The sequence below is a fragment of the Corylus avellana genome, chromosome 3, assembly GCF_965113065.1.
Source record: "Corylus avellana chromosome 3, dhCorAvel1.hap1.2, whole genome shotgun sequence".
Lineage (NCBI taxonomy): Eukaryota > Viridiplantae > Streptophyta > Magnoliopsida > Fagales > Betulaceae > Corylus > Corylus avellana.
Genome location: NC_142492.1, coordinates 30,485,916 through 30,599,673, shown reverse-complemented (window position 1 = coordinate 30,599,673; position 113,758 = coordinate 30,485,916). Strand labels below are relative to the sequence as shown.

At 34.4% G+C, this 113,758-nt stretch overlaps 8 protein-coding genes across 11 annotated transcripts; 7 read left to right on the top strand and 1 right to left on the bottom strand.

Annotated features, from left to right (window-relative positions):
* Window positions 1-24,628: 24,628 nt before the first annotated feature.
* Window positions 24,629-34,115, top strand: LOC132175357 (agamous-like MADS-box protein MADS2). 2 transcript variants are annotated; one of them, XM_059587284.2, is made up of 8 exons: window positions 24,629-24,855; window positions 31,852-31,933; window positions 32,496-32,557; window positions 32,663-32,762; window positions 32,909-32,950; window positions 33,034-33,075; window positions 33,677-33,813; window positions 33,988-34,115. In XM_059587284.2, exons 1-8 carry the CDS (start codon window positions 24,671-24,673, stop codon window positions 34,070-34,072), a joined length of 735 nt encoding a protein of 244 aa, XP_059443267.1. In that variant the 5' UTR covers window positions 24,629-24,670; the 3' UTR covers window positions 34,073-34,115. The 2 variants fall into 2 exon arrangements, with proteins under 2 accessions (XP_059443267.1, XP_059443266.1); XM_059587283.2 differs by having other exon boundaries at window positions 32,493-32,557.
* Window positions 34,116-38,046: 3,931 nt separating this feature from the next.
* Window positions 38,047-43,124, top strand: ELF5 (proline-rich family protein). Of its 2 annotated transcripts, XM_059587639.2 has the most exons (9): window positions 38,047-38,293; window positions 38,688-38,781; window positions 39,444-39,529; window positions 39,640-39,689; window positions 39,795-39,864; window positions 39,945-40,026; window positions 40,120-40,544; window positions 40,981-41,502; window positions 42,569-43,124. In XM_059587639.2, exons 1-9 carry the CDS (start codon window positions 38,213-38,215, stop codon window positions 42,785-42,787), a joined length of 1,629 nt encoding a protein of 542 aa, XP_059443622.1. In that variant the 5' UTR covers window positions 38,047-38,212; the 3' UTR covers window positions 42,788-43,124. The 2 variants fall into 2 exon arrangements, with proteins under 2 accessions (XP_059443622.1, XP_059443623.2); XM_059587640.2 differs by lacking the exons at window positions 38,047-38,293; window positions 38,688-38,781 and having other exon boundaries at window positions 39,779-39,864.
* An 834-nt stretch (window positions 43,125-43,958) lies between these two features.
* On the top strand, window positions 43,959-46,924 carry LOC132176481 (protein NUCLEAR FUSION DEFECTIVE 4). Its single transcript, XM_059588706.2, has 2 exons — window positions 43,959-44,430; window positions 44,694-46,924. Exons 1-2 carry the CDS (start codon window positions 43,978-43,980, stop codon window positions 45,870-45,872), a joined length of 1,632 nt encoding a protein of 543 aa, XP_059444689.2. The 5' UTR covers window positions 43,959-43,977; the 3' UTR covers window positions 45,873-46,924.
* Window positions 46,925-56,482: 9,558 nt separating this feature from the next.
* Window positions 56,483-61,189, top strand: AGL8 (AGAMOUS-like 8). Its single transcript, XM_059587365.2, has 8 exons — window positions 56,483-56,809; window positions 59,392-59,470; window positions 59,572-59,636; window positions 59,726-59,825; window positions 59,917-59,958; window positions 60,422-60,463; window positions 60,603-60,715; window positions 60,904-61,189. Exons 1-8 carry the CDS (start codon window positions 56,625-56,627, stop codon window positions 61,007-61,009), a joined length of 732 nt encoding a protein of 243 aa, XP_059443348.1. The 5' UTR covers window positions 56,483-56,624; the 3' UTR covers window positions 61,010-61,189.
* An 8,095-nt stretch (window positions 61,190-69,284) lies between these two features.
* LOC132174009 (uncharacterized) lies at window positions 69,285-70,865 on the top strand. The gene is made up of 3 exons (XM_059585726.1): window positions 69,285-69,606; window positions 69,737-69,816; window positions 70,482-70,865. Exons 1-3 carry the CDS (start codon window positions 69,285-69,287, stop codon window positions 70,767-70,769), a joined length of 690 nt encoding a protein of 229 aa, XP_059441709.1. The 3' UTR covers window positions 70,770-70,865.
* A 10,608-nt stretch (window positions 70,866-81,473) lies between these two features.
* GAUT11 (galacturonosyltransferase 11) lies at window positions 81,474-89,711 on the top strand. The gene is made up of 2 exons (XM_059587042.2): window positions 81,474-82,131; window positions 87,761-89,711. Exons 1-2 carry the CDS (start codon window positions 81,979-81,981, stop codon window positions 89,213-89,215), a joined length of 1,608 nt encoding a protein of 535 aa, XP_059443025.1. The 5' UTR covers window positions 81,474-81,978; the 3' UTR covers window positions 89,216-89,711.
* A 6,771-nt stretch (window positions 89,712-96,482) lies between these two features.
* Window positions 96,483-99,693, top strand: LOC132175417 (C-type mannose receptor (DUF620)). Its single transcript, XM_059587366.2, has 3 exons — window positions 96,483-96,962; window positions 97,148-97,492; window positions 99,103-99,693. Exons 1-3 carry the CDS (start codon window positions 96,639-96,641, stop codon window positions 99,607-99,609), a joined length of 1,176 nt encoding a protein of 391 aa, XP_059443349.2. The 5' UTR covers window positions 96,483-96,638; the 3' UTR covers window positions 99,610-99,693.
* An 8,169-nt stretch (window positions 99,694-107,862) lies between these two features.
* On the bottom strand, window positions 107,863-110,192 carry APL (Homeodomain-like superfamily protein). Of its 2 annotated transcripts, none has more exons than XM_059587128.2 (6): window positions 109,903-110,192; window positions 109,721-109,797; window positions 109,523-109,589; window positions 109,350-109,416; window positions 109,074-109,116; window positions 107,863-108,801 (listed from the first exon to the last, which is right to left on the bottom strand). In XM_059587128.2, exons 1-6 carry the CDS (start codon window positions 110,069-110,071, stop codon window positions 108,148-108,150), a joined length of 1,077 nt encoding a protein of 358 aa, XP_059443111.1. In that variant the 5' UTR covers window positions 110,072-110,192; the 3' UTR covers window positions 107,863-108,147. The 2 variants fall into 2 exon arrangements, with proteins under 2 accessions (XP_059443111.1, XP_059443112.1); XM_059587129.2 differs by having other exon boundaries at window positions 109,532-109,589; window positions 109,903-110,144.
* Window positions 110,193-113,758: the final 3,566 nt, after the last annotated feature.

Below are 113,758 nucleotides of genomic sequence, written 5' to 3'. Positions count from 1 at the left end.
GTCCACGTGTCAGTCCTAACGGTCAACTGATGGATTAACTTTGTCCTTTATCAAAACCTCAGGAGATCCTGTGATAAAAATGAAACCCCGTAAGATAAAAATAAAATTATCAAATTTCAAAAGAGTATTTAGTATTTAATCCAAAATAAAAAGTAGTTTAAATCTTTACGTGTACGAAAAATGATGAAAAAGTTACTGAAAATACTCTTAAGATTTGTTATCACAACAGTCTCTTTGTGGTTAAGTTGAGGTGGGAGGCTCCGATACGAGAATAATGTGCCTATGAAATAATGAAGACGTCAAAAGATGTCCTGTCGAAGCTATAGGTCATCCGATGCTGAAGTCAATATGATCATTATTAGAGTGAGAAAGAGAAATGGGGAAGTGGTTTCTGGTTCCAAGTGAACCAGCAATGCATTAGAGAAAGAGAGAGAGAGAGAGAAAGATTTTGGTCTCCTAGTGGGAGTTGAAGAAGATCTCCTCTTCTTCCCTTGTGTCAAAATAGTGCTCACACGTGTAAAAGTTATGTGCTGGCAATAGGTGTCAAAGTTGGGTATGTGGTGACATTTTGTTCATATTTGTAACCAAAAAAAAAAAGGAAACTTCACTAAGCACCCCCAAACTTTCACCCGTTTTGAAATACCCTCTCTGAACTTCAAAATCTCTCAATTTAGTCCCCTGAACATTCAATTGCTTTCAATTTGGACCCCTCCGTCAAATTTTAAACGTCACATGGCGTTTATACCCCTAACTTTTGTATAAAATTCCAACTTCTAAAACGTTTTTTTATTTTTTAAAAAACAAAAATCAGGGATATTTTGGTCTTTTTTTTTTAATTTTTAACGGCTAAAACTAACGGAATTGTCCAAATTGAGAGCAATTGAAAGTTCAGGGGACTAAATTGAGAGATTTTGAAGTTCAGGGGGGTATTTCAAAACGGGTAGAAGTTTGGGAGTCCTTAATGAAGTTTTCCCCAAAAAAAAAAAAAAAAAAAAAAAAAGTAAGGATTTTATCCCCCAACTTTTTTATTTATTTATTTATTTTGTATCCCCAACAACCTTGAATATGAAAATTTTGCATGAATTTTATTAAATATTTTTTTCATATATGTGGAAACTTTATCTTGATTTTCAAGTTTTATGAATTATTTTTTTGGATTAATTTCACAAATGTTTCTCAAACTTCTAACCCACTGTTAACATTTGACTTTAAATCCTAAAAAAATAAATAATAATAAATAAATAAATTTAATTTAAAATTAAGAGTAAATTTAGAATTTTATAAATGTTTTAGGGGCATAAAGGTCATTTTATCTATTGATATTTCTATTTATTCTAACATAACGCTCACCACTCACTTTCGAGTCTCTGACACCGAAGTATTGATCTAAAACCAACAAATACAAACTACAGTGACTCGCTTATATGATTTTGTTAGTAAATATTATGTCTATGAAGTAGTTTTTTAAAATAATGAGAATTATTTAGTGTGAAATGTTATATAATTTTTATTTTGGTGTTTCAAACTTATGTATTTGCTTCTTATTACAAGATGTAAAACATTTAATTTACGCTATAACCTGATTAAAGTCATTAAAAAAATGTAATATATTGGTGAGAAAATCTCCAATTATTTTAATTACTTAGAAAATTGTTTTCCTGCTGCTCCAGATTGTCCTTTCCTCTGTGATTCAGCAAAAACTAATAAGAAGGCTTGACAGTCCACGGGACATATTATGACAATATTAGCGACGTACTGTCCTGTCTTTGGCGATCATTTTGGGAGAAAACGACATATTTTTATTTATGAAATGAACATATCTTAAGTCGTTGTCCCAGTTGCACTTTCTGACTGTCCAACGATTAGGTTGAGGCGTTGGGAGGAGAGAAAGGCAATTAGAATTTTTGTCGTTCGCTATTCTTTTGTTTTTCTGAGCCTGTCGTTTACTATTCACTAAGAGACTAATATTGAATGAAGCTAAAAGAAAAAAAAAAAAAAAAAAAAAAAAAAAGAAAGAAAGAAAGAAAGGAAAGATGATAGAATGATTTCCCTGTCATTGTGCTTTTCTTTTTTTCTTACAAGGATTTCCATCAACACCCAAAGAGAGAGAGAGAATTTTAAATTTATACAACAATAAGAATTTATTTCATTTTAGATATTAATTAAAGAGAGTGAATCGTAAAACTCACTCACTCATTAATAAGAAAATTTAGTTTGTAAACTTTTTTAGTTATTGGATAAGAAGTTTTAATTAAATGAATGGGTATTTTTAAGATAAATCTTTAAGTCAATGGCCAAAACACATCATACCTTAAATGTTTTTTTTTTTTTTTTTTTCAATTTTAATGGCTTAAGTTTATCAAAAAGGTACAATAGATCATTTCACTAATTTTTTGTCTGAAATTGTGCTGTCTGTTATTGCCACGCCAGCATTTTGCCACATCACATTAAAATAATATTGTTTTAATAATTTAATTAAATTTTTTTTAAAAAAAAAAAAATTAGAAGAATGGTAAATGGAAATGCTGCTACCCCCAACTCCTCTAAGGTGGCAGCTAGGCACCCCAAAAACCCCATGGGAGTAGACACAAACACCCATGGGCGTGGCTTCCGACCACCCTCACGTGGTATAGGAGTGGTCATAAGCAAACCCAACCCATGTTGTGGCCACAAGCCACTCCCATGGGAGTTTGGGGGTGGCCAGCTGCCACTAGGGGCGGAACTACCTCTAGGCTTGGAGGTCCCCCCCCCCCCCCCCCTTAACCCAAGGGATGGTCCAATTTTTTTTTTTTTTTTTTTAATTTTTTTAATTTTTCCCCCTCAAACTAAATATTCTAGTTCCGCCACTGGCTGCCACCCCATATGACCTAGGAGTGGCAACGCCACTCTTGGCCACACCTCTACTTTTTTTCTTCATAATTTTGTTTTTTTTTTTTTTTAAGATGTGATTTTTTTAATTAAATTATTATTTTAATGTGAAGTGACAAAAAAAAAACCCTAGTCGGCAAGACCTAGGCTAGACTCATGTCATGGGTCCAGCTGGACCCACACCGTAGGTCACCCTCTCCGGCCACTTTTTTGCCAAACCCAGCCTCAAAATCTGTTTTTAATGCGTCAAAACTCGTTTCTAATACCTCAAAACTCTTTTTTTGATTCAAAACTAAAATATAGATAATGAAGGTTAATATTTTAGGGATTCTATCACCCTAAAAGGATCCGCTAGAGAGGGCTGCCGCTTGCCATGACCCAGCTGTGAATGTTGCTACTGCGGCTATAGTAGATGTGGTGGGTGAATGGTGGGAGAGAGAGAAGAAGAGAAAGTGGGAGAGAAAGAAAAAATTCAATGTTTTTGTTCCTATTCTATGAGGTGTAACTAGCTGATGTGTACACCTTCTATTAAATGCTGTAAAACATCACTTTTGCATATGGACCTAATAGAAGGTTTATCCATCTAAAAAATACCCTAAATGAATCATGTTTATGCTATGTGATATAAGAATTGTCATGATCTTAATCTTTTATCAATGAAATTTGAAAGATTCTATATATATATATATATAAATGGAAGATTGACATAAGAAGAAAAAAATAACATTTATCAGAGATTAAATAATAGGAGAATAACTTCTATAGGGTCTTGGTACAAATCAAGACATTTGTGCCCTCTAATAAGAAGGTGACACATCAGCGTGGAACACTATAACAAAAATATGGTGTTCCACTTAATATTTTTTCCAGAATACTTAAAACAAAACATCTTCTAGAATAACATTTTTATATTTTTCTCCAAAATCACCCCAGCCACCAACCTACCACCGGAGACGCCGCCGGAGACAACGCCAGAGACGACGCCGGGTATGCTAATTTTGCTCTCATTCTTCCTGCAAAGGAATATTAAAGGTTGATTATCACTAAGAATGAACTCACACCCAGATTTATTTATTTTCATTATTTATTCACACTGTATTTGGCCATTGGCAAAAAGGAAAGGGAAGGGAAGGGAGAAGGAGACAAAAAAGAAAAAAAAAAAAAAAATTAGAAACAAGATCTGATCATATGCATATTCACAAATCTCTCCAGCCACACATTTTTCTCGCCCTCATTTCCTTTTCTTTCTCTTTTTCTTGCCCAAAACTACAAGAGAAATGAATATATTAATATAGTTCTGTTTTTTTGGTTATAGGAATATCTCAGGCAAATAACACAGCTTTGCGCATAAAAATTCCCCTACTGATCGAAAAAATTAATCATAACTTCAATCTCTGACTTTCTCTGTCGTCTCCGGTGTTGTCGCCGGCGTTGTCTCCGACGGTGTCTCCAACAGCAGGTTGGTGGCTTGAGTGGTTGGAGAAAAATATAAAAATATTATTCTAGAAGGTATTTTGTTTTAGGTATTTTAAAAAAAAATTAGGTGGAACATCATATTTTTGTTATAGTGTTTTGTGCTGATGTGTCACTTTTTTTTTAGTAAAGGACACAAATATCTTGATTTATGCCAAGACCATATAAAAATCATTCTCAAATAATAGATGCAATTATTTCTGAAAGATTCTCCATTGGACTTGCAAAACCACCTACAATTAATGAATGAGACAAAAAACAAAAGAGATGCGTGTAATCACTCGAAGAAACAGACAAAAATGTTGTGACGTCACGTCTGAGATATTTGCTGATGCATAGGAATACTGGAATGGGATGCTTTGTGTTACTGCCCTAGTGCCCTCAATTAGGTGGACCATTCCCATCTAAAACAGATGGAATAATCAATGCCATTAATAATTCTTAATTACTCTCATTAATTTGGGATTATAAAGTCAGCCATTTTGTTGTTTTAGTTTTAGTTTTGGATTCTTTTGCCACGTTATAGAATTTCAATTGATAATGAATAGGGAAGAATCCATTGTTACGACGCCACATCTTCAATTAAATCACTTTGAAAATAAAGAAAGTTAAGCTCAAAATGTCTTGTCGGAATCCGATGGCAGGGAGGTCACTCTGATACTTCAGTCTGAATTTGTTGTAATGTTGACGTAAGAAATACTTAAAGTGAAAATTATCTCTCGGTACTCCTCTCCGTCTAATTCTCCCTAAAAATAGAATTTAGTTTTTATAACCAAATTTTGTTCATTGACTTAATAGATTCTGATAGCGCGAAAGGTTAAAGTTAATAAAATTATGACACGTGTCATATTTAAGGTAAGTGTCTCACTAACTAACTAAATTCTGTCTGCTGACTTAACAGATTTCGTTATTTTATTTTTTTTGACATGTACGGATATGTCAAAAAATTAAAAATTTTTTTAAAAAAAAATCTATTAAGTCAGTAGACAGAATTTAGTTGTAGGGACTAAATTGTTTTTTTTTTTTTTTTTTTTTTTTTTTTTTTTTTTTTTTAATACCTTAGGAACCTCTGAGTTTATTTTGATAACACAGTGAATTAATTGTAAATCAGATAGACCACATGAACTAATTTTACATTTTTCTTATTAATTTAAATAGGTAGTTGTTCATACCTCCACAGCCTTTGGAGTTTGGACTTGGTCTATTAATTGAGGTGAAGAAATTTGAAACTCAACCAGTTGGGAGATGCAGGAAATATTTTTCTCTCTCTTTCTCTTATGGTCCCATGGTGTAGCTGCCTGGTGGTCCTCCGGCAGAGACCCATAAATGCAGTCAAATTTGCTTCATGCCATGGCCTAGCTACTGACTACCACATTTACTTACCTTTCCTTGCTACCTAGGGCCGGCTCAATTAATGCTGCCACTCCCTACCCATAATATACGACTCAAAACGTCTCCAAGAAGTAACTCAATCAGCTAGGACCACGCTTAATGAAGCAGATATCACTAGTTCGAATCTCCCTCCCCTTCTTGTGCGGACATGTCCAAAAAAAAAAATGTATATATATATATAACTCAAAACATACCTTACATTCTTCTAATTACTATTTAGTCCAAATTCTCACTTGCTAATAATTACTATTGTGTCTATGCACAACTTATTTATAATGCTCCCGTCCGATTAGAGTTAGGGTTAGGGTGGTCAACTTATGCATTTAGAGGAACAAAGAACTATTAGGTCAACCAGAGCAGCTAACTAAATGTTAAACTAATTTGGGTGAACTTTATTTTTTTCAACTTATGCATTTAGAGGAACAAAGAGCTATTAGGTCAACCAGAGTAGCTAACTAAATGTTAAACTAATTTGGGTGAACTTTTTTTTTTTTTTTTTTAATGTGAAATTTCATTCATTTATTTATTAAAAAGTCAAAGATTAATTACAATTTTCAGCATGCATAACGTCATGAATTAAATTAGGATATTCTTCCATCCAAATTTTTTTCGTTAATGTATGGAGTGCAACTGGTGAACTAGATTTAAATGCAGACTTAAAATCATTTATTGAACGTGGAAATATCTGGTCTAAAATATTTAAAATACCATATTTGTCATTAAATTATTCATAAAATAGAAAGGTTCCTTTGCCTTTGCATTTGTTTTAAAAATTCATAAAACACGAGTGAACTTATATACTTCTCCCCGACCATTATGGCCTCCTAGTTTGTTCATGCTTATAACCTAAAAACAAAATATAAAAAAGGGGTTAGCAAAAAAGGCTCAATAAAAAAAAAATTGCATGGTTGACGTAGTACTCTCAACTAACTTTTCGATTAATCCTAGCTAAATTTAAAAAAGAAAGACAGATCTAATCGTTGATTTAGACTGACATGAGGTTGGTTAGAACTACTAAATCAACATTATGTAATAAAAATATAGTATGTAGTGTTAGAATATATGGAAAATATTATATTTTTCGTTTATTCCATAATTATATTGATATTAAATATTATCTATTTATGGGCTGATTGTAATCAAATCAAAGGAATTTGATTACTATACTTATATTTAGATATTACCTTATAAATATGGACTTTTATATTGTAGACAAAAAAAAGTCAATGAGTACAATGTAGCCCTTAGAGATATTCTTAGTGGTGGACGTAGGTGTATAACACCAAACCACCTGTAAATTCTTTGTGTTCATTTTTTATATTGCTTCTGCTATAATTCCCAAATCATCATTATTTTAACATACTATCAGAGCTATTTTAACATGGTATCAAAGTCACTTTCTTGTGGGCTCCAATTATTTCTCTTCTTTTTATTGTTCAATTTAATTATCATCATATTTCTTATTCCTGAGAAAAGGTGCTGCCAACGTTGTCCACTATGCCTTGCTTAATTGCCGAGGTTAGTAACTTTCAAAAAAAAAAAAAAAAGAAGCCACAAGCTCTCACGCACGTTTAGCAGTTCTTCAGCCCATACACAGGCCTACTCAGTTCAGCCCAAGCCGTCCAATCCAGACGGATCTCCCATGATGCCACTATCCGTGGTTGTTCATCGATGAGTCACCGGTGCATCCACCACCTTCTGCAGCCGTCATACAACAATCTAGCCCCATCTTTGCCGCAACACCGACTTCTGCGCCGTTTAGCTGGCCTTCTTCAGACACCTACATTAAATGGCTCCAGCTTCCGTCTCTGGGCAGATCCAGCCACAGCAACCGGCCACTCCGGGAGTAGCCCCTGCCTTTTTAGTCGTGCTGTTCCATTTCTCTCGACCACAGTCACCCACGTCAATAGTTAGTTTCTCCAGCTGTTCAGCTAGCTATCATCCCCGCCACTGCCGAGTAGCCAGCCACTCCGGAGATCCAGCTTACATGTTGTTATTAAAATAACAACATGTATGATGTAGTTTAATCAATGATTAAGATTAAATCTTAAAGTTGATTTATTTTTAAAAGCTTTTAATATGAGAGAGAAAATAAAGAGAGATTTTTTTGAGATATTCAATCTTAACCATTAATTAAACTACAACATACATACTGTTATTAAAATAACAACATGTAAGTCGGATCCGAGTTGTGAATTGGTGAGTATGCCTTAGGCTTAATTGTGGGAGAAGGGCTCTGTTTGGTAGCACTATTAATGGGAGTGCCTATTCTAGTTCACGGATAACCGCCCAAGTGGGCTCATTTTCTTTTTTACTTTTGGCCCTAGTTGGCCTTGGCTCATAGTCGGCCCTTTTTAATTTTGGCCCAAGTCGGCCTTGGCTCATAATCGGCCCTTTTTATTTTAGGCCCGTTGTCAGCCCCATTTGAATTTTGGCCTGTCGTCGGCCCATTTTGAAGTTTGGCTCATTGTCGCCTTGGCCCGTTGTCTGCCCTTTTTGGAGTTTAGCTCGTTGTCGGCCCTTTTGAATCTGCATTCACTAGCCACCTGCCGCTGTCGCTGGCCGCCTGCCAACCGCTATCTCCTCCGGCAGTCGTCATCATCTACGGCCCGTTCCCCGCCTCCACTACCGCCGTCATCATTGTTTCTGATTTCAAACTCAAGGTTCCAGAAGATTCCACATTGAGTTTGAAGGGGGATGTTAGAATATACGGAAAATATTATATTTTTCTGTATATTCCATAATTATATTGATATCAAATATTCTCTATTTATGGGTTGATTGTAATCAAATATTGGGATTGTAATCAAATCTAGGGGATTTGATTACTATACTTGTATTTAGATATTAGTATTGTAGACAAAAAAAAAAAAAAATCAATGAACACAATGTAGTCCTTAGGGTTATTCCTAGTGGTGGACGTAGGTGTCTAACACTGAATCACCCATAAATTTTTTGTGTTCATTCTCTATATTGCTTCCACTATAATTCTCAAATCATCATTATTTCAACATGGTATCGGAGCTATTTTAACATGTAGCATTAGTCTTTTCTTTAACTTATAATCCAAAAAACAATGTTCTTGTGCAAAGTTCATGTAAGAGGAAAAAGAAACTTTCTGTTTAAAATTAACGAAATGTTTAATGGATGAGTAATGAATATGAACACCGTTTTTTTGGATTCTAAGTTTACATACCATATTTTTATCCTACAACATGTGGGATAAAAATGTGATATATATAGCATGACTTTTTCAAATATGTCATTTTGTTAATGTATTGTCCAATTAATTAAGGGCATGCCACGTCAGAAAAATCCATTAATTTCATGTGGCTCTCCAAAGCTCCCTCCTCCTCCCCTTTCCATTCTACTCCCTTATTTCTTCCTCCCCCTCACCATTTCGCCTCTTTGGAGGCCTTTCTATCAGTCTCTTTTGGGGCCATTCATTGCTTCATCAGAAATGTTATCCACCTCTTTGGAGGCCCTATCCCACAGATCAAACTCTTATGTTAGTTTTTAGGTTGGCTAATTTGGTGTTCAAAAGTGTAATTTCTTCTCGGTTGAATCTTCAGAGCAGATATGTTTTGTAACTGAAGTTATACATAGATTAGTGGAAGTTGATGTCATGAATAGTATTTGAGTGTAAGAATTTTCTAATTGTATCTATAACTTTGTAATTTCATAGCATTTGGCTATGTTTTATCATAGTTTTATGTTATGTAATATAAGAATTGTTATACTCTTAATCTTTTATCAATGAAATTTGAAAGATTCTCATTAATATATATATATATATATATATATATATATATATATAATAATAATAATTGAATGTAAGATTGACAGAAGAAGAAAAAAATATCATTTCTAAGAGATTAAATAATAGATACAAATATATATAAAATTGAATGTAAGATTGACAGAAGAAGAAAAAAATAACATTTATAAGAGATTAAATAATAGATACAATTGTCTTTAAGGGGTAGCTCAATCAGTCAATCAGTTAGAAACCATGTCTCATGAAGTGGAGATCACTAGTTCAAATCTCTCTCTCCCACTTATATGGACATGTAAAAAAAAATAATAGATACACTTATTTATGAAAGATTCTCCATTGGACTTGCAAAACCACCTACAATTAATGAATGAAAAAAAAACAAAAAAACAAAAGAAATGCGTGCAATCACCCGAAGAAACAGACAAAAATGTTGTGACGTCACGTCCGAGAAATTGGCTGGTGCATAGGAATAGGATGCTTAGTGTTACTGCCCTCAATTAGGTGGACCATTCCCATCTAAAACAGATGGAATAATCAATGCTACCTATGCATTAATAATGCTTAATTAATTACTCTCATTAATTTGGGATTATAAAGTCAGCCATTTTTGTTTTTAGTTTTGGATTCGTTTGCCACGTTATAGAATTTGAATGGATAATGAATAGGGAAGAATCCGTTGAAGGGACGCCAAATCCTCAACTAAAATCACTTAGAAAATAAAGGAAATTAAGCTCAAAATGTCTCGTCGTCCAATGGGAGGTCACTCTGAAGCTTCGGTCTAAATTTATTGTAACATCGACGTAAGAAATAATTAAGTACGGTAATTATCTCTCGGTACGGCTCTCCGCCTAATTCTCTCCAAAAAATAAGATTAAAAGATTTTGAACTCTCATGAGAGCTTGTAGCGGAAGACTTTTATAACACATTATGTTAACCATTTTAATAATCCTTGTTGAAATGTCTAGGCTATTTCATCAATCCTCATAACAAATAATATCATAGCTTCTAAGAAAGCATCAAATTTAAAGATGAACATCCAAGTTACAGTATCGTACTAGCAAAAAATCTCCAAAATGAATTATTATATGCCAAGTCTCAAAAAGGTCCAAAAGTTTGAAATAAGCTAAAGAATCATTAAAGAGCTACCATAAAATTGATAATACTGCCAAAAAAAAAAAAAAAAAAAAAAAAAAAACCCAAGAAAGTATCATGAAGTGGGTTATCAAAATCATGCCACATCTCTCGACCTAGGAGTAGGCCTAACTCCTCAAAGATTAATCTAGCGAGCGGATCCAAGTCAATATCTTATTCACACTCCCAATATCCATCCTCATTGGATTCAACAACTATAGAGAAGACGAATGTTTTACAATTAAAAAAGATAAAGTATAAGTTCATGACTTAGTGAGTATAAATACATAATATTACAAGTTGTTTTGTGAACTCAGTGGAGTAAAAGGGGTTATTTAACTTTCAAATATTAATATGCAATATCATCATTAGTTATAAACTTATGGATGTAGTATAGATATAAGGCACATAATAATTAAGGAAAAATGTCACAGTGTGCTACTCCCCTTTAATCCATTGCTTGGTAGGGTTGATGTTGTCTCGAGCGACTTGTAGTATAATACTGGTGCACCGATATTGCCGCATACCGTCATCATTAGTGGCTTGACCGGGTTTAAACACCGGACTAACACCATCATTGGGACTCACAATCAAATATGGTTGTGCTAGTCAATTATAAAACCATTGAATCTAAGGCCAAACATAAAAGTAAACCTCTTGACTATAAAGATTAACCCGTGTAATGGTAGCCATAACCTTCATCCTTACATGAGGCACTATTTCATACAATGTAATTTACTTTGTTTTTTATTTTTATTTTTTATATGAATGTATTTACAAATCCTCATTTACATCTTATCATTTCTAACTCATGTTTTTCATAAAAGAATTAGGGTTCACATAGCTCTAATTTCTAAATATATTTCATGCGGATATGTGAGTTACAAATATGAATGTTTATTGTATAAAGTAGTAACGTTATGAAATAATATGAATAACTTGTATCCGTGTGAGTTTACTCACCAGGATCACAAGGCTCTTCCAAATAACCTTCTAGACATTTATTACCCTCAAAATCTGAGAAATAATCATTAATTAAAACTTAATCTAAGCTAATATGTCATAAATCTTAATCCAAGAACAAAACGGTCATTTTACTAGATGGTCGAACAATACAGCAAGTAATACAAGCAGAAGCATGCTAGAACAATAACTTAGAACGAGATTAAACGAGATGGTTACCTCTTCTTGAGTGAAAACCCCAAGATCCACTTTCTCCCTCCCCTTCCTCTCAATCTCTCTAACTTTAAGGTTTCGAGAGGCAGGGAATAATGAAATAAGACTAAAGGATCAAGAAGCATAGCCTAAAATAAACCCACACACGCCCAAAAGGGAAGAAATGTCTTAAAATCAAGTTGTTATAACCTTCCATAGATCTTTCGAGTACCAAGTCAAACGTTCATGACAAGGGTTGCATCAAACGCTCGATTGTCCCAATCCATCGTTTGATGTCTCACAATTTCCTTAAAAGTCCAAATATCCAATACTTAACCCAAACCCAATGGTCCCAGGTTAATTTTACACACACTTAACTTAATTATATAAATTTTATTTCGAGGTGTTACATTTGTATTGGAGAAGAAAAATAGCTCAAATAGAGTTGGAGAAGGAGAGTAACTTCTAGCTAATGTTGAACATACCCCTGAATAACCGAATTCTCTTATCTTTTATGGAATGTTTTCCTACGAGTGTTTATTGCTATAGGAGAGGTTCATGGGCTAACAAATTTGATTTCGTGGCTTCCACTCCATTCGACACACATTCTTGAACCCCAATAATACCTAGATGTGAGTACTGTTGGACACACATTCTTAAACTCCAATTGATTTTTAAGGTACTTTAGTTGTGTGGAACAAAATTTTGTAGGGTATTTGTAAAATAAATCCAGGCCAATTTTTTGAAGTAAAATACCTTGTTGTATCTATCTATCTCATCATTTTGCTTGTTGAAGTTCTATTTGGTTTCTACTTTGTAAGGGAGACAGATATTGGGACCTAGCTAGTTGTTGAATCTTTAAGGTTTAAAATTACAAAGAAGTTGAGGTTTAAAATCAATATTCTTCCTTTGTTGTTGTAGGAATATTTTGACAAAACAACTGCTTTACTTTTGTAAAAGTAATTAAAAGAAAGATTAGGAGGTGTGGCCACACGATATATTACCCTAAGATCATTCAAGGTAGATTTAGTATGTATGTTGCTTAAAGTAAGCTAAATTAACGCTAATTATAATATTGACCTGCGCTCTTTTCACAAGGATGGATAAAATCTATTTTATTGTGAGAATGTTAAGTCTACGCATCTTACGATCGATGCACATGCATGATGCTATATTATTTAATTTTTTTAAAGGATGTATTAATATTAATATCATGTACACCGTTAGATACACTAACTTTACATTTCCAACCTTTAAATGAAATGATGATCCTATTCCTCACTTTGTACACTTTGCAACCCTGCAACATAATTGCAGGTTCTAAGCATCATGCAAATTAAGCAAGGTTCATTTTCCTTACACCACAGGTGGTTTCAATGATACTGCATGAGTGAAAGATACTGGCTGCCCTCTCCCTATCTTACCAGAAAAATGGGGCTAGTGTTCTTAAGGGATCCCTCTGTTGGTTGATAAAGTTTCTTGATCCCACAGACAAATGATTAGTGTACCCAATCCAACAAGCTAGGAGTAATTAGCAGGCTATATATGGTCCATTAGTCCTCAAGAAGTAGCAAAACTTGATTCTATTTTGAGGCACGTAAACAAATCTAAGAGGAACAAGCTTGAGTTTTAGGCTTTCTTTTTTCATTCCCAGAAGAGAATTTTTTTCTTCAAGAAGCATGCTGAATGGTTTTAAGTGCTTTAGCATTTATATCACAATTCTTGTCTTCCTATATAGATGTAAGCCTCATTTTTGTTTTATCTTGTTTTTGTTAAAACTAAGTGTATATAACTCCAATTTTTCAAGGGTAAGTTATACCCAAGAATTTGTATCATTTAGTATCAAAGACAGGTTCCACATCACAGATTCAAGTGACGGAAAGGACGGGCTATAAGATAGAGTGGACGCCGTGAACCTCATATTCGGAAGGGTGATGGTATGTTATGATTCTAAATACGTACCTCACATGGCTTAAGTAAAATCTTGAACACTCTCAAATTGCAAACCGGTTTTCAATAATGAGTTATACCCAAAATTTGTATTATTTCCATTCGAAGTTTTTTACTACAAGTAATATATAACAAAACTAGGATGAATCAACTTCATCAGCCTTTGGCCAAGTAAGATAAGGGAAAACACAATTTGTCTTGACTGTTTATGATCTGTCTTAATTAGAAAATGCTAACACTTTGAGGGCCACTCCCTGAAAATTATTGAGAGGGATTTTGAGGCTATCAACATCATATATAGGCCCCATTGGAGAATGTGGTTTTCGCATCACCATAAAGGGAAGCTCATGTATTTGAATGCCTTCACATGTCTACAAGAAGGACATTATATAGCAATCTAGCTTCAACTAGCTTACCCTTTAAATCACAACCTCTCTATGAGACAAAGTTACAATAGTTCAAGAGACAAAGAACTTAAAAGTTAAGGATTACAAAAACTCAAGAGATAGAGTTATAAATGATAAATTAAATTTATTATTGATAATGTAAAAATAGAAAAAAGCTTGTAATATTCATACTTTTTCTTTATAAATAGATCAGTATTGTACACAATAAAAAAATTAAGAATATATAATTAAAAAAATGTTTTGATGTGTAGACGTAAACCACAAACCGAACCACATTATAAGTTTTAATATATATAGGACCCAGTTTTAATGGTTGTAGAAGAAGCGTCTACTCCAATATAATTGTTATTGGAATTATGAATAGGGACCCCACGCTAGGGAAGGAAAGAAATGCCAAAATGGTCTTTATCAACTAGTCTGCTACGTACAACCATGAAAACGACAAGATATTTGTGACATGAGACTTGCTGTTTCTCCTTTTATTATTATTATTATTATTTTTTTTTTTTATCAAATCTATTATTGAATTCATTAGACTTACATATAGATCTTATAAATTTAATAATAATTTTTTTTTAAAAAAAAAATTATGAATAAAGATAAATAAGAGGTAGAATAATATATGTGTTAGTTCTTGTGTTGGCTTAATTCAGTTCCAAAATGCAGATGCTACTGTTCATGGCTCAAACACTGATATAGAATGCTCAGAATCCAATCTCCACCGTTCATAATTTAGATTCATGTGTTATGAACGTCCCTGCAAAATTTCAGCTCAATCGGACCACAAACGCCCATCGATCGGAGCTGTTGATGAAGACTGGACAGGCCGGGTCCGGACCCCAATTCCCCGGGTCCGGACCTCATTTCCAGAAACTAAAATCTTGCTCCGCAAAACCGTGTCCGGACCGCCCATTAACGGGTCCGGACCCCCCGTAAGTCTTAGGCCCAAAAACGTGTTTTTAAGTGGGTTAGGTCTAGGGTTTTGTCGGGGGTATATATACATCATTATAGAAGAGAGAGGTATGAATTTTCACCCCCAGAGAGTTCGTCGGAGGCTGTGCTAAGAGAGATCATATGTGGTGAGCGTTAAATTGAATCTCTTAGAGTTTTAGTTATTCCTTTGATAAATCTACGGTTGAGAAGTCTATCGGAAGGGTCCGGTAAAGGAGAATCACGTTGAAGAAGATTGTGAGTAAGGAGACGAGTTGTAGGCTTGTCGATCTTACAGAGCCAAGGTCTTGCAAAGGGTTGTAAGTGTTCCTAGTGTCTGTAATCTCTGGATAATCTTTTGATAGTGATTTCCTGGGTTTGGCTGTTCCGGAGAGGTTTTACTTTTAGATCGGTTTCTAAAAGGTTTCCTCTTCGTTACCAAAATATCTGTGTCTGCCTTTTTATTGCTTTATATATTTTGGGTGATTGAATTGTTTATTGCTTCATAATATTAATTCCGCATAAATTGTGATAAACAAGTTTTTGGAGTCGGCATAGCGTTTTTCAATATGCATTTCCCTTACGATATATAGCATTTTCATTTCCCTATCATCAATGGTCTTTTATCACACTAAACTCTGACCCTCAAGAATCACGACCACATCTCTTCTAATTCTTATTTATTTATTTATTTTTATGGATGACTTAGCGGCACGTTTAATAATATGACATTGATATTAGATGCTAATTAATATAAACATTGGAGTGTCAATTGAAACATATGTGACATATGACAAACCATTCATTTTAACAAAAACGTGATAGAATCACGCCAATTTAAAATCTAGACAAAACTTATGGAATTCATAAGACTTACATATAGATCTTATAAATTTAATGATAAAAAATTATGAATATAGATAAATAAGAGATAGAAAAATAGCATTTCCCTACGACATTTAGCATTTTCACCCTCCTTATCTTCAATGGTTGTTATCACACTAAACTCTGACCCTCAGGAATCATGACACATGCTCCTCTTCTAATTCTTATTTATTTATTTATTTTTATGGATGACTTGGCGCTTAATGATATGACATTGATATTAGATGCTAATATGAACGTTGGCGTGTCAATTAAAACATATGTGACATATATATGACAAACCATTCATTTTAAAATAAACGTGATAGAATGACCTATTTAAAATCTGGGCAAAACTTTAGAACGATATTCTTGAAATTAGAAATTCAAAGACTAAATTCAAATTAGATAAAAACAGAAGGACTAAATATATTTTCTTCTGTATTTATTTAAAACACATATTTTAGTGTTGTGCTTATCTACATTTGGACAAGTACTTTCGCACAATATTGCTTTATTTTATTATTTTCGTGCTTTATTTTAAAGGCCCTTCTCTACCAATCTTTAAGGAGAATATAATAAATGCCACAACCCTTATCATATGGTGTGTATTTCTTCACATTTTGATTGAATTTTCATATCCATCAGTGAGTGACTTATTCTATTCTTCTCATATATACTCTGAACCATATAATGCAAAAGATTGTGGAACATAAAGTACAGATCACATGAACATGAAACAACTCGAGCATTACAAGTTAAATGAACTTAATAAAGCACCGAATGAATTTATATAAGAAATCAATAAATTAAAGAAGACATTTTTGATCATATACTACTGCAAAACCCGGCATTTTTAATATGGTCTGCTAATTTTAGTACAAATGTCACTCCATTACAATAAGTAACCACTACAAGAATTTGCTTTATTAGCGTTTAAGACAAAGTCGCTGCTAATAATGACTCATTAGCGATGAGTGCTCACCGCTAATGAGTCATTATTAGCGGCGACAATTTTTTCGGTGTTAATAGTAGACGCTAATACAGATAAATAATAATAATAATAAGAATAGCGTCGATTGTTTCGTCAACGCAAATATGTCGCCTCTAATTACTGGGTGATCATAATTTTTTTCCCATGCTCGGGGTGTAGTTGGAATCTATTAGCGATAACGATACATATTGCCGTCACTGGTGTTATTTATTATCTAAATAAATTAAAATAGAAACACATTAGATGCTAATGACAAATTATGAGCAGCGTCATTCTCCACTGATAAGGGATCAATAGCGTCGACATACACGATTGATGCCATTGGCCACTAATAAATAATAATAAAAAATACATTAGCGTCGACCATAATGTGTCGCCGATGATAAGGGATCAATCAACACTATTAACCATTAGTAAAAAATAAAAATAAAAATAAAAATGCATTAGTGTCTACCTTAATATGTTGCCACTAATAAATGATTAATAGCGTCGACATGTGGGTAGACGCTATTGATCATTAATAAGAAAAATAAAAATACAAATACATTAGTGTCGACACTAATAAGGGGTCACCATGAATAAATAAATAAATAAAATAGGCTATTAAAATTAAAAAATTTTAAATGTATATTAGAAAAATTAATTATTTTATATTGTTGTTAAAATTTTCAATTTTTCTTTAATATATATATACACACACACATGATAAGATCAATCAATCGATCCTAGTGCATTAGTTTGATCGATTGTAACATGATCAAATGATCTATTGAACTCTAAGGATTTTGTATTATCCGTCTTTATGTATTTGTCCGATCAATCATGATAAGATTAATCAATCGATCCTAGTGCATCAATCTAATTGATTGTGTTATGATCAAATAATCGATCAAACTTGACATAATTAAAGGTTCGATCGAACATCCGATCAATCCTAGTGCATTAGATTGATCGATCAAACTCTATCAATTTTGTATTGTTTGTCCTTGTGCATTAGTCTATTGTTTGTCCTGGTGCATTAGTCCAAACAATCATGATAAGATCAATTGATCGATCATAGTGCATTAGTCTAATCAATCATGATACTATCAAATAATCGATCAAATTTGATACAATTGAAGGTTCGATCGAGCATCCGATTGATCCTAGTGCATTTGTTATGACAATGTTATAAAAAAATGATGAATCAAGGGGTCTGTTCAGTGTGTGGCTCTACCTTGCTCTTACACTAACACATCAGCCCGAAGCTTACCTGCTTCTCTTGATCAGGACAGATCGTTGAGGTTGATATGTTATAGCCTAGATGGAGTTCTAGTTCTATTTACAACTATGAACAGTAACTTTATAAATTACAAGGACCATTGACAATGATCTTCTATATATATGTGATAAATCATTTATTCACACCATGGTCAAATACAATGCAACTTAGGGATATCACATGTATATAATTAGAAATACACAATTACACATATGTACTATGTAAGAAATATAGATGTATATGCCCATTGATCAATAATAAAATCAGAGAATAAACAATATTATTCTAATATATAAAAACACACTACAAGAAATCGATTTTTTTCTGACGTACTTTTTCTGACGTGTCAGGCAGTCTGACACATCAGAAAGCGTCCCTGACGTGGTGTTCCTGACGTGTCTCGCGCGTGAATATTATAAGTGTCAGAAATGGAAAATTTCTGACGTGTCGATTTATAACACGTCAGAAATTTTTGACGTGTTATAAATCGACACGTCAGAAATTTTTTTCTGACGTTTTAAATTTGACACGTCAGAAATTTCTGACGGGTCAAATTTGACACGTTAGAAAAATTTCTGACGTGTCAATTTGTGACACGTCAGAAATTTCCTGACGTGTCAAAATTGACACGTCAGGAAATTTGAAAAATTAATTAAAAAAATATTTTTTTAAAAAATATTTTTCTGGATTTTTTTTTTTCAATTAAAAAATTTATTATTTTAAATTATTATTTTATTTGAAATCTCTGCACAACTCCCTCACGTGCAGAGATTTCAAATTGGCAGCTCCACCCTACGCCAATTTCTCTTTTCTTTTCTCTGCAGATCTGCAGAGAAAAGAAAAGATCATTTTCTCTTCAATTTGTTTCTGCAGATCTGCTAATTGGATCATGTCTCCATGCTCTCCATTTTCTCAGTACTGTCTCTCTCTTCTTTTCTCTATTTACAAAAACCCAAACCGAAAGTCTTTAAAAAATCAAAAATCCAAATAAAAAACCCAAACCTCAAAACCCAACAAATTTCCAAAAACCCAAAAAATCTTCTTATCTTCTCTTCTTCTTCTTCTTCTCTTCTCCTTTTATTTTTCTTTCTTCTGCTTCTGTTCTTCTTTCCTTTTTCTTCTTCTTCTTTTGCTTTTCTTCAATCTGCTGCTTCTCTTCTTTTTATCTTCACATTTTCTTTTTCTTCTTCCTCTAGAGAGGAGCTTCGTACCAGATCAGGGAGATTGAGAGAGGAGAGAAAGTGTGTGGGGAATTTCAAAATAAGAAGAGAAAAAAAGTTGGGGAAATAAGAAGGGCCAGGCGGGAGACAAAAAAAAAGAGAAAACCAAAAAAAAAGTAATGGAGGCGTGGGCGAAGGGACGGCCAGCAGGTGCTGGCCTTCCCAAGGCCATGGAATTCCTGACGTGTCAAGCTTGGCACGTCAGGATTTATATATATATATATATATATATATTATAATATATTATAAGTTATATTTATAAATATAATATATTATATATTTAATATCCTACCTGACGTGCCAAGCTTGGCACGTCAGGATTTATATATATATATATATATCTATTATAATATATAATATATTATAAGTTATATTTATAAATATAATATATTATATATTTAATATCCTTCCTGACGTGCCATCTTGGCACGTCAGGATTTATATATATATATATATATATATATATATATATATATTATAATATATAATATATTATAAGTTATATTTATAAATATAATATATTATATATCTAATATCTTTCCTGACGTGCCAAGCTTTGCACGTCAGGATTTATATATATATATATATATTATAAGTTATATTTATAAATATAATATCCTATAGGAAAATAAAACTGCTGACGTGTCAAAGTGACACGTCAGCAGTTTCTGACGTGTCGGTTTGACACGTCAGAAAATTCTGACGTGTCAAACCGACACGTCAGAATTTTCTGGCGTGTGAAAACGACACGTCAGAAACTTCTGACATGTCGTTTTGACACGTCAGCAATTTCTGACGTGCCGAATGTTGGCACGTCAGAAATTAATAATTTTTATTTCTAATTAAAAAAATTGCGTCAAAATTAAATTTGGCTAAATTTTTACTGACGCGTCAAGAATTAACACGTCAGTAAATCCTGACGTGTTAACTTTGACACGTCAGAAAATAATTTTGCTGACGTGTCTAATTAGCACGTCAGTAATTACTGACGTGGCAAAAAAAAGACACTGTTTGGCACGTCAGAAACTCCCCTTTTTTTTGTAGTGACACAATCTAACCAATTAGCTAGAGTTTTGGACACCCGTTCTAACAATATTGTTGCGTGCGGTTAATAACCCTCTCCCCATATCCTTTATATATAATATATATTTTTATAACATCCCCAAAATTGGACTTATTAAATCGATCTATCTTGGTATTACTGGCAATTCATTCAATGCAGTTAATTGGTACAGAAGAAACAAGAAAAGAGAAAGCAAAGAAAGAAATAGGGGAAGAAAGGAGATGATGATGACTCACTGCATCCATAAGTTCATGCTTGTCCATTTCTACACACCACGTGAGTCTTCCATAATATTTAACTAATCTACTTATATATATATATATATATATATATATATATATATCTTATTTCATATAAAATTAGGGTAAAAAAAATCTATTACTATTTTACCCTAATACTTCTATTACCATTTTAATCTTGGACAAAGTTTTCTTCCAAACTAGGTTGGAATTTCCTTCAACCTACTCTATAAAAATGACATGTGTCAATTTTTTTAATAACATGTGAGATGCACATGATTTTTTAATAAAATTTATTTCAATTTTGTCCTTACTCTTAAAAAAACATGTGCATCTCACATGTTCATAGACACATATCACTTTTATAAACTAGGTTGAAGGAAATTCCTCCAACCCATTTTAGAGGAAAACTTTGTTCTTTAATCTTTATTAATCCAATTAACATCCTTTATCACTTAAATCACCCCAGAATAATATTAGAATCTAATATAATCTTCTTATTAATAAAATGAGCGCTTATAAATTAAGCTTGACGAACCAATATTTATTTCTATAAATTTTCATATAATTTCATAAATTTCTCAAAAGTTAGTATTGTATCTATATATCATAAATATTATGGATAAATGTAAAATTGGTCATTGTAGTTAGTCTAAATTACAAATCACTACCTGTGGTATAAAAAATAATTTATAGGTTCTCAAGGTAGGCCAAAATAATAATTTAGTCATTGAAATCAATTTACTTGCTCTAAAGACAAATGTCAGTTTAATAAAAAGAGTAATCCCATTTTCTCCAACTTAATTTGAAGGAAAACTTTGTCACAATTTATTAACATGAATGTTGTTTTTATTTATTTTTCAATTGTTAGAAGATGTGATTGTCAAATTCTCGCAAAATACTCCCAAATTGTGGCAAGGAAGATGAGAATGAGAAAGGATTATGCATGGAGTAAAATTTTGGAGATAGAAGATATTATGTTAATTTACTGTAGCAGTATGACTTGGAGTGAGAGCTAATGTATAATCTTAGCTGTTGTCCTAAAATGATGTGAAAAATCCTAGTGTCATTTTTTTAAAGGCAGAAATTAATAATAACATATGTCGCATTTTTATTGGGTATACCGTAACAAAGTAACAGATTCTATTCAGTTACTTAATAGAAATTGATTTTAGGGAGTAAACTGTTATTTTGACATACCCTGAAGACCTATAAATTATTTTTTTATTCCACAGCGAGTTATTTATAATTTAGGCCAACTACAGGGATCTATAAATTATTTTTTATTCGGAGGTCATTAGTTCGAATTCCCTCCCACTTTCCTTGTGTGGACATGTCAAAAAAAAAAAAAAAAAAAACTACAGGGACCTATAAATTATTTTTTATATCACAGTGAGTGATTTGTAATTTAGGCCGACTACAAGGACTAATTTTGCATTTATCCCTAAATATTAACCTAATATTTATTTGAGGAACCATTTTGGATTGCTAACAAAAAAAAAAAAAAATCCATTATTCGAGCACGCATCCTTTAAGATTTTTACAAAATGTTTGACATACCTCATGAAAAAAGCATGGCTTGGACATAAGGTCTGTTTGGTAAACTCTCAAATTAAAACTATTTTCACTTAAATGCTAAAACATCTTCTCTAATATCAGTTAACTAAACAGATTTTCAGATATGGCCCTTACCTTACCACTAACACAATTTAAAAAAAAAAAAAAATTCAAAAACAAAATACTTCTAAAAAAAACTAAACACAAAACACTTCTTTAAAAATAATTATTAGCAAAGTTTGGCGGTCTCGCATGAGTGGCCACCAAGAGCATCTGACGGCGGTGCCCCACTATGGCCGTCAGAAACTTCTGGTGGCCTTGTGGTAGTTGCCATGCACTAATGGTGGCTGCCTGCAGAAATGTTCGGCAGCCCAATAGTGGTCGCCATGAACTTCTAGTAGCTTTGTAGTGGCCGTCATGAATTTCCGATGGGTGTGAGATGGCTGTCATGAACTTCAGACGTCTTTGCAATAGCTGCTAGAAATGTCCAACTAAATATATGCCCACATGGAATAGTATTATATGAAATAATCTCTTGTAAATATTGTGATGGACCAGTGTTAGCGTATTAAGAAGTACTATTACACATTCCAAATTTTCTTTCAAAAAATTAGTTCTCAAATGATGTGTCACCATCTCATGAGATTTATTATTTTGGGAAGTGTGTTACAAACTCATAGGATTGTGACCCATTATTTGAGAATCAACTTTTAAAACATTTAGGATGTTTAGCATTTCTCTAGCATATTATATCAATGACTAAAATTCACTCTCAACTCTCAGCACTCAAAGTGAAATAATCAATATACTCAAAAACGTTAAAGCTCATGAAAAAAATCTGAATTGAAGAGAAGTTATATGTATATATAGTACGTTTAGCATGATGGATGGTTAAAAAGGATTAAGAGTAGTTCACATCAGTTGAAAGTCTAATTAACCAATTAACCAGATTTGCCCTTCTTCATGCAATCTAAAATTCATTTCTTTGTTTTATGTACAAAGTGCCATATTCATTTCCAGTGATCACAGCTTGCATATTGAGGTGAGATAATAGATATATATGGTGCTGCAAGGCTAGCTAGGTTGGACATACGCAGTACTGATCCTCTTATATTTTTGTATTGAAAAAGAAATGGAAAATGACTAGAAAAAAAAGAAAGAAAAAGAAAGGAATGCAATTTATATGATGGATATATAGAAGTTTAATTCAGTCTCTAAAAGTATCATGTATTTCTTAGTATATCAAAAACATATATTCTTTACCACAAAGACAACACTTTTAGAGATTAAGTTAGACAAATTCCAATATTGCTTAACCCAGTTAATAAGAAATGTATATACATTTATGATATATCGTGTTACACGAGACACATCCAAATGTGTGTTTGTGTGTGTATATATATATATATATATATATATATATATATTGTTCCAATCACTTGCGGAAAGATGGATCAATTGTTAGTGCATATATATAAATGGCTTACTTACCTAATGCATGAAACACATCATATCCCTAGTCCACACTTTCACAAAAGAGTTGATAGGCCAATCTTAGGTCATGTGGGTTTTGTAACTATTTATGTTGCCATATATTCTCAAAAATTCTTCTGCATGCTTTAAGAATAATAATAATAATAAATAAATAAATAAAGAAAAAATAAAAGAGCAAAACAAACCGTTGAATTCGTAAATCGACAAGGTTTAATTTAAGACATTTTTGGAACTTAAAAGTAAACATGCACAATAAAGCTAAAGGTTTGACCCATAAAAGAAATATAAAAAGAAGCTGCTAAGAAAATAAAGAAAGAACAAAGGTTTTCCCTGGTTACCTCGGAAGGAAAATACACAACAAATTTACTTTTATATATATATATATATATATGTATATATCTCAGCTGCCGATAGAGGAATCGACACGTGTAGTAGCAAAAGTTTGGTACTTTTAAGGTTGGTGCTGACGTCCAGCAGACATTACAAAGTAACCTAGACATTACCTAGTAAAATGACAGCCAAATTAAGATTCATCTGGTTTTAACATGTTTGCTGCTCTTATTTATGTCAGGTGGTGAGTGAAAGTGTGTTGATGGAGGATGCAGTAATAAATAACACGGGCAATGAAAGTGAAAACAGATCAAAACCCAGATGTAGATACTCTAAAACATACATAAAAAAAGTACAAAGATAAACATAAACACTTTTCTCAGGTTTTTTTTTGTCTATTTTTTTTTTTTTTTTCTTTCTTCTGTTCCTTTTTATCCCATTTGGTACCCTAAAAGCACAGGCTCTTTGAGAAAGTTTGTTCATCCTTTAACTGAGATAAGAAAAAGAGAGAGAGAGAGAGAGAGAGAGAGAGAGAGAGAGAGAGAGAGAGAGAGAGAGAGAGAGATGGGGAGGGGGAGGGTTGAGCTTAAGAGGATAGAGAACAAAATCAATAGGCAGGTGACATTTGCTAAGAGAAGAAATGGGCTGCTCAAGAAGGCATATGAGCTTTCTGTTCTCTGTGATGCTGAGGTTGCTCTCATCATTTTCTCAACCCGTGGCAAGCTCTATGAGTTCTGTAGCAGCTCTAGGTATCTCTTTCTCCTCTCTCTTAACTTTTTTTAGCTAACTTTTTTCCCTCTAAAACTCTCTCTATTTGTGTGTGTTTGTTATATATATATAGATACATGTGTGTATATTTGTTAAGGTGTGTTTTTGACTTGTTTTCTGCAAGATCTGTGCTTTTTCTAAACCTAGATAGTGTTTCAGCGGCTTTTGGAAGGAAAAAGATGCCCTATCTCTCCCATTTTTCTTTAATTTTGATTTTTTGGTTTAGGTTTTGATCTGTTTTCTGTGCCAGCTTCTCTTGATTTATCATCCAAGTAAAAGTGGAGCTACTTGTGGGTTGCTCTCTTGAAGATCTAAGTGTTTTTTTTTCCCTCTTCTTATATTTTAGTAAAAATATAATTCATATATAATTATTAAGAGTTTTTTGTGTTCTCACTTTAATAATTTATGGATGTATGAGATCCTCGTCAGTTCAGATGTGCTTACTACATCTTTGATTTCACTCTCTCCATCCATCTCTCTTTCAAAATCAAATCAGGTCATGAGTGAAAATCATCAAATGATTCTTAGATTGGTTAGAAAGTTCAATACTGGGTGATTTGGAAATTTAAATTATTGATTTGTTTAACGTATTGATTATCAAGAAAAAAGCAGCTGGAGCAACTTGACCAAATATTAATGATCACTTTTCTAGACTAAAAGAGACAATTAGCTGTACTGGTTTACTGTTATGATTCGGTGACAGAGATGTGATGTTTGATGTGTTAGTACGCTGCAGTTTGTGTTGCAATTACAGAACTTTGTACACAGAGAGAGAGAGAGAGAGAGAGAGAAAGAAGCTGCCTGAATGTTGCTTCTAAAGCTGCAAATTTAAACGTACCCTTATAACCAGTGTACAATCCATGTTTTTTCTTTTTCTTAGAAAAAAATATTCAAGTAATTATTATTCTTTTTCTATCAACTCCGACCTAATAAATCAACGTTAAAAAATGGGTATTAACTTGGCTGCATTTGTTTTGTTAACTTTTCATCACTTTGCTGCTGCCTGTGTTTATGCTTTTACTGTCATGCTATATATATATTATAATCATTCCAACACAAAACAGCTGTTAAGCTCCATTTTTGGTTTTAAAAGTTGCCTTTAATATTTTGTTGCTAACTGTAAACCCGTAGGAGTTTATTTAAATTTATTGGAGATAAAGACATGATTATGTAGGTTTTAGAAGGAGAAAGTGGTAAAAGATTTGTCTCAATGCTATAAAACTACCTATCGATCGAGTTTGCTGAAGAGTATGTTTTCTTACTTCTAGTGATGAGAAGTTGAGTATTAGAAATTATATTTTTCCTTGATAATAGTGAACCAAGAAATACCGTGGTTGATGCCTGTGGAAGTAGGCAATCTTGTCAACCACGTTAAATTGGTGTGTCTTAATTGATTCATCTTCTTTGTTGATATTTTTCTTGTCTGTGTGCTACAAATTCTAATACAAATAATAAGACAGGCATCTTTATTTCTTTTTGATAAGTAATCAAAGTGTATCATTAAAAGTATAAAGTGCCCCTAAGTACACGGGAAGTATACAAGACATAGCTAGAAAGAGCAAAAAGAGTAAGAAAATCAATAAAACTAAGTCAAATTAGAAATAAAAACAGTTGTATAAAGTTACAGCGTTTTGAAGAATAAGAATTTACTTTCCTTCAAAGTCCTTTCATGGTCCTCAAAACTTTTCCATTATTTTCTCTTCATAAACACCATAAAAGCCTAAAAGGTATGAAGACACTATCTAGATCTTCCACACAACAACAATTCGCATATTGCCAACAGTCCACCAACAAGCATACAAATAAGTATAACCAATCACACTCTAAAATGACTAAAAAAGGAAACCCAAATGACATAAGCCATGGCATAGAGAAGAAAATGATGGTCCACAAACTCCACATTCCTCTTACACGTACAACACATCTGTTCACCACAATGATGTGTTGCTTTTTGAGGTTATTTATGGTAAGGATTTTATTTAGAGTCGCCGACCAAGCAATAAAGAAAACCACCCTTAATTAATGGTACCTTAATCTGCCAAACACTTTTCCAAGGGAGACGACAACCTTCACTACAAACTAAGGTACAATAGAAATATTTAACATTAAACAACCCTCTTTTGGAGGGGACCCATCATTGCTTATCTTTATTTCATCGTCTCACTCTAATTGAATACGTACAACACTTTGAAGAATGATCAGGTAAAGGCATCCACCTCTCAATCACGAGCCGCTTGAACAAAGCTCATGTTCCACTTATTGGAACCACCGTAAAGCTCAATGTGAACCGTAAAGCTCAATGTGAACCGCAGTAGAGGCATCCTTTGCCATAGGCAGTGCCAAATAAATCTAGAAAAGCTTCTTTAAGGATAACATCCTCACACCACTGATCATGCTAAAAACTAATTTTGGAGCCATCTCTCACCTCAAATCTGGTGACTCGAAACTTTTTCGGAACCCCTTACTAATGTTCTTCCAGAACCCTACCCCAAACGCTTCAGAAGGCTCAGTAGAACACCACCCACCCCCACGAATTGCCAAATTTAGAGTTCACCATTAGTTCCCACCAAGCCTCAGCATCTATATTTCAATACCATTAAATTTTAACTTCCATCAAATAGTGTGTTGTGTCCATTAAGTCTCCCAAGTTTCTTTTTTAAGTCGTTCGATCTCATAAGCGCAATATACACGTGTGTTTGGCAAAGAGTTTTGAGATAAAAAATGAGAAAGAAATTTACTGATGTGATATAATTAAAGTAAAAATGAGTTTTGAACTTTTTTGTTAGAAAAAAACTAAAGTTGTTTGTTAATGTGAAGAAATGATGTTGAATTTTTTAAAAGAAATGAGAAGAAATATTTGCCAAACAGGCCCTTCGTCTATGTTTGCCTTCGTGCCAAACTTTTCAGTTATTCATTATAGTTTTCTAGCATTTTGATGTTGTTAATCTGCTCCATACTTTTGAAGCAACAGCTCTATCCTTTTCCATACTTGTGATTGTGGTGAGATGGGAATAAACATGTCCAATTAAGGGCCCGGCTTTATTGCGAATGCACTCGATAGATCACTACATCTTCTTCCTCATTAAATTTTGTTCATTCAAGTATTTGATAACTGAACCGAAAATAAAACTGAGCCTAGCCGATCTAATATTCGATAAGGGATTGACTAGCTAGATGCCCTTGTTGAGTTCGAGTTCGAGCCCAAGCTTGACTTTGGCTAAGGGTTTGTGAGCTGAATTTGAATAGATCGATGTTCAAAGCTCGTTTTGAGTTTAAGCAAAGTTTGAACATGCATATTATTCAACTCGAGCTAACCTAGCTCCGGTCGGCTCGATTATAGCTCTAGACAGAAGTACTCTTCCATGCATTTACATGTTTTAAACATGCTTTCTTCTTACTTTTGTATAACTCTTGTCTTCTTCTTCTTTTTCTTCTTCCTTTTTTATTTTCTTGAGATTCCTATTATAATTAAGTACCATGCGTGAGATCTATAAACTTAACATAATCATTCAATGCTTAAAAAACCAGCTCTAGAATGTCAACATGCAGTTTACGTGTATATATACATATATCATATATATACAGCATTTGACCTTAAGCCCTAGGATATCAAACTGTCACCCCGATCGTACGTGTGTCTTTTGACCTTTTTCCCAGAACTTCAGTATACCAATAGCCATCATTCAAATCATAAAAAAGGTTTATCCAAATGCATTAAGTTCATTTTTGTTAATTATTCTATGTATGAAAAATTATAAGATTTAATAAGTTAGTTTAATATATAGTGCATTAATATTTAGTATACTAACATGTTATCATATATAGTTAGTATACTAAATAGTTTAATATGAAAATATATATACTAATTAACTTTATATGGTTAACTATATGTATAGTTACTTATTATATATTAACTAACTAGTTAATTAGTATGTTAATACTTATACACCATATTTTATATATATATATATATATATATATATATATATATATATATATATATATATATATATATATATGTGTGTGTGTGTGTGTGTGTGTGTGTGTGTGAACTAGCTAATGAGTTGAATTAAGCTTATATACGTTATGTTAACAAGCGTTAAGAGCCGAATTGATACGAATATGTCTTATTTAATAATCAAACATAAAATAGTTCACGAACTAATATATTAAATGAATCGTATTTGGATCGAATTTATCCAACCCGATTGGACAATGGGCTTGCTCATTTACGGCTCTTGTTCTACCTAATGTTGGAGTGATACAAGAAAAGAAATGATAGTTGGTGTGGCTGAAGTGGACTTTCAGAGATCGAATTTGATCGTTCTCATTGTACCACGACAATAGCCCATTGCATGGCATGCATGTGAACCATTCATTGTTTTCCCATTCTTACTCGGTAAGTAATCTATGAGTCTTATGGATTGAACTGCAGAAATATTGCCTACTTACTAATTTGTGTTCTTATTATATCGTACGTGGTGATGTTTCCATAGGATCATATATTCTTAAATTGAAATATATTCTCAAGATCATTTTTTTTTTCTTATGATAACTCTTTTTTTTTTTTTTATGGAATTGTTGTTGGTTTTTGCACTTTGGTATATAACTTAATGACGTATAATAAAATAACAATCTGTTAGAAGTGATAAATGTTGAAATAATAAAATCTAAACAATGTACTTAAACTAGTTAGAATGATTTTAGAACTCGTTATTTTAGAAAATAAAAGGTAATAATTAACATCTTTATTAGGCTTAAAGATATTGGTTGATAAGTACCATTATTAATTTTTCTTTTGGAATGAAGAATTATGGGCATCTCTCCAGTCTATTTTGAATTGGAGAATATCCAGTTAATGGTCAAGATCTCTCTAGAGAGATCATGAGGCCATAAATAGGACATTTGTCCTATTAATAAAAATAATAATAAAATATTATATATCTTTTAAAAATAATTAAAAAAACAAAATTATAAAAAATTAAGGGGTAGTTGGCCACCGGCCACCCCCTATGGCCAAACTAAAAAAAAAAAAAAAAAAAATTGTTTGGCTTTTGGGGGTGGCTTCATGGCCCTTGGGGGTGGTCCGGCCACCTTGGCAGTCTGGAGTGGCTGAAGCCACCCCCAGCCCCCAACTGGGGTGGTTTGCACCCCCAAGGGCCATCGGGTGGTCTGGCCGCCCCATACGGCTATTGGGGGTGGCTTGAGGCCAAGATGGGTTGGCTAATTAACCACCATTTATTTTTTTATTTTTTTATTTTTTATTTTTTTTAATATGAAATAATATTTTATTATTACTTTTTGTTAGTGAGACAAGTGTCTCATTTATAGTTCTAAGATTTTTTTTTTAGAAATCACCCATGAACTAGATATTCTCCGGTCCTATTCCAAGAATTATATGGTACTGTTGGTTTTAGAGCAACCCGAGAAGAAGCATAAATACTTCGTCCTTGGTTTTTGGGTGCACGATCAATAAAGTATTGATGTGCCTGAATTATATTGGACGGAAGGTTGTATAGATCACCATGCATCACATTTAAAACCATATTATTCCCTGACTTGCAAACCCCGGTGACACCTTTTAGCGCAATTTTTTTTTTTTTTTTTTTTAATATATATAAGAAAAGTTATGAGGGGTGACATTTACCTAAGCATGATCATGATAACATCTGCCCACTAAGCACCTTTTAATGCAATTTGAATAGTATTTGGATTGGGTATTCTTTGTTTTCCTTTTTTTGTTTGGTGTGTGGCCGGAGATGTGTGTGTGTGTGTGTATATATATATATATATATATATATATATATATATATAACTCTCTTGGCATGGAACAGTTAGGAAGAAAGAACCATATATTTTTGTGTCTTCTGAGTTGTTTCCCTCTATTTTATTATTTCTAATTTGCATAAGCCTACAATAATTGACTGCACTCATAATTGACTACAATAATTGGCAGTAAAGCCATGAGTTCTTCTTTGGATTTGGAGCTATTTTAGTTTCGTTTTTAGGTTGTCGGTTCAAGCAGTACTAGGTTAATTATTTTACTAGATTTTAGATATGTCTTTTAGTACAGGTGTTTTGTTTAAGTATTGTTTGTTTCAGTTTTCCAGGACGATGTGGTAAATGTTTGGTTGACAACCAAATTTGAAATGGAGAATGTTGTGTGACCAATTAGACCAAACAACACCTAGGAGGCGTGTCTGGATTAGAAAACCACCAATGTTCATAGGCTCAACCTTAGCCAAAGTCTAGTGTTTAGGGTTGTTGTATCTTTGTAATGCATGTTTTATCACTTTATCTTTCAATAGGGTTAGGAGCTCCTAGGTATAATAAGTTATCTTAGAAATTAAACAACAATGTTTTTTTTTTTTTTTTAATTGAAGAGGAAAGAGGTTACAAGGCCGGGGGATGTTTCCCAATCTTGATCCTAATGGAAGAAAGAATTGAGGATTCTATGCGAATGCTACCAAACACTAGGTGGATATATAGCGGCACATTTTGTTAAAGCATATGCACGATAATTGGTGCATCTAGGAACTTTCAAAGTATTCCTACTTTGAAAAGAAGAGAGCTGGAGTCTAATATTAGAAATAATAGGAGCAAACTGCCAAGTAGCGAAAAAATGAAGCTGATTCACAGCTAAAATAACCAAGAGAGCATCCCCTTCAAGCAGAAAATTTCCAAAGCCTGAAGAAACTGCTAGGCAGGAGGCACATCTAGAAAACAACAATGTTAAGGTTGACTGGATGTGGTTAAGGTTAAGGATAATATGATCTTGCATAGTAGCTGTTTGGAATTTAGAACATGCATGGTATATTTTTGCTCCAACGAGGAAGTTGTTTTTTTAGCCTTTTGCTTTTATAATGTAGTAATTAAATGATTTTATCATTTTTTTTTTTTTTTTTACATTTGTGTGATTTGTAATTTTAGCTGTAAAACGAATGTGCTCATTATGTTTTTCTCTTTTTCCTTCTTAGTATGATAAAAACACTTGAAAAGTACCAAAAGTGCAGTTATAGTGCGTTGGAAGCCACCCGACCAGCGAATGATGAGATTCAGGTAACTCGACATTTATTATGCCCCCATGAATGCATGAGACTATTATGAGTTGTATATGTTTCCCAAAACTTCTCCATATTACAGCTTATATATGACACTTAATGCCCCTTACTTGGGGTGAAATTAGAAATTTTTGTGTGAGCCGAAAGTTAAATGGTCTAACCATCCAGAAAGTTTTTTTAAAAAAATCATCTTTGTCAAAAACTTCCTAAGCCTGTTATAACGACCCAGGAAAAAGTACTAGTCATATCTGCGCTATCATTTAAAAATGACTAGTAAATTTGAAATTTTCCTAAAATTCTTTAATTAGGCAATGTGAGATTTAGCATTCATGACTATTTTTATAAACTACCAAGTCTATGTGAGTTACTTCTCATCTTTTTAATATGGGACCAAGGTATTACATCCGTCCTATCGCCATACTGCAGCTAGCCCATGTATAAGTATATTCTTTTGGTTAACCATACTTTTCATTGGAGCAGTTTTATTTCTTGAGAAGTCTATACCATAATTCATTGATGTTATGACAAAAACATTTGTCATTAATTATGTCCCAAAGCAGAGCAGCTACCAGGAATATTTGAGGCTAAAAGCAAAAGTTGAGGTCCTCCAGCGATCTCAGAGGTAATTGCAAAGTTCTTGGTGTTGATATTTTCTTATTATACAATCTGTTCAAGCAGCAAGAATGGTAGAATTATTTTGAGTTCTTGATCATCTTGAGTGCTGTAGACATCTCCTTGGGGAAGATTTGGGCCCATTAAACTCTACAGAGCTGGACCAACTGGAGCATCAATTAGAGTCATCCTTGAAGCAAATTAGGTCAACAAAGGTAAAAATTAAAAAAATATATATATTAACCTCATATATATATATATATATATATATATATATATATATATATATATATATATATATATATATTCTGGTCTTATGCTTAGAATTTTCTCACTTTATGGTTATAACATGTTTATCCAGACTCAATTTATGCTTGATCAGCTTGCTGATCTTCAAAATAAGGTACATTTCTCTCCACATGTTTGTTATTTATATGCTTCTATGTAATACCACGTTATATATACTGCACCCTTATTTTGGTTCAGGAACAAATGCTGGTGGAAGCTAACAGAGCATTAAGGAGGAAGGTTAGTTTGATTCCAAATATTTTGTACTCGGCATTCTTAAGTGTTCATCTCTTGGCGTTTTTGTCTATGTGACACATTTACATTCATCTCCTTTTTTTTTTTTTTTTTTTTTTTTTATAAAAAAAAAACAGAAGATAAAAAAACAGAGAGAATTCTAGGAAATTGACACTTGAAAATACTTGGTAGTATTTCTTTATAAAAATAGGGAGCTTAAGATATGAAGTCAGGCCTAAGTGATTTAACATGGTTGAAATTTATATCGACTGTGCATTTATGCTGCAAACATTCTTGAGAGCATCTCCAACAATACTGTAGTTTAGTTATTGAAAAAAGTATAATTATCTACTTTAACTCATGTTTTTCGATACACACTTCAGCAGATGAGTCTTTATTCTCTTATCTATTTTCTTTAAATATTATTTTTTATTCTTTTCTATTATTTTAAAAAAAAATGTGAGGTTTAGAGCATGAGTTTGGAGATGCTATCCTAAGTTATTTTCTCACTTATACTCTCCTGCCACTCTAGCCAATATATATATATATGGCCATGCATTCACATAAATTGATCATATATATATGCCCTGAATCTTTGCTATGACAGTACGAAGAAACTGATGCACAACTTCCCTTTCGACTAGAATGGGAAGCTGGAGGCCATAGCATTCAATATGGCCGCCTTCCTCCTCAATCAAAGGAGTTCTTTCAACCTTTGCCTGGCAATTCCACCCTGCAAATCGGGTACCATTTTTACATTCTTAATTAATGTTCACTTTTTCTATTCAGAAAAGAAAAAAAAAAAAATATATATATATATATATATATATATATATATATATATATATATATATATTGTATTTGAGGGGCACATTGCAAATTGATCTATAGTTTAAGGTGAATTTTCACTGTTTACAGATACAATCCAGTGGTTTCAGAGGAGATGAATGTTGGGGCTCCAGCCCAAAATGTCAATGGGTTCATTCCTGGGTGGATGCTGTGACTTGGATCTGTGCAACAATAATATTTCGCCCATGGAGATATATATATATATATATATATATATATATATATATATATATATATATATGTACCAGATTTTTATATTTTTAGCTTGTGATGTTTGATGCAAGTTGTAATTATCATTGAAGACAATAATTAAGTAATAATTTCTGAGTGCTAAGGACATAAAAGACAACTCTGTTAATATTTCATAAAACAAATATTGCATGAACGGTTTGTGTAATATTCTAATATGCTTGGTTTGTTTGTAAGAGAAGTTGTAAAATATTCTGATTATTGATTATCTTAGTCATTATTTGGTTGGCATCTAAGCATTTTCATGTCTATCAAAACTATGAATGTACAAGCAGTTGCGTTTATTCTCTTTTCACAACTACTTTAGACGGTTATCATTTTTAAATAACTACAACCGGCAGTTAAATGGCTATGGAATGCCGATCATTAATCGTTAACCGCTTCTCATTATAATGAGACATTTTGGACCTCTTTTAGCAATTTCTTATATACTATCAAGTTTGATTAGGTGCATCATTGTAAGATCATTTAACTTGTCATTGCATTATTGTAATAACTTCTTAGGGGGTCTTACAAGGAGATGAAAAATTTGAACTAGCTAGTGACCTCTGCTTCATAAGGTATGGTCTCCAGCCGACTGAGCTACCCATTAAAAATAAGTGGCCTTATGACTCTTATTATAATAACTTTTCAATATTATAGGAAGAACTGGAAAATTGCAAAATTCTAATTCACCTACAAGTTTGAGAAGCGCGCCATTCTCATACCTTCCCAAATCCCTCAATGTAATGCCCAGTTCTAATCAATAGCTAATAATACCATTGCAAACCAAAAATACCCCAACAACAAGGCAACAACCACACCTACTGCCAAACCACATCAACATCAAGCACATCAAATTTAACACTTCCTCCTACACTACCACAAATGTTTTATTGTATAATGAAATAATGAAGACCGAAGAAATAGAAAGGAAAGAAAATTAACTAATTCTCAAGCCCTAATACCTTATACTTTATACAGTATTACAATTTTAGCCTTTAGGTTTTAATTATTATTATTTTTAATATGTAATATATATTATAAACCAGTTACGAGCTACCCGGTTATTAACTACTTTTGTTAATCTCTATAACCGCTAAATGTAACTGGTCTAGGTGGCTATGCAGTTATTGAAGATTATGCAATTAGCAGTTGTTAGTGGTTATTAATGGTTAATTTATAATTGCCCTGCTTGTACACCCTTATATCAAACCACTAATAAATTTAATGTTTCTCTCAAAAGCCAAGATGCACTACTAGGGCATATAAAACTATTGTAATGGAACTAATTACTTGAGTGTTGCGTTGCCTCTAATTATAATAAAGATATAGAGATATATGTATATGTATGAATATATATATATAGAGCTATATAATATATATGTACGTATAAATTAGATGTGTTTGTATATGCATGTTCTAAGTAGAAGATCGGAACATAGTAGTGAGAAAATTCCATGACCTCTACTACAAAGAATCGTCTACCGTGCCATGTCATCATGGTATTTGTGTTTCATCTCATGTCATGCTTGTGATCATGTTATCAAAACTTTATGTTCATGTACTACTCATATACTATATTATGAAATCACATGTTCGTGTAATAAATCATGCAAACTGTCAAAGTACTCATTTCTCTAACATAGTTCATCATAATAAATCTCAAACATATAATAGCTCATAGAAATCATTCATAAACTTTCATTAAAAAATTTCATAAACATCATCAATTCATCAGAGTATCATAAATCATGTTTTATACCAAAATATTGTTGGCTCAAAGTCAAATAATTATATCTTGCTTTGAACACATTTTGAAAACATTTCTTTTACTTTGCAAGTAAAAATACTTACAATGTCTGCTTGGGCACACTTAGTGTACCTTGACTCAACTCACAATGTAGTCATGCATTTACATGTAATTAAATACACAGTTAGACTCTATTCTAGGCTTATAAACTTAAACCCTACAAAGATACTTGAACGCTACAAGTACCTCACTCCATAAGGTAACCAATAGCATTTTAGGGTTTCCATTTGACATGACTTTAGCTAATAATACTAACCCATAGATGATCTCTAGGGTTAGATACTCAAAACACTCAAACTCAACACTTAGACAAAACTAGGGTTTTGGGTCTTACTTTGATTTCTTGCAAATTCGGAGTTTTGGAACCGCTAGATCATAACCCATTGTTCTAGGAGGGTTTAGAAGTCCCCTAAACACAAAAACCCCATAACAAATTTAACACAAATCAAGAAAACTAGGTTTTACCTTAGACCAATTGGTTGAAATGACAATCTGAACCCAAGAAACTCATTTCTTGAGTCGAGTTTACCTTTGAAAAAGGCCCCAAACCAATACCCAAGGTTTGGATGCAAACCCTAGGAAAGAGAAGAGAGAATTTCATGTGAAGGGGAGAAAATTGAGAGAAAAATAGCTGAAAACACGTTTAGCTTATTTATAGTCTCGTCGTGTCTAGACACGTTAGTGAGTTGTCCGAACACGCCCAATGCAAAAACACAACCGTGTCCACAACATGTCCGGACACACAGGGAACACTCTGCACCCTGTTTGGACACCAAGGGGACATGAAGCTACTGCTTCTCGCTTCTGCAAACCTGTTCGGACACCAAGGGAACACAAACCTATTGTCAAAGCTATTCGGACACACCAATGGCTTGTCCGAATACCACTCTGAAACTTTGCTTTCTTCTCAACTTCTAGGTGTCCCTTCACTTCAAATAAAAAGTCAATATTCCACCAGCATTGCCTCTTTTTATATTACCCTAAAGTATGTATATACATGTCGGAGAGAGAGATAGACTACCGGAGGGAGCTGAGGTAGACTGCCGGAGGGGGAGAGAGACTGTCGGAGAGGGAGAGACAATGCCGGAGAGGGAGAGATAGTGTGCGCAGGGAGAAGAAGAGAAGAACACAAAAGAAGAAGAAGAAAGGAGAGGAAGAAGACCCCTGAGCGCGCTGGTTCCCCATGCAAACACAATGGTGACGTGTAGGGAACCAGCACATGTCACCAATTGGTGACGTGCCACAGTGGCATGTCGCCAAGTGGTGACATTTTCCATTAACATGTCACCGATTGGTGATGTATGAACAGTATCACGTCACCATTTTTTATTATTATTATTTTTTTTCTTTTCCGCATTTTTTTTAATATTAACAGGTCCCTAAATAGTGATGTGTTAAAGTTCACATGTCACCAATTAGTGACTTGTGAACTTTAAAACGTCACTAAAAAAAAATTAGTGACGTGCCACAGATTAACACGTTATCAATTGGTGACGTTCGAATGATGAAATTTAGAATTTTTAAATTTTGGAGGTATTCTCAAAATACATAAAAGTTCAAAAGCCTTTGTAAAGTTATCCCAAAATAAAAAGACGAGAGAAAGGAGACGAGAGAGAGCGAAAAGAAACTTGAGTTTTTAGAGATGAAAAAGAGCCGAGAGAAAGAAGATGGAGATGAGAGAGAGTAGAGAAAATAGTTTTTAAGATTTTTTCTTTAAAAAAAAAGGTAAAAGTAAAAAAATTATTATTTTAATAATATTGAAAAAGTGAAAGAAATCAATTGGAGAAGCAATATATATATATATATATATATATATTCAATGAATTAAAAAAAAAAAAACTTGCTGAAAATGCTCTAATTACTTCCTGTGTTCTGATTATCAATCGGAAACATTTTCAGCCAGACCTTCTGGCCCAAGCTTAGACATTCGGGCTCGAGCCTAGCCTATCACGAATAAGGCTAGCTCATGAAGTAGACCCGGCCCAAGTCAAACCGAAATAGACAGGACACGATGCGTTATTCTATGAAATACTGAGGGACTCTTACGTAATTTCATACGGCAACATCCGCAATTAGATCATGGGCCACCGAGCCACGGTGCACCTTGGTGTGAAAGAGTTTCGTTTTCGCTCTGTGACCTCAGTTTTTGGCTGCCGTTTGAATCGAAGGAAGAGAAAGTGCGGCGAGAAGAAGAAGAAGAAGAAGAGAAAGGTTTTGAGCAGAGAGAGAGAGAGAGAGAGAGAGAGTTGAAAGATGAAGACGACGAAGGGGGGCAAGGTGATGAACCCCACGGACGCGTTCCGTAAGGAGCTCCGCAAGAGGGAGCTGAAACGGGTATTCACCATCGCAGAAACTACACCGTTTTGGTGTCTAATTTCCTCTTTCCGTTGAATTTTTTTTGTTACTGTTTAGTGAGGATTTATCAATCAATCAATTTTCGCGATTTGCCCCAATTGTGTTGCCCTAATGTAGGTTTGCGGCTGGGTTGATTGCGGAGAAAACTCGGAAATTGATAGAAATGAGAAATGTATTTTTAAAATTTCTTGAACTCTCATCGTGAATCATCGTTTGTTGTGATTTTTTAACACATGTATATCAGTTTTTTGTGGTTTTGCTTTTGGGGGGTGGGTGTTGTTTGTAATGTCTTTACCTGGCCTTAATAAATGGCTTGGATCATTATTCAAAATTCTTTCTTTCTTTTTTTGACTCTGTTATTTGTGATTAACAGAACAAGAAAGAAAGGAAAAAGGTGAGAGAGGTAGGCCTCTTGAAGAAGGACCCTGAAACTCTTAGGGAGCAAATTGAGAAGTTGGAAATGATGAGTAAGTACTGTTTTTTTTTTGGAACATTTCGCATTTGTTAACTGTGAAATTGGTTGCTATTCATTTCCAACCAAGAGTTGCTTTCATTTTTCATAACATGATTAAGAGAACAGGCAGAAGGTATTGCTTGAGTAGGTAGTAAATAAAAGATTATGTCTGTTGTATGTCTATCTACTACACTTGGTCTATAATTAGTTTGAAAGCTAGTCATACTGTTACTCTTATCATTATTCAATTAAGGAATTAAACATATGAAAGTAGCATCATGTAATAACATGCTCACTCTATCCCTAAATGATCATCCACCTTGACAGAACACAAATTTTAAGGAACCAACATTAAGTGCTCTTCCACCTGCCTAAGTGATCAAGAACACATTATTAAGTGGTGAATGTGATGATAGCCGTTATGATGGGGAAGTGCTTATGCATATTTGATAGTAGAAAAAGAAATGTGGGACAATAATTTTTTGATAAGAGAGGTTATGTCTTTTCTAGTATCCTTCCTGATTTAGCCTTTTATTCGTTCTCTCTCTCCCCCCCCAATTTCCTGCAGTTTTATTACGTACACTTTTTTTTTTCCGCTTTAAAATTTAATATGCAAGTTGGTTAGGTAGGCTTGAACTGTTTGAATTTACTTGTGTGTTTCATTAATTGGTGCAGAGGCTGATGGTGCTTTGGACAAAGCAAGAAAACATAAGAAGAGACAACTAGAAGACACATATAACCTTGTTTTGAAAAAGAGGAAGGTAATAGCCACATATGACATCTTCTTACTCCTTCCTTGCACCGCTGTTCTCTCTTGTATCATTTGAAATGTCTGTCTATAAATGATGATTGTGAACTTCCTCTTTGACAGGAATATGAAGAGAAAATGCGGGAGAAGGGTGAGGCCCCAGTTATGTTCAGGTGAAAAAGCGTCTCTTTTCCTAATTTACTTCTGTGCATGTGGTCGGATTTTATATTTAATATCTGCTATTTTTATTTACAAACAATAGCTTATTTTCTGCTCAGTCATTTGGGACCTCCTCGAAGACGGACAACAGCAGAAGAAGAGGAGAAAGTGAAGCACCCAAAGCCTGAAGTAAGATCTCGCTTGTCAAGATCAGTCCAATCCTTTTCTGCTTACACATGAACCAGCACTTACCGAATTTTTGGCTGCAGGACTCTGTTTACTATCATCCTTTGCTTAATCCTACGGGCGCCCCACCTCCAGGAAAGCCTCCCATGTATAAATCATCAATAGGTCTGTCCCTTTTCTCTGTATTGCTTTTTTGCTAATCAAACATTCCTAGATATTTTTGGTTTATTTGCTTCTGCTTTTGAATTTGAACTGCAGGGCCCCGAATTCCCTTGTCTTCTGCAAGTACTTCTGCCTCATCATCAATGACAGAGTCAGAAGATGCTGCATTAGCCGCACTTCCTCAACCTCCACCTCCACCACCACCCCCTTTGCCAGATGCTGGTAATGTGAACTCTGAGGATGGCTCTGTTAAACCTGCATCACTGCCTCTACCTCCTCCACCTCCAATGCCTCCAAGGCCTGCTGGAGCAAACTCGGCTATGCCATTGCCTGCACCACCTTTACCACCACCGCCACCTCCTGGTCCCCCACCGAAAGAGCAGGTTGCAAGTCGTCCTCCACCTCCACCCCCTCCACTCCAATTGTCTGCTCAGCCGCCTCCACCTGGTACTGTTGGAGGTGAAAAGGAGATAAATCAGTCTGCATTGTTAGATGGCCCACCCCCCAAGGAGCAAACTCAGGTAAGCTCTTCTTTATTTGTCCTGGGATGTGATCTATCTTAAAATGCATAAGTTTGACAGATAAAGAGATGGACCACACCTACATAAAAGAAGCATCTTCTTGTGGGATTTGGAATCCTAGTGGACGGTATAAGTATATTCATGGTTGCCAACCCATAAAAAATTATATGCTTGGTTGGCCCAGTCATAGAACCTTTTTTTTTTGATAAGTAATAAAAAGTTTTATTGAAAAGTGTAAATGTGCCCCGGAGTACACTGGGAGTATACAACAGGATCACTTAACTAAAAGGGGAAAATCGAGCAAGAAAATCATTATAACTAATCGACACCGGAAAGACATGCGCAATGGTCCAAAGATACCAGTCATAGAACCTGAAGGCTTTATACTGCTTATTCCAAGTTGTAGTTTTTAATAGCGATAATATCTGCTTTGTAGGTGCCTAGCGTGCTTCCTCCTCCCCCACCTGGGCTGCCACAGAAGTCAATAAACCAGTCAGAAGGTGCTGCACCTGATACTGATACCAACAATTTTTCAGCAACCAAGGATCTCTCCAAAATGATTCCACCTCCACCCCCTCCAATACAACCACCTCCAATACCTGGACCCACCCTGCTCCCAACTTTACATCCTGATGTATTACCCCCAGGAATATCACGTCATCCTACACCACTACCTCCTCCAGATATGCATACTTCATTGGCTGCTCCTGGACTTCCTGGCCTAGCAGGTCCCCATGGAGTGATGCATCCGCTAATGCCAAGGCCACCATATGGTCCTCCCCCTGGTCCTCCCCCCATGATGAGACCACCGCTTCCACCTGGACCTCCACCTACCTTCCAAGAAGATGAGTATGGTGCTAATCGGCCTCTTGCTCAGAAACCATCTTATGTAAAATCTGCTGCATCTACTGTTGTTAAGAGGCCACTAGCTCAGCACACTCCAGAACTGACAGCTATGGTTAGTTGATTCTCCTTCTCTAGCTATATGTGCCATGGTTAGTTTTGCTAGTTGCATGCGTTTGAACTATTAAGATTAACAGATTTTTCTGGTCGTTATGTGTTTGCATCCTCTGGCCATTTATGAGGCTCAATTAGAGGCGACTTGGCAATCTATATCAAGTCAGCAAAAGTAAAAATATTAAAAATGCTAAATATAAATAATGCAAATATGGAGGGTGAATTATTTGTGGCTATTGCATCTCTGTATACGTACATGACATATTTGTGTATGCATGCATTTTATGTTCCAGCTTCAGAAACAGGGTACTAAATATGTCAACTTCCAGAAGAGGAATCTATTTTACAAAAAAGAAAAATCGATTATATCATCTGGGAGAATGACTATGTATGACTCTGAATTTTATGGTTTTTAACATTCATGGGTTAATCAGTTATCTTTGTCCAAATTTGTAAGTTTGTATGAAACATAGGTGGCAAACTTGCATAAACTTTTAGCCTAATGGATAAAGAATTTCTTACATCTATAAAGCCGTATGGTATCAGTGAATTGGAAAGTTTGGCACAGTAATTTTCAATATGGGGACAATTGTCATATTGTGAATTGTTTATAATAAGCAAAAGCAAGGTGAGCGAGTTTGAATAATTTTGTTCCATCAGCCTATTTAGCACTTTTGGTGATTAGCTATTCTGATTTTCTTGTTTTATTCTCTTCTCCCTCCTAGGCATTTTCTTGTATACTCCCTATGTACTAGGGCTGCGCCCCTATGCACTTTTTGGTATATGAAACATTACTTATCAAAAAAATAATAATTTTGTTCCAAAGCCTTATCATTTTTGGATTACCCGAATTTGTGCTTTTTTATTAGACGTGCAATCAAATAGCCAAATTCATAATGGTCTAAAATGGCATATATACATATGAAAAGGAGCTAATAAATAAAAAGGATACCATATTAAGATACTACTACCCTAGCTTGTCTGGCTCTACATTACACTATGTTTAATTTCGAATTTTGTTGTGTTCTACCCTCCATGACTTAAGCTTTTTCTGGTTCTGAGTTCAGGTTCCTGCATCTGTTAGAGTGAGGAGAGAGACTGCTGCCCCAAAAGCTAAACCGAAGTCATCAGTTTCAACTACGGCAGCAGCCACCCAGCTGGCCGCTCCCACCATTATGAAGCCAGAGCCAGCTAACTCGTCATCAGCACCGAAGGCACAGAGCATTGATGACTCATATGTTGCCTTTCTAGAGGACATGAAAGCGCTTGGTGCACTTGATGGTTGAGATTATTGTAAGAGGAGAGAGGAGGTGCAAGGAACAGAGGAGGCACACACAACCAAAGGAAACCCAGTGTACATGTTCCTTTGTTGGATCTTGGGTTTGAGCAGAAATACCAATTGTGGCCGGTAGCCTCTATTTGCTGCACTTCTGTTTCATTGGAGAGCCTCTCTTGTCCCATCCATCATTAATCTTTCAATTGCTTAATTTTCAAACCATCTCAGTTGTTGAGATAGGTGTGACTTGGAGCTATTGCCCTTGAGAGAATGATAAATATGTTAGCAAATTGGAAACTGTACTACATTTTAATTAATAGGAAACCATTTTCTTCATTTACGTTTAATGATATACTAGGGTCTAAACACCTTTTTTCTTGCCCTCATCAATTTTGTTGGTAGATTCTGATTAAATGGAAGATCAGCAGTGGTAAGGTGCACCAAATTGTCTGCTAGAAGTCTTTGTCTCTCATGTCATTCCAAAATGGGAAATGTTAGGTGTTTTTTTAGTGCTCTCTTGATGTCCTCTTAACTATGATTTAATTTTTAAAATTATCGTTGAATTTGAAATTATCATTATTGACTTTTAATCTATTGATGATTTTAAAAGCCACATCACAATTAGGAAGACACCAGAAGAACGCTAGAAGAACATCTAGCATTTTTCTTTCAAAATTGATGTTGCTTTAATATTACTATTGAATTTATGAAAAATCATTATCAAATTTTAATCTAATAATTTTAAAAGCTATATCAGTTTTGAAGGAATGGTTTGGATGTCGTTGGTCGTTAGGGGCAGCACTCATCTTATATATACCATGTTATAAACAATGGAACTTTCACCTATCCTAGGGACATCTCTTTTTTTTTTTTTTCCTGAGTTTAGGCTATTACTTGCTTTACATAAAATTGACTCCTTACTTGGCCAAGTCAGGAGAAAGCACTTCCTTTAGAATATTTTGAAAAAATGATTCAATTATAATTACTCATGCTTAATGAACTTGTGAACCAATTAATTTAATGTAATTTACATGGGCCTTATTAATGGGCTGCATGCTATATGCCCATGCTTTGACTAAGGGTTGACACCTGTGGACTACAAGCATTTGACCAATCGAACAAATCCTTGAAATTACTTTAAAAATAAAATAAAAAGAAATTAAAAATAAAAATCCTTGAAATTGAATCAACCGACAAGAAATGGATCAGCTCGACACCAAATGGGTCTCCACCGTAGCCAGCATATGGATTCAGTGCACCAGCGGCTCCCTCTACACCTTCTCCATCTACTCCTCGGCGCTCAAATCAAGCCAGGGCTACGACCAATCCACGCTCGACACCGTGTCCGTCTTCAAGGACATCGGGGCCAATGTCGGCGTCCTCGCCGGTCTCCTCTACTCCGCCACCGCAGGGGATCGGCGCCGCCGTTCTGGGCCTTGGGTGGTCCTCCTGGCGGGCGCTGCCCAGAGCTTCCTGGGCTTCTTCCTCATGTGGGCCTCCGTCGTCGGACTGATACCCCGGCCGCCAGTTCCGGCCATGTGCTTCTTCATGTTGGTTGCGGCCCACGCCTCGCCCTTCTTTAACACTTGCAATGTGGTCACTGGTGTACGCAACTTTCCTAATTACAGTGGCACTATAGTTGGAATTATGAAGGTACGTTTATTTTATTTTTAGTGTGAAAGCTTTTGAATGGTGTGAGGTTTATGCTTTTTTCGTGATGATCAGAGTTTGTGTCGTTGATAATTTAGTAGATGTCTATAGAATATGTCTGAGAAGCAAAATTTGTGTTCATTGATATAAGAATTGGGGGTTTTTTGGTAGTGGGATTGGTCCTTGCTACTGTTTGAGCTTGGTATTTATTCATTTGATTGTCATGATTAAGTATGGATCCTGAAATTTATCTTTTCTGTTGCTAGGGATTTCTTGGTTTGAGTGGAGCCATTTTAGTTCAGGTATATGAGACAATATTCAACAACGAGCCTGCATCCTATCTTCTGATGCTGGCTCTTTTGCCTACTGTCAATACTTTGCTGCTCATGTGGTTTGTGAGAATTCACAACACGAATGTAGGGCATGAAAAGAAGCACCTGGATTGTTTCTCGTTGATTGCTCTGGTTGTCGTTGCTTATCTTATGGTCGTTATAATATTAGAGAATGTTCTTACTTTTCAATTGTGGGTACGTGTTGTCACATTTGTCCTGCTCATGCTGTTGCTTGCCTCACCTTTTTGCATAGCAATTAGAGCCCATGAAAGGGATTCTGATAGGGAGGGGGAGCAACTAATGGATGATCCCAACCGACTGGATGCTGAGAAGATACATGTGAGACATGATTCTGCTGGGTATCACCATTTGCCCAGCAGCATTACTGGTCAAGAGATGGATAGTAAGGATAATAGGACTTTGCAAGCAGAAGAAAATGTGAATCTGTTGCAAGCCATGCACACCATAGACTTCTGGCTTTTGTTTCTTGCCATGGCATGTGGTATGGGCTCAGGACTTGCCACAGTGAATAACATCTCCCAGATAGGAGGATCTCTTGGTTATACCAGGTTCGAGATAAGTACTTTGGTCTCTTTGTGGAGCATCTGGAATTTTCTTGGCCGTTTTGGAGCTGGCTATGTATCAGATTATTTCCTACATGCGAGAGGATGGGCAAGGCCATTGTTCATGGTCATCACTCAAGCAACCATGAGCATTGGTCATGTGGTGATTGCTTCTGGTTTGCCTGGTGCTCTGTATGCTGGTTCAGTATTGGTTGGTGTTTGTTATGGTTCACAATGGTCCTTAATGCCTACAATCACTTCCGAGATATTTGGTGTGGTACATATGGGTACCATATTCAATACAATTACCATAGCAAGTCCTGTTGGATCTTATATATTTTCTGTGAGTGTTATTGGGTATATTTATGACAAGGAAGCATCAGCAGAAGGCCACACATGCACTGGAACTCACTGCTTCGTGCTATCTTTTGTTATCATGGCATCTGCTACCCTTTTGGGGTCTCTTGCTGCCATGGGGTTGTACTTTCGGACCAGAAGTTTCTATATTCAGGTTATACACAGAAGACTGCTAAATTCTCTGAGGGAGTGAAGTGTTGAGACTGCCAATTACTCTGACGGTCTCATGAAGGTTTTTCTGTTCAGTGAGGTAAATGCCGAAATGCTCTCTCTCGAGCTGCTTCTTACGACATATGTTTATCACTGTCTTCTCTATTTGTCTGTGTGAAAGCTTACCTACACTATCTAGGGAGAAGAGGAAGTCAACTCTGTCATTTTCATCTGTCCTTCAAATCAATGGGTAATTCCTCTTGTTGAAATGTATATTCATAGTGAAATATCCTATCTGAATGCTAGGATCAGCTCTGGGCAAAAAAGCATTTCATAGGAGGGCTTCATAGGTAGAAGTGAAAATAGATCAAAGAATACTCCTCTTTCTTTGCAGGTCAACAGAAACTTTGAGGGAACTCATTAATTAGGTCAATGGGATTTTGGGATTTAGTGATATACCACAAGGGAAGCAAGGGGTTTTCCAGATGGTAAATCCCTTATTCTTAAAATTGAGGCCATCTCTAGGTTTATATGATAGTCTTTCAATAAAAAATCAACCTAACATGAATCCCCAAAACAACAAAGGAGAGATGATTTATAAAACGATACCTTGTAAATCTAGAATTACAACCGAGTTTGCCTCCTCCAACTGAGCGTGTCTCTGGGCTCGTAGATGAAATTTCAGAACTCACATTGGTTGAAGTTGCCGAGTTGGAAAACCAACTTATGAGAAAAACAGGATAGAAACCACCAAGCATGTGAAACATGATGAATGCACTGATTGTTTGGGTCATGATGAAGGCATCAAAAGAAGCCAAGGGGGTGAAGAAACCAGGCGAGTCTGTTCTTTTATAAATCTAGTATTGTTTATTTGTTTCGCTTAGTACTCATTTTTTCATGCTTCCCAAATTGCTTAAATATATAATGTATAGTTTCTAAGATTGAATGTTTAAAGCTACATTTTTTATGTTTCTGATTTGTGCATACCCCATTATTTACCTGTTATCATGCTCGCGTTTTGCTTCTTCAAAAAGTGAAGGAAAGACTGAAGGGCTACTGAGAACCAAAGGTTGAAGGGTTATATGCAAACTAGTGTATGATTTCTGGGGAAATTAATGCATCGTGGATTAAGTCTATGCAATTCCTTAGAATTGCAAGCTTACAATTCCTTCCATTCAGGCCGTTCATTCAAAATAAACGGCCTGGATTAAGCCATGTAAGCACCAAGAATAAACAATAAAAAACAAGGAGTGGGCCGAACAGGACCCAAAAACCTAAAAAATTTCTCACAAAATCAATTTCAACATTCTTACTTTTTACTACTATTCAAATAAAAAAATAACTACAAAACAATTTTTTTTACTTTTTTATACAAAACATTTTTACTTATTCTCTCACATCAATCAAATCTCTTACAGTTACGGTCAACTTCCTTTTTCAAGCCCTTTGCTAGACACACCTCAAATTTATGTAGACGAGATTGCCCACAATTTCATAGAGGTTTGAGAGGACGAAGAATACTTCTAGACTTATTAAAATTATAAAGGGATTTTAAGTTTTAATATATTATTAAAATTACATAACCATGCATTGATGCATAAATATGGTTGTATTGACATAATGAAGTTAAATCTATTCGTGCTAGTAGGGGTAGGGTACGTGCTATTACTTTTATTATAAGTGTATTACAAATTGACGTGATAGTTTACGTATCATTTGCCACACCAATTATTAGACAATTAAATTTGATTGCGGCTAATATGAGATTGTCACATCAGTTCGTAAATACACGTGACACTTATTACATTAACCACTAAACAATTAAATTTAAAATTTCTAAAGTGATTATAATAAAAGTGATTGTACTCCATGCAGTTCCCAAATATATTCGTAGATTTTATGCCTCACTAGGTTGAAGATTGTTTTGTAATTATTTGTTGTAAGAAACGAAAGAAAAAAGATCCAACATTGAATTTGTGTGGGACCCACATGAGTCCACAACGCTTGTACAGTCTTTGAGGTTCGACACCCTCAATATAGCCCTATTCCTTAATGATTCATTTTATTGCGAGTGCTTATTTTTATTATTGATATTTTTGCACATAAAAAGACCATATCAATTTTTGGCGCCATTGCTGGTGGATGTGAGTACTTCTTATCATGAGCAAACTATCACCACACGGAGGAGTGGAGAAGTGGTCGAAAATCACGTGGAAGAGAGGAAGGAGGAGCAATTAAGGCCTCACAGGATCTTCATTGAGCAAAAGGCAAGAAAGTGAACACTGAGGCTCCTTCATCAACCACTCCTATTCTCGAGAAGCCATATGAGCCCTGAGCCCCTATTCTAGGTAATCTGAAATCTTCATTTTTTGGGACAGATGACACTCTCCTGGTCATTATTGCTTATGACTTACCAAGAGGCTAGGAGAGTAGTCTGGAAGAGCAAAAAGAGACCACTGAGGTAGAAAAATTCCCCGAGTATTCTCCTCATTTTATTCCAATTCATGATTTCCTTCTAGATAAGGAACTATTTGAGAATACTTAGAGTGATCTACCTCGATTTGCGAACATTATGAATTATATTTCTATAGGTAAAATTTATTCTCTTTGTTCCAAAAGAAGAAAAGATTGATGCTTCAAATTTAAACTTAAGGGTCAGAGAACACTGAGCACATCAAGGATGTGGATTTCGTTGACTTGGGGGATCCCATATATTTTGACAAGATGAGTCAGCTTCATAGGTTCAAGCGTAAGCCCTGTGCACTCGAACCTCACTCCATCAAGATACATGATCTCTATCCAGGTTTGTTTTCTCCATTAATGTTGTTAATAAGTGCCAAATGTTGCACATTCAAGCCACTTAACTCACATATGTTAATTCCTTAACACTGTTATTTATTTGATTTTGTATATTTTTGTGTTTTCAGGTTCTTAAGGAAAGATGCAATTAATTCTATTGATTTTGGGCTTATAGCACATTTTGAGAAGACCTAAAAGATGTGATTAAGCCTAACCAATCATAATAGAGAGCATATATGATGTGGTTAAATTTAATCAAATAAAGGAAATGATTAAATTAGAATTTCTCTAATTGGAGTTAAAATTGAATTGGATTCAGATTTGGATTCTGCACATGTCTTAGTATTTTGACCATAACTTTTTGCTCAAGTATCGGATTGGAAAGCTAATTCAAAATAGTACAAATCGTTAGGAAATAAGATTTTCCTAATTTGGACATTTGTTATGGCAAAATCATCCCGCTATATAAAAAGACAAATCTGGACAAATTTTATTCCGATTTGTACTAGGGTTGCTCCCTAAATTAACTAGGAGATTGAATTACGATTTTTTTGGGATTCCTAAGGCTTCTAGGGTTTGTTTTACACTCTATAAATAGGCATCTAAACCTTGATGAGATGTGTGCTTAGTTTTAGACAGAAATTATCTTCTTGGAGGCTTGACAAGTTGAAGAGGAGAAGATCATGGTAGGAGGTCATCCCAACACTAAATGAGCAACTAAATTCATAATAGGGCATTGATGTAGCCATTTCCAAGTAACAACGATTTAATTGTATTTTAATTTAGGTTTTTTGATATGCATGATGGTTGTATAATTGTAAGAATTGATCTTAATGTTTATATTCAATTATTATAAAATTCTTATCTTGTCTTATAAAGTTTTTTATATTAATTGAACTCAATTCTTCATATTTTCTGTGATTATATGTAGGGCTGGGTATCGGTCGGTTAGGACCGGTTAATGGGCTTATCGGTCGGTTAACCGATAAGCTATCGGTTAACCAAATCCTAACCGATTACCGACCGATAAGAAGTGTTAACCGAAAATTATCGGTCATATTGGTAATCGGTTAACCGGTCGGTTAAATCGGTTTGGGCTTTTGTGGGCTTTTTATTGGGCTTTTACTGGTTGTTAATTGGACCAAAAATTAATTATTTTGGAGGTCCAAATACGTTTTGTTGGGCTAAAGTCTAAAATAGCTTATTAAAAATTAGTTATTTTAGAGTATATTTTTTGTTAAAATACCTTATTGAAGCTCTTTTTTTTTTTTTATTGATCCACTACAATAATAAATATAAAATTCTAAAAAATTAAAAATTAAAATAGCTTATCGGTCATATCAGTCATATCGGTTTTTCGATAAAATATTTTTAACCGACCGATAACTATCGGTTACGATTATATTGGTTCGGTTAAAGTCGGTAATCGGTTAATCTGCCTATCCCTAATTATATGAATGATTGTTATACAACGGTTTTAACTAACACATGATCAATAGGATTAGATAAGCCATGCCTAGAGAAAACGGATTGTACTACACCCTACTTTAGTATAATTTAGGTAGACAGTTCGTACTAACCGAAAATAGGTTATGCTTATTCATTGATTGTATCACTACAAAAAACACATTTTTTGCTGACCCATGGTTACTGACGTGTCAGACGACCTGACACGTCAGTAAATCTTGCTGACGGGGCTTTCCTGACGTGTTTCGGTCGTGAAGAATGTGGGTGTCAGGAAATCGGAATTCCTGACGTGTCGAAATTGACACGTCAGGAATTACTGACGTGCTGAATTTTCACACGTGAGTAAATCTTCTGACGTGTGAAAATTGACACATCAGGAAATTCCTCACGTGTCAAAAACTGACACGTCAAGAAATTACTGACGTGTCAATTTTTGACACGTCAATAATTTCCTGACGTGTCAGTTTTTGACACGTCAAGAATTTCCTGACGTGTCAAAATTGACACGTCAGTAATTTCCTGACGTGTCAAAAACTGACACGTCAGGAAATTACTGACGTGTCAAAACTGACACGTCAGGAATTCCTGACGTGTCAAAAACCGATAAACCTTACAAGGGCAATAGATGAATCCATCAAGGGTTCTACAGTTACTAACTGCAAACTCCACAAACATTCTACACCCGTCTCTGTATTCCCTCGTACCCCTAGACTTTGTCATCCAACTCTTGTCCATTTTTATCTACGTACATGAGTTAGGAATAAATACATAAGACTTACAAATTGTATACATACTTTCAAGCACATGCATGTATATAAACATAAACCGATACCTAAATATTTGAACCACATTAGAAATATAAACCTATACATTCTCGTATAGGGTTAAATTGTTTATGTCCAAAAATATATACATATTCATGCGTATCTACATTCAACCGTACTGAAGGGTGTATTTATAACCCTTATCTATTATAATTAATCTACAAAAACCAAATAAAAAAAAAATACTTGATCCAAAATTTAAGCATTTTCTTTGGTGGGGACCCTAAACAAATTAATTATAGCTAGCTTATAACTTATAAGGTTGTTCTAGTACATCTACCGAGCTAGGTTCATTACGAGGACCCTAAATACAATAAATATAGCTTAAATGTCGTTAGCCTTTGGCATGAATTAGTAGGTGATGACATGCATGGGTCATACAACTCTTTTGTTTGGTGTATTTATTTATTTTGTATATGATATATATAAAGGTTAAAGGAATTTTGAGTGTATTGCAAATATGGCAAATGTTTTGGTAATATATATTTTTGGTTCGGACGTTTCTTGGGTTATTGACACATTAGATTAATTTCTTTCATATTAATCACAATTTTAACAAAATTCCAACTAGTTTTTAGGTAATATAAATTTTAATGCGTTATATTTCAACAAGAACAAGCTATATAAGTTCCTCAAATTAACCAAAATTTTATCCGTTTTGTATGGTTTTTTTTTTTTGTTTGAAAAAATAATATATGTAGGATAGAATAAAGTAAGAATCAAATTGAATATATTTTGCAAGTGTTTTAGGTTATGTGTTTAATTATGATTAGATTTGTTAAAAAAACTCAAAACAAAAGTGCGAAAAAATAGTCTAAAAAACAAAGTCATGACTTTTTACTTATTCAATATAGCACGTCTATTTAAGTTTGACAAGGTTTGCACTTTTGCCAACTCTTTTTCCCGTTAAATCCATGTAATTCGGATTGAATCCTCGCGTTGTGTGACTTTATAACTTACAAATTAATCCATAACGTTTATGGTTAAAAGAATATTAAAAAACTCATTAACGTTGAATATTAATTAAACAAAGTCTTAAACTAAATCTCTATAAATATTATATATCACCACGCACTACACGTACTAATTAATTAGAAGGTCAAACGATATTGAAATGAATGATAGATTAAAATTCATATAATGTTTTATAAATTCTTTACTAATAAGCCAACCTTTAGCAATTATATTTTCAAACAAAAACCTAGCTAGCATGAGAAACATCATTTTGCATGCATGTGCATATCCAACGTACAATAAGTAATTAATTATTAGATATTCCTAAAAAGAAAAAAAATTTCAGCTCAATTAGATGCTCACAAATACTCAATCCAGTGCATTATTGAAATATATGACAGAATAAAACATCAAATTTATAAAACAACACAATATTATGCAATAAAACAATATTCTGCAATATTAAAACAATATTATATATAAAATAAATCAATATTTATAGTTATAAAATAAAACAATATATATATATATACATATATATATATATATATATATATATATATATATATATACCTGCAGGAGAGATGGTGGAGATTGGCGGAGCAGATTGGCCGGAGAATCGCCGGAGACGGCAACGGCGAAGTGGACGTGGCCGCCGGAGAGAGCTAGCTAGGAGAGAGAGTGCTACGTTGCTGCTGCAGAGAGATAAATTAAGCTTATCACAGAGAAAATGAAGGAGGAGCTAGAAGAAAATGAGGAAGAGTGAGGGAGGAGATAGAAGAAAATGAAGAAGAACCATACCTGCAGGGATGGCGCGCGGGAGAAGAGAAGTGTGCTGCGTGCGTGCGATAATGGAATAGCAGGGGAAAGAGAGAAAATATCAGGGAAAACAAAAAAAACAAAAGAAAAAAAAATGATGATTAAAACAACTGTGTATGCGTGCGATGGGACGGCCAGCAGGCGCTGGCCTTCCCAACGCACGTTCCTGACGTGCCACATAGGCACGTCAGGAATTACTGACGCGCCACATGTGGCACGTCAGTAATTCCTGACGTGCCTAAGTGGCCCGTCAGGAATTATTTAATATATGTATATATATAAATATGTTTATATATATGTTATAGTATTAATTATATATATTAATACTAATATAACTAATATTTGTCTGTTTTGTATGTATATATATACATGTACGTTTATATGTTTATAATTAATATAGCATTAATTATATTAATACTAATATAATTTATGTTTTCCTCTTTTGTATTTCATTTGAGTTCTCATGTATTTGGTTTTATTTTATGTACGTGAATAGTGCAGTTACTCTTACAAACAACAATTTCATTTTAACGTGCATGGCTCAAACCTAAATAATATATAGCGTGCATGATTTATATATATATATATATATATATATATATATGTGTGTGTGTGTGTGTGTGTGTTTGTCAAAACTTTAATATCATCTATCACCAATATTGTTACTTTAATTATTTTAATTAATGAAATACCAAATTTGGTATCTCATAATTAAATGAATGAGATCGAGAAAAATGCATGTTATATATATATATCCTTTAGTCTAATTTGAACCATGCATGCACGTTAAATAGCCATGTTATATATATATCCTTTTGCATGGTTTTGCTATATATATATATACGGTATCTCGAGTAAAACATGGCTAACAGTTGGGAATTTTCTTATTTTTTTTTTAATTTTGAATGTTCAAATGGCATGGGTTACGGTACGTGTTATAAAAGAGAAGTATATATATATATTAAAGTACTGGCCGGTGTTTCTTTTCTAAAAATTAATTTTATTGAATGTTAATTGGAATTCAATCATATTGTACAATATTAAATTAATCTGATAATGTTGGGATCAATCATATATATATATATATATATATATATATATATATATATATATAATATATATATATATATTATATTTACTGACGTGTCTCTTTGACACGTCAGCAATTGTTGACGTGTCAAATTGACACGTCAAGATTTATTGACGTGTCAATTTGACACGTCATTAAATCTTGACGTGTCAATTTGACACGTCAATAAATCTTGACGTGTCAATTTGACACGTCAACAATTGCTGACGTGTCAATTTGACACGTCAATATTTATTGACGTGTCAGTATTTGACACGTCAGTAAATAATCAGCCAATTATTTATTAATTTTAAAATGATGTCACAATTAAATTTGGTTCAAATTTACTGACGTGCCAAAGTAACACGTCAGTAAATACTAACGTGTTGTTTTCAACACGTCAGTAAATATTGACGTGTACATTTTAACACGTCAGTAAATAATTTGCTGACGTGCTACTTTTAACACGTCAGCATTTACTGACGTGCCAAAAAAATGTTACTGTTTGACACGTGAAGAAACGACCTTTTTTTTGTAGTGTATGTAACCTATTAAGAAATTTTATACCTATCGAAGATGAATTGTACCGCATCTTAGTGGTTAGATGGACAATCCGTATCAACCGAAGATGAATATCCGAAACTCATATATAGTTTCCACAAGCTTTCGGGTTTCACGAGGCGGAGTCGGGAATTACCAAGAATTATTTTAAGAATTGTCATTCTCAATTCTAACTTCTCACTTCCGATGTTTCGGTACATAATTAAAGAGGTAAGGATGTGATTGATAAATACCAATTTGTTTGTGATGACTGGTGAGGAGTGGTTAGACAAGGTGACAACTCACGCAAAAGAACTGAAAACAGGAGTGAGCATGATAGGATATCTAGCTAATTAATCCCCAAGTAAAGGCAAGACTAATCTAGACTCCCCCCTCAAGTATTAGTGCTATTTTCAACTATATATTATTGCTCAAATAGGGTCCAAATACCCACCGACAATGATGCACGTTTTAGGAAGAAAGACTAACCAACAAATCTTACCATTTTTGGGTAACCTGTCTTTTTTGCACCAACCATTCACTTCAAATTTTTTTGTAGTGAATAAAATTTTATATATAGCTAGCAACTCGAGGTGATATTTTCTGTAGCGAGTAAAATTTGATAGTTAAGGATTTTCAAATTAGAGTACTATTACTGATCTTGATGTACAAGACGTTTGATGAGACGTTAAATTTACATATAAGACATCCCCTAATTCATTGGCTCCGTTTGCAAATGGCAAAAAAAAAAAAAAAAAAAAAAAAAAAAGACCTTATACTATTCATCTTAAAATTAACTTTTGATATTCTTACTTTTTACATCACATCAATTACTTTTTATTATTATTCAAATAAAAAAATTATTATAAAACAAAAAAATTTCACTTTATCATACAAAATATTCTTATTTTTTTTTTTTTTTTTCCACATCAATCAGATCTGTTACAGTTGCATGTGACTTCCTTTTTTAAGGCGAATGACAAACAGAGCCAATGTAATGTAACCCCTTTTGTTTTGTTTTTGTTTTTCCCACATGGTATCCCATGCAGTTCCTAGCTAGTTCTTACGTTAGAGGCCATGATCTTTTCTTAATTAGGGTTTCATGTATTTCACATTTGGTACACTCACATATTATAATGTAACATATATATATACATATATACGTCGACCACAACCCGTAACTGGCAACTAGGTCCCACTCCCACAACATGAAGGAACAGCTAGATTCCATGCAGTTCCAAGTTCCTACGTTAGCTGCAGGCATGATCTTTTCCCCCCCGGACAAATGATCTCATGTATGTGACAATTGATCCATCAGTCAAAGGAAAATATTGGTCCCTAATATTTCACAAAACCAAATAAATAAATAAAAATAAATTAAAAAAAAAAGTGTTTAGAGTTGTGTTTGAAAAATAGAATTTTTAAGTCAAAAAAATGTTTTTTTGACAAAATCTTTATTTTTAAGCTTTTGTCAAAAGTACATTTTAACCATTTTTAAACTTTTTGGACTTTTTAAAGCACTTTTAATTTTTTTACCAAACGAGTACTTTTTTTTTTTCAAACAAATTTTTTGAATGTTAGAACCTGTTTGGGATTGCGTTTGAAAAATAGAGCTAATTTTAAGTCAAAAAACGCTTTTGGGCAAAAGTTTCATTTTTAAGTTTTTACCAAAAGTGCATTTTAACTATTTTTAAGTTTTTTAACCATTAAAAACGCTTTAAATTTTTTTTACCAAACAAATATTTTTTTTTTCAAACAAATTTTTTAAATATTAAAAACACTTTTAAACCATTCAAACACACGTACAAAAAAGTTAAAGCTCCCGAGCACTTCAACAGTGTAATGTAAAAGAAGGCCAAGCAAAGCAAAGCAAAACAAAAAAAGTCACCCGTCCGTACACCCTCCCCACAACGCAAAAACACACTATTAACATCGTACGAACATGGTCAGGGGACCCAATGGGCAATACATGTGGCTTCCAACGCCAGACACAGAGAGAGAAAAGCGATGGAGACATGGAGACAAATCTAGTAAAATGAGTGCAGCACAGTGCCTCCACCCAATCACAACTCGACAACGTTTTTGACGAAACCGCTCTGGTTTCCCAATCCCGCCTTTCCCCCCCCTCCCCCATCAAACCTACCCTCCCTCCCCACTTGTTCAACTGGTTTTCAACTTTTCTATAAATACACACGCACCCATCTTCTTCCTCACTTGCACTGTATGTGGCTGACAAATTAAGCTTGCTTTCACACAATACATCAGCTGAAAAAGATCACACCCAGATAGAGAGAGAGAGAGAGAGAGAGAGCTCAAAGGAATTATGGGGAGAGGAAGGGTTCAGCTGAAAAGGATCGAGAACAAGATCAACAGGCAAGTCACCTTCTCCAAGAGAAGGTCTGGATTGCTGAAGAAAGCCCATGAGATCTCTGTGCTTTGCGATGCTGAGGTGGCCTTGATTGTCTTCTCCACCAAAGGGAAGCTCTTCGAGTATTCTACAGATTCTTGGTAGGCCCATATATTACATATGTATTTCTTTTATGTCTTTTTGGGTGCTTGATGAAATGCTCAAGAGTAGAGAGAATTAAGCTTGTTTTTGTTCCTCTTGCATTTTTTTTTTTTTTTGGTGGGTGCTTTTTCATCTTTTGCTAGGGCTCCTTCAGGTGCTTCTGGGTCTTCATGTGATTGACTTACTGTAAAGTATACTAACAGGAGCCTCAAATATATGTGCTTTGTCCCCACTGGAACTGGAAAGAAATAAATGCCAGTGGGTGAGAATTGTAAAAGGATATCTTTTTTCATTATTATTTGAAGTTGCACGATGTAGAAATAAGAATAGGTTCAGTCAATGTAATATTTCAAAGTTTTTCTACCATGAAACTATTGTGCATATATATTTTCTCAAATTTTATAAGCTATAGTATGATTATTTATGGATTGATGAGGTTATTTAGTAGGGTTTAAATATATATATATATATATATATATATATATATATAGAAGAAATCAAAGAGATAACAGACGTACCTAGTGGTATCTTATGTGTAACATAAAAGGTTGTCGTTTTCCAGAATAAGAAAAGATGATGTTCAGCAGCCCAATAGAAACAAAAGAGCATTTGAGCAGTGGAAGCAGTGAGAGAAATAGGAGAGGGGGGAGAGAAGAAATGAGGAGCAAAACTATGATTATATATTCTATTTCAGTCTTTTCCTCCCTCTTCAAGATGCATGTCAGTGATAATAAAAAGAACAAATAAACCCTAGTTCTTTCAAATTAGATTGCATATTTTAATAATATCTTTAAAAAGTTGATTATATATTAAAAAATTAAAAATTGTAATTTAATCTATTCTCTGAAAAAATAAAAAAATAAAAACCCTAGTTCCTGAATATTTAATTATGTAGTCTTTGTTTAAAAGGTTGATTTGATTAAATTTTCTGATTTTATGGCGACTCAATCATATATAGTTAGTCTTATCCCTTAATGATATATCCCAAAGCTTGTTTGGTTACGAATTAGATTATTGAGTAAATGACAGCTTCCACTTGGGACTCTTGCAATGGCTGATTAAGCATATTCCAAAGCTTTTAAGGGTCATATCATGGAGCTACTACCATCTATAATCACAGTAAAGCATATATATATTAATATAAAAGAGACGCGGTTTATGTTATTCCTTTATATATGTAAAACTTATATATAGGCCTCATAAATTTAATGATACATTTATACATTTATTATTAGAAAATGAATAAAAAAATGTGTAAAAGAATAACTTTTAAATAAATAAAAAATATATTGGTTATACACAAAAGGAATGAGAGGATCGTACCCATTTTGACAGACTTATTATCCTTTTTAGTTGTCAAATGGCACTTCCAAGCATGGAGACCGAATTTCAATTGCATCAAGGCAGGACTGAGGTTTTCTACTGTGGTTTGTTTACTTTGGTACTGGGATTAAAGTTGACACACACACACACATAGTCATATCGTACGTATTAGAGTTGGAACAGATTTGAGGGGATATTGTTTAACAGTAAAATTTCCTTCCTTAACGCATCTCCCTAGGATGACAGGTGGTAAAACCTGATTTACCTACTCAGAAGGAGAATCCATTGTCCCCAGAATATACTTGATTAGTAGGTATAGTAACATGATCTTATTATGTGCCCAAGTCAAATGACTCCTGTGGGTGTAACCTAAAAGGCCTTCCAAGTTCTCTCACTAATTTGGGGCAGCCATCTCTCAAATACTCAAATCCGTGAACTGAGATTCCTTTTTATACTCTCTCAAGTACTTACTCTTTAATGTGAGAGTTGTTACGTTAGCTTTTTATTACAGTGTTTTTTAATCCGCATAATTCTCTTTCTGCAACTCATGTTAAGAAATAAACAATTAAAAGTGTAAAAAAGAAAATTCGTGTAGTATTTCTCAATCAGGATTAATGTTGTAAAGGCGAAGCTGTAGTTTACTTGGGGGTTTGTCTGGCTGTCGAGGAGCTCAATCTTCAGGATGCATTATGTCGTACTTATCACAAAGATTATTTATTCAAGTGTTTCAACTTATCAGGAGTGGAATTACACTATTGCATGTTCTTTCACTTTTATAATATATATATTATTCAAGTTATCAAGAGTGGAATTACACTATTGCATGCTGTGAGGTTTTTCTTTAGGGAATGATATTTCTACACTTGTCTCTCACGCATGCAGGAAGATGGTGTGAAATCATAAAAATTGGACGTTTAAATAGCACCATTTTCTCTTCTCTTTTTCCTCTTTCTAATGTAAGATTTAACAGAAATAATGCAATAGCATGCATGTGGGATATGTTGCATCTGAGTCCAATAGTATGCTAGGGTTTTCAATTCTTTCGATGCTCATAAATGCCTAATTAATTCGTACATTACAGTCCAAAGTCATTAATGAGGCTTTCCTTTTGTTTTCTATTTCTGTTGTTGATGTTTTCATCATGCATAGATTTCTTCTAAAACTCCTCGAAGCTATTCTTAAGAATAATATAGTAAAATTCTATGTTTTATAACTTCAAACTCCTTTCTAATAGATTATCATTCTTTCTTTGTAACAGTATGGAAAGGATCCTTGAACGGTATGAGAGATATTCATATGCTGAGAGGCAGCTTCTTGCAAATGATCTTGAACAAAATGTATATGCCACCAATCGATTGAATAAATTTCAAATTCCAGAATCTTATTATAGGGAATTTTTGTTTATTGACACACCATTAATTAATCTTTTCATATATAGGGAAGCTGGACTCTGGAACATGCAAAGCTCAAGGCTAGGATTGAGGTTTTACAAAGAAATCAAAAGTACAAACTTGAATGCAGCCATTTATATACTTAGTATAATGAAAGAAACAAAACCCAAATATTACTTTCTTAATTATTGATCTTTACAGGCATTTCGTGGGAGAAGATCTGGATTCCTTGAGTCTTAAAGAGCTTCAAAATTTGGAGCAACAGCTTGATTCTGCACTCAAACACATCAGGTCAAGAAAGGTAAAATCATTTTACTAATAAATGTTATTGGTGTTGTAGTTTATCCATTAATTATTATTTTTAATTAAATACATAAATCTTTCACTTCCAGAACCAACTTATGTACGAATCGATTTCAGAGCTGCAGAGAAAGGTAAGCTCAAGCTACCCCATGTTTTGTCTTCAGTAATAAAGTGGAAATCCATCTACCTATATATAAATAGTAAACAATTGTCAACTTTGCTTGGTCCTCTTGTTGATCATGTCCTTTAATATATATAGGATAAAATTTTAATAATCACACAGTCCAAAACCTTAAGTTGATACAAACGAGTGAATTTAATCATTTAATTAATAATTTAATAAAAACAAACTAGTCGAGAGCCATAAAATTTTATAGACCTCACTCGACAATGTATTCTAGGGTAGCTTTTTGGCTTTTTAGTTAAAAAATAAAAGCATTAACACAGCTACAAAAATAAAAGGCTTACAAAACACTCAAAACTATATTCTCAAAATACTTTTTCAATCAAAATGCAAAAGACTCCATCTAAAAGGTTTGATCAAACAAGCTTTATATTGCTTAATGGGGGTTGCCTAACAGCGTTACATGACAGGACAAAGCATTGCAGGATCAAAACAACTTGCTTGCAAAGAAGGTAAACATTTTCTTTTTACCAAAAAAAAAAAAAAAAAAAAAAAGAATCTCATTCCATTCTAAGTAAATAATTAGCTCCTGCAAAACTTGAATAGTTTAAAAAGGTATATATTCCATGATACATTTTGAGCCAACACTAGGTGAAAGAAAAGGAAAAGGAACTAGCCCAACAGGCGCAGTGGGAGCAGCAGTGTCATTCCCTCGATTCAGCCTCTGCCCAGCCTCCACAGCCGTTGCAGCCATTGAACATTGGGTACGTAACTCTCTCTCTCTCTCGTTTGCATGCTTCTGCTCTCATCTGAATTAATGTATATGTATATGTATATGTATATGTACATGCTTTGTTCTACATTCCTGCATGCTTGAAAGACTAAAATGGCATATATAAGAAAAAAATATTCAAAAGAGAACTCAAGTTGGTGAAAATATGTGCATTTGCAGAGGGTCTTATCAAGCAAGAGACAATGAAAGAGTGGACGAAGGAACTCCACCTCATCGAGCCAATGCACTCCTGCCGCCTTGGATGCTTCGCCATCTTAATCAATAAGATATCAATATATATAATATATAATATATAATATTTTTTTGTCTATAGAAACTTGATAGGGATGTGGATCCCAATATCCAATATAGTACTGACGTGTGGTGGAACAGCCCCAAATGTTTGTATCTATTATTATAAGCTATTTCCTTACTCTAATAATTAAATTACAAACTAATTTGGTATAAGAACCGATCCTTAATTATGTCATTATGTATGAATATTTTTGTTGTACAATTACCTCAAATATCTTATCAGAATGATCAGTTGTTTATTTGGAAGGAAATTAAGTGATTTCCTTATCACACGTACAAAGAATGTGATATTCCTTATCTATTAAGGAATATGGAATATGGAATATGAGGAATGAGTGTTTTTTGTCCAACAAAGAATAGGAACTTAAACCTATGACTAAACCAATATTATTGCTTTTAAGGATTCTGTCTTTTGTACGAGTTCATACTAGAGCTGGTTTATTGCCTAGGCGAATTTAGGCGGTGAATTAAGGCTTTTAATTAATGAAATTTGGCTCCAAATTCAATACTCGTCCACTATAACTAACTAGATATTATCAGTTCATTTGAAATGGAGAGGATCCTAATTTAATTAGGATAGTATATTGAGACATTTGAAGGTAAAATAGTTGTTTTGAATTAAATTAATGTATTATTTACTCTTCTAATTCTCATATGTTACTTATTTATTATTTAACTCTCATGATTCTCATAAGTTACATATTGATTATGTAACTCTCATAATTCTCATAGGTTACATATTGGTTATATATGTAACTCTTCTAATTCTCATAGATTACATATTGATTATATACTTATTGTATTATTGGCCTCATTCAACTATAAATAGGCCATTTTATTGTACAATTTCAATCAAGTGAAAGAAAGATGTAGCCAAAAAAAGGCTTTGACGTGTGGATGTAGGCCATAGGCTGAACCACTTTAATCTATATCTTTCATCTTTACTTTTTCTCTTTATATTTTTTATATACTTTAACATGGTATCAGAGCCTCAGGCAATGATTTTTCTAAACTCAATTTTTCCTTAGCCATTTTTATTCATTTGCTCATTTTTGCAATGGTTGAAACATCATCTAAAGCGATTTCTTTCATTTGAGAGCAATAATTCGCATGGGTCACTCAATGATCCTCATTATGTTCATCACTCAAATAGTCCAACAATGGTGCTTGTTGCAACTCTTATGTCCGGAGATAATTATCGCACTTGGATTCGTGCTATCGCTATCGCTTTATGTGCCAAAAACAAACTGGGTTTTGTGGATAGCGTCTTGATGAAGCCAATTTCACCTAATGACCTTCCTCAATGATAAAGATACAATGATCTTGTCTTTTTATGGATTCTCAATTCTGTTACAAGTGACATTTGTAATAGTATTTTATATACCGGTCAGACAGTCGCTGATGTTCAAGTCCCGGCCATAATCGCCGTTGTTGGCCAAAGAAGCTGATGTTCATGTTCTAGCCATAGTAGCCAATGCTGGTCAGAGTTGCCGAAGTTCAAGTTTCAGTCATATCAGCCGATGTTCTAATATAGGCCATAGTAGCCATTTTTTAGTCCCTTTGATGTTAAAGACCAAACCTCAACGTACGTGATCTACCGTTGGGTTTGTGGGAGCGTATTAAGACATTTGAAGGTAAAATAGTTGTTTTGAATTAAATTAATGTCTTATTTACTCTCATAATTCTCATATGTTACATATTTATTATATAACTCTCATGATTCTCATAAGTTACATATTGATTATGTAACTCTCATAATTCTCATATATTACATATTGGTTATGTAACTCTTATAATTCTCATAAGTTACATATTGATTATGTATTTATTGTATTCTTGGTCTCATTAAACTATAAATAGGACATTTTATTGTACAATTTCAATCAAGTGAAAGAAAGATGCAGCCAAGAAAATGATTTGATGTGTGGACGTAGGCTATAGGCCGAACCACCTTAATCTGTTTCTTTCTTCCTTGCTTTTTCTATATATATTTTTTATATACTTTAACATAGTAGAATTGAGTTTTTATATATGTATAATACAAATTTAAAGCAGCAATTATGATAAAGAGATTAGTCAATGCTCTTCAATTAAGGCCCAAATCATGGTAAAAATAATTATAAATAATTGAATTCCAAGATATTGAGACTTTAGAATGAAAGAAATTGAAAAATGGAATTTATTTTTGAAAGAGTTCAATCTCATTCATTGATAAACGAGCATAAAGCTCAATCAACCCAGTACAAAGCTCTGAAGCAACCATAGCCGAAGTTACGAGATTATAGACGTCAAAGATGACGTATTACATTCCAGACTTATACAAAATCCGCTAACCTTTCAATTAGATAAAAGAAAAAAAAAATGAGGCTTTTTTAATATTAAAATATTAATTGAAAATTTTCATTTTAATTTTTTAGTTTATATTTTAAATTTAAAAACCGTTCATCTCACTTTTTGCTCTTTAATATTTTCAAATAAAATGTAGAATTCATCTCTACTACGAGACATTTAGCTTTAACTTTTAACGGATGACATATTTTGTCTTAAGCTACATATAATTATTTGTATATATAATTTAATTTGAAAAAAAAAAAAAAAAAGAAGAGAAATTTATTTATTTTAAACCTTATTTCAAATGAACAAACTTAGTCGACATGTTAGTTTTAAGTTCAGGCAAAACCACGTGTTTAATTACTGCTTTAAGGGTGTCATTACTGTAATTTTAATATTAAAAAAGCCTCATTTATTTATTTTTTTCTAATTGAAATGGGGCAAAAAAGCCTCACTTAAATTTATAGCTTTACACCTCAAAATCTATGCAGCTGGTCTTATGCAAGCCAAAGTGGTTATGGAAGTAGTTTAAAGAGGTACATTTTCAGAAATTGAGTGAGGCTTTGCACAACAAATCTAATCAAAGCTTCCTTTGGCACAACAAATAATTTCATAGCCATGGCTTCGCCTAGGCAAAGTGTCTTGGTTTCACGAGTCGGGTTCGTGTCATGCCATGTTAAGCTATATGGGTAATACGACCCATTTAATTAATTGTGTCAAATTCCTCAACTTTGACACGATATTTTAACTAAATGGGTGACATGATACTACTCGCATAACTCATTTAATAAACAGACTGTGTTGGACTAGCACGAACATAGCTTATACCAATCTATTTAATTATAGTTGACACAATACTTGATCTTACTTGTTTAGCACAATATTATATTTTATGAATATAACCGAACACATTCATAACTAGATTGATCACAAAATTACATTGATAATTAATATGCATAACCATAAATAAAAATTTTATTTTATTACACAGGTTATGAGAGTAAAGTGGGTTGACATAAATTAGACTTACTTATTGATCGTGTCTAATTAGGTCGACCCATTTTGACATGGCTCTATTACATTAAACCCTAAATGTAGGGCTCACAAATTAATTAACTACAATTAACTTGAATTGCCACCTTTATTACCATATAGTAGCTGAATAAATGCAACGAAATTGTTATATATATTGATCTGAACTAAATTGCTATTTGCCATGGTATTCCTCTTTCTTTTGGTTTTTTATTTTTATTTTTTATTATTACTATTTTTTCTTTTGCCTTTTTCTTTCTCCCAAGAGTATCTATAAACACAAGAACATCTATAATTACACCATTATCTTTCACATACAATAATATACATAAATAAACATAAAGTTGTCTCTGCAAAACTTCACAAAGCGGCTTCACATCTTCATGACTACCTCTAGTCTTTACTCTCGGAACTATCACATGTTAATTTATAAAACAATATTGTTTTACATGTGAAAAGTCACATAAGTATATAACTTAGTAAGTAAATCGCCAACGAAAGTTAGCTAATGCAGTGAGCCGGTTTATCTTGGTATTAGAGCCAATATGCTAACACTATTAAGGTATTAGAGCCAACATATACTAACCTGGCCTAGTCGGCGCTAAGGCACTGTAACATTATGTGAGTCTTGACAAGAACGTCAAGGATTTGAGCGAGGGAGATTGACACACTCAATGCTCAAACTACTCCATGTTAAAGTCAATGTTAGTCAATGTTGAGGTAAAAGTTGTAGAAGTTCTTGAATTCAGTAGAAAACAATTATTGATACTGCAGTGCTGGAAGGATAACAAATCTGTGGAAGTTTATATAGCTGCATAATTTTCCTGATATATATAATATTGTTTAACTTGAGAAAGTACTTTCTCAAAATATACTACTTATTTTGGCTTCCTGGCTTTGGTATATGGTAGTGTCACTTATTTGGTGATAGTGGTGATGCAGAATTATATGATCATGATTGTGCCATCGATCCTAGCTGTGTGATTTGCCATATGAAGGCTCTGGGTCTGGGATAAACACACACATATATATATATATATATATATAGAGAGAGAGAGAGAGAGAGAGGAATTATATGTTGTTAATTTACTACACATACAAATATGAAGAGTGCTACACACGCTCTAAAGTATTTATTCTTAAGTGTATATTTGATGTGACAGTAAAAAAACACACTTGGAGTATATATATATATATTTTTTCTGAAAGTATAGGATCTAATCCTTACAGCCCTAAGGCGTTAATGTTCTATTGGGGGTGATTAGGGTTTGAGAGTTTATCAGTTTCAGATTTCAAAGAGATGTGAGGAAGAGAGTGCATGAAAATCTTAAGAAATTAGAAAAGTCAAATATTAATTACGACTTTTAGTGCATTAAAATGTGGGACTTCTTTCTTTCTTTTTCTTTTTTTTTTCTTCGGTGGAATCTATTTATTATTTTTTTTAAGATTATGCTTGTCTACCGACTATCGGACCAGATTCATCCTAGATCCTTTATGGATGTGTAGGTCCCACATGCTAGCCAGGTAGGATTTGTAAAGGACAACAATTATAAATAGGTAATATTGATCTTATTAGTGAGATCACACGTCTTCATTAGGACCCACATATCACATAATTAAGACTTTTATTTCAGTTTAATAAGTACAACGTACAATGTATTGTGCGTGATCAATTAAAATGAATAATTAACTAGATAAGGTACAGGTCATAATCATCCTATAAAGTGTGACCAAATTAGAATACGTAGATGTAGTTGAATTTAGTTGGGACTCCGGGTTAAATTTGTAATTTTAGAAGTTACTTTTATATTTTTCTTATGTCACTTTATGAATGAAATGACTTTAAAATTATTATTTGATTAAAATTCAATAATAACCAACCACAAGCTCAATAGTAATTTTAGAAGCCACATTATTTTTAGAGTGATACAAGAGGGACACAAGAGTGATTTCTAGCATTACTCGTTTAGCTAGAGCCACTGTCAAATATATCATTGATGAGATTTGAATGTAGCGCCATGTGGAAATCAATTAACTGGTAATTGACTCCATAGTTTGTCCCATCCTTATCCCTCTCGAGACAAGACTCAATGATCTTTCACAAACGAAAGAATACAACGAAAGACTTTAACTAAAGGAATAAGAAAGTAATAACAAAATGCTACAATCAAGATAACTAGAGTAAAGTATGCAACATATTAGGTATGACAGTTATCCATGAATGTAATATAGGTATAGTACAACCTATAATCATGAGAATCAGTGATAGTTCAACAGTATAGTTTATCCGAGATATTATCTATTCTCAGTAGGGTTGGCGCTATCCTGAGGGATCTATAATACAATACTGGTGCCCCGGATATTGTACACTACCATCCATAATACTAGCATCTCGACCGAGTTTGACCTCGGGTGGCTCACACTACTAGTGATGTACGTCGTATAGTGACCAACCATTAGGCATGGTTGCGCTGGTCACAACTAACCATTGGATCCAAGGCCCATATAACACACACATTTGACCATAAAGTTAACATGTATAGTAAGCCCATGACCGTTATCCCTCACGTATCGGTGTACCATGTCATACAATGCAATTAGTCTTCTCCATATTTTATATACGTGCTTTTATAAGTCTCATCTTCATTATCATGTTAAGTAGCACATTTTCACAAATGGTAGAGTTCATGATGCAGCAAAATGTATTTCATAAGAGTTGTAATATATGCATGTTTGGTACACAAAATAGTCGTGCAATGTGGGAAAAGAAATGGCAAGCATTATGTGAATTAGTACTCACCCGGATCGTACAAATCCTCTGTAAAGTCCTCCAAGGGATCCAAGTTCTTCAAATATGTGGAAAACCTATAATTAATTTTAAGTCCAACTAAAACGAACCTAGAGCAATAAAATAGGGGCTATAGAACATCGGGCCAAGAACGTGCTCCCTGAGATGTCTCTAGGCGAGCACTCGGCCCTAGGGTGAGCGTTCAGTCAGAAAGATTCAGGTAGAACCTCATTTGGCCAAATATCCTTCGAAGCCTCCTCAACTGGTCCTAAGGCTACAAAAAGGGTTTCTAACGCTTGTTAACCAAAACAACATCTCCATACGACAAGATTAAGTCTAATGGAAGAGAAACATTTATAACAAGATTAAGAGCTATGCTTTTAGACTCTAACAACTATGCTACTGTAAAGCACAAAGACAAGATTAAGACCTAGACTTTTAGACTCTAACAATTATGCTACTGTAAAGCACAAAGCTAGCATAACAACCTACTAAAATCATCAAAGAAAGACAATGGTTACCTCAACACAACAAGTTCTTCAATAAAACCTCATCTTTCTCCAAAAACACTCACAAACTCTCAAGAATCAAACAAGCAGGGTTTCTTTAGAGATCAGAGGGTAGAATGGTTTGCAAAAGGCGTGGGAGGGTGATATTTATAAGGTAAAAAAAGCTGAGGGCTCTGCAGGAGCAGTCCTAAAAAGGGGCGAGCCCTCGGTGCTATAGTACCGAGCGTTCATGTATTGTTTACCCAGTGGTTTTTAGGTTGCAAGTTGTACATTCGGGAAAAAGCCAGCATTCAACAAAAGGTCAATAAGTGCTCGGCTAGTCCCTACATGAGCATTCGCGTACTATTGACAGGCGAGTGTTCGTGTGGTCGGTCCCCCACACGAGCGTTCGGCCAAGAGGTCTGAAATTTCAAAAATGCCCACTCAGTTATCCCTAGTGACCAAAAGTTCAATTAACCTCCTAACCAAGCTGTATTAAGCCTAATTAATAATTTTGAGTCACTACAGGTCACTCCCTTTTGCAAGTTTGGGGTGGCCGAACCATCCTTATAGGCCATGGGAGCGGTTCGGCCACCTCTAGCTGGCCATTGGGGGTGGCTCAAGCTACCCCTAGCTAAAATGGGGGTGGCCGGCCACCCCCTATGGCCAAAATGGGAGGTGGTCAGCCACTCCATTAATTTTTTATTTATTTGTTTTTTTTTTTTTCATTCTAAATAATTTATTTTTTTTTTATTTTTTTTATTAGTGGGACACGTATACCATTTGTAGCCCTAGTATTTTTGAGAATAAATCATAATCATGAACTGGATACTCTCCGGTCCATTTGGACTAAAAAGGATCCGTATCCGTCCGTTTCAGAGAAAGGACTGATTTGACAAAGCATATAATTAATTAATTAATTAGCTTTATTTTTGAGTTTGGGCAACAATTAAGGATTTAATTTAAGGTTTGGGGCCTTATTACATAAAGTTGTTTGGGCTTGTCGGCCCAAGTTCCCAATATTTCTCTGATTAAGCCGAACAGGAAATGTTTCTTCTTTTATTTTGTTTTTCTAGTTTTCAATATGAGTCAATCATCAAAGGCTAGAAGAGATGATTCCTAAACATTGGCATGGACTGTATGGAAGTCAACAAGAAAGAGAATTAATTGATCAAAGTGCAAGGAAATCACCATGGAATCAAATATTTCTTTTTCATGGAAGGAGACAGCTGGACCTTAAACCCCCTAATCGAAACAAAATCTCTAGTTTGCAATGTGTCACGTCTGCCTTTCATCTACAATATAATATGTACAATATATATATAGTTAAATTAATGAGGTACATTTTTCTAAAATGGTGGGTGAGATAGTCTATAACAAACGTGCAGAACCATTAAAGAGTTCACATACATGGGCAGATATGTACAACACTTCATGGCTAGCACGTTTAAAGAAGAGCCCCACAAGGATAGAAAAACAGAGCAAACAGACAAGAACAATGAAACAGGAGAGTTCAAAAAGTCAACAAAACAATGGCCACGAGGATGTGTCATTGCGTGTATATAAACAGCTGCCTTGTTTCTCATCAAGAACCTTCTGAAAAAAACATGGGCAGGAAACGGGTGAGAGTGCCGAGGCTGTTGTGTTTTCGGACATGTTTTGGATCCAAACCAACCTCCAAGTACTGCAGCAAAGCTGTGCAGAAAACAGAGCTTTTGAGGAATGGCAGGGGCAGGGGAGACGACTCCAGCGCTGACTCTGAAAGGGTGGATATCAAAGGTGGGGGTTCGGAGAATGGAAACAAAATAATGGTGGTGGTTGATTCAAGCCTTGAAGCAAAGGGAGCTCTTGAATGGGCACTCACTCACGCTGTTCAGAGCCAGGATAATGTTGTTCTCCTTCATCTTTCCAAGATCTCCAAACAATCTGGTGAGATATATATATATATATATATATATGATGCATGCATTTATTTTCATTTCATTTCATTTATGCTTGAATGTGTATGTAGATAAATTGAAACAAATACATCTAAGGTAATTTTAGGCTACTGGTGCAGGGCATAACGGGAAGGTTGACCAAGGAGCTTATGAGTTTCTGCAATCCATGAAAAATATATGCCAAATGAGAAGGCCTGGGGTAAGTTATAAGCAATTTAGATATTTCTTCTGCCAATTGTGTTGTTGTTATTATACATCAGATCATAAAAAGATGAACATCTTTTCTGTTGAAGATATTTTAATACCATTAATTCACTATCCGACAACTCACCTACTAGTTCTGTATCACGTTTGTTTACTTTGTTGATGCTTTTAAAACATACAACATAAAGTTTTTATTTTTTTTTAAGAAATTTCAATTACCCTCCAAATTGTTGAGGGTTTTGCAATTTTAACCTCGAATTAATTAGCAATGTTGGTAGCTCATTATCTTTAAGGTTTTGCATAAATTAAACAACTAACAGGTAGAATGTTTTTTTATACCTATGTATAATTTAGAAAAATACAAATTTACCCTTAAGAAATTAAAGGGAAAAAATAACTAAAGGTCCTGACTTTGGGTCAACAAATGTTTAGTTTTTTCAAAAAATAAAACAAATCGGGATATTTTGTCCATTTTGGCTTCACCGTTAAGATTTAACAGAAAATTTTAACGAACGGGTAATTCCAGATTATGATTGCAAAAAACCCTTTTAACAGTTTGGCAGATAAGTTAATATATATATATATATATATATATATATATATATATATATATATAACAAGATGCTTGAGTTTGAACATTATGCTCTGTTTGGTAAATAGGTGAAAGTGGATGTAGCTTTGGTTGAAGGACAGGAAAAGGGTCCAATAATAGCAGAGGAAGCAAAGAGGCAAAGAGTGTCACTATTGGTTATAGGACAGAGAAAGCAATCTTCTTTGTTATGGTGCCTTCTCAAGAGATGCGCAGGAAACAAAAATGGCGGCGGAGTTGCTGATTACTGCATCCAAAATGCTTCATGTATGACGATTGCAGTGAGGAGGAAGAGCAGGAAGCTTGGAGGCTATTTGATTACAACTAAGCGTCATAAAAATTTCTGGCTTTTGGCTTAATATAAATTGCATCAGATTTGGCTGTAAACTATAATTAATTGTAAGAAGAAGAAAGAAATGGGATTTATGCAAACGGGGGGGAAAAATCTGGGATAATATGCATGGGTAATTAATAAATAGAATTTAAAGTATAAAATTACTGTCTATTTTCTGTTGAAAATAAGCTATATGGGAAACTAACTGAATTGAATTTGCTCTTGGAATAGTGGGAAAGACCCACTTTTGTAATTTGCCTTTTTTTTCTTCCTTTTTTTCCCATTTGAATAGAAAATATATATATATATATATATATTGCTCTTAGGAGGTGGAATTTTTCTATTTTTGATATTTGAGAGTTGGTCTAAATGTGTGTTTTTGTACCATATATTCAGGATAAAAGGAGAAGGGAATTAAGGAACAAGTAGAAAACATAAAAAAAAAATTGGGTATTTTAGCTATTTTGGCATCTCCCAATAGAATTTAACAGAAACTGCTAACGAAATGGGTAAAATTAAAAGTAGCTTAAACATGGAATACCGACATTTTAGATTTTGATTGATATATCGAGATTATGTTTGCAAAACGGATAGGTAGCAAAACCGCTCAAAATCAGATTTGGCAGTTAAGTTTCATATGCCCCTCTCACCTTACCTGTCTAACTTAGTAGCAATTTGGGTGTGTATACCAATCCAATTTTCATATAATTATCCTTTGTTTTGGGCAGGTGCTTAATTTAAGTATGAAATATCCCTAAGTTTTGTTTCAAATATTTGTTTGTCTTAAAGTGGTATGATGATCATATGCATTGAATTTAGGGAGCATAGAGAAGAAGATAGACGAGGGCATGACTTCTTTACTCCCCAAATGCCAAGGTTGGCTGTTTTGACGTCAATTGCGGAATGAAATAAATGATGACGTAATTGCGGAATATGATGATAGTATGTTGAGTGTCACAACAAAATCATTTCAAAGAGGAAAGCAAACAACAAAGGAAGTATTTTGAGGACAAAATGATGACTAATTAAGGACATGTGTAATGACACAGAGAAAAAGCGGTAGCCATAACTATACTATTGCTCTAAAAGAACTAGTTAAATTTGAGTTTTTTTTAAAAAAAATTTATTGAAGTCAATTTCATCTAATAACTAAGTAATGTAGGACTTAACATTAATCATCTTCTCAATATGGGACCGAGGTGTTACACCATGTGTCTTGACAGATCAAATATTTCACTTCTCGTCTCACACAAGCAGTTCGAATGGAAGCCTCAATGGTATTTTATATCGAGGTCTTGTATACAATCCGAACTTTTGATACCTGTGGTTTGTGGGGGATTATAGATATTCGGGATTTACTCTATAGAAGTAGGTCTGAAGGCTTTGCTTTAATGAAGTTTCAAGTAATACATATATTTCACTTTCTGATATGACAAAAAATAGTAAAAGTGGACTAAAATGCTTGTATTGCTATACAATACAAAACTTGTAACACAAATAAAACGATACAAATTAACATTACATGAATCTTTTGATCTTTTAGGCATCCTGGGAGGAACATCTCTCAATAGGATCAAAGTTAGCTACCTAGCCTCTTCATGCCTATAATCATCATACTAATGCATTAAGCACATAAACAAAATTGCAACTTTCAAATGACAATCCGGAAAAATCAAAAGAATCCTTCTCCTATGCAACTTTGAAAATCGTTGAACATCCTTTTTGTAACAAGAATGTAGCATATATTGGTTTAGGTCTCGCAATCTACTAAGTTTTAGGCCTTGCATGGATATAATGAGCAGAAATTTAGGCTCTGTTTGGCATTGAACGGTTACTGTTTAGTAGATTGGAACTATAGTTAAAATTGATTGATGTGAGAAAAAGTTAAATGTTTTGTATGAAAAAAAAAAAAAAATTGTTTTGTAATGTTTTTTTTATTTGAACAGTAGTAAAAGTGATTGATGTGATATAAAAAATAAGAATGTTGAGAGTTAAATTTTTTGGATGAATAGTAACAGGCTCTTGCCAAACGGTGCATTCACCTAATTAGGGGTGTAAACAAGTTGAGCTTGAGCGAGCTTCCCTTGTTTAGGCTTGGCTCGTTTAAATTTTACTCGAGCTCGAGCTCAAGGGCGAGCCAAAAAAAATCGATCTCGAACTTATAATAAGTCGAGCCGAGCTCTATATTTAATGTTTTTTTTTTAAAAAAAAAAAAAAAAAATTTAACTTCAAGTACTCTTAAACGGCTTAGGAAGCCAGCTTGTATATGAGCATTTGCTTAGCCTAGCTAGTCGAGTATGGAGCCTGAGTCAATACAGCAAGGCACTTGGTTTCAAAGAGAGAGGATATGCATCATTTTATAGATAAGCAAACTTGAAGATTTGTGTTTTCTTAGCAATGTGGGACGAGTTAACAGGTTGTATTCAAACTGCATTGGGACAACGCCACCTACAAAAAAATATTTTTTCAACGTCTCTCTCAATCTCATTCACCAGTCATAGCGCATATTCCACCTGAATTCTCATTTCCCACTCTCTCACTCTCGCTCACAAGACAAATAGTAATAGTGTTTAAGTCTGTTTGATTCTTCAATAATTTCTGTCTTTCGCAATCTCCCTCAATAGTTTATGCTTGATTCTTCTTCCTTTTGTTTGGGTCTGCTCTAATTGAATCGATGTCTTTTTAATGATTGCTCTCTTTCTTTGATCACAAAGGGTCTAGAATTTTTCATTTTTTAACACTTAAATATAAATGCAATTTTAAGATTTTAATAATTATGAGATTTATAATTAATTATGTGTTACTTATATATATATATATATATATATATATATATATATATATAGACACACACACACACACGAGCTTATACAAGCTTGCTCACGAGTCTATCCGAGTCGAGTCGAGCTTATTTTGTTTAATATTCGAGCCAAAATTTGTATTCACGAAGCATTTCATTTAATAATCGAGTCGAGCTCGCTCACAAGTGGCTTGCTCGCTTAACACCTCTACACCTAATGAAATACAAAATCAAACATCAATATCAAATACCAAAGAGATTAGCAGCACAAACACGTACACCAAGAGTGGAGGGGGGATTCATGTTCTACACTGAAATTTGAAACACAGTAATATTAGAAAATCTAGGTGAAGATTATATACAAAAATAACAAAATTACATACTAAAAAATCCTATGGCCAGTTATCAACATACATACTTTTCCAGAAATGATATTCAAAAATCCCAATACTCGTCCTTGTGAGGAGAGGGCAAAACCACTCAAATCAAAGGTTTAAGAAACTTAACAATGCCAGGATCTGCTCTGTTCTATTCTAAGAAGAAAAAGGGACATACAAAAAGAGTAATATTAATCAAAATACTCTGACATGGCAATATGCTAAGGAGCAACAATACATACTTTCCCATTTAAAAAAAAAAAAAAAAAAAAACCACCTTCTTTTAGTACTTAAAAACAAAAAAAGGGGTGCCGTGGGGAATTTTTCTCTTTCTAAGTAAAGCAAACTCATAAAAAGGCGCAAGGGGCGCAACCCAATTACGTAGAACTTATATAAGGGAAAAATATTCAATAAGATGAAGACGAGGAAAAAGAGCACAAAAATCTATAAAGTTAGAGATATTGATAAATGATAAGGGCGTTAATAGAGATCCAGTCAGAGAGCAATTTAATAAAACAAAGTTATATATCCGTACTCGTCTTCTCGCAAGCATCGAAATTGGGTTTGAATAACAAAGATCACAAAATAGTAGGATCCCCCCTAGTTGGAATGGGCGTAGGGCCCGAAACATCATAATACGCTAAATCCAAAGATGCCGAAGGAATATAATCACTATTTATTAGAAGGTAAAGCATTTTGCTTTCCAAGTTGACAATCAACATAGTCAAATTACTCATAATTAGCATACCTTAATTGATCACTAGTGACTAAAGCACGAACACGAGAAAGAGATGCATGTTCTAAGTGAGAATGCCATAAACTGAGAGTGGTGGACGTCGACGAAGATGGAGTAGGGGTAGACACAATGGGAAGAATATGGAGAGATGAAAGTTCAAGCAAGCGCCCAATCTTATGGGCTGTCCCAAGTAGCTAACTTGTCTACGGATCTTGCACACCACAACTTCAATTAGAGAAATGTAACTCGAAACCAAGGTGACTATAGTGCCCCTAAAACTGGCCTTAACCATTTTGGTAGGGATACTGGCAATTCCTCTAGTTCAGTTAAATGGTAATTAACTGAATGGATCACCCGTCATGCATACTCATAATAAACGTAATGGAAGGTAAAAATGATTGATATGAGATATCTAAAAATTACAAAGTATGCATATATTACTATTAATCATAGATTGGGAGCTACTAATTGAAATATAATTATTCTAATCAAATATGCTATATGCAAAACAGACTATTGCCTTCTCTCATTTAGAAGTCCTCTTAAAACAGACAACCTGACAAGCTGCAAATACTACGTAAGTCTAAGACTTAGTAAGTAAATATCACAGTCGAATATGAAATGGGCTATTGTTTATATGTAGGAATAAACATTTTTTTTTTTTTGTGAGCAATTGAAGTGTTGCCTTTGTTATTACACCATAAAAGTATAGTTTTGGTTTTTGAGATGTATAGGTGTAATTCCAGCAACAATCACCTATAAGTTTTAATGCAGAAAACTAATACTTTAATAGGTCATAATATCATGCATGGTCTACCAAAAATATTATCACTTCTCAGCAGGGTTGACTCTATCCCGGGGTACCTGTAATACAATACTAGCGCCCCGGATATTTTATACTACCGTCCATAACACTAGTAGCCCGATTAAGTCTGACTTTCAATGGCCAACACTACTAATAATTTATGTTTTGTAGTGACCTGCCAATCAAGTTTATAGAGTAAGCCCATAACCATTATACCACTCGTACCAGTATTTCATGTCATACGATGCATCTTGTTAATCAATTTTTAAGGCATTTACCAAGTTGCATGAAAAGAAATTATGCTAATAACATACGCGTGCTCAATGAGTTGACATATCGCACATTTTTATGGAAAGTAGTAAATATTTACTTACCTCGTATGCTCACTCAATCCCTCATACATTTCAAGCCCATGTTATAACGAAACATAGTTTATCATTATGTGCAGGACTAGAGAACCTATTATAGATACATAAGATTCTAATCGATAAGCAAACTAGCTAAAATGTCACAAAACCCTAATTTTAACCCATTATAGACATTATTCAAATGTTAAGGCTTATGGTCGAACGTTCAGGCTCGACGTCGAACGTTCGGTCATAATTCAAGGAACGTTCAATGAGGTGTCAAAATGCATGCAAACCTCTTATCCTCAAATCACCACGTAACAAATCTCATCTTAGGCTCCTAATGAATACATGCAAACATAATAAACCATAATATCATGCAAACCTAAGAAAACAAGAGGTGTTTTTTAAAACGTTTAAAAAACAATTTTCTTCTTTTTAAGAGAATAATAGCACAAATTCATCATTGTATCTTAAGACTTTGTAAAGAGCATGAAAATCACAAGAATAATATGAAAACCAGTTGAATAATAGCACAATTTTCTCCTTAATGGCCGTGTATTTCTCTATGGAGAGAAAAATGTGTTTTATTTTCATTAAATCATAAGTTGTGTATTTGCTTCACCATTGTACCTCTATTTATAATACTTGGATCTCATGAGAGAAAGGAATATAAGCCATGTGGGACTAGGATTAGAAATCCTCGTCCTAGGGGAAGCCGGCCAAGGAGTGATTATTTACACTCCTTGCGACTCCCCATAGTACACGGCCATGGGGGAGAATTTCTCTCCCCCATGCGCCTAGAGCTTTAGTCCTAACCCACTCCCACATGCTTAGCAATTTAGGCTTGGGTTTTATCATCAAGCCCAATGCTCTTTTAATTTAACTTTGGCCCTTATGATTAATTCTATTGAGCCCAAAATTTATTTACAAGCCTACAAGAATTAAAATCATGAGCCCAAGGCTCCTTTTAATTCTTTAGCTTGTAGGGATTAAATTATGAGCCCAATGCTCTATTTAATTTCCTAAGTCCAATTTTTCCAATTAACCAATAAGATTAATAAATCTTCTGGCCCATGTTTTATTTAAAATAAAATATTCCAAATAAATAAATATATCTGAGGCCCAATATAAATATCAACCAATTTACATTAGCTCAAAGAGGGACATAAAAATATTATTTGCTTAATAGGCCTGTGATTATGTCTACCTTGACAATGTCACACGACTCTGTATAATCACAATTAATTTCACTAAATAATTGTGACTACACTCTAATAAGTATTTTTGATTTAATCAACTAATCCTCATGACGTACTTATTTATTGCATGTTACTACTCCATAGAATCATTTCATAGTCGAACCAAAGTCTATGTAGTGTTACTTTGTTCACTACATTTTTTCCTTGAGTCACTGATTTAAATTCATGATTATCCTTATATACTTTGTGAGATTGCATCTCACCTTGTACATGTATAAGTTTTTAGTGTACTTACTGAAAACACTCAAGATTGAGCTTTAGGATAACCTTTCCCATTAGATTTAAAACAATGGAAATATTCTTTATCTCTTTGTTATCTGACAAAAGATTTGGATTCCTTATTGAGTTAGTGTTCCCACAATGCTACATGTAATTACTTAACGTATTGAGGTTATTTCGACTGATGATAGGTATCACTCTTTGATACATCAAAGTAACCTACACATCACATTTGAGTTCACAAATAAGCCGTTGTACACATACATCATTTGTTATTACAACATTTATAAACGAATGATGACTCACGTGGTCCTGTTCAGCGTATGACATATCCTTGCCAATACCCCAACATATCAACCTGAAGCCAACCGACTTCTCCTAACCAAGACAAATCATTGAGGTTCGATATGTTATAGTCTAGATGGAATGTTCTCAGTTCCATTTATGACTACGAACAACAAGTTTATAAATTGCAAGAACCTTTGAGTATGATCTTTTGTGATACTCACGCCATTTCTCAAATATAATGCATCTTAGGGATCTCACATACATATAATCGGATAATACACAATCACACATATATGCCATGTAAGAATATAAGTGTAGATGTCAATTGTTTTATAATAATAATTAAAACATTATTTAATCAATTGGAGTTTTGAACACTATTTCTAACAGGTTGCCCAATACTTTAGTCAATGTTACAGAAACTTAGCTCTGATACCATGTTAGAATAACTAGAGAATAGAAGTTTGAATTGAATACTGTATTTATGTGTGTTCTAAATTATGTATAGGAATGTACTATTTATAGTTGAAGAGGCTAGTTAAAATAGGAAATAAAATAATAATAAAAAAAGAATAGACAATATTACACAGTAAAATCAACCTAACATGGTAATATAAGAGATACGAGCTGTGAGATTTGAGATACGAGGTGGATGAACCGTTGTGGTGTATAAGTTGGTAGTTTCTGAGTTTAAGAGAATGTGTGAGAGATAGAGTAATGTTAGAAATCATATTGTGTCCTTCTTGTATTACTCTAAGAATGATATGACATCTAGAATTATAATTGGGCTTATGATTGATCATTATTAAATTTTAAAGAATTTTAAGGTAATTTTAAAAACTACCTCATTTTTTGAGTGACACAAAGGGGATACAAGAATGATTTTTAGAATTACTCGAGAAAAATAGGTTTTAGAAGAAAATGGAAAAAAAGAGGAAATGTTTGACTTTGGTTTTGAACGTAAAAATGGTTACCTTTGGAGTTAAAATGGTGTTTGGGAAGAGAAAAGACGTAGATTAGGTGTTTGTAGAGGATAAGTTGAAATTCATTGTAATCAATTCTTACGTTAACATAGAGATGGATGGTGACCCATAAATATAACTGGAAATAATATATAATATATAATATATAATATAATGTGTAAATACTTTTCATAAAATATATTTTACAAAACGACATGATATTTAGTGTAAAAAAGGGTGGAGAGATATATCCGACACTCCTGTGCATTCCAATATTTTAAAACCTGAACTTTTCTCTTATATATATATATATATATATATATATATATATATTGTGATCTTGTCTTGTATCAATCTAAAGATCTCCGTCCACTTCTTCATCAAAATAGTAGCAGAAATAAAATAAAACTATAATTATGCCCCAAAAATTAAAAACAAAAAATTAAAAGAAGGTGAGTGTGGTTGTCATAATTGCTCTACCCAGCCACGCCACTGTGGTTAGAAAGGACAATGACATGAAAAACAACTCAAGTGAACTAAACTATATAAGTTAGTTTAAAGAGTTTCAATTGTAATTTTAACTAAATCTTTTGGAAAATTAATAATAATAATAATAATAACTTTCTCAAGACAATAACACAGACTTTCTCGAAATATATAGAGTAAACAAAAAGGTCGACCATAAACATATCCATTGCCCTAATTATAAGTAAAGAATATGGATCACCCTTTTCCCTTTTCCCATCTTTGAATATTAAAAAAGAAAAAAAGAAAAAGAAAAAGAGTAAAGAATCTGGAAACATAGATTGTGCAACTGAAAATATTGCATGTGATATGTAGTCAGAGGATGGGAAAGCAGCAAATGGCATGTCCCACTACAAACATCAGTAATTAATGGCAACCAAATATAATAGTACTATGCTTCGGGAGTTAGGGTGGGATGTCTAATTTTAGTACGAAGTTCTAAAAGGCAACTAAAAAGTAACAAGTCATATTCAATGTCTCATGCCCAAATCCTGAGGACTATTGTTTGTTTTTTTTTTTTTTTTGGTTATGAGCTCTTAGAAGAATAGCAATATTGACATTTTTGTTTGGTAAATGGTGGAAGCACCTTAATCCCCAAAATCGTACTAGTGTCACCAGATTGCAAATCTATTGATCTTTACAAACTTGTTAATCTATAAGATTATCAGAACCTCACCAGTCTATAAGATTATAAGACAAGTTAATGAAATTTCAGGGTTTGAATCCGGCAAATTTGTTTGCATTTTTCGTAGGAAAAATTGCTAAATTGATCCCTCAAGGTTGTGACAAATAATTCTTTCAAGGTTTAAAAGTGTAAGTAACTCCCCATGGTATGTTTGTGTAACAAATACCTCCCTTCTTATAAATTCTGGCCATTTTTCTGACATAATCGTTATGAAATTAAAAATTTATCCTAAAAGATATATATATATATATATATATATATATATATATAAAGCAAAAAAAAAAAAAAAAAAGAAGGGTTTGGACTGACGTTGAAGTGGCCAACCACCTTCATGGCTAGGGGTGGTTCAACCACCTCCATAATTGATCAGAAGAGGTGGCTGAACCACCCCCACAGTTTAGCCACCCCTAGAGATCAAATTAGGGGATGGTTGCACTTGCAGAGGTTGAATATGAGAGTGGTTGAACCACACTTATGGGAGTTGTCGAACAACCTTATAGGCATGGGGTCATTTGGCTAACCCCAACGAATCTGAGGTTCGCCGAACAACCCCCAAGCACTTAGGGGTAGTTTAGCCACCCTCTCTTGCAGATTATTTGGGTGACTGAATCATCCCAAGTAGTCAAATCAGAAGATGGTCGAATTGCCCCTAATATTTGTATCTGAGGGTGATCGATTATTATAGGGGTAGTCAAACCATCCATAGGCTGAGGGTGATTTAGCCTCCCTAACGGTTGAATTTGGGGTTGCCCAAATCATCCTTAAGCCTTTGGTGATAAGTCGACCACCCCCTCTAGCCGAATATGGGGATAGCTGAGCCACCTTCACAAATACAAAGGTGGTTCAGCCACTCTTAGAGATTGAATTTAGGGGGTTGAACAATCACCTCTTGCAAATTGTTGGGGTGGTCAAACCAACCCAAAGGCCCTAAAGGTGGTTTGGTTAGCCCTCTAGCCGATTATGAGGGTGCTCAAAACACCCCTATAGCAATGGGGGTGGTCGACCACCCCAATGCCAGCCCCTTTTCTTCTTTTTATTATTAATATTAAGTTGTTTTTTATATTTTATAATTCTTAAGGAAAATCTGTAATTTGATAATGACCTTATAAAACAAATGGCCAAAATTTGCACGAATGAAGTTATTTGTTAGATAGGCATGCCACAAAGAGTTATTTGATACAACCTCCAACTTCAGGGATCAATTTAACAATTTTTCCTTGTTCATAATCTTGCAACTTGCAACACATCATTTTATGGGCATAGTGATTGGGATGCTATTTAATGAGGTTATTTTCTTATCATAATATATATTTTTAATAACAATTAGGACACGTTTAGTACACTGGAATGAACATTATCAACAATATAATACATCATTACACTACATATCTATCGATGCATTTTACACAGCAATCTCTAAGTCATTTTTCAACATTATTTTTTACAAATTCAATAAATTAACTATTAAAGTTGTTGACTTATGTGAACCTCTCACAAATTTAACGGTAGATTCATCTATTCATTACGGAAATGGTTAAAAGATGAAAATAAATAAATTCTATAATTTGTCATATCTATATGCCCAATATTTAAAAAAGAAAAACATTCCACAAGTAAATTTCAACTTCCAAATATGTTTTGGCAAGTGTAATATATTTTTACCAAACCAGGACGTCACTGATTATGACTCGTAAAACAAACCTCACATGGTTTCACACTTTCATGTGCTGGGCTTTACCTTTGTTTTTTCCTTCTCCCTCGCCAAGCACCGACTCTATGGTCGGAGCTTCTTATCACGTAGGAAAAAAAACCCTTTAGTTAACTTCTCTACTCTCTTCCACTGTTTTCCTGCACTCGCAGATCACCATCAGTCCTGCTCTTTTCATTTTCATCATTCACTTCGCCAAGAAAACCCAAAGATTCTGATTATTGTTACTCTATACAATTGTTGATTGATTCACAGAAGCGTGTATTTGGATATGCTATAGAGCGAGTTTATTTTTCATATATGAAACATTTGTGGCTGACCCAAGTGAGCCAAAACCAGTCTGATATGCTGAGAGGCCTTGTTCTGGTGGGTTGTTGATTGAATCTGGGATTTGGGTCAATGTGAATTCTTGATTCGGCAGTGAATTGACAGTGATCTAATGGCTTTTTGATTGAATCTGGGATATTGGTTGGTCGGCATTCTTGATTTGGTGGTGAATTGTGGAAGGAATCGGCAGAAGATGCGGCGGCGGCCGGCCGAGTACCGGCGCGTGGTTCGAAGGAGGCTTTCGTTTTGGATCTGGGCGCTTCTTGGGTTGTTCTCCATTGCTGGCCTCATTTTGTTTGTAGTTCACCATAATCAGCGAGAAGATCGGGTGGAACAGCCGGTTGTGGTAAGAGTACAGAGTACCCTGATGCTGTCTTATTGTATTTTGTTATTATACCATGTGCTTCTTGGATTTAGTGGCTTTAGTTTGTTGAATTTGTTGCTTTCTGTCGTACCCATTTGATTTGATATATATATATAGTTTGAATTGATATCTGATTACTGTTCTTAAGATGAATTGTGCAATAAAGTTCTCTTCTCCTATTTAGATTTCCTATGATTTAATCCTTTGAATATTCTGAACTGGATGTTCAAACCAATATTTAGCCATGTAACTTGAAGTGGATGGCAAGTGTTTTATATGTATCCTGTTTAGTCAAGGAAGTATACACACTGTTCTATTAACTATGATTCAAAGGGTGGTAGTTCTAGCCGAGGCAGAGTTGAGTGGAGGGCTATTCTTGGTTCCATAGGAAGCCTAAACTGCTATCGTGGAATATGAGAGGGTTGAATGAGGAGGACAAATGCCTTAGAGTCAGAAACTTGCTATGAAAGTGGAAGGCAGATGTTATTTGTTTGCAGGAAAATAAACTGGACTACATATCCAGCAGTGTTGTGTGTAGTTTGTGGGATTGTCAGTACTTGGATTGGTTTAGTTTATATTCGAGAGGGGCCTCCGATAGGTTCTTGCTTATGTGGGCTAAGAGGGTGTTGGAGAAAATCGAAGAGTGAGTGGGGTAGTCTACTGTTGCATGCTCTTTTAGAAATGTCGAAGATGAATTCTGTTGGGCTTTTGTGGGTGTCTATGGGCCTAATTCCGATTGTGATAGAAGGTATTTATGGGATGAATTGGTTGGTTTGCTGAGTTGGTGGAACTTGCCATTGTGCATTGGAGAAAGACTTCAAAATCACTCATTTTCCTAGTGAAAGATCGGGTGAAGCTTGTTTTTGTCCCACAATGGTGAAGTTCTTTGATTTTATTTTTGATCAGGGCCTCATGGATATTCCTCTTGCAAGCAAGACTTTTACGTGGTCGAACAACCGGGATGGCTCTTGGTTTGGAATTAATAGATTCTTTGTCTCTCTTGATTGGGAAGCCTAGTTTCCTGAATTGTATCAGACGAGGTTGCTTACGTTTTGCTCAAATCATTTTTCCATTTTCCTTGATTATGGAGGTGTTTACGGTTGCAGAAGATAATTTAAGTTTGAGAATAAGTGATTGAAGTTAGAAAGATTTGTGGATAGAGTGAAACAATGGTGGATTTCTTTTTTTTGATAAGTAATAACCAGTTTTATTAAAAGCGTAAGGCGCCCCAAAGTACACATGGAGAATACAAAAGAATCACCTAACTAGAAAAGGAAAAACGAGCAAGGAAATCAAACAATGGTGGATTTCTTACTACTAAAACTAGCATTCCACTGATGAGTCACTAGAGTCAGTGGATCTGCCGTTGAAGCACCCTTAACACAAGAAATACTGAACAAATCCGGGAGATCTTCCTTAAGGGCATGATCCCCACATCACTTGCCATGCCAAAATCTTCTATTGGGCTTCCTCCCATCTCAAATCTAGTAAAACTAGAAAACTCTCCCCAGCCCTTTCTAATATTCTTTTATAACACAAACCCATGAACCTAATTCAAATACCACCCACTCCACGATCTGCCATATTTAGAATCCATTACCACCATCCGCAAGGCCTCTCTTTCATGCATATAGCGTCATAGCCATTTACCCAAAAGAGTTTTGAATTTTGTGACGGCAAGAGGAGGGTAAGGGTAACATTGAAGTGTCCTCAAAACACAACGATTAAATTGAGAGGGACGAAATTACACTTCGATTCCTAGTTTAGGGACGGAAATCGTATTTTGACCAAAAAATTCTTTTGGATGGTAGGGATTTTAGTTGGGAAGGAGAAAGACCATGGATCTCATGCTAATTAAAGAGATTGTGTCAGCGGTTAGTCTAGGTGGTTTTATTATCGATAGGTACTCCAATATATTTATCAAAAATAAAAAATATGTGGAGGTCTAAATGACTTTTTTTTCTCTCTCTCTTTTTGTTGGTTTATACTTTATTTAATCCATCAAGATAGTAGAAGATAGTCTTCAGTTACTTTGATCAGGAAAAGTATCCCTTACCTTTGAGTTTCCTTTCTAACTACATTCCATAAATTGGGGCTTTTTTATGATCTGTATGAGAGCATAAGGCTAAACATGAATCCAGTTCACCTCCTTTGATGCTTAAACCTTATGCATATTTTTTCTAGAGGAATAGAATAGACATCCCCTTATAGTCTATGTATCTTTATCATGGTAAGGAATTTGACGTTTCAAAAATTGGTTAGCTCAACATTATCTCTACTGTAGTCGGATTACTTAGTATGGCTTTTGTATAAGTTCTTCACATGTCATTGGAAATTTTCCTCTATTGTACTTTCCATGAATATTCTAAATAATTTTCCTCACTTTCAAATTCTGACAAAATATATCCTTCACAATACATGCAACCTCTTTTTAAACCTATTATGGTAATTTCCCTTAAATTTGTGTCTTTTCTGGGGTGAGAAATCAAATGACTAAACTTCAAATTTTTTTTATTTTTTATTTTGATAAGTCTTCAAATATCATGAGAAATCAAATGATATCTCATGATTTTGACTAATACCTTCTTAACAATAGCAATTGAAGTAGTTATTCTTTTCCTGAAATCAGTTTCTGTCTTGTTGTAGAATATCCCTTTAACAAGGTCATATGATGATACATGGCCTAAACGTATTAATGCAAAATGGCTATACTCATTAAACCTTACACTCATTGAGCTCAGGTTTTTACTACCAATTATTTACCCGACTCGCTGGTGTTATATATTTTGCATTTCATTCTCAAAATATTAATTTCTTGTATGCTAGGGTGACATATCAAGGTACTGTTTTCCTTCTCTTTTTACTTTTTACAGCAAGCATTCTCTATCTTATTACTCTTTTCTCTTTTCCACTGTTACTCCACTCCACAAATCATACCACAAAACTTGATCTTAGACCCATCTCCCACCTTATATCTGACAAATCTAAAGAATTCACCCACTCCCTCCTAATGTTTTTCCACACCTCAATCCCAACCCAAAAACCTCATTGTAGCACCACCCTCCCTATATGCTATCATATTTAGCTTCCACCACCGATCTCCACAAGGCGTCCATCTCTTTGGCAAAATGCAATAACCATTTCTACAAGAGAGCTTAGTTAAACTGATTTAGGTTTCTAACTTCCAAACCACTAGGGAAAATCAGCATACACATTTTAAACCAACTAAGATGGAATTTGAACTCGTCACCAACGCCACCCCACAAAAAATCCTCCTGAAGTTTCTTAACTCGGTTATCAACATCAACGGGAATAGAGAAAAAGGGGCCGATAATAAGTAGGTGGTTCTAATTTATGCTCAGAATGTGTCCATTTTCACCAATAGTCGACACTGATGTTGTCATAGCATGTTTCGTTCATGGGTGATGTTAGTTTTGATGTTAAATTGCATTCCATTAATAGGACAATGAATGCATTTTTGGAGATTGGGTTTGGCATTCCATGCTGGTGTTCTGTGATTTTAGGATTAAGGGTTGATATTTTTCTCTTTCTGGTAAATATCAGATGCCGCATGAAACTTGTGCTCTGCCACCTGTGCAATAATATTGATGGGAAGTAGGCCTTAATGATTTCATATGTGAAAACTTTGATGGTAGGGTCTCTCAAGATACTTTAAAGAGAAAGGATTAAAAAATATATAAAGACGTGTTGAGTATGGAGTTTAATTTTAACAGCTGATTTTTTGGGGTCAATTGCGAAGGTGTTCGTTCTCGGGAGACAGTTGATGATCCTGATTTTTCTCAGAACCCTTACACTTAGTATCTAATTACATTTAAGACTCATACTATTAATGATAGACATAAAATTCTTGGTTGTAATTACTTGTATTCATGTTACGCAGATAACAAACCAAATGCCTATTTGATTGTGATTGTTCTTTTATAACTATTAGTTCCTACAACTAATATATGAAGAAAAAGCTGAGCCTCTCCCCATGCCCTTGGAACTGTGATCCTTATCGCAATCCCAATTTGCAGTCATTTACAATTCCCGAAACAGTTCGTTCCCAAAGACAAACAATCAATTGAAATTGTTACCAGTGGAAACTTGCAAAATTTAACCACAGATTGCCAGAATTTAGACATGGAACTTCCGGCAATATCATTTGTGAATATAAGTTTCTAATTTCACTTTAACATGTAAATAAGAAGCTATTGTCAACTCAAACAAACTGTTTGGATTGTGCTTCCTTTCATTTTCTGCTCTTTGGGCCAAATTTACTTTTATGTATTTTTCATGGTCTCTTGTGTACACCATCGGCCCTGGTTTCTCCCATAAATTTATTATTTACATAAAACCTCTTTAAATTACAAGTGAGACTAGTAGCTAAGAGATGTGTGTAGGCAGCTAATTTTCTGGTATGGACATCTCCACATCTCAGTGCAAATAAAACTAAATATTAATATTTTCTTATTTGAATTGGTTTGAATGTTTTTGGCTTGTTGAGAAGCATTGAAATATAAGTGGGGCTTTGAATAATGTGTTTGGGTGCTATATAGCATTGGAATTATAATTTATGATGAAAATTTATTTTTATTTAAACGGAGGCATTTGGAGTTTTAATGGCAAAGCCTTATTGTACTGATTGGAGAAGAAATTTTTTTTAGAGGAAACAAGAAAAAAATAAAAATAAAGAAATACGTTAGCCATTGGTCACTACCTTGGCCACCATGCCGCCATTCACTAGCACCATCATTTGTCACTTGCATTAGCACTGCTACAACTACCTGTCTAAATCTCCCAGCATTGTGAATGAACTGTCACCACCACTGCCACTACCACTACCACTGCCACTGCTACTGGCCACAAATGTGGGTCACTACAATACAACCCTTACTGCTGCTGCCAATAACCTTCACTTATATGATTTGTGCATATATATTACTATAATACATGTAAACATCTTTCAACTTTGAGATGGAAATAAGCATGAGCCTATTCCAACTTCTAAAACTAAGATACCTACTTTCAAAATTTCCTTTATGATATAGTGGCTTTCCATCTAAATCCAGCCAAACAAACTATGCAAAACTGAGTTTTTTGGCATCAAGTTGCGATAAAATTTAGTAATTTGTTAATTGAAACATTAAAAAAAATGCCTCAGTTTTTGTTGATATCAAGAAGAGAGATTTCTTGCAGAAAAGGAAAAGAGAGAGAGAGAGAGAGAGAGAGGCTGACACAATTTAGCTTGGACTGTCTATGATCGCCAACCATGCAGATTGGAACTTTAAATCTTGTTTCCCAGCTGCTTTTTCTCACCTTGATGGGCATGGAGGATCTTCCTAAGACTATTCATTTGGTTGCGTTCAGTGATACAATCAGTTGTAATGTTCTGTGGTATATAGTATCCTGTGTTATGATTTGCTAGTGGACAAGCCTGACTTTTTGGTTCTATTCTCTTTTAAGGGTATTATACTCCACAAAAGTAAATTCTTTTTGAGGCATTTTTCATATGATGACTCGATAGTTATTACTGCAAAATTGTTATGTGATATGGTCCATTGCCTTTTGGATTTGCTGTTTGACTTGGCATGTGACCTCCCTTTGCCAGGAGAGAAATGCAAGATATGAACGGCTTGCTTACAAGGATTTGAACATCACTGAACAACTATTGAGTGCTACCTCATTTTCCCGGCAATTAGCAGAGCAAATGACACTTGCCAAGGCTTATGTCATTATTTCCAAAGAGCACAATAACCTTCATCTTGCTTGGGAGCTGAGCACAAAAATCAGAAGTTGCCAACTTTTGCTTTCAAAAGCTGCCATGAGGGGGGACCCCATCACATTAGAGGAAGCAGAGCCAATAATTAAAAGCCTATCATCTCTCATTTTTAAGGCACAAGATGCCCATTATGATATTGCAACGACAATAATGACAATGAAATCTCATATTCAAGCCCTTGAAGAGCGTGCAAATGCAGCAACAGTTCAAAGCACGGTGTTTGGGCAACTGGCAGCTGAAGCACTACCCAAGAGCCTTCATTGCCTAAATGTTAAACTCACAGCTGATTGGCTTAAAAAGCTATCTCTGCAAGAACTTGCAGATGACAGGAGAAACTCTCCTCGACTTGTGGACAACAATCTCTACCACTTCTGCATCTTTTCAGATAATGTGCTGGCAACCTCTGTTGTTGTCAACTCTGCTGTCTCTAACGCTGATCATCCAAAGCAGCTGGTCTTCCACATTGTCACAAATGGAGTCAACTATGGGGCAATGCAGGCTTGGTTCCTTAGTAATGACTTCAAAGGGTCCACCATAGAAGTGCAGAACATTGAGGAATTTTCTTGGTTTAATGCATCTTATGCTCCCATTGTGAAACAGCTCCTTGATGCAAATTCATGGCGCTACTATTTTGGAGGAGATCAAGATTTAAAGGTTGAGCCAAAACTCCGGAACCCAAAGTACCTGTATTTGCTGAATCACCTTCGGTTTTACATTCCAGAGATCTATCCACACCTTGAGAAGGTAGTTTTTCTTGATGATGATGTCGTTGTCCAGAAGGATCTGACACCACTTTTTTCGTTAGATTTGCATGGAAATGTGAATGGAGCAGTGGAAACTTGTCTTGAAGCATTTCATCGTTATTACAAGTATCTCAACTTCTCAAACGAAATTATCAGCTCAAAGTTTGATCCACAGACATGCGGGTGGGCATTTGGTATGAACGTTTTTGATTTGATTGCATGGAGGAAAGCCAATGTGACCGCACGGTACCATTATTGGCAGGAGCAGAATGCTGATGGGACACTCTGGAGGCTGGGCACTCTTCCTGCTGGTCTCCTAACTTTTTATGGTCTCACAGAGCCGCTCGATCGGAGATGGCACGTGTTAGGGCTCGGATATGATTTGAATATTGACAACCGTTTGATTGAGAGTGCAGCAGTGGTGCACTTCAATGGCAACATGAAGCCATGGCTGAAGTTGGCCATTGGCAGGTATAAGCCTTTATGGGAACGGTACATAAACCAAAGCCACCCATATCTCCAAGATTGTGTCACAATTTGAAATATGCTACTTCTTGATTGCAGGTTATTTATGCGATCTTAAACCTTTTTAAACTCAACCAGTGATATCGCATTATTGTAGAGTCAGAAGTAGAAAGTTTTGACTTCAATAGGAGGTTTTCTTCTTCTTTTTCCCATCATAGTGTCCTGAAAGAAAAAGAATGATTTGTATACTTTAGAAAGTTTAAATGTACTAGGTGAACAGGTTTGGAGGATTCTTTTTTTTGGCTAATGGGGGGTTCACTTCTTTCCCCTTCTACACAGGCTGTAGAATTATTTGTTCCTATACTTATTCTTGTAATAATCTTTCCATATCTTTCAACTATAATGTAATTGAACACAAATATATATTTTTTTTTCTTAATTTCTTTTGTTTTTTGTTTTTTAATGTTATGGTCTGCCAGAAAATCTGGTCTCTTGAGTGAAATAAATTTTGGACTTGGAAAATGATGATGAGCTTCCCATTGTCTTAACTATTAACTTCCTATTCTAGTGATTACTGGTAAATTTAGCTCCCACTGGGAACTTCAGTTTCAGAATTTCTGCCACACTTTGCTAATTCTTCTGTGTTTAGCTTCTTTTGCCATATATGTTTCAGATGATGGCCTGCAGACCTCTCGCATCTCCCAGCAGCATGTACTCTAAAACTTCAATGTTGTGTATATTTGAGCCAATTTCAGGCAAATATATTTAAAACATATATTTTGCTTTTTTTAATTATTTCCCTCTCTTCTCTCTCTGTTTTTGCAGGCCATTTCTCTTTTTTAGCTCTCTTGGTGGTTTAAGAAAACAGTAAAAAAATATTGAGAAATAGTATTTAAAAGAAAATAGAGAAAGGAATAGAAGAATTTGTTGGAGTTTTTATGTAAAAAAAATAGTAGGGAAAGTAGTAAATAATGCTTTTTTATTAACTAAAATGCATAATACCGTTGGAGATGCTTCAACTTAAAGTAGTAAAAAATGCTTTTTTATTAACTAAAACATATTACTAATACTTCAACTTTATCTCTTTTCATCGAAGTATAGTTTGCATGGCCTGATGTTCCTGATTTTTAAGTACCTTCAACTACGTATTATCAATAAAATAGCTAGATGTATAAGCCTAACAAACGTTGGGATGGTAATATAGATGCGTTTTTATACACACTTCGCGATCACACAAATATTGAACTTGGGCTTCAAAAGCCGCCCGATCAATATAATGTAATGAGGATCAATTGTTGAAATGAAACTTTTTGCAAACTTACATGGCTGGATGGTCAATGTTACGAACTTAAGTTCGCAATGAGATAAATTAGGTTCTAAGGGAACCTAGACTTTAGATTCTAACAGAACCTAGACCTTTCAAACACAAGATTTGTGATTAATTCTTTTCATGTCTTTATTCATATATAACATAACCTCTTTAAATAGATGATTAATTACATATTATATAAGAGAGCTAGGGTTGAGTCATCAAGAGACTCTTATTAAAATAATACCATAACCTTAATACGGTTAGGGTTAGCCGACTTATGCTAACATATATATAGGGGTGTCAAAAATTACCGGGAAACCGGAACTGGAACTGGAAAACTGGGAAACCAGTTCCGGTTCCGTTTGGGAAAAACTAAAAACCGGGTACCCCGGTTCCGGTACCCAGTTATTAACGGGAACCGGGGTAACTCTTATATATATATATATATATAATATTAAAAAAATTTAGAAACTATTTATATACTTATATTTATGAACTATTTTTATTGTAAGAGGTATTTCTTTTGGTTGGTAGATTATTTAAATACTTGTTTTATTTTTTCTTTTTGGGTTTTGAATTGTTGTAGTAAGGGTATTTCTTGTGCGATTTATTTAAATACTTATTTTTATTGTTTTAATGTTTTCTTTATGTAACTAATTTAAAATGATTTTTAGGGCATTTTAAAAAATGGAATTTTTATTTCTAAGGCCCATATAGGCAAAAACATTGATTTTTTTTTTTTAGGATTTTTGGGCTTTTTTAGTTTTTAGTTTTTTTTTAAACAATCACAATAAAGCCCAGTTAATTTGGACAAAAATGCTAATAATTTTTTTGAAAAATGGGCCAATTATATGAAAGAATAGGCTTATTTTAGGTCAAATACCTAAAATAACCAAAAAAAAAAAAACAATTTTCTTAAAAAACCGGTTACTGGACCGGGTACAAACCGGAACTGGCCAGTAACCGGGACCCATGTTTACCAGGACCCGATTCCGATTCCGGTTGCCTAAAACTAAAAACCGGGATACCCCGGTTCCAGTCCCCAGTTTCGGCCAAAAACCAAAAAACCGGACCGGATTAACACCCCTACTAACATAATATAAATTTAATACATAAAACTAATATGGCTAGCCTAATATAGAAAGGCCCGTAATATATAGTCAACTATTTCTTAAGTTTGCATTTATACTCCCTCATCCATTTTGATAATTCGTAGGTGTGATTTTTTACAGCTTCTACTGTCAGGTTTGTTCCAAAGTATACCTTTCTCTACATACAAGTTATAATCAAAACAGTATTACTAATAACATTCAAACAAACTATAATGGCAATACAAATTGAATAGTTTAAATATATTTATAAAAAGAGGTCTTACCTGAATGAAGTCCCACATCTTTTCTTTTTTTTCTCATCAGGCACAAGCCTCTACTCGTTAGGGATTAGGGGGTACAAGTCAGCTGTTCTCACAAGGAGAGCACAAAAGAGAGGAGCTTCTCACTACCCATTCCTTTTGGCTGACATTCATCATTCATTTTTATGACCACCCGCAATCTATCACGTAATGCCCAAATATTGCCCATTCTAGCAATGTTCATTTTATCGCGAAATCCTATGTGATCGGTAATTCATAATGAATTTTCCCTTAAAAGATATTTTAACGCGTAAAATATAAGTAAAACAAATTGTAGAATGGACTTCAAACTGCATACCAATAACAAAATCAATAAAATCCAAAACACCATTCCTATACTTGGGATCGTTCGTGTGTAATGTGATCCAACTCTTGTTCATAACTTGACTACATTATAAATAAACAAGCATATTGGAACTAATTACACATAATATAAACTACGATGAAAATCAAGCGAGCCCATGAATATAATGAAAATCAAGCACATGATGTGAAAATCAAGCTCATGCATGCCCTTATTGCAGGAGTGTGATGCTTGTACTTGAGTCCAAATACTAAATTACCACCCTCTAAGATCTCAATATTACTAAAAGAACACATGCATGGCATATGTATTGGTACGGATGATTTCATATTCTGTTTAGTGTATTGGTTTTATTACATTCCTTGATCATTTACTCTGATATATGTTATAGAGGTACTGAAAATATATGCTTTTATACTCCAATAAAAAAAAAAAAATCAATCAAATTAGTTTAAAATGATGTACAAGATGTTTGTTTTCAAAATCAGACCAACAAATGCAAAGTACTTATAAGATATATCCTCTCAAATTTTATCTCTTATTTCAGAATCTACAGATAGCTAGCTTGCAAAGAAAACTGCCTAATATTATACTGGGGAAGTGCTTTGAGAATATTTTCGTCCCATGGCCGTGAATCACTAGGGGTAAGAGAGGTCATTTTGACCCCCTTGGCCGTATACATACTACATGGACTGTGATTAGAAATCACAATCTCACATGGCTTATATTCATACCTCTCCAAAGATCCCAGTATTATAAATAGAGATATAATAGAGAAACAAAATACAACAATTGAAAAAACACCACTCCACATAGAGTAATAGACGGCCACTAAGGGAGAAATTCTCTCTAGTTTTTTCTCTAATCCCTGAGAAAAAATTTTCTGACCCCCCACTCACAATCATGTTCAGTCATCTAAGAGAAGATCTAATAGGGGAATTGTGTCCTCAATTATTTGAAGATCTTGAAGTTCTTAAAGAATTTCAAGATTATCAAGATGTTTTTGAAGAACATTATGAAGATCATTAAGAAGTTTTTCAAGAACGCGAAGAATGCGAGGAAGATGAAGAACAAGATGTGATGAACATCGGTTCATACTACAAGTTTGCAAACATGCTTAAACATGGATTGCTCAGCCCTACACCTATTGAAGAATAGATGCATGGTCCTACGCTCCAATGCGAGAGGTTGAAGCTACATGTAAGTAACATTAACTTATATGTTTGTTTTAAATCTTGTCATGTTTCTCTTGAAGACTCAAGGTCTTAGGGATTGTTTTTATTCCACTACGTAAAGTAAAATTTTTGAATTTTACGGAATCGATCACAACAAAAGATTCTACCATTAGTCGCACTTGTAGGTTAAAACGCACCTAAACACCTAAAATTTGGTCTTTTAGACATTCTGCAAACTGAACGTTTGATCGTTCCTCACAACATTCAACTCGTTTCTCAACCCATTCAATCATTTCCTACTACCTAACACAATAATAAGCACAAATCAGTCATCAAGACAACAGCCTAACACCAAAGTTCAAACCTTGGATTCTATACAAATTTATGCCAGAGCAGATTTTTGACCCAGAACAATGGGGCCACAAACACCCACTCAACAACAAGGATCTACATGTTAACACCTTAAACGGTAATAGATAAATAACAAAGTAAACAAAGTACTCTATGTCTTCAAATAGTTCAACTTCCTAACCTAGAATCCTCAGCATACCATCAAAAATCATTCTAAGACACTCTAATTAACAGCAACCACACACAGGAAAACACGCTATAACTAAAAACCAAACAAGAGTTAAACAAGTATAAAACACAAAAGAACGTAGCTAGCTTTACGTACGGACGCCACATCAGACACCATGCAAGGTGGTGCTTTTTTACGGAGACTTGGGTTCAGCCGGCTTCAGTGTTCCTCTTTCTACATTATGATTCTCAAGACTTGTTGATGCGGTAGGTATTTCAGGCAGTTCACCTATACCATGGGATGCATGTGAGTAACAAAAATAAGATTACCTAGCTCCTATTGTACAGTGTAATTAAATAGGAGAAGCCTCTAATTCTTCATAAAAATCCAATTCTCTCTTAACCTTTTCTTTTCTAAATTCTACACTAGCCCTTTTTTGACGAAAAAACTATATGAAAAAAAAATAAAAATAAAAAAGCTATTGCGAATCAAAGACGGGTCCATTTGGTCGTCCCATGAAATTTGATGGGTCTATTTGAATTTGGGATAGTCTCTACTCAACAAATCCTATATTTTTAAGGAACAATATAAAAATCCTAACCATGCATCTTTACCCCCTCCAAAAAAAAAAAAAAAAACTGTTTTTGAATTTATAGGAGTATTTTTGTTTTATTGAAAAAAAAAATTATTAGTATTTCTGTGTTTCGCATGATAAAAGGGGTATTTTACAAATTTTTAATAGTTTAGAGGGACAATAATTCAATCGGTAGTTCCGGTGATATTACAAATTGTGCGTTAGTTTGAATTGGGGCATTTGTAAAAGAGAAAAATTCACTTACACCCTTGATCTTTCATAACATTTATAATCATACCTTTAAACTTTAAAAAGTGTTAATTTAATGTATCATTCTTTTAATTTTTTTTCAATTTCACCAATCCATTAAATTTTTTCATTAAATACTAAATTGACAATTTTTAAAGTTTAAGGGTATAATTGCAAAAGTGATGAAATATTAGAATCGACAAATGAAGTTTTTTTTTTAAAAAAAAAAAAAGAACCAAAAAATTTCCAAAATTTTGAAAGGGTGACTTTTTCTTCTTTTTTTTTTTTTTTTTTCTGTTTTAAGTACAAGAAGCAAAAAAGGTAAAAATTAACAACAATCATTAATGTTGTTATGCCTTCATTAATTCAAGATGAGCTTGTGAATTACAATATTAATGGTATATATATATATATATATATAGTTCCTAACTAATGAAAGTCACAGTTCAACTCCTTTAGGAAAGAATTGGAGCTTGGCTTGGAAGATCATGCACCCACCCATCACCATCCCTCCGTTTGCCGCTCCACCACCTGATGCCGACCTCCCACCACCATCTTCCCACTTGCCATATATATTCATTCATCTGCCGGCCGGCCCACCTTACGCACAGTTATCCACATGGATAACACGCAACGCAATCACCCTCTTAACAACTTTCCAAATCATCATTAATATTAAATCATTACAATTATAATATGTTTATGTAAGAGAAAATCTGGAGACAGATTTATGTGGGTGTGGGGTCCACTTTGGGAAGTGTGTTAAGCAGGAATGAAGATCGAAGTGAAGATACTAAAACTAGGCGTGATTCTTGTTTGTTCGGGATTTGATACAACCTTTTTTAATTACCTAAAACAAATCTAGATTTGGTAGATTTGTCCTACATGCGAATGATGGGTGCCCGGCCTCCATTAAAAACATGACGAATAAAACACATCCAACTATTTAATTGACCATAAGAACCCTCCAACTAAAAGACAAAAATGTTCATAACCACACCATCAAACAACTATTTAATTGACTGTTTTTTTTTTTTTTTACCTAAAGAACTAAAATCCTTTGAGAATTTACTCTCATGTTTTTAAATGTATATTCCTTAACGTGGTAGTGCTTTTTTACGTTAAAAAATGTGCGTTTAAGAGTGTAAAAGTGAAAATGTATAGCATTTCTCAAAAATATTATAAAAAATTACGTGAAAATCAAACAAAATATGAAAGAGAAAAATCGACGGGATATCGATATTTAGGAGACATTGCCTTATATATATATATATATATATATATATATATATATATAATGTTTTGAGACATTGTCTTCGTTTCTCTTGGCTGCGGCAAGAGAGGGTTTCTCCTTAATTATGAATAGGACGGTTTTGATTGTGTGTGAACTTATTCTTTGAAATTTTTTAAAAAAAGTTGAAGTGTCAATTTTCTATTAAAGTTTGTAAAAAAAGATTTTACACCATATCCTAATAATAAGGGCTCTCAAAATGTAAACACTTAAAAATATGAAAATAGAAGTGTATCACCCTTCATATTATTACATATATAATGGTTACATAAAGAAAATTGTAGGTGTGGGTTCATTATCCAAGAAAGATCGTCTCTAGGGTAATTTAGTGAACTAATAGAGGGGCATTAGGGTCTAGAGAGAGAGAGAGAGAGAGAGAGAGGAGAAGGCTTCTGGGTCCCCCCCTCCCACACCTTCTCAGTTGGAGTGGCTCTAAGAATATAGATATAAAAGTAAAACGACATGAGTCGTCCTGCACAAAGAAGAATAAAGGCAATAGACAGCCCAACGTACAGAGTATGTCCATTATAATACAATCTCATCTCCCCTCCCTTTTGTCTCTCCCAATGCTTCAACTCATCCATCTCCCACCACCACCACTACTTCTCATCACCATCTTTTAGACACTTCTCCTTCTTCATCTTCCTCAATCATTTTCCCCTCATGGGCTCCAAAATCCGAAGGAAGCAGCAGATGTGGTACGTGCCGCAGCCATTGACGCCGCTCATGGAATGGCCCGACCCGGAACTCCAAGAAGAAGGGAGCAAAAAGGAGAGCTCTTGGGAGGTCATACGTGAATGGTTTAGAGCAACAAAAAGTTCTCCCGGTGCCAACTTTTCCGGTTCCTTGGACGGAAATATTCCTGCCAGGAGGCAAGATTTGCGGCTCTTGCTTGGTGTCCTAGGTTGTCCCCTCGCTCCAATTCCCCTGGTCATCAATGAACCTACTGATCATCCCCTCCACATGATAGAGAAAGACATTCCTATGGTACGTAGGAATTGAGATCTCCTCAAATTTTCTTTAAATTTAAAATTTTTAAATTCATAAATATCAACGGTCCATTTCATCTAAACGTTCATCTCTTTTTGTTTTATTATACTATGATGTGTGTCAGTTTCTGTTTCTAATACCGTGTTAAAGTAGGCTGATATAATTGTGTTGTTATGGGACAGGACACTTCGATTGCGCATTATATTATACAGCAATATTTGGCGGCGACGGGATGTCTAAAACGGGAGTGTGCGAAGACCATGTATGCGACAGGGATGGTGAAGATGATATGTTGTGAAACGGAGGTTTCAACTGGGAAAAATGTGAAGACGTTGGGAACAAGGAGTGGGGAGAATGGTTGCTTTGTTCTTTGGCAAATGTTGCCCGGAAAGTGGTCTCTGGATCTGGTTGTGGGGAACAATCAGGTGATTGCTGGTAGTGATGGCAAGATTGTTTGGCGGCACACCTCTTGGCTTGGCACTCACGCCGCCAAAGGGCCCCAACGCCCGCTCCGCCGTATCATTCAGGTACTACCACCATCCAAAAATATTACTGTTTTTATCACACCCATTTTATATCGGTTAATTTAACATGTTTTATAATAATTACATAACATTTTTTGTATTTTGAAACTTCGACCTCAATTAATATAAAATAAATATGATAAACTAGTATAAAAAGTATCATTATTCAAGTAGGCTCATGACAATATAGTTCTCCTTAAGGCATTTTCCTACACAGCCATACTTACGAAAATAGGGTTTAGGTAAATCAAACAAATTCATGTCATTTAAGCTAAACCCAAAACCTTGCTCTCATGATAATGTTCGACAAAGGTAATAATTTTTTACATTACCTAAAAATTAAGACGAATTCAATATAAAACTAATAAATTATTTAGGCTCGTAGGACACTATCTAAAACAATAATACACCCCCACTAGATTTTTTTTTTTTTTTTTTTTTTTAACAATTAATTGAAGGTGATGGATGATGGATGGCAAAGGGGAGAAGGGTATTCAAAATCCTTTAGCGGACAAAGATGGATGAAATGGTATGTTTAGCTGACAATGATAGAGAAACTGTCCCATGCTTTACCCTACAGGGTTTCTTTTTTGTAAACACTCAGAGCCAGTAAGGGGATAGCACGTGATTATCTTTGTGACGTCATCTGCGATCATATGTAGCTGTTGGTCGTCTTGGGATTGTTGCTCACTGTTCCTAAAGTGTATTCTATATTATTTTGTCATTTTCCCTTTGCCTTTAACTTTTCCTTTTTGCACTTTAGTCAATAATGTCGCATTTATTGCATCATAACCCCTGCTTTTTCTTGTCGTTTTTTTCCCTCTTCTTTTTTTTTTTTCTCTTTTCTTTTCTACTTATTCTCATCCAGTTCTTTTTTTTTTTTTTTGGTGAAAAATAAAACTAAAAGACTTTTTTTCTTTGGTAATTTTTATTTTTTTAATTTTTCAGTAAGTAATAGAAGCATCAAAGTGCATCTTTTTCATATGTATTTTCAGAGCCAAACTTTTTTCTTTTTCTTTTTCCTTTTATCAAATAAATAAAGAAGATTTTGTAACTCAGATTGAGATTCTCTAAGTTTTCTCTAGAGTCTTTAGAATAGTGGAAAAAGTTAGTTAAAAATGGTTTATATTAATTGAAATATCAAGTTTTAAGTAACATACAAAAATATACGAGGTGAGATTACAGATTACCTAAAGATTGATTAGTACTGAAAGAGTAAAGGTAAGGTAGAAACTCATATTTTATCTCATAATTATTTAATAATATTAGTATCATAATTTTCACAAGCCTTTAATTTTTTATTTTTTAAAAAAATAAGAATTTATTCAAATATTAGTTGAAACTGACACATTAGTATTGTAAAATAATTATGTGATAAAAAAAACATAGTTTTTAGCCTTATTTCATTTTTAATTAGCTTAAAATGTTATTTATTAGATTATTATATGACTGTCATATAATTAGAATGATATAACGCTGAAAATCAGTCATTAATATATGCATATGTTGATCCAATAACTAATTTTCAACATTAATTAATCTTGTATTATTTATTTACTCAAATCAAATGGTTTGGTTATAATTAATAACTATGATGAATATTATATTTGCAGGGCCTAGATCCAAAAACCACAGCCAGCTTATTTGCGAATGCCCAATGCTTGGGGGAGAAACGAATCGGGCACGACGAGTGCTTTGTGCTAAAAGTATCCGCCGATCGGGCGGCGGTGATGGAAAGGAACGAGGGCCCCGCCGAGGTGATCCGTCACGTATTGTACGGCTACTTTTGCCAAAAGAGTGGCCTCCTTGTGTATCTAGAGGACTCCCATCTCACAAGGGTACTCACCCCTGAAAACGAGTCGGTGTATTGGGAGACCAGCATCGGAAGCAGCATCGGCGACTACAAAGACGTCGACGGCGTGCTCATCGCTCATCAGGGAAGGTCGGTCGCCACCGTTTTCCGGTTTGGGGAGTCGTCCCAGCAACATAGTCGGACAAGAATGGAGGAAGTCTGGAAGATTGATGATGTCGTCTATAATGTTCCCGGACTCTCTCTCGACTACTTCATCCCTCCGGCTGATATCGCCGATAACGTACACTCCGGCCCCTTGATTGACTAACCTTAGGAGTGTATTTTCCTTTTATGTTTTTTCTTTTTCTTTTTTTGCTAATTACAATATAATATTGGTGGGTTTATGGTGTAATTTTTTTTTTTTTTATTTATTTAATGTGTTTATTGTAGTTTTGCAGATATATGCTTTCAATTTGAGTAATGCTAGCTACTATACTTTTATTTCATTTTCATTTTACTGAGTTAATGTGACAGTTTTCATCAGTCCTTGTTAAAATAAATAAATAAAAATTCAGGACTGATGGGTACTAATACATCAATTCTGTAAAATGTAAGTGAGATGTAGGTATAGTAGTTAGCATTACTTTTTAAATTTCCCCGTCATTAAGACGAAATGATCAATTCAAGTAGTGGATGGAATAAGAATTTAGTTTTTTTTTTTTTTTTTTTTTTTTGGCATGTAAGGGTTTTGGTGTTTCTAATGCATTGTTATCAGAAAATGCCTCGACTCAAAGTCGCATCTATTTTAAGTATCCCTTTTTCTAAATTTCTTCTTGTGTAGACTAAATAGTCTTAAAAGGATGAATGTATTACAAGAAGTGATATGCATATACTCCACGCTCACACCTTCAAATGCATATTCTTTGACGTAACATACTAACATTGAAAAGTACAATTGAATTCAAAATTTAATAATAATTTTCACTATTACTTCAGAAAGTATGCACTTAAGAGTATAAAAATAAAAATGTATGTAACATTTCTCATGTATTTTACATTGATTTTAGTCTTTGTTTGTCACACATTGACATCTTGGGCATTGATCGAGCACGACAAAATATCATCCTTTTTTACCTCATCCTCCATCTTACTGTCTTCATCTATTGATGGTTTGGCTGAATTGAACATATATGCAAGTTGATCGTATGTTGGATAATAGCAACCTTTGATGTCATATCAAAATAGTTGGAATGTCGGCATCTGGTGGTGGTGCTCACTACCAGTAAATGATGCTACTCACTTACCATAAAACCCCTTAGCAGAGAAAGAGACCCAGAGAGAGAGAGAGTTTGTAATATGGAGCTGGCTCCATCACAATATAAATACATAAATATTTATATTTCATCAAGATCTAATGGGCTTCAAGAGCCCATCTTGAACCAGTCTTTGGATCCTTTATATATGAACAAAGCACAATATATATAACTTTGGCAATACATATGTTTTGTTAGTTCAAGGATAAACATTTAAGCAATAAAAGATTCTAAAAAAAAAATCATTTATATAAATCATGAATAATCAGTCTCTAAGAAATAAACTCTAAATTGATAAACAATACTTTACTGCACTGCATATTTCAAAACATCCATTAGATACTCAGAAAATAATTTTCTGGATCCATAGTCCGAAAATTACAATGATTTAAAAAGACAACTCTTGAATCTTTATTCCAACTTCAAATTTCAAGGTCCGTCTTTTCCTTTCTTGGTTCTCCGGTTTCCTAGAATCCCTGCGCGCAATTTGATTGCACATGATTAGCCCAAAATCCACACACTAGGAAGTCAGTGAGATTCTTTACTAATAATGTGTTTAATCAAAAACAAAACTTGTACCTAAACGTATGAATTGAATGTCAAATACTCAGTGCAATTTCTTACTCAATGCCCATTCTCCTTGCAATAGACACATATCCCTTTGGCCTTGCCTTCGGACTTAATTGTTCCCAGTTTTATTGACGCCAACAACAAATGTATTGCCATCCTTCTTGGTTTCCTTCCCCTCTTCACCTCTCAGTACTAAGCAAGAAGTGTTACCAACCACCATACCAAGCTAATTTTCCATCATGCTATCCGCTGCATCACTCTTTAATTAAGACGAAGATCAAACATCTTTGCCTTTAATCTTACGTTTGAATTCCTCAAATAAGAGTATGATGAATTTGAGGATTTCATCAATCCTAGATTGATTATTTGCCTCAGCACTTAGTAGACCAAGGTCTTTCAACCTTACAACCTCGTTGTCTATTGAAATTACTTCAGCCATCTCGGTATTTATGTCCTATTTGGGAACAAGATATTGTCTTCCGAATTGCTTCCAAATATTCTAACATATCTGAAGCACAAGGGAAGTTTTGTAACTACTTTTAAAGTTCAGGTGTCAATGATGTCAAAATAAAATCTTTTGCAACATCATTGGTATGCTCTCACTAACTTTAGTTCAATGCAGTATCATCTGTGGCATCTAATGTATGCTGCTCTAGGTGAATTTGCACAAGATCGTGCCCTTCCTTTGTCATAGAATTATTATACTCCAGTTTCCATTGTTCATATGTAAAATTAGAAATAATGATGAGATGACCAACTAGTATTGCACAAGAATCAAATGATGAAAGACTTAAAAATATTAAGGAACAATTATCAGGGGATATAACAATTTAGCAAATCAATATAATATGAAACCCAAAGAAAACATATAATATTAAAACGTAACAACAACATAATCCTTGTAATTAAAAATATCATCCGCAAGGAGCGAGGCCCGTGGCCAAGGCGAGTTGCCTTTAACTACCGTAATTTAGGCGAGACTACTTTCTCATTATTAACATATTGTAGATGTTAACTTCTTGTTGTTTTCCCTCGAGTCTCTAACTTTAAGATGACAAAGCTCCGCAAGGGGGTAATATCTTAAGTTAGTTAAGTGTATGGCATTAAGTAGATTTGACGCGATTTTCAAGTGACTTCACGGCAATATGGTCACCCTTGATACATAACTACATCTCATCTATCCTTTAAGGAAGTCTAATTTTGTAATCTACAGAGTAAAGACACACTCTGTAGGGAGCAAGGCCCATAGCCAAGGTGAGATGCACTCCATCATTACTATAGACCTATGATGGAGACTACGAGATTCAAATTATTGATTCTCTCTCCCACTTGATAGTATAAACTTATGGGTTTTGTTTAAACAATCATAATTACTTTACAATTCTAACACGCCTTTCTAATTGGATTACCTTCTCAATCTCATAAGCGATCCCAACAACGTTGGGTTCTTTTTCTCATTAGGTTCTAGGCATCTTATTCATTAAAATAATTAATCCAATTATTTTTCCAAAATAGGAGTCCTAATTAACATAACATCGTTGACCTAATTAAATTAGGAAACTTTCTTCCAATAGGAACTTTATCAAATATTAGGTTTTTGGAGTTTTAACTCGATCTCACTCCTTATTTACAAAAAACATTTACCTCAAAACTTCTCAATAAATGAAACATTTCATCCAAATTGGACATAGCTATCCTAACTGAATTAGGTCATCCTCATTCCACTCATTCCAACCACATTGGAATCATGTCCTAAGTTTATGGAGTTTGAATTCACAAACCAATCCTTATTCATAACTTTCCTAAATTGTGAATCTTAAACATCATATTTCATCCTTGTTGGAATTCATCATGTTTAAGTCTTGTGAAAAATTCACAACCAATCACTTTTAAGAAATTATCATGCCAAAATATTCTTAGGAAAAAGAGATCCCAAAAATATTAGGTTAAGGATTTTTGAATCCATACTTTTAGGGTTCATGGATAGGATTAGGGTTTCCTAATCTAAGGCTTGTTGCCCCTAGGGTGTATGTCACCCTAGGTATTACACCCCAAGGGTGGCGACTGGCCACCACAATAAGGTGGCTATTACCCTTGCTTAGTCACCAGCAAAACTCGTGCCCTAGCATTCATGGTGATTAAATCATTATAGTACCAAACATCAAAACCATGAATGCAAAATATGTTTCAATGATACAAAGCTCGTTCTAAAATCATTGACAACATGTAAACCATGCACTCAAAAATTAAGACCAATTAATTTCATACCTATGTGTTTTAATCCTCAAGAACTTGAACCAAAATCCAAGTACTTCTAAAACATATCCAAAGAACCTCGTAACCTTATTTTCTTTTGATCACTAACACATTATCTTTCCAATATGGGACTAGGATGTTACATCATATATGCTTGACAAAGCCGCCATCAAACTTGTTGTGGTCATCTCTTTTATACTGTTGTGCGCAACTGATTTTGACAATAATAACTTGATAACTGTCAGGGCTTTTCGATCAAGTAGGGCCCAATCGCTATCATACATGTCATTGGGCTATTCTTCCAAAAGAGGTTGATGGAGTTCCTTCCTATAAAGAATATCTTTAATATGTACCTTCCAATATGCAAAATCTATGACATTGAATTTCTCAATCCTGGCTGCTTTACCTTCTTCTTTTGCCATCGCTCCCACTTAAACCAATAATCCTAACTCTCATAATGGCTAGGACCAACCGTAGGACCCCGACTCCACATAGCCTAACACTTTTAGGCTAAAAATTGAAAATACTCCGAATTAATTTATGACTTCACCAAACACTAGTATTAGTTACTTATTTACTAAATTGAGTTTACTTATGCCCAAAAAAATATTTGTGAAGTCCAATTATAGAAATGAAGTGATGTACTAAAAACATTATTTTTAGTGTTGAATAGTGATTCCCGTTCAGGTATGGAATTCTTTCGAAAATAGAATTCTTCACAATTTTACCAGTAGGTAGAGAACTCTGATACAAACAAAATGGGCTTTCATTTGACTCAACTCAAGTTCGCATGACCTCATTTTCACGCAATCAAAGTTTAATGGTCAAAAAGTCAACATAAATTAACTTACTCTTAAACCTTGTTATAAAACTCTCTTAAATTCTAAGTTAATTATAAGAGTCAAATAAAAATGTTTCTTCAATTCTATCATTGAGTTCTATAAATATATTTTAAGATGCTTTTATATTTTCGGATGTTACACACTCACTAGCAATACCCTCAAAAACCTCTTTCTAGGTGCCAGGAGACAACGAAACAAGATTGGTGAAATTTCAAATTCGGAATGGCCCTATTTGTTGAAAATATTTTGGTCTCAGTCAATTGAGTTCTAGGCTCGATTGACCCAGTTTCGTGACATGGCTACTCCAACTTTTGACATTTGGCCTAATGACTAGGCACTCAATTTACACGTCGCAAGCTAATACAGCAGAGCTCTGACACATGACGTACATGACATGTCACTAAGCTGACATGTGGCTAACCCCCAAAGATGACATGTGGCATGATGTGACAATCTAAAATGGTATGTATGTGACAACGTGGTGATGGTGTCAATTTGAAATCGTAGGCGTCTGACATGTGGCACAATGACCTAATCAAGATGGTATAGCGCTGATGTGGCACCAGACGTGGCTTTATTGATGTGGCAATGCTGGCAAATATGTTGAAGTGGCAAGGTACAGGATTTGACACATGGTAGGGCTAAGGAGTTTACATGTGCCAGGGTTTTGGGCATGCAACAATAAATCAAGCATAACTTTTGCTACAACTTTCAGAATCATACACATGATTCTAATCCAAAAAGCTCTTTTCAGCACGCACGTCGTGATGTAATTTTTAGGTCCAAATTAAACTCCATCATTTTCACCTTTGAAATCACCATTTTAAGTTATTCTTGCCACTCTTTAGGAAATATTTCTTTTGTTTGGGGTGGCTAGTGTTCTCTTTTTCCTTAATCGAGTGTGAATATTTCTATTCTCGTAGATTTCTTTCCACCCTAAATCTTAAAGTTTTACTTACTATCATATACTATTAGAACATCCCTAGCTAGTCCTATATACACAACAATAATATTCATTATTTTATGTTAATATTATCTTCAAATTAATTGCTATGTTCCTTTAGCTTTTATTTTTCCTGGGTATTACATATATAAAAGGTACAAACAATAATAAATTTTTAAGACTTTTCGGCCATGAATCTTACTATAGTTACATTAATTCTGATTGGCTCCACACCTCATTCAGTATGGCACAATGCGTGGTTACCTTTAGCCAGATCACCACCAAATTGATTGGTTCCAATGACAATTAGAAAACATATATATAATCTTAATTAAATAACCAAATTTTTATGTTTAGATAATCGTTTGATGAAAGAATTTAAAGCATCCAAAATGAAGGGCAATAGCTAGCTAGCTAGTTTAATTACATCCGAATTGCCATATATATAACTTCTCAAGCTAAAGGTGCCTCTTTGTCTTTTTTCTTTTTCGCTTTTGCTAAAATCAAACTATATATGTTTAATCCATATTATTGCCTTTTATTTAAAATAATTGCAAGTCTCTAACGATCGACCCATATGGTAAAAAAATTTGGTCGCAAAAGACATTAAAGATTGACATCATAGAGGGTTATTGCGTCTTTCTTCCCACCCTCTTTTGTTGTTTTAATTTGACTATTCTTTTAGCAGGCTCCAACAATGAGAGAGAGAGAGAGAGAGAGAGAGAGAGAGAGAAGGGGGGGAGACAAAAGAAGCTTCTGTGCTGTACTTTGTTTATAAGATCTAGGAAATAGTTTACTAGGCCCAAAGTTGAGAAATGGGTGAGGGGAAAGAGAATCCGAAGTGCTTGAATTTAGCTGCAAATGATATACATTTGCATGGAAGAATGTGCCTTGAATCACTTGCCATATTTTGACACACTCATAACTCTATCATATACATGAATGATTTCCCAATAAACAAAAACTCCAATGCATGTAAAATCGTAATATAAGAGAAACAAAGCCATGCATCATCAGCTTTTAAAATGCAAGCTCTTTAACTTTGTGCACATAAAGGTAGAAGCTTCCTCGATATGTGCACGCATGGGAGTGCGTTGTATTCTTCCTCCCCTTTAGGCTTTATTAGCTTTTCCTCTCTCTCTCTCTCTCTGAGTGTTTTTGGGTGAGGGAGCTTTCTTGCCAACTTGCAGTGCCTACATTTTCTCTGCAATCAATAAAGCTAGTGGCACCACCATCTTTTTCCCTCAACAAAGAAAAACCTCCATGGATCGATCTACTCTTAGAGAGAGAGAGAGGGAGGGGGGGTGGTTCTTCTCATAACATAATAAAATGGAAAGGAATTCATCCAAATAAATAAATAAAAAAGGGCAGGGGTTCACCATAATTTGAATGTCAATTGGAAGCCAACTGATGGGTTTCTTTTCAATGAACTTATATAATTACATATCCAAAACATTATCTTTCTTCTAAAACTATTATATACATATCCCAGAAAATGATTTCGAATTTATCGTAAAGATTAACCTATTAGCAACCTACCATACGAGTGAACGGCCAAGATTAATTTCGGAGGGAGTCACGTAATGATGACAGCCACCCTAGTTGTCTTGTTTGTTTTACACCTGAGGAATATAGAGTACTAAAGAAGATAAAAGAACATGGAAGATAGATACTCTTTGTCGGCTTCTCTCGTAGGAGGCTAGGAGCATTATTTTGCATTCAAGAGAAAGGAGAGCTTCTCGATCACTGCCAGATGATTTGTTTATAACTTTTTTTTTTTTAAGGGTGGCTGTTATATATGTGTTCCCCAAAACCCTATCTTTTCCTTTGATGGGGGTCATCTAGCTTGGGGTATTTTTAAATTTCCAATGGTTTTGTCTGCAATCATGGGAGTAACTAACTTAGAGCAACTAACTTAAAAGCAAACCGTTGGAAAAGGTTACTCATGCATTAGTAAGAGCAGAAATTAAATTTATTTGTGATATATACCTCTTCTCATTCCCCATTTGGCTGATTATGTTGGCAGTGGTTATTTTCATTTTTTTTTTCCTTTTTCTTTTTTAAACTAGGGAGGATGTGACAGAAAAAATGGCCACTGTTACGTCAGTCGGGTACGATAGGGCAGCTATGGAAGTATGACAAATAACACAACCCTAATAAGAGTACTAACCAAAATAAGACAGCCTTAGAATTTTTTTTTTTTTCTTCAACAATGTTTAATTTAAAGTTTAGTTTGTAGCGCACCAGATCGTAAAAGTAAAATAAAAGTATAGTGTATAACATTTTTTTTTTTTTTTTACCAAACATGACCCGTTTCGAGGCAAATAGAAAGGAGCAACAGAAGGCAAAGGAATAAGATTTTAAAACTTCATGCATATGCATGTTTTTTTCTTTTTCTTTTCTTCTTTGGGTATGTATTTCTTCATGCAAAGATGAAGGAAAGTTGAAGCCCCAGTTTTGTATCATGACCCACACCACACTTTACCACCAATATATATGTGTGTGTGTCCCATGGTAATCAACCTGAAAATAAGATGAATAAGCATAACCAAACACAGGAGAAAATAGCCAATGTGATTATAAGAAGAGAAAGGAAAAAAAAAAAAAAAACTAGTTCCACTGGTTTGCTCACTCGAATTACAAGCATGCCGTGTTTGTAGTATCAATTAATGGAATTAATGTCAAATAATTGGCAATAGGCCATAAAATGGTACGTGTCTAAATCAATAAGCTATGAGGTATATTAGACTAGTAAGAGGCATCAACAACATACCTGTTTCAAAATAAAGCACCAATGTACTTAGTTAGAATAACAATAATTTATAAGACTTGCCATGCAAGGCATTATACCATAGTTTTTTTTACTCGAAACCCTAACTGAACTCCTAGATCTCATAGCTTAATATCAAGTCACTAATGTGGTCTAAGCTGTCGATTTAAATTCACCCAAATGGCGAATTTCTTCCTTGTGGCATGGCGCCGGTATTGATCATAGGGCTCATCCGCTCCGTCCCAAGTGGCGCTCTTCGTGGTGATGGCCTATCGAGCTTTACAGATGCTTCGAATTTCTTTTCGTCACCCTGGAGAACCGGCTTTGTTTCATAAATGTCGGATATGGAATCCATGTCTGCGCCGACGCCGCCTCTGTCCATCGACGGCGGTGCAATCTGAATTTGGTCGCCTTTGAAAGGATCGTCGACGGCGGTGCAGGCCGTTCCCAAGTCTTGCAGGCGGAGATCATCGGACCAGATTAAGGGGCTCTTGCCGCTACCGCTGTAAGGGCTAGGCCTCTTCTTTCCCAGACAAATATTATCATTATTTTGCATGAATCCGCCATCAAGTGCTGGCCTTTCCATGTTCTGCTGAAGATCAAGCTGATCACCTCCATATATGTTAAGGTCTTGAAAAGATGGAAAGTTGAGAGGGGAACCAAAGTCTTTCATTGCTCCCATGTCGGCCGGGAGGCCTTGAGGACCAATGCCTTTATAGCTTCCAGATGCCATGTTTTCACCTGCAAGGGTTTGGCAGGCTTTCTCCAATATGCTTTGCATGTATTTCCCTTGCGCCTCAATCCTCAGCTGAAGGTGTCTTTGCACCTGCCATATGTTCCAAATTACTCTGACACTTGTTTTACGGCGACAAATACCAATTCCCGACACACGAAAACTCGACACTTCAAAAACACCAACAAATAAATGCCGAGAAACTATTTCTCGGCGTTTATTAGCCGATTGCTTGCGTTTTAAAAACGTCAGAAAGCTTGGTGTGTTTTTTTGTTGTGTACGCATGCCCATGGTAGACTTATTATACAAATTTTATGAAGTGAAAGGGAAAAATTGATGCGTTGAGTTGTTTGGAAATTGCTTACCTCTAATTGTTCAGTCAGCCTTCTTTGCACCTCCATTTGCATCCTAATCCCATCAACCATGTGTGAGTTACTGTTATATACAATTTCACACATACAATCCACAAGAAAACCCAACCCCCCCCCCCCCCCCCCCCCCCCCCCATTTTACCATTAAATTAAAAATAACAAAAAAATATAAAAAATAAAAATAAAAATTCTATATATATTGGATTAATTCCATCGTTTACCATGGTAAGAAGAGAGTGGAAAAAAAAATAGAAAAGAGATGATACTCACTCATTCATATTGCGGCCAATTATGGCGGATGAAGATGCAGAAGTTCGTTGAAGTTCTAAAGCTGAAGCTGCCGTGGAAAACAAGCAACAAAGTGTTGTTAGGAATAATAAACAATTATAAGCGTATAGTATATAGTTTAAAGAAGTGAAGGAAACCCTAGAAAGAAGAGTCACCTCTCATACCATCCTTAATCGAGTGATCATTGAATTCCTTGTGGGGTTGCTTCCCAAGCCTGAATTTCTAATCAAGAAGAAGAAGAAAAAATAGTCAAAAGAAAAGGAAAAGATTTATCAAGCCAGCCCAATATGATAAAAAAAGTGTTCTGTTAGAAAAGCAAAAAGAAGCATGAAATATTTGTGTTGTATTCAAACCTGGAGGTGGCTCTTGAGGTGGTAAAGGGTGAGACCCTTCACACCCATAACTCTCATGATGGTTTTTGGTGTGGCCTCTACAAAATTCAGACAGAAGAAGGCAACATAGTAATTAATACACAAGCAAAAACATATAAAAGCTTCAAGGATTAATATTCATGGGATGGAGAAAAGAAAAGTACTATCTGGGCCGCCGAGCTGAGTAACGGCGTCAACGAATCGTTCGTGGAGCTCGACGGTCCACCGGAGGCGGGGCTTAGGGTCGGTGGTGAGGACAAGGCCGGAGTCTCCTTGAACACACATGGGTCTGTCATGGGAATTCATAGTTGAAGGCTTCTTGTGTTGGAACATTCTCTCTTTCTCTCTCTGAGGGGCTCTGGGAATACCGAGAGATTCAAGAACAAATGCGATGCAAATAGGGAAGAATAGGGTGCGCTTTTGAAGAAGATGGCGGGTGGCTTTGGCTTCTCTAGTAAAGCACAGGGGACAAGCAAACCTCTTGCATACAAGAAAATATATATTAAATATTATTTCAATACAATCTTCCTTTGCAAAAAGATTCTCTCTCACTCTCTCTACGTACTGGTATACTCTTTCAACATTGAGAAAAAAGATTACAAAAATGTTCCTCTCTAATATAACTACATTTTCAGAGAGAATCTTTACATTTCTTTCTCTTCTTTTTTTTTTTTTTTTTTTTTTTGGTTTTTTTGGTGTATTTCAAAGAGTACGTAATTTTATTTAGTAGACTCGTGTACGTACACTTACTATATAACGGGACGAAACGGCAGTAAAAATCGACCTTTGAATGATCAGTATATGTATATATATAAATAGCTAGCGTTACTTTTTTGAAATGCGAAGAGAGTCGCTATACTAAATCTTTTGTTATCTCCAAAAGAGGGTGTATCTTTAGTAGGGTATTCCTCTACCATGTGATCAAGAAGCTTTTGTGGCATGAAGGTAAGAGTGAGAACCCTGATGCAATCATGATGATGGACACATGCAATATGTAGAAAACTTTACCCTTCTTTTAGTGGAACCATTATACACATAAATCTTTATTAGACCATATATATATGACTCATTTGGATCCTTCTGTTTCGTAGTACGACCCCTTTTTAGCTTAATTATTATGAACCCACAAACCCCATCACCTATCATACCAAGAACGCAAAGACATGCTAGCTTTATGTCATCACCAATAAAAAGGTTTCCATGATGCTCTACACTGAAGATTTATTTTTAGCAGATTCTCTATCTATCTATATCTATATCTATATTGGATTCAATGGCATTAATTATCATCTTTCTGATCATTTGGGATTGAGCAATATACAAGGTTTGCTAAGTTTTTTATATATATACATCTTTCTCATGTGGGTTATGATCAATACATCTTTTTCAGTTACTGCATTCCCATTGTCATTTCCCATAATCATGATGAGAGAAATAATTAATACGATTACATATATACCGATGAAGCTATATATAGCATGCATGGAGTAAATTAGAAGATGATAATCGACAAGTGGGAGTTCCTTCCATGGATGAAAAAGCAGTGAAAAACGACATGGATATATATGGAACTACAACTTTAGGGTCTGTGGTTGGTAATATTTAGGAATGAACATAAATATTAATGGAAAAAGGATTTGGGTATGTGAAGCTTTTGATGACACGAGTGGGGGACCTTCTCCTTCTAAAGCTCTTTGGGGCTCAATCCCTTATCCCTTTTGTGGAATTGAAGATTGTCCTCTCATGCATTCCTACTCCCTTCCAAACCATACCAGACAAGAAAAGTTAAATTGGAGTCAAACCCACAAATTGACACCAGGGGCCCTACCCTAATAGTAAATAAAGCAAAATACCAGGGTGGTTATTGGTTTAGAACAAATTAAAGAAGCCTAGCTAGCTAGTACCCTCATCTCTCTCTCTCTCTCTCTCTCTCTCTCATATGTAATCCATGCAAGGATGAAGGATGTCATGAAATCTAGAGAGATCATATAAGTGCATGCTAGTGATCACCCAAATCCAAATGGGAATAGATGCTTTCTTCTTTCGCAATTAAAGAAAGATTCCTCTCCCAAAAATCTAGAAACCCCACTTGTTTTAATTAATCGTATAATCCTACTATTATGAATTCATGATCATTTCTAAACCTTCAACAAAATCAACTACATGCTCACATTGGCTAGTCCTGTAGCAAAAAGCTTCACGTCCGACGACTAGTCATTTCGGCTAAAGATTTGACTAATTATAGTGATCGATGTAGCTCAACAATGCATTAAAAAACCAATAAATAAATTTAAAAAATAATATTTTAAATAAAATAATAAAATAATTAATAGATAAAATGCGAGTTGAGTGTAGATATTTTAGAAAAGTAAGTGAATGCATGTGAGTTGCTAGCATAGAAAAGATCAACAAGGTCCCATGTGACAGTCCATAAATCAAGCCCAAGCTTAATTGGTTGCCAGGTGGAAAATCAAGCTAGATGATTTGGACTCTAGAAATGCCTTCTCCCACCGCTACTTAGCTTATAATATATATGTAATTGCTTTATTGGAACCTCTCTTTCCCAATATGAGAACAGAGAAAGGCAAAGCAAAGATTTTTTTATTTTTTTATTTTTAAAAAAAAAAAAAAAGGAAAAAAGAATACACACTTAGATTTGGAGATTCCTCTTTAGACTAGTATTACTGTCACAATGGCTCCCTAGCCACCACCCCTTTATAATATATTGAAGCAAAGTTAGGGTTTAACTTTTAGTTCATTTAGATGTGCAAATTAAAGGTACAAGGCAGTGGGAAAAGTAGGTTGGCTTAGTATTAAGGGCATGTTTGCTTGAATTTCAAGCATCTTTATGTTCTCTACAGAATTATTCTCTAAAATGAATATATTCCCTTCAATGTGAGCTTGCGGGACCCATCTTCTTCTCCAATTTGAATACTTTGCAAAGCTTCTCCCTTTTCTATCTCCTTCCTCTTAAAGATTTGATTGGCGCCTCCACCGTCCATCCAATATTACTTTCTTGCATCAACGCAACTCTGATTACTATATATACATATATTAACATTAAATTGACTAATAAAATAGTGTGTTAAAGTGTTGAAAAATAATTTAATCTATGTCTTCTTATAAGTTTAAGCTTCTGGAGTCCCCAATGGGTAGCGTTCAATCGGCTGGAGACCACGCCTTATGAAGCGGAGGTCACTAGTTTGAATCCTCCGTCCACCCTCTTGTGCGGACATGTTAAAAAAAAATAAAAAAAATAAAACAAAAACTTCTGATATAAGTGGTGATTTAACATGTTATCACTATGACGTCTTGAATTCAAACCCTAACTACGTCAATTCACCTCCTATTTAATTAAAATACTCCACATGTTGATTAAATAATTAAGATTAAATGATATGGACCATCTTTTTATTTCTCCAAAGCTAATGTAAGATGTTTTCTATCTTAAATATTCTACATGTTGATTAAATAATTAAGAGTAATGTGGTCGGGACCGTCTTTTAATCCTTATAAAGTTGATGTGATTACAAATTCAATGGTGAGTTTAAAAGTCTCATTAACTTTAGAGTGATAAAAAAGAGGATAAAAAGATTTTTTCTATTATATATTAATCGATAATTAAATTTAAATTTAGAGTAATGCTAGCTAGGGACCATCTTTTTATCCTCATATGACTTTTAAAATCACCATTTAATCAAAATTCAAGTATGATTCATCTAAAATTTAATGGTGATTTTAAAAGTCACATCAGCTTTAAAAAAATAAAAAAATAAAAAAAAATAAAAAAATGATCCTTAACATTACTCTTAAATTTTTTGCTTAAACTTTAAAAATAAATAGGATGAGAGATTATTAGACGAAGCGTGTGAAGAGAGAATGATAGATGGGTACGTGTGAGGGCTGAAAGTTGCATTGTAGTGGGGAATATATAACATTCCTTTGTCATATTCAGATATCCTTTGCCTTTGAGACGACAAGTTTGATTGGAATGCACATACTGAGGCAGCTCACATCTCG

What these genes read in the sequence shown, in the direction of transcription:
- LOC132175417 (XM_059587366.2), top strand. Translation starts at nt 96,639, where the DNA reads ATGGGCTCCAAAATCCGAAGGAAGCAGCAGATGTGGTACGTGCCGCAG. An exon ending in TAGAGAAAGACATTCCTATG is followed by an intron (nt 96,963 to 97,147) that starts GTACGTAGGAAT and finishes GTTATGGGACAG; the next exon opens with GACACTTCGATTGCGCATTA. An exon ending in CGCTCCGCCGTATCATTCAG is followed by an intron (nt 97,493 to 99,102) that starts GTACTACCACCA and finishes TTATATTTGCAG; the next exon opens with GGCCTAGATCCAAAAACCAC.
- ELF5 (XM_059587639.2), top strand. Translation starts at nt 38,213, where the DNA reads ATGAAGACGACGAAGGGGGGCAAGGTGATGAACCCCACGGACGCGTTC. An exon ending in TTGTTTTGAAAAAGAGGAAG is followed by an intron (nt 39,530 to 39,639) that starts GTAATAGCCACA and finishes CCTCTTTGACAG; the next exon opens with GAATATGAAGAGAAAATGCG. An exon ending in TGAAGCACCCAAAGCCTGAA is followed by an intron (nt 39,865 to 39,944) that starts GTAAGATCTCGC and finishes TTTTGGCTGCAG; the next exon opens with GACTCTGTTTACTATCATCC.
- AGL8 (XM_059587365.2), top strand. Translation starts at nt 56,625, where the DNA reads ATGGGGAGAGGAAGGGTTCAGCTGAAAAGGATCGAGAACAAGATCAAC. An exon ending in CAAATGATCTTGAACAAAAT is followed by an intron (nt 59,471 to 59,571) that starts GTATATGCCACC and finishes TTTCATATATAG; the next exon opens with GGAAGCTGGACTCTGGAACA. An exon ending in TTGCAGCCATTGAACATTGG is followed by an intron (nt 60,716 to 60,903) that starts GTACGTAACTCT and finishes GTGCATTTGCAG; the next exon opens with AGGGTCTTATCAAGCAAGAG.
- LOC132174009 (XM_059585726.1), top strand. Translation starts at nt 69,285, where the DNA reads ATGGGCAGGAAACGGGTGAGAGTGCCGAGGCTGTTGTGTTTTCGGACA. An exon ending in CAAGATCTCCAAACAATCTG is followed by an intron (nt 69,607 to 69,736) that starts GTGAGATATATA and finishes CTACTGGTGCAG; the next exon opens with GGCATAACGGGAAGGTTGAC. An exon ending in GCCAAATGAGAAGGCCTGGG is followed by an intron (nt 69,817 to 70,481) that starts GTAAGTTATAAG and finishes TTTGGTAAATAG; the next exon opens with GTGAAAGTGGATGTAGCTTT.
- LOC132175357 (XM_059587283.2), top strand. Translation starts at nt 24,671, where the DNA reads ATGGGGAGGGGGAGGGTTGAGCTTAAGAGGATAGAGAACAAAATCAAT. An exon ending in AGCAAATTAGGTCAACAAAG is followed by an intron (nt 32,763 to 32,908) that starts GTAAAAATTAAA and finishes ATGTTTATCCAG; the next exon opens with ACTCAATTTATGCTTGATCA. An exon ending in AATTCCACCCTGCAAATCGG is followed by an intron (nt 33,814 to 33,987) that starts GTACCATTTTTA and finishes CACTGTTTACAG; the next exon opens with ATACAATCCAGTGGTTTCAG.
- GAUT11 (XM_059587042.2), top strand. Translation starts at nt 81,979, where the DNA reads ATGCGGCGGCGGCCGGCCGAGTACCGGCGCGTGGTTCGAAGGAGGCTT. An exon ending in GGGTGGAACAGCCGGTTGTG is followed by an intron (nt 82,132 to 87,760) that starts GTAAGAGTACAG and finishes TCCCTTTGCCAG; the next exon opens with GAGAGAAATGCAAGATATGA.
- LOC132176481 (XM_059588706.2), top strand. Translation starts at nt 43,978, where the DNA reads ATGGATCAGCTCGACACCAAATGGGTCTCCACCGTAGCCAGCATATGG. An exon ending in CTATAGTTGGAATTATGAAG is followed by an intron (nt 44,431 to 44,693) that starts GTACGTTTATTT and finishes TTCTGTTGCTAG; the next exon opens with GGATTTCTTGGTTTGAGTGG.
- APL (XM_059587128.2), bottom strand. Translation starts at nt 110,071, where the DNA reads ATGTTCCAACACAAGAAGCCTTCAACTATGAATTCCCATGACAGACCC. An exon ending in ACCTCAAGAGCCACCTCCAG is followed by an intron (nt 109,590 to 109,720) that starts GTTTGAATACAA and finishes CTTCTTGATTAG; the next exon opens with AAATTCAGGCTTGGGAAGCA. An exon ending in ATTGGCCGCAATATGAATGA is followed by an intron (nt 109,117 to 109,349) that starts GTGAGTATCATC and finishes TGATGGGATTAG; the next exon opens with GATGCAAATGGAGGTGCAAA.